This window comes from Diadema setosum, chromosome 3 (assembly GCF_964275005.1).
Source record: "Diadema setosum chromosome 3, eeDiaSeto1, whole genome shotgun sequence".
In the NCBI taxonomy this organism is placed as follows: domain Eukaryota; kingdom Metazoa; phylum Echinodermata; class Echinoidea; order Diadematoida; family Diadematidae; genus Diadema; species Diadema setosum.
Window position 1 is genome coordinate 16,494,394 of NC_092687.1, and position 130,350 is coordinate 16,624,743.

Sequence of the window (130,350 nt, forward strand, 5' to 3'; positions counted from 1 at the left end):
TTTGTACAGAGGACTCTTGTTACAGCAAACTCTTTGGGACTAAAGAAGACACTTTGCTATATCAGAGGTTCATTAAACCGTTGACGACGGGGCTGATTTTGCTAAAACACGCATTTCCCATAGACACCTACCCAAGTATACTCGGGACTCGTTCTCTATGGCCCGAATTCATGAAGGTGGTACAAACAAAACCATGGTTTAAACCATGGACAAAAACCATGGAGCGCCAAGTGTCGCACGGAATATTTCGTTACGAAATTGGTCATTTCGTCGATAAAATGACAGGTTTCGTTAACGAAATTATCATTCCGTGGACGAAATGTTCATTTAGTTACAAAATGCTGTCATTTTGTTACAAAATAATTTCATCGACGAAACGACTGATTTCGTGACGAAATATTCCATGCGACACTTGGCACTCCATGGTTTTTGTCCATGGTTTAAACCATGGTTTTGTTTGTACCACCTTCGTGAATTCGGGCCAATGGGTTAATCAGGGTTTGCGAAAAAGAAGTAAATAACAAAGATATTGTCAAACTTTTATGGCAAGAAAAAATTAGCTTGCTGTAACAAGAGCTTGTCATATCGGAGTTCTCTATTACAAGAGTCCACTGTATTTTAATTACTGTACGAGCTGAAATTTTCGCAGTGGTTTTATTTTCGCAAATTTCGTGAATCGCCTTTGAACTGTGAAAATAACAACACGCAAAAAAACAAAACAACGTGCGAACAGATAAGCACAGTTAGACCTCGCAACCGCGAGATTAACAACACGTAAAAATGTTCTCCTAGTATTCGCGAAAATATCTGTATGCGAAAATTTCAGCTCGTACAGTAATATTTTTATTAATCATAAAATTTACAATACAGATTCCCTAACAAGAATACACAAAAAGTGAGTTGCTTGAAACAATAGCATTTCACATTATTTAGTCTGAAACATGTACATTTAATATATTTCCAACCATGTTACTTCATGAAATTCCTCAAATAAAACTTTGTGTCTCCACATTTTTTTGGCTATTTTTTTTTCTATAGATCAGCAAACACAAATGCAATGAAAAACCTGTTTGCTTCCCCCACCAAAACTTCATTTCTTGGAAAAAGAAAATGCTAGAAAATAAAATGGAGGTTGACAGATTAGTTTATATGTCATATCTTACAACACCACTTAGAAAAAAAGGATAAAAACAGCATCAATTCCTACTTCAAGCACATGACTTCATTACATCAATAAATCTATTTCTTGTCATGGTGGTTTCTTGTTAAAGGGACTGTACAGTACTGGTTGACGTGGGGATTCATGTTTTAAACATTCCTAAGTGAGATAATGAAAAGCCTCTTATGAAATATGAAAGAGCATGTAATTTTAAGATGGATTCAACCTTTATTTGATGAAAATTGGTTTGCAAATGGCCGAGATATCCAAAAAAGTGCTTATAATAAAAGGTGACATGCCACAACTTCATTAGGATCTCTTTGTTTCACCTTGTTTTTGGATATCTCAGCCATTTCAAAACCGATTTTCATTGAATAAACTTTTGATACCCCTTAGAACTGCATGGTCTTTGACATCTCATAGAGTGGTTTCTGAATATCTCGCAAAACGTTAAAAGCTAAATCCTCACCTCGACCAGAACTGTACAGTCTCTAACTCTATAGTCTGTAATAAGGTCGGCCCCCCACAACAGACAGAGTTCTTCCATTCGCTCTGCTGTGCGGACTTTCTTGCTGTTTGATGGCAAGTAGGAAATGGGGTAGATTTTCCCTTTTTCTATCATAACAGATCACAAAAATTTAGCATGCATACCTTTACATACTCAAGGAATGCAACAAGCTCAACAATTCTTATGATTTATCCCTCTAAAACACCTTATTTTGAATGCTTGATTTGGTAAAACCAAAGGAAGGATCAAGAGCAGCTGAGGATACAATCCTGATCAATGAACAGCCTCTGACCTACAGCATCGTTCCGGAAAAGTAAAGTAAGTAAAGTAAAACCACCTCTGAATGCTGCTCGCCTACACACAGGAGTCCAGCAGTTCAACCCGCTCAACTCACATGTGCGCATATAGATCACACAGTCTGCACAGCAGAGTCAATGGAAGATACCTACCTGATGCGCAGAACCAACCGCATTACTGACTATACAGTTAGCAAGAGGCCACCAAACAAGAGGAAGATTTATCAGAGTCTAATAACTTTATATGCCCAAGAGTACGCAAGGCTTGACTTGGTTGGTTCCAGGACATTTGCTTCTGTGACAATTGCTCCCATGAAATATCTGCACGCTGAAAGACAAACATAAATTTTATCCACAAACATAACCCTAACCCTAAACCTGATCCTTTGCATCAAGCTAAACCCAAAACCCTATAACCCTAAGTCCTTGGAGAAAATAGACAAGAGCAATTGTCGCAGGAGCAAATTTCTTGTCACCGACTTGAATAGCTGTAATAAGGACTTCAATAAATGTTGATGCAGTCTTTAAATAGAAATGAGAATCTCACCCAAATATTAATAAATGAGTATAAATATCATACTGTGGTCACTCTGCCATAGAATTTTTATAAAAGTTCACCAAAAAATTCACTTAATGCAAGCCAACAAATATTTGCAATGTATTCAGCATTAACCTGTTGAGGACAGGCTGATTTTGCTATTAAAATCATGCACTTCCCATAGACACTTGCCTGAGTATACTTGGGACTCGTCCTCAACAGGTTAAAATAATATACATGTATTCATGTCTAACCAGCATGTGTTGAATCACTTATTATTCTATCTGTCAAATGGCAGTCACGATTGGAAATTGAGATGTTGAAACTTTGAAGCATCGCTTCCGTATTCCGTCATTGTTTCAGAGTTGATAGCAAAATGTAAACATTTCAAAAGAGTAAAACTTTTACATTTGTACTCCTAATGATAACAATGAAAATCATGCTAACTCGTAAAGAAGAAATAAAAAAACTGATATGGAAAACACATCACTATCCAATGTTTGATGGTAAGAGACAAAAGTCCATTTTTCATTCGATACTCAAGGCAAAGATACCTTAAGACCTCCATGATTAGGTAAAATCAAAACAAACCGTCACTTTTTCCCTGATACATGATAAAATATTGGTTGCATTGCCATTCTTAAGTAGACTTTGGTGGAATTTGAGATGGCTTACAGTGAAGAAGGCTCATAAGGTTTCTACTTCTAACTCTTTAAAAGATTCCTGTACATTCTTCTTTGTAATAAACCCTGTGCTATCCCGAGTCCTTCCTCGTGTTGAACACCCTCCCCGTCACGGGACATACGGCCTTGTTGCGGGCGCACTGGGCGTGCGTGACGACGCCGTTCGGGTACCGCACGAAGGTCGGCTCGCTGAACGGCCGCTGGCAGACCTGGCACAGCCGGTCCTCCGTCATCGGGATGAGGCAGCGTCCGTGGGCGCCCACCTCGCCGCGGAGCTGCAGGTTCTCGCTGCGGGAGAGCGTGTGCTGGACGCGGGACATGCGACTGCCGTGGGTGCTCGCCCGCACGGCATTGGCCAGGAAGCGGGAGATGACACCGACGGACCAGTTTTCGGGGAGCAGCTGTAAAACCTGGAATGGCATAATGTGGTGTATACAGTGAAACCTCATAATGATCTGCATAGGAAAACTACAGTTTACGCATTAAAGGGATAGTACAGTATTGGTGGAGATGAGAATTGGGCTTTTAACTTTTTGCGAGAAGTAGTACAGAGCATACCATTTTTAAAGAGGAATTCAAAGTTTATCTGACGAAAATCGGGTTTGGAATGACTGAAACATCCAAAAACAAAGTAAAACAAAGCAATCGTAAAAAAGTGTGGGTCCCACACTTTACTAGAATGGCTCTGTTTTGGATATTTCAGCCATCTTAAAACCAATTTTCATCAAATGAACGTTGAATTCCTCATGGAATTACATGCTCTTTCATATTTCATAAGAGGTTTCTCATTATCTCACCAAAAAATTTTAAAAACCTGAAATTAGGTCTCAACCAAAACTATACGATCCCTTTAATATAGAGTATCTCTTCATATTGGTTACAAAACTAACACAGAACAATATAGAAAGAATAAGACCTCCAAAATTACCAGAGTCGTTTTATCACATATCCCGCTATATCCAAACTCGTTATTAAATAGGATACCAACTGTACATTTCAAGATACAGTTCACTCCCTGTATAACAAACACAGATACACCCAAATTTTGTTGCAACAAAGTAGAAATTCAGGTCCCAAAATGATATTCTATATATCTTTACAAACTCTATTTGTTTGTCTATAAGGAAATTTTGATATAACGAAAGAAACACTGCTGGTCCTGAGGACTTTTTTTTATTATGGGAGTCACATGTATTAACCAATTTCCACAGATTCTGAGAGAACTCACAAGGTTTTCAACATGTAACAGGTTAATAGAGTTTATTTCACAAACACCGGTACTGGCACAGGGAGGATTGTGTAATACAGTCAACCTTGCCTAAGTCAAATCCATTTGGACTGAACAAATAGCTTCCACTTTCAAAGAGAAAATTTGACTTGAGGGAGAAAAATCAACAGAATATAAAGAGAAAAAGACTTGAAAAGACCTTTGACTATAGGCGATTGCTTGACTTATGCTAAGTTGACTGCAGTATGTGAGGTCGACTGTATGATTTAAAAATAAACAACAACAAAAGCCTGCTTGTTCCAGCCACGGTAGTAGCTACCAGGGCTCCCAACATGCACCTGTCAAAATCAGGATGAGTCAAAGACCAAACAAGGGATATGCTCTCATGTTTCAGTGCAATTCAATGGGCAAAAATAATTACAAAGTCAGGGAGATTTTTATATTCTCTTATCAAGACAAGAAGATTACTGAAGCTTCCAGGAAGCCTCCTGCAGATCACCCAGGGACTTGGCAGCTCTGAACTAGCCACAATGACAGAAAGAAGAAACAGCCAATGTTAAAATGCTACTGCCAGAGAGGGCGCTACTCACTCATCCTGACCTAGCCACAGTGACAGGAAAACATGGAGAAACAACCAGTGTAAGAATATTGCTGCCAGTGAGGGCGCTATGTTACTCACCCTGACAGTATCAAAGTCGGCGTCGGGACTGTTGAGAAGGTTCATTGCTGGCCCCAAGAGGGAGTCCTTCTTCCTGTTTGGAGGCGGAAATAATCAGCACAGTACCAGAATTAAAGCAGGACCAAATCAAACTATACATTTTTACACAAACTGGCACAAATCTACCATGGCATAGGGCAGATATTTCCACACGATAAGAATTTCTACAATGTTTGGTACATGTTTGTTTTTGTGCAATGGGTTATTTGAGCTTTGCCACAACATTTTTATACGCAGTCACTTAAATATTCTTAATAATTGTCACCAAGCAGCAGTCTGGTGCATACTTTGTGCAGTTTTGCATTGTGCTGTTGCTTGTTGTATGAACAGATATGCACATCCCACATAACATTTATGATGTAATTGGTTTCAGAATTTATTTTCATTTTTATCTGTCTTCCTACTTTTTTGTTAAGAATGTTTTGTTTTGTTTTGTTGTGTTATGTTGACAGCTCAGAGGAAAAAAAAAATACAACCAACAGACAGTGTTTAGCATGGCAATGACCTGTCTTTATCTGTTTGGACTACGGATGACCTTTTCCTGCCCCGGATCAGAAGAACAAAGAAGTCCTGGAACTCACCCCTCCATTGGGTCCAGATAGACACTGAGCAGGAGCTGGAACAGTCTCCTGCGGTAGGCCAGGTCCTGGTCCTTTGAGTTGACCACACAGTAATTCTCGGCGGCTCCGTAGTCCTGGAGCTTGTGTACCAGGATCCGCAAAGCCTTGTCATGCTCCTCCAGCTGTGTTATGGGTCAAGGGTCAAAGGAAAATTAAAATCAATGTATGTTAATTTCAAGCAATTTGATGCAATTACACCTTACAAATACAATCACCTTGGAGTTCAGTGTGAATATTGAAGGGTACCAGGTTGAACACTTGATACCGACACTTCCTTTTGTCTGTTTGTATAAGATATTACGACTCGAGCAAAATTTTGTCACACCATTAGGAGAAAAGGTCCCAGCACTGGTATGCACGCCCATTGTTGCATTCTTGCAAAAAGGTAATGTACAATAAGCCAGTTCGGAGTTACAGTTTTGTAGCTCATGGGCACATTGGTACGAATGACCTTTCTTTTTTCTCAGTTGGTTAGGGGCACTTCACTCGTTTTCAGAGCGACATAATGCATAAGCTTTACGTAACAATTTATGGGATTCATCAATCCCGTTCAAACAAAGAATAAACTTGCGTAGACCAGATGAGCAGAATGATCTGTCAATTCACACTTGAGAAAGCATCCATTTCATTATCTTGCATTGGATGTATTGACAATCTCTTTCTATTGATATTGCCAAATACCACTTTTGCTGACAGGTGGATGTGCTGGCAAGCGGCATTTATAAGGATTACATGAATAATCATTACATGACAGATGCTTATCCCAGTAAATTTAAAAACCAACATGCCGGTTGCTCATGCGCAAAGTGGAACTCCGAACTGGCTTATGTAGACGGGCCGAAAGTCATGCCTGGCAAAACAACATGCCAATGGACAGATATTCTACGACATACTGTAAACTGCTTTTATTTTCGCACAATCATGTATTCATTTGCCCTGAGCGGCTCCCCAAAATATTCGCTGGTTCTGAAATTTGGGCAGGCCTTGCCGAGTATGATTCAACACGAACTCACACACAAAATAGTCAATTACTGGGACTGTGCAAACCCCCCCCCCCCCCAAAAAAAAGGACAAAATTCATCTTACTGTAAAAGTAGATATTTTCACATGACTAATTTTTTGCGCCAAGTTGGGTATAAAGAGTTTTGCGTGTTTTAATACCGCGAAATCAAAACATCTACTACTGGAACGTATGACAAGCAAAAATATTTGCGTGCTTTTGTTAGTTTCTGGTTGCGTGTAATGCGCAAAAATTTCGACACCGCGAAATCTTCTGTGTTTACGTTACCTTGCCGTAAAGGATGGCGCACTCTGCGTACATGTCCGTCTCCTTCACTTTGCCCAGGATGAGTTGGACCCGGTACAGGGACGACTCCTGTAGGAGGTGACGTAGCTTGGACCGGCCCAGGTCCAGCTGGGCCCGGGGCACCGCCTCGGCGCTGGTCCTCATCTTTAGGACTTGGTCAAGGTAGAGGACCGCCAGATGGGTGTGGTACTTCTCTTTCTGTAAGGAAAACAAAAATGAAGGAAAAACATTGGAGAAGGGGTGGAGGGAGGAATTCTGTGTGAGTAATTAACTGATACTTATATATACACTGTACCATATACACACCTGCAGTCAGTTTGTTTTGTTAAAAATGTTTTCAAGTCACAAGAAAGTCAATTCGTTAAACTGACAGCACATCACGATATTGCCTCCTGTATCAAACACAGACACATTGTTATATCATCTCAAAGACTGGAAATTGCTCATTTCCCTGCTCAAGACTAGGATGAGTTTTTTTTTCTTTTTCTTCAGTGACAGTTTGTATAATGTAGGACTACAACAAATTCAAACAAATAGGGTCTATATCTAGTGGGGAGTATGAACAATATCTGTCATTGAAACACACACACAGTTTACAGTGTATCAGCTTTTTTGAGCTTCACAGCCAAAGTCAAGAGCAGCCTGGTGAAATAACAAATGTCTCCCTCTATAGATCAACTGATAAGAAATGTCTCCCTCTACAGTCCAACTGATGATGATGGATGGTTGCACAGTGTACATAATTGGGACACTAACAGATTTCTGGGCCACACCCTAATTGGATCGAATACTGATTGCATCAAATGTTCTATATTTTCATTTTACAGCAGTCCCCACATAACCAGGACAGGTCGGAAGAAACCAGTCATGGTGGCATAGTAGGGATTAGGTGGATTAAGGGAATTAGGAGGAGTAGGGGATTAGGTAATCTCTATTCACTGACAATTAGTTTCAATGACATCTGCCAGCCGGTGAAGAGGGCGCTCCATCAGTGGGCATACCAATCAGCTGATAAAGCACCCGTCATGGTTTAACAGCTTCACAGAATTTTCCCCACATACCACCTTCTGACTGCCTCATGAATGGCGGATCACACATAGACAGGCACATGCAATAATTATTGTCCCACTCGCCTGAGAAACAATCGGGCCAGCGCTCTCTGTAGTACCGTGCCATTCATGTTACTAGCCAAATAACGATAAGTGTACGTTATTCACCCTAAAATATCAAATACGATATGCCTTGCCTTCTGGTACTGTTTCCCATGAGTGTACACGCATATTTGCTCACATGGGGGAACATTACCCAACATGTTCCATCCGAGGGCAAACGTAACAAATGAGCCATGCACTTCCATGTGATAGGTAATTATCAAACAGCTTACTAATAACCCATTCAGGGTGTTGCTGTAACACATATTCCCCATAGCAGGGCTGCCAACACTGGAAACTAGTTGAGAGTGAGACTCCCATAGGCCAATGCTATAATTTAGGAGTCAAAATGAGTGAGATCAATAGAAATGCATGCAAATGAAATACAGTTTTAAAGTGAGAAAGGACCAAAATACGTGAGTCTCACGCTCAATGCGTGAGAGTTGGCAGCCCTTCCCATAGACATGCACCTTCTGAGTATACTCAGGGGACTAGTCTTCAAAGGGGTTATACCTGTAATACTAGTATTTGATTACTACCTCATCCATGGTTATGCTGACCTGCGCTGTTAAAGGTAGGGGATACCTTTTACAGACCTCCCAAAATGCAGCAAAACATTAAATATGAACCTCAGGGGACTTGCTTAGGCCACTACTTAGAAATTTGGAAGTCAACAGTTATCTAAAATTTGAATAATGCACAAAACTCAACTACTAAGTAGTTCTGTGTGTCAGCCACACTTAAGCCTTTTTGTTGCATTCTTCTGTATTTGTGATCTATAAACACAAATCTAAAAGTACAAGAGCTGATGTAATAACATATATAGTGTGTGGCAAGAATGTATATCGAAATGTTTGTAAGTGTTGATGAACTTTCTTCACAAAATATACATGATGGACACACATGCAGTACATGGGTCTGCAAAGGTAGCCTAGTAATGTGCTGGAATTTACGGTGAGCCCCGAAAACAATTCAATTCAAAATCTAACGGTCCAAAAAAAGGTACTAAATGTTACCTTCCACTTTCAATACTTTATGGGAGTTTCTAAAATGATACTCTCTTCAACATACCACTGTATTTATACAACTCTTCATTTAAGGCGTGCAAATGGGATTCCCTACCTTTAACACTCTGGCACTTGAGATAGTAAAATAATCCTCACAAATTTAGACCATGTGACTCCCTGTTCCCGCAAGGAATTGATGATGTAATATTGCGAAACTTCCCCCCATGTTGTGAACACGGAGCAGTAAAAAGCAATTGGCAGAATAATACTTTACTCCTTTGATTTAATTGATCTTATTTCATTTCGCTGCCTATCACAGTACACATATGAAAACCATGTGACTTAAGTGCAAGCCTCCAAGAGTTTATTGCCCATCAGCAAAAACATGCACTGAAGCAAATTATGGCAAGAAGCCTGGGCATATAGACTAGGAGGAGAAAGACTAGGAAGCAGAAAGACATTAAAGGGATGGTGTAGTATTGGCTGAGGTGATGGTTCAGCCTTTAACTTTTTGCAAGATACTTAGAAACCACTAAATGAAATGTAAACGAGCATACAATTCTAAGAGGACTTCAAAGTTTATTTGATGAAAATTGGTTTTGGAATGGCTGATATATATCCAAAATTCGGCAAAAACAAAGTTAAACAAAGCAATCCTAATAAAACGTGGGTCCCACCATTAGGAATGCTTTGTCTTGGATATCTCAGCCATGTCAAAACCAATTTTCATCAAATAAACTTTGATTTCCGCTTACAATTATATGCTCTTTCATAATCATATTTTGTATTAAGGTTTCTCAATATCTCAAAATCACAGTAGCTAGTCCCATCTCAACCAAAACTGTACCATCCCTTTAACCCCGGCCTCGACATCCTTCTCCAGAAAGGGCCGCTGGCAAGCTGTTGCCAGAGCATTTTTTTTTTTTGTGCGTCACAGAGATTCCTGAATATATTTTGAACTGCGCCAACCTTGGCAATACATCCATCTCCCTGCGCAGCAGCCCCATTAATTGCCCCATATCCTTGTCACAGTGGAAGAAATGACCTCAATTGACCTTTGGTGCACCAGCTTATCACAAGACAGGATTTTTGAGTAACCCTTCAGAATTTTAAATGCAATGGAAGACCGACAAACCCGAAGATGAACAACCAAAACAATTGCTACATAGCCCTCAACGGCAAGGATCATACAGGTACAATGTAGTTGCGGTTCCTGTAGTTGCTACAGTGTACTTCTCATGTACATTGTACTGAGCGCAATTAAGTATTATCCTATTTTCTTGTCCTCCTACACTTTTTGTTCATTAACAGATGTCATTATGCTGAGTAAATAGTTTTGACATGTGATTAACAAAGTGTGGAGTGTTATTCTGCATATGTGTTTCATGATTGTTTGCTTTGCTAATATGGAGGAAAAGAATATGACTTGCGTTTCACCTCAAACCTTTGCCACTTCCACATTCCACAGTGGTGGGGGTGTTTGGGCCAACCCTGATCGAAGCCATTGACGAGCGCGGCAGAAATCACCTTGAGCGGGAATGGATTGTTCCACCCACTCCCATCCTTGGCACAGCAGAATGGCACTGTCCACGGACCGGTGCATTCTTTTGTGGGGAGGGGAAGTTCATTCTCACATGGCCGGCAGACCGTACCCACAGACCTGGCAAAATCATCCCGCGATCTTTTAGTCCCTAACCCACTATTTTCCTTTTTCCCCATCGCTTTTTAACACATTTTGAAAAACAACCATTGATTGACAAAGCCTCTAATTTCCTCAATAAATGCACCAGAAATAAAACACAATACCTGTATCTACTATAGATATCTATTTAAAATTGTTTCTTTACAACATTCTAGAAATGACCTTCACAAACTGCATTTTATTTGATCTCAATCATATATTGTTTTGAATCATCGGCTTGCCAAATACACTCAGTACAGCCTACCTTTGTTGATAATTGTGTGCAAAGCAATCAGAACTTGAAGAGTATTCAGAAAGCGCAAACCTCCACCAAACAGCTCACTTCTACCCATATTGTGATTTCCACCCTATTTCACAGTCCTACATTTATATCATCTGCACTGTTAGATCCCTTGATCATCTAAACATACTCTCGCTGCCAACCAGCCGTCGCTTTTGACTCCATACTTTCTGGTCAGCAGTGCCGTGGTGTGCACGATGGACCCTACCAATGATAAAAAGTTCTTTTATTGGAAGTTTCCAGGAAAAGTCATACAGTGCACACCCTTACAATGAACACGATTATTTAATGAAATTTCAGTTACAACAAAGTAAAAATTCAGGTTCTAACATTATCAGCTCTATATCAGTTATTGTTTGTTTTGTTTTAATGAAATTTCGATATCACAGAAGAAAACTGATGGTCCTGAAGACTTTGTTACAAACAGATGTCAATTGTTTTCATTTTACGAAAAGGCCCAAAATAGAAATTCTCTCTCCAAAGTGTCTTGGTAAGCATTCTCAGAAATTTTTTGCAAGCAATAACTGGTACCTGCTTGGGTCAGTAGTGACACCTATTAACTGCAAATACTCTGAAGTGTGAGGATGCCATTGAGTAGAAAGTGACAGCTGGTTGGCAGTGAGGGTTTGCTTCTACGGAAGAAAACTGCTACACAAAAGTTAGTTTGTGTAGCAGTGGTGTATATATGCACAGGAAATTATGATGTGATATCAGGAAAATCATTCCCTGGGCTTGTGAAGGTTTAATGAGAAGTTTAAAAGAACCACAAACTTATTGCACTGCATGCCCAGCAACTTTGAAATGTGATAAAACAGGAATATATGGGTCAGAAGGTAGCAAGAATGGGAATTTTCAACCATCTCCAAGGCATCGTTATTAGCAGGTGTAGGAATACAAGGTTGATTACTGTAACCAGTTTCTTCTCTCCTGAATAGCTAGGAATAATTCTATTGGACAGGAAAAGTGGATGAATATATCATTCAAATTATAGTTCTAATTCTTGCATCAAGTTGTTTCTATGGCAACTGATTGACAGAGTGCCCCTCATCAACATAAATACACACCAACTATCCAGTGTTTTCGTAATAGTCGTGAAAAAAAGAGAGAGAGAGAGAGAGAGAAGGCAGGTCCATGATTTTTCTTATCATGGTGGCTACTGAAATGCAAAATGATTGGTGCTTATTTACGTCTATGAAGGGCAATTCGACAATAAGTTGCAATAAGTATGGCACTGCAGCGTCCTGTTAAAATCAGATGGACAGTGTGACATCATGTTGCTTCACTTTTTTTTTTTTGCTTTAGAGTTGAGGTACATGTATACAGACTGTTTGATAGGGAAATGATTACGGCTGAGATATTCTTTTTTCAAGACCCCATTTGTTCTCTTCTCATGATGTTTTAGAGTGATTTACTTGATTAGTAGAGTATGGTTTGATTTACTTTGTTCAGAAGGAAAATATCATAAATAGGTAGGGGAGGGGGGTATAAAAACTTGACCTGAATAACTTTGCCCCCAGTTTGGCCCCTAAATGCAATTTTAGTACACAGAATGTCCCTCTCTTCTCCCCTACCTAGCATAATGGGACAGTCCCCATTGTAAGAGGACTGTGGTAGGATGGTCACAGTCTAATGCACTTGACGGGGGTGCCTTGCACTTTTCTGCCCATGAACCCAGAACTTGGTTGCCCCCTCTATGTACACTTTTCTGGGGATTATAGAAACCATGTTGCACGCAGTTTTACACACCTTGAATATGTTCACAGTGAGTAAGCTAGCTGTGATTTTCAGGTACAAATAGTAGCTCAAAGGCCAATCTTAGATTGCACAGACGTTCAAATTTTGGTAAAGAAAATTTCTGAGATCCTTTGAACAATATTTACCATATTTTGTAGGTAAACAGCTATCTCTGGTATAAAAACAATATACAGCTTTGAAGTTTTGATTGCGCAAGACATTTGGAGTTAAGAGTATGAACTGTATGTGCATGGGTCTGTGATTGTGTGTGAGCTACAGAGTTATTTGAAAAGGTTCCATGACATTTGCTCCTGCGACCATGGAGCTAGTACCATAGCTCAATGCTGCAACATTTGCTCCCATGAAATATCTGCAAGCTATTAAAACCCAAACATAAATTCTACCCACAAATATAACCCTAACCCTCATCCTCATCCTCACAACAAACTAAACCTAAAACCCTCTATCATAACCCTAACCCCAAAGTCCTGGGAGAAAATAAGACCGGAGGAATTGCGGATCAAAGAGCAAATGTCCTGTCTCCTACACAGTACCTAATATGGCAGATTAAAGAAAGACATGAAGATGTATATTCCAGAAACTATTTTGACAATGAACCTGCACACATTCACTTGAGAGTGTGAACTGCAGTGTCATAATAAAGTTATGAAGACCATAAAAATACAATCCTCCTTTGTCCAAACTTTTTATTGACTGTCCTGTCCTGGTCCCCACCATTCAAAATGACAAAACTGTGTGGAGAAAGGAAATGCGCTTCAACGATACCTATCTGTCACCACTTGCTCACTCCACATGACTACGTGGAAATAGAAAATATGCACAACATATTTACAGTGTATTGGCACTCAGAATCAACTCATTATTTTCTGGGGTCAATGCCCTACCTTTGCATTTTTCTTCTTTTTCATACAATATCTATAAATTTCATTTGAAATTGGTGTTTTGGTAAACCTGTTAGCACAAATGAAACTCCTGCCCCCTTCACCTGATGCTTTGTATCTTAAAATGAATCACCTATAAAATTTATGTCACATTCCCCGAGGACATAAAAATTCTTGGTGACAATTATGATGTGGTGTATCTATTATCTACAAATGTATCATATTGTGACTACAAATTCATCGAATGGGTTGTGCATGTAGGCCACACAAGTTATCAATTGTAGCTAAAATGAACCAATTTTTCCTGCAAATAGCTGCCCCTCTCCATAAAAGACTTCAACCAAAACAAATCCAAACACTTGTCAATGAAAACAACTACAGAATGCAAAATCTCTTTCTCCTTTTATCAATCAATCAATCTACCTACAATTTTTTATTTATCTTCTATCTATCTGTTTATCTATCTATCCCTCTATCTATCTATCTATCTATCTATCTATTCCTATATCTATCTATCTATCTATCTATCAATCTATCTATCTATCTATCAATCTATTTCTATCTACCATCTCTCTCTCTCTCTCTCTCTCTCTGAAGATCCTCAAAAAAGATCTGGAAGTCAATATTTCCCATACTCATTTTCTACATTCATCATTCAACAAACATTAAGACCACACACAAAAAAGTAAATCTTTGTGAAATTACACTCGATGTAGACCTCATTTCTAGCTACGAAAGCATTTTGTAGCTTACAAAAGATTTGCACACCAATAAGTAAGACTCTTGCATCTATAAGACTGTGCAATATTTCAAAATCCTATCAACTGTCATTGTTACCATATACCTATAGCCACATCTAGCAACAAGAACCCGGCAACAGCCTCATTGCTATGTACTGACGATGTCCTGATTGAGGATATTATTCTGCCAAACACACACGGAAAACATAATCATACACCTTGAGTGTTTGCATCCAATATCTTGATTTTTCAATCTTGAAAATTAAGTAATGTACAGCTACAGTGTAGCGACAGGATATAGTTCCTCCAAGATTGAAATAGTTTGATCATAATTCATTCATTAAAAAAAAAAAGAAAAAGAAAATCACAAGTTTGTGGATACATCTACCATAGAAGCAGAAAAGATTCTGGAGCCCATTCAGGTTTGTTGTGATAGTTCCTGAATCACTTTAAATGTCATTTAAAATATTATCCATTCTGCCACAGTCTTTGCCAACAACACTGAAAATGTAACACCACGCAAATCACACAGCACTCATAAAAATCACCCCTTAAAAATTAATACTGAATAATCCACACAGACAACTGTGAAAAGATAATCCCTCTATATTTTTTCTTCTTCTGATCTCTCTCTCTTTCTCTTTCTCTCTCTCTTTCTCTCCCCACCCATCTATCCGTCTCTATTCTAAAACATCCTTTGATTTCTGCCAGAGTTCAGATTCCAGAATTCCATTCAAACCGACAGAGAATGAAATCCATGCAAGCCTCATGATCAGAGAGAGAGAGAGAGAGAGGGAGAAAAAAATATCATATAAATCTGAGCTACCTTTGTATTATGATCACACATGAGTGAATCCCACAAAAACGGTTTAGCAGCGGTGCATGAATTCAAGCGAAGAGGGTCTCTTGTACAGGGTGGCTAAATATCAGCTTTGTGATCAAAGATCATATACATTTCAATTGCACATTAGAACATTTCCTGCTAACGCATTGAGGACGGACTGATTTTGTTACAACACAATTTTTCCATACACCCCTGCCCGAGTATACTCGGGACTCGTCCTCAACGGGTTGTTCAACAGTATGTTCCACCTGAAAGGCTTCATAAATGCTATTGAGCGATTTATGACTGTCCTGATTCAGTATTTGTTTCATAGCAACGTTACGTAACTTCCATAGTATTCTGCATCTATTGAGCAGAGAGGCTTGAAAACACTGTAAGAAGGTACAACTTCCTAAATCTCACCAAGGCCCCTTCTGTAGGACAAGAGGACATGGAGGTGACTTTGTTATATAATACTCACCAAAGGTCCCTTCTCCTCTCAAACAAGGCACCCTGGCGAGTTTGAGAGAAGTTGCCTTCTTGCCCTAAAGCAGGGTGCCTTTGTGAGTTTCAGCAAAATTACGCTTCTCAAAGCGCATTTATGCTTCTGTAGGTGTTGCTTGCTTCTATTTCATCTTTCTCCTCCCAATGATGTCCAAACATCTTACTTGATTCTCACTCTATTCTTCCTCACCACTCTTTCTGTTCCTTCTCTACCGTCTCCGCTAGTGCAACTTCAACTTCTAGCCCATTACTGTCCCCCACTCTTCACTTTTTGCCCTCCTTAAAACCCCCATACATCGCTTCCCTCTTCAATTCTCCTCTTTCTAGGCTCCTCTTCTGCCAATGATCTAGATAAGGACTACATACACATGGTGTCACTGCAAACCTTTCTCCCTGATATGCTTCTGCAGTTTGGGGATTTCCACACAGTCCACCACAAGGTGTGGTGCATCCAGGGTCTTATTTGGTTAAAATTTCAAGATGGTTAGCGTTGCAAATTTCCACTGTTTTGTGTTTGTTTGTTTGTTGTTGTTGTTGATGGTGGTGGTGCAGGTGGTGGTGTTTTGTTTTTGTTTTGTTTTTTTCTGCTGGTGTATGAGTAAAGGAGCACATACCAGGTTTGCTTTCGTTTTTAATTTAATTCCACAGCAACTAATATGATGTGCCGGAGAAATCTGGCAGTGAGATTAAAGGTCCTGTTTACCTTTGGGAGCAGTGATTTCAAAAATGTTCAAGATATCACATTTGATGCATATGTGCAGGTCTGTTGTGTCACAAAACATCCTACCATATAACATTTTTGCAATACTGTATACGCTATATATTTCGCGTGGGTTTTATTTTCGCGAATTTCGCGAGTCGGGATCTATTCGCGAAATTAACAACACGCGAAAATATTACCTTTCAAAATGAATCCCTTGCCTTGCCGATACGATCATTTTACGGCTTACCGAACAGACCATACTGGCTAAGCTTGTTTACGTACATAGAGCATGTCCACGTCTAACTACTAGAATCTCTAGTATACACAGCCCAGTCGCTGTGGTAGCATTCGTTGCTAGTAAGTTGAAAATTCACACTTTCTTTGTCACTTCATATTTTCTCTGGTCCCCCAATCGCGAATTTAACCACTCGCGAAAATGTGTGACATCGGCAATTTGCGAAAATTTATGTACGCGAAAATTATAGCGTATACAGTAAAGCCTAAAGTATACAGAGATATCAGTGTTTTTCTCAATAAGCCGTAACTGTAGACAGTTTAGTCTGGAAACATTCTTATCATAACTATTGTTCCCATTTTGTGTATTTAACAACACTTAACATCAATTATACAGATTCAAATTTTTACAGTGGTTGTTTCTATCCCTGACTCACATTTTAGAACTATTTTAAAGCACTAATGCTGGGCTTTTGTTTCATCTGCAAATGGTAAATTATGCCTTTAACGGCAGTGTTTTTGTTTTTGTTTTATTGGTATGTATATGTTACACTCTTCCTTTGTTTTCTACCAAAAGGAAAACTTTTTGGAATAGAGGTGTGTTCACCACCCTCACAGTAACAGACAATGATGTGGTCACAAAAACACCCTACATCTCTTGGAGCTCATCAAATAAGTTCGATCTGGTATTTTTATATTTTTTTCTGGTTCAGTGTGTTTGGCATGGTGCTAATTGTAGCATTCTGGAGGACAGTTTTATGAAGAAAATTTTCAAATAAATGTCTCTAAATTTTAGGAGCTTAGAAAGACAGACTCACTTCCAACTTCCTACCAATCTCTTGGGCACCCTGAAACCCACTTACGGCAGGATGATGAACACTGAACTTACACTTGAACATACACTGAATAAAATGAGAGCATAATGAAGACCCCTGACCTAACACCTCCACTTACACTTGAACATACACTGAATAAAATGAGAGCATAATGAAGACCCCTGACCTAACACCTCCACTTACACTTGAACCAACACTGAATGGCATAAGCCTAGAGCATACTGCAAAGATCCCTGCCACACACTCTCCCCCTCATTTTAATGCCACACCCTATACCTGCACCCCTCTCATCACTTTAGAGGTAGGAAGGCCCAAAGCTTTTGGACCACATCCACTGGCTCTCTCGAAAGGAGAGGTGGATTTGAGGGGGGGGGGGGGGAGAGCTAGGGTATGGAGGAAAGAGTCGAGAATAATTGTCCTAGCATAGCTGAACCACATTGTGCAGAGCTAGCGACCATGACATATGGAATACAAAAGACACCAACTATGTTGTGGCGTCCTTTCGGTATTCCGGGAGGGCTGGCGGGACATGCGAGGGTGTTTGTTGAGGGGCGGGGTAGCTTGGGCATTCCCGTTTGGGATTGGGGGGGGGGGGGGGAGGTAGATGAAGAAAAGGGATGAGGTGTGGGACTGTCTCACATTATTCATGGATTAGGGTGTACACAAAACCACAATTATTCACTGGTGTTAACGTTAGCAGCATATATATCAAGAGGTACAGGTAGTCATAATTATATGAACCAGGCATTAAATATAGCCAAGTGCAAATCCATTGTTGCAGATCCAAGCAGCCTATTACCTGCTAACCTTTTATATTTGATATTTTACAAAAGAATAAGAGAAACAGACAGACAGACAAACAGAGACTGACACACAGATTACGACCTTCCATATTCCTGTCGATAGTCATGAATACGTGATTGAAGAATCTAACTCTAAGCTTACCAAAGTCCCAATTTTGCACCATACAATACACATAATTCCTACAGAGCAGCAATATGTCTGGCATGTAGGCCTAGTGATACAGTTGAGCAATATATTTGACCATAGTCACACCCTAGGGTATGACATGGAAGAACGGATGTACATATCAGCAGTAATCACTGAGATGATATATTCATGACAAGTCCCTGCTGTACATCTTAAATAAACAGCATCCATCCCATTCTACCACTATTTCTGTTACAGGTGCCTGCACCGTCCAAGATGCAAAATCAATAATGCCCTACCCAAACTGCTCCCCCCCCCCCTCCCCCGTCACCATCAAACACATTACATCCAAACCAGTAATACTAACCCCACCTAGTTTATCCTTCCAAGATTGACCACACTTTAAGTTAGCTTCCAGATATAAGACTAGAAATGTCGCTATGGCGACTGATGCCTCCACCATAATGCACGATTCTCCCAATAGGTGTATAGTACAATGTCTTCACAATGTGTGATGACAGTTTCACATAACTGGCAAAATACTGAAATGACAGGTGTGTCAGAAATATCTTGAATGTTCACTTTCCTTGAACTAGGTTTGCTATAATTGTCTAAGAGTGAAGGTACACATATTTGGGGAATTGAGGATTTTTACTTGACTTCTGACCGACCCTTTTATAAGTTCGTGCATTGAGTAATTCTCAAGGTATGAAGAAAAAGTGTAATAACAGAACAAAATAGATTTGTTTTTGTTTTTTTTTGCATTTAAACCTAGCCTGGCTCATAAAAAGTACTCCAATAGACATGTTGATCAGAAATATACAGTGTAGCATAATTAGGGTTTAGAGTACTTTTGGAATAGGTGGGTGAAAAAGTTGAGAGAATGGGGGGGGGGGGGAGGGGCGGGGGGCGGTGCTCTTTCGCTGGCAATAAGTCCAGAATGGAACTGATAAACATTGTAGTAAGGGAGGTGGGGAGCAACAGAAAGAGACAGAGAGAGAGAGAGAGAGAGAATGCCAGCATTCTGGTAGATACCGACAAGTCACAGAAGGACAGATGAAAGAACAATTACGAGATGAAATTTCTGAAAATCGATGCTGAGCAGAACTTCTACAATAGGGTTGGTAGAGAAAGAATGTGTGAGAGAGAAAACAAAACAATTCTTAGCAATGAGTTCTGAAAAAAAAAAACCAACAAACAAATTGTGAAGAGTTGAGAGGTAGGAGAGGATAAAAAGGTGGAAAATTGATGGTTAAAAAAAAAAATGTTCCTTTTGCCATAAATCAGTTCTGAGTTGAAGTGATAAACAGGGGACACGTACAAAAAATGGGGACAAATTCCACTTCTTTTCAATAATGGATGCACTTGTGCCGAGACTGACTGTACTGTACATATGCCACATAATCTCTCCACGTAGAATTATATCATATCTTTTATTTTGGAGTGGAGGGGGTGGGGTGGGGTGTGGATGGAAAGAAACCTGGGCCAATTCATGGATGAGTGGTTACATTCTTCACCATGCTTGCTCGCTGTTTGATCTTGACTTGTGAGGTTTATAAATGAGCCCTGCACCCCCATTAGCAACCATTTGGCAACAACACAGGGTATCTGAGAGACTCGGATCACCGCGGTAGGAACCCTCCTCCCTGTTCCACAGCTTTTCACGATGCCAGTGTGACACCAGGCAGCCAAAGAAGGTAGGACATTTGATAAGTTTTTTGGTTGTCTGCTTGTTTCAGTATTGGTGGTAATCGCTGGGAGAGGATGCCTGTATGGCTTCTGTTCGTCGTTGCAATCTGGGAGGATTTGCAATGTGAAAAGTTTCGATAGCACTGCTGAAAACTTTGTCAGAACTTTGGTGAGTGTCACATCGCATTATGTCATTATTTCAAAGTTGCTCATTTTGCCTTCCATAGAATTTTGGAGTATACCTTTGCACAGTTCACGTATACTGAGTTCTATTTTTGCATCTGACAAGTTTATGTACTCCCAAAACCATTGCTGTCCGTACATATCAAATATATTTTCACAGAAATTTTCTTTCTTGCTAAGAACCATCTTTACCAAAGATTGCCAACACAAATATGGCTGTGTGGGACATGTACGGATACTTTTTTATTTCTATTTTTCATCATTTTACGCAAAGTTATCACAACTATGTCAGTTGTATGATTGCCCCAACTTTAATCCTATAGCTAATTTCTCCAATGAATGTCACTTGTAAAACTGAAATATCAGTTTTTGTATCTTTCGAGAAAGAGAAGTACTCTGCTTTGTGCATTTTTTATTTTTTTTCTCTTGGCTTTTGCATGCTATGATCACCCTTTAATTCGTGTGAGAGGAGAAATGAGAAAACAACAACAACACAGGAAAGGAAAATTGTGATATCTATATATCATATATATCCTATATGTAGCCAGAGCCGTCGCGTCTGGCTCAATTACACATAATGTGTGCAAGTCAAACAGTGTGGACAATGGTACGGCACGCTGTGGTATTTGGATAGTTTCGTCCGGTGCGGTTGCCCCAATGGCAACTCACCCACCTAACCAAAACTATGTGAGAGGCATGTCCTCGTCTGTAGGTTGAGAAAGATGTTAACCCACTGAGGTCGAGCTGCGTTTGCTGTAACACATCTTTCCTATAGACCTGTCCAAGAATATTCAGGACTAGTCTTGGATGGATTAATTGTGTCTGGTGACATTCACTGGCAAAAGTAAACAAAAAAAAAAAGAACAAGACAGTAAAGATGACATGACAATGTCACACCCCTCATCACTGGCATTTTAATTTGCATGTCTTGATCTTCTGCTTGTGACAATTTTGAGTCTGAGTGAAAACCAGTAAAGAAACTACTCCTTTCCACTTTTCGCTTAGAAACATTGTATTAAGCGCATTACAAATGTAATGTATGATTATTATTATTATTTTCAATAGTAATGAGTGAAGTTTATGACGATGCAGTTTTATTTTGCTGTTGATCAAGACCTCAAGAACAACGCATTTTTGGTAAAATGGAGTCTTGTTTATTTATAGCAAGGACAGATATAGATAGATACCTGATGTAATGAGGTCATTTTGTGGGATCTCATTCCTTTTATATTCTATGGTCTTTATACCTGATATAACAAGATATCCCACATAACAAGGAAATTTTACGGCTTCCAAGCAGCTTGCAGTAATTAGGTAAAATCACTAAACTAGAGTGATGTGTGTGTTGATTGACATGGTTGCTATTAGATTAATAGTAGTCTCCTCATCCAGCGGTTCCAACACCAAAACTTTAAAAATTCATAACTTTTGCATTGATTGTCCAATTTTCCTCAAAATTTCACTGATGTCTTCTTTTAACATTGCTGCTTTCACTCAATCCACATTTTTTTTTTTTGGTTTTGGTTTCCTTTAAAACTTCACGTTGTTCTCTGCCAGGGCAAGATGTCTAAGGTCTAGAGATACTCAGCATCGTATATGCCTCAAATTGAATCTCACCTCCAAGGATTTTCTCCCTTGATGAAATTGAGGGTGTGCATACACTTTTACCCCTTTCTGTACCAGGGACTCTGGACAGTGTGTACAATGCTATGGGGATTTCTGTATCAATCACTACTCAAAACACACAAAGGGTTAAAACACATGGTTCCTACTGAAATTGGTCAGATTCGGATGACTATTTCTCCTGATGTCTCAAGACTGCACCAGTAACTCAAAATGAGTATAGGATTTTAGGGGTAATCGCAAACACCTCCTCTAGTTGTGAGCTATAGTGGTCACAGCCAGATTACAGTCTTATACATTTCTTGTTGATTTCTGAAGCATTATATCACATCTTGTCTGTTTGTCTCCCTTGTGTATTTCTCTAATTCTGTTAAAAAAAACACAACAACAACAAACAAATAAACAAATCATGGTGATACATTCCTTGAAGATTGTTGCTATTTTGTTTTGGGTGTTTATCTGTTTGTTTGTTTTTTGAGGGGAATTTCTGTTAGACAAAATTCCCTTGATACTTCTCACAGTTAATACAAGAGGTACCATGAGTCAAAAAATCAGCCACTGTGCCCACAAGAAATGCATTTAAAGTGAAGTAAATAATTTGTAGGAATTTATGAAGGTTTCAATGGTATGCACTCATGGGATACAGTGTCATTTTTTTTTCTCTCTCTCTCAAAAAAGAAGATATATAAAACAGGCAAAACCACCTAGTATCTGAACTAAATAGGCCACGGGCAGGAACCAAATATAACACCTCCCTTTTTAGTTCCCCCGCATGCACTCTTTCAATCTGTTTATTACAGGGATCTATTCTCCTTATATACTGCTGGTTGAGAGAAGTAGAAAAAGAGAGAGCTATAAAAAGAGATAGATATACAGACAGATATATGGGGATAGTGGTAGAGAAATATGCAGAGCTTTTCTCAAAAACATTTTTCGACCTGACCTTTTGCGTGCATGGTCCGTGTTATTCCCATTGTGGAAGAAATGCATGAAATCGAGGGATAGAGGGAGAGATGGGAAGAGAGAAGAAGAGATATATACAGAAAGAGAGAGAGAGACAGAAAAAAAATATATATGTTGGAGATATTTTGATCTCTCCCGAAAAACATTTTTGCATCTACTCCCATTGTGGTAGGAATGCATGGAGAAGCTAACAAGAGGATGAATGGCTTATAGTTGGTGAATTCAACGGCCTAGACCCTATAAGAGACCTATTCTTAGGCTGTGCCTCGACTGGCTCCCGATATGGGTGTCGTTGGTGGGGTTGCTTCACACCGAGAGTGTCGAGGTATGGGGTAGGTGTGGTGGCGGTGTGTGAGCTTTGGGGAAGAAAAGTGGCAGAAGGGGGGAGGAGGTAGAATCAATGGGATTGAGGTATTTGCAGCATACAGTTGGAGAAAGGGCGGGGGGAGACATACAAACAGCCTACAAACGGATAGATACATGTTGCAGGAGATACAGAGCAGAATGGTATACTCATACATGTAGATATATAGATAGATGGATAGATAGATAGATAGACATGATAGATATATACATGTAGATAGATAGATAGATAGATAGGATAGATATATTAAGATATCTACATAGAGATGACAGATAGATTGATATGATAGATAGATAGATAGATAGCTAGATAGACATGATAGATAGATATGATAAATGCATTTAGATATCTAGAGATGACAGATAGATTGATATATGATAGATAGATAGATAGAAAGATAGATAGAAAGATAGATATATATATAGATAGATAGATAGATAGATAGACAGATAGATAGATAGATAGATAGATATTAGATAGATAAATAGATAAGATAGAGATATATAGATAGATATACAAAGAGAAGGGAGAGAACAGAGAATATAAGACATAATAATGCAGATATTAGCTAAACATACAGACAGATAGGCAGACAAAGAGAGAAAGAGACTGGGTAGAAGGACAGACAGACAGAAAGAAAGAAATATATTATATCACACAAGGCTTGGGTGAAAACTACCACCATGATATGTGGTAATCAGAGAGAGAAGAAGAATGGAAAAAGACAAAGAAGGAAAAACAGGAAGAGACGGAGTGACAGAAGGATGTGTGAATAACATTCCACAATCTCTCATGTTGCAAAGTGAAAACTACACCGCATGGAACTCCTATTTCACGGAATAAAAGAGAGGAGAGAAAGATAATTCTGATCTTTGCCTTCTTTTAATCCTTACCAACGGACCATGACTGATAGAATGCTTACCACTAGGCGTTGATCCACATGGATGGAAGGACAGGGAAAACCAATATTTGCTCATGCCAAGGCTGCGGGGGTAAAAGGGGGCGGCTGTTAGGGAGCTGGGAGAGGCGCAGCGCGAAATCTCTTCCAAAATCGGATCGGCAGACCAGGAAACGTCGACGCCCAAGTGGCAATCCCTGTCCGGGTTGGGTCGGTGGATGATGCAAGACTCTCCTGAGCCCTCCTCCTCCTCTTCTTCTTCCTCCTCATCCTCCTTCTCCTCTTCCTCCTCGTCTACTATCCCCTACCTCCCTTTCTTCCTCTGTGTTTGTTACCATCAGAATCTTTAATATATTGATAAACATGTCTGTAAAGACTAACTGCCTGGAGTAACTAGCCTTTTTTATGCTGCAGGTGTGCTCTGAACACAAGTTCCATTGCTGAAACAATAATAACAGCAAAAAATTATTTGATGTTTTGTCAATGGACCTACTGCTAAGAGCAAATTGGTGGTGGGGGGGGGGGCAGCAGGTGTGCATGGGGGGTATTGTTTCTATTTGACTTCAACATGTTTGCGTCTTAAGAATAAGGGAGAAAAATGCAGGGAGGATGTGAGTAGGAGGCCCTCGCTTGGTTGCCTCCAGACAACTTGCCCAAGCTCAGAAAACAATTCATGTGCCCTCCACACACTGACTGACAGACAGACAGACAGACAGACAGACAGACAAACACATACACCTTCCAGGTGCTGCGTTGTCATGGCTGACTAATGATGAAAAAGACACCTGCCAACGCCAGATGCTCTCTTGGCCACACCTCACGTTACACCAGTGGGTGCACTCACACACCCCTACAGCGAATTTCTTTACACTCACCCAGGTGATGTGTTTAACTTCATCTATAACTTTACTTTTCAAAGCATTTTTTCATATACAGTCAAACCTGTCTTTCTAGCGACCACCTGCCGTATACGGCAATCAAAAACAATTCCCCCCAAGAGAAAAGCCATGTAAATGACCCTGTTAGTAGCAGCTACCTGTCTACAACGGCTACTCTTTCCATCTCCCTTGGGCGACCGCTGTAGACAGGTTTGACTGTACTCAAACAATGCTTTAGAAGATGGAGAGAGATGGACAAAAGAGAGAAAAGATAGACAGAAGATAGAAGGATATTACTGATGGAGACAGCTGTAGAGATACTCTGAGATCTCAGTGAGGGCTGTTTGGAGAAGTGTGCAGCAAAATACGGCTAAGTTGAACGTTACACTTCAGGTAAGAATGCCACTCTACACCATCGGTTTCTGTACTACGTAATATTTCATGATGGAAAGGCTGTTCAAAACGTATGACCCCAAAAGACATAGTTTCAATATCATATGTATTTTTTTTAATGAAGTTAACATAGTTGAGGTTTGGAATCCCATCAAGCTTCTTCACAAGTCTGTCTTGCAAAATAACTGTATGGTTGTTTTGTAAAAGAGATTGACTATATCTGTGGGTGGTGCCACAGGAAAAATAAAATGCCATTAAAGTGAGATATGATCACAACTACTGCTGGAATGCACTGTTTACTTCATATCCCTCGACTCAGCAGCAAACAACAAGTTGTTTTGAAGCAGCATGGCTACGGAATAGTTCCTGGCAGATTAATGATGTATGATTCAGTGATTGCCTCTCCACATGTCCCATTAGAGGGTAACTGCATTTATTTACAACGTACCATGGCAGGTCAGTGGCTTGGGTGTAGATGTTTGTTTGTTTCGTTTGTTTGACCTGACAGAAATTTTAATATCGGAAAGCACTTTCTTGAAACCTTTTTGGCAAGTATTTCTACCAACTTTTACCTCTTTTGATCGAGGAGGAGGGTTTATCTCAGGATGCCACAACTGTTACCAACCGCAACGGATACCAGCTAAGGCTGTCATCACTATCACGCACTGGCTTAAGATGGCAGACTCCTGCATCTTGTTTTTTCTCCTCTTCAAACTGGAAATGAAATACCCTTGACTTCTTTGATTAAAGGTTAAATTTGTTCAGATATTTGAAATATCATCTTGATCACTATACTGTAAACTTATGACGTAGATTTTTCTTTCATCAAATACATTCACATGCACTGTTAATTAATCTTAATTAATTTTCACAGAAAAATGCAGGAACAAGCTCACACTGAAACTGAACCGAACTGAAACTGCCTTTATTCCGCCATTGGTGATTGCGGGTACAGACCATTAAGTGGGGTATTACACGTACAGTTGTAATGAGCGAGAACAGACACACACACACTTACACACACAGACTGATACAGGAAGACATCTCTGGATTCCACCACTGTTACCGACGGCAACGGATACCACCTGGCTTCCTCCCTGGTTGATTGCTGGTATAGTCCAATAGGGAGGGCATTGCAGGTGATGATTGAAAAAGCCCTGCAGTGGCTCCTATTGGTCACTACCAGTCAGTCAACATCTCATCCCCACTCCCCGGTGGAAGATGGACTTTCAAAATCTCTGCTATCCACTGGACGATGGGACTTTCATCATCTCTACTGACCGCTGGACTTTGGTCATCTAGCCAGAGAATTCGGGAGCGCAAGAAGAATCTGTATAGTCCTGTTTGTTTGTTTGCTTGTTTCATTTCTCCATTTGAGAAGATGGCTGGATAGCCCATGTTTAGCTGCAATAGCTGGACTTCCATGGGATCCAGTTGGGGTGTGAGGCGGGACCACTCCACCGGGTTATACACCCTGCTCTTTGCAATGAATGAATGAAGTGGAATCTTTTACGTGTATACCGTACATGAGTTGTAACTCTCTCACAGACAGGACCTCTGCAACGTATTTCATGTCCTATCCGAGAGACAGAGTGTTTTGCCTCTTACTAGCGGGTACAGTATGATTACACACAACACTGCTCAGTGGGACTCGGGAATCGAACCGAGGTTCCTAGGATCGTGAGGCAGACGCGCTACCGATTGAGCCGAAGCACCGTCGTGTTTGCATCACTGGTTAGCACTCAGGCATAAAACTTCACAAATTGGGGCTTAGAGGACACTGCCATTAGTTAGAAGAAAACATGTGACTACTGTTAAAATGTAACTATGCAGGCACATGTAATCAGTCCCGGAATCGCTGCATCCATGGAGTTAGGCATCCCTATTCCGCTCAAGTACAGTGCCCAGCTAGCATATATTTTTGTGAGCATGATATTTTGCAAATGGAGACTTGTACTATGACAAGTATGTCAGTGGTTGAATTTGCAAGTGAGATCTGCAGTTGCACCACGAGAAATACCGGGTAAGTATTGACCCCTAATAACTTTCAAGAGGCAAAGTTAATGACATCCCACATTCGAAATCATATGTTGCAATTGTGCTACGTAGGCAGCATTTTGTTGCACAATTTGACACTCACGAATAGCAGGCCAGTCATAAAATTTGCAGAAACAAAACCACAAGCCTCCGAAGGCATATATGCAATAATCAGAAAGCCTTCTCGGAGATTTTCAATTACATTCCCCACTGGAAACTCTCTATGGGTGGGTTACTTTGTTCTTTGATTTTGATTTGTTTTGTCCTTTCTTTTTGAGAGGCATAAACTACGCCTGGCTGTTAATTGCCAATGGATGCACGCTTACAACACAATGTAGTCCCCTCCCCAACCCCCAACTTCAAATTAGCACAGTTTGTGACCTGTGCCTCTTTTGGCACAGAAAAGTCACAAGTCATTCATTCTTGGTATTCTAACCCCCCCCCCCCCCCAAAAAAAAAAAAAAAATTCTCTCTCTCTCTTTTTTTTCAAGCGATGTTTGGCTGAGCATGGAAACTCAAAATTCCATGAGTAGCAAGAGAAAACAATTTCCTATTGATAGAGATAAACAAGCCTACCCCCCTCCCCCATGAAAGAAAAAAAAAGACGAGAAAAGACAATGCACAACAAAACAAAACAGGAAAGGGGGACAATGATGTTGTGGGCAGGATTTGCGTTGCCAGTGACCTTGCGGCGTGCTCCGAGAGCCGACGCACAAACGATAAAAATCAGTCGGGCGAGACTCGGTACTGCAAATGGCACGATTCCGCCTCCTCCGACAGCCAAAGTTGGCAACTCTCTTTAACCCGTTGAGGACAGGCTGGTTTTGCTATAACACACATTTCTCCCAGGCACCTGTTCAAGTATACCCGAGACTAGTCTCCAACGGGTTAACGGCAGAAAATCAGCTCTTTACGACACCGTGTAGGCAGATTAGGCATCGTCACACTAGAATAGACTCTTGACTATCAATGGTGAATGAAATGGGGGAAAAAAGGATAAAAATTCTTTCTTTTTTTTAGGGGGGGGGCATGCACAACTCACCTTGTTATCTTGAAATCAGGAGTTAAAAGAATCAATAAAAACTTATCTCATACACATCAAAACTAATGACAACGATGTGATAATCACCATCAAGCTTTTCAATGCATCACATTCTGGGTGGATTTTTGCCACAGGTATGTAAATAATCATCTTGCTCATCATTAAAGGTCCAGTTTACCTTTGGGAGCAGTGATTTCAAAAATGTTCAAGATATCACATTTTATGCATATGTGTAGGTCTGTTGCATCACAAAACATCCTACCAAATAAAATTTTCGCAATAAAGCCTAAAATATGACGAGATATCAGTGTTTTTCTCAATAAACCGTAACTGTAGACGGTTTAGTCTGGAAACATTCTTATTATAACTATTGTTTACATTTTGTGTATTTAACAAACTTAACATCGGTCATAGGAATTCAAATTTTTACAGTGGTTGTTTCTATCCCTAACTCATATTTTAGAACTATTTTGAAGCACTAATGCTAGGTTTTTGTTTCATCTGCAAATGGTAAATTATGCCTTTAACCTGTTTAGGACGAGTCCCAAGTATACTCGGGCAGCTGTCTATGGGAAAATGCGTGTTGTAGAAAAAGCAAACCGTCCTCAACAGGTTAAATTGCCACCTTTGAATTTCACTACATGATCTCATAACGAAGAAGATTGGGTGGAACTGTTTGCATCTAAATAATTCATCAGATCTCCGCAAAATCAGAGAGAGATTTACAAAACTTGCCATTCTGTTTATAAGAGCAAAATCTGAACTCTATAGTAACGACTCCATGGGCTGGCATATGAAGAGTTTGTTTGCAAAAAGTATGGTCTCTGTCATAAAGTACAAAATAATACCTTTTAAATGATATATTGGTCACTACATATAAAGGTACATTTTTGAAGTTATGGTGAAAAGAAGCAAAAATTTTCTTATTATTCTCTTTATTTTTCTTGACCTTTAATGGCAAATATCTCCATTTGACAAATATGGACTTATCGGTTTTTGCAAACAAACTCTTCATATGTTTGCAGCTTTCACAGGTAGTTAATTAGCAGAAGCTTACATGGCTATAGATAACAGAATCCCTCATACAAACATACAGTGCATATATATGTACTGTAAACCCCATGCTCCCTCCAAAAAAAAAAAAAGACCCCCAAAACAAAAACAATCAAATACAAACAAACAAACAAACATTTGCAGTATGAAACTTTCCCAATTTGGGGCCGAAAGCCTTTTTCGTGGCATGAAACTGGCGAACTGCGACCATGGAAAAAGACGATACAATTTTTTTTATTGGATTGTATAGAAAATAAAAACACCATTCACATGCATTTTGCTTTCCTGCATCAAAGCTTCTTGTGAAATTCACAAAAGTTTCATCATTCATGCAAGTGAGAATTTTCTTGTTTCACAGTCCCTCATCAGCTGAGGAACAGCCATTTGTAGGAACATTACATTTGAGTCATCCACAGTGGGTTGGTGAAAGTTGAGATGAAAACATTTAGGTTCTTGCATTTTATCAGCATTCAAGGTTGAATTGAATCATTTTGCATGTATGTTAAAGTCAGATTAAGACATCTACATGTACAGTATGTACTTGAGACTGAAGCGTTCACTCAAATCCATCGATCTGTGGATCAATCTGCCTTTCTATTCTTTTATTTCACTCACTCTATCAATCTCTCTATTCTTCTATTTCAATCTATCTATCCTCCATCATCTGCATACCCATCTATTTCTCTTTTTCTGACCCTCTATGTCTCGAATCTACTGATCTTTACATCAATCTATTCACCCAACAATATATCTTTCTATCTATATATTTCTATATCTATCCATACATCAATAGACAATCTTATATATCTCTCTATCTATATATTTCTATATCTATCCATATATCAATCTATCTATCTATTTATCCAGAGGTACATGTGTATCTTTATATCTACTTTGTACCTGAGTATATATCTAGCTATCTAGCAATCTATATATTTCTATCTATATCTATCTATCCATATATATATCAATCTGTCTATGTATCTATTTATCCAGCTATCTTTACACTTGTATATCTACATGTCTATCTAGTACCTACATATCTAACAATCTATTTCTTTCTATCTACATGACCTATATCTCATTTTTTATATCTATCTATCTACCTGTTTATCAATGCATCTAATGATCTATCTATCTGTCTGCCTTTTTTCATGTACAGTTGAACCTCTCGTATCCGGACAAGTCGGGACCGGGACTCATCCGGATAAGGGATTTGGCCGGATACGGGAGACTCAATGCTTTATACATGTACATATACATACACATGTACTGATGTAGCCCATTGTAGTACCACATGTAGTAATGTGTATACTGCAACCTTTTCATTGTTACATTTGGGGATGTTTCAGGATGTTGAAATGTCTGAAGGTAAGCTTTGGAAGGAAATTTGATGCAATGTATGTTAATCATATTGGAAGTAATATGTAATTCATGTGTGTTTGGGTAGGAGTTCTCAAGGAGTTGGGAATCCCCCTTTCTTCCCGTAATTATAAAAAAAAAAAAAAAAAATCACGGCGAGATTGCGTCCGGATAATAGAGAGATCCGGATAAAGGGAGGCCGGATATTAGAGGTTCAACTGTACATACAAACGTGTATCTACCTATCTATCTCTCTATCTATGAATGTATCTATCTATATAATCTATCTCTACTCTTCTTCATTTTTTGTGACCCTGCATCACAAAACCAACAAAAAGTCACCAGACATGGATTTCTAGTTAAGAGCATGTTCTGTAAGAGGAGACTTAGGCTTTAAAGTGATGTATCATATGGACTCTCTTAACCTATCCTAAAATTTGAAAAAAAAAACAAACAAACAACAAACACACAAATTTTACTATGGAAAGTGTAAAACTGAGAAAAGAGGCTCTGAAGTACAGGGTCTATTCAAGTGCTTAATCTCTACCAATCATGCCATCTGTGCAATGAATGAGACAAAAAACAAGATGTTAACCACCAGAGCAACAGCAATGAAGAGATTATCTGACCCTTATTAAAGTTGAAATTGAGCATACGTTAATTATACATTCTGTAGATGAGTAATGCCAACTTTCAAAGCAGTAGCATCATTCTTTCCAAAGTTATTGGAGTTTAAAGTGAAGAGTATGGGCAGGGTCTTTAAAAATAGAAAAGAGGACTTTATAAAAACATCTAATCGCACTATTCAGCCAAAAAGCGTTCGAGAAAAACTGCTAATAAAAAGCACAAGTTCTGCTTTGTTTAATGATCCCAAACTTTGGTATAATGTAGACGAAGACTTGCTCTGTCAGAAAATATAAAACTCAAGATTGACTTGGTTGACCCATTTCACCTATTTTCTGTCCTAACATAAAAATCAGTGCTTGCCACTTTTTGTTCGTTTAGTGACGCACGGTCACATATCTATTTATCAGTTCTCTCTATGTCAAGAGGCTGTATGGTTTCCAACTGAACCAAACATGCCTGCATCCCGCGGTGACCTGACAAACTCCACAAAGCAAAGTACCCAGAGTTTTATAGCATAATATCTATGGTTGATCGCTCGCTCACAAACTTTTATGCCATATGTATCAGCAATAAGTCTGTATCAATAAGTATTTGCCCAACACAGTTTGACCATCAACGTTCATGGGGTGAAGTGGAATGAAAGGGTATTACATCCAAAGGGCATGACACTTTGCTCGATTTAAACTGCAGTTTTTGGTGTTTCTATACAGTGTGAAAAAAAAAAATCCACCTTCCCCTTCCCCCTCAACCCCCCCCCCCCCCCGAAAACAAAGAGAGAACAAGAGACCCGTGGGTCTAGCGCTCACCTGAGTATCGCAAGTTCACCTTTCACGCAGTCACTAATCTAAATTATTCACAGCTCTACTAAAATTTGACCAGGCTTCTCAAGTAGAAGATGAAAATTTACAATAAGGGCCAAAATTTTTTAAGATTCCTTAATTTGGGGGATTGTGGGGCCCCCTGGGGCCCTCTGGGTGGGGCATGGTGCCCATTTTGATTAATTGAGATCTTGACCCCCTAGGGATGCTACCTGCCAAGTTTGACGAAAATCCATCATGAGGTTTTCAGGAAGAAGATGAAAATGTACAATTCAGGCCTCCATTTGGACCTTCCCAACCCCCCCCCCCCCTGCCCCCAAGAGGGGCACCCCTGGATTTGCTATGAACAAACTTGAAACTACAGTCATTAATGTACTCACTCATAATATTATCTTAGCTCTATAACTTCTGATTCTAGAGAAGATTTTTAAAGATTCCTTCATTTTGGGGGGTTTGGCCCCCCCTGGGGCCCCTGGGTGGGGCATGGTGCCCATTTTAACAAATTGAGATCCTAGCCCCCTAGGGATGCTACCTGCCAAGTTTGGTGAAAATTGGTCATGGGGTTCTCAAGAAGAAGATGAAAATGTATAATTTAGGCCCCATTAGGACCCCTCCCCACCCCCCTCCCCTGGGTCCCAAGGGGGGCACCCCTGATTCTGCCATGAACAAACTTGAAACTACAGTCATCAATGTACTAACTCATAGTATTAACTTAGCTCTATCACTTCTGGTTCTAGAGAAGAAGATTTTTACAGATTCCTTAATTTTGGGGGGTTTGGGCCCCCCTGGGGGCCCCCTGGGTGGGGCATGGTGCCCATTTTAACAAATTGAGTTCCTAACCCCCTAGGGATGCTACCTGCCAAGTTTGATGAAAATCGGTCTTGCGGTTTTCAAGAAGAAGATGAAAATGTAAAAAGTTTACGCACGACGGACGCCGGACGACAGACGATGGACGACGGACGACGCACGACGGACGACGCACGACGGACGCCGGACGAAGGGCGATCGCAATAGCTCACTTGAGCCTTTGGCTCAGGTGAGCTAAAAAAGAGATTCATTTAATTTGAATATCAAACACAGTATTATTTGTGTGAACATTGCACAAATGTTTCCTCCCTTTTCACATGATTTTGACTGAAGAACAAAATCTTAAAGTCTCCCCATGACTAATTCCCCAAAAACACTTTCTTCAGTTTCTGGACTGTCTCTCTCTCTCTCTCTCTCTCTCTCTTCTTCATCTTTTTTAGCACCTTCAATGTGTAAGAATGCTATCATAAAATGCATCGTACGAAGTATCACTACATACAGTAGAGCACGACATCTTTGTGGCAAGAAATTTACGCGACTTGGAGCAAACAACCAATTTTGCGGCATGAATTGCTACTAGCATTTAGTGCATACCATACAATGAAGACAAGAACTTTTGAGTGCATTCTCATTTTGTGAAACCTTTGATCTCACAAAATTGGTGAAATTAAAATGCATGTGAACACTTCTGGTTTTGCAGTAAGGAAATCTATATGTGCTCTCAGAAGTGAATCTAAATATGAAATTAAAGATAATAAAAAGTTTTGGTACCTCAAAAGTGTCCTTGAATTTCCTTGTCTTAGTTTGTGTTTCAGGTTAAAGTACCTTTCATATAACTAACACTGTGAGACTTACTCGCCCCAAAGTGCTCTCATGTCTTAGTAATCATGCAATTAACTGCGATCAGCAGCCCCATACGCATAGCGACCAGCAGTCCCATACGCATAGCGTAATCGGGCTTCGCATTGTAACATTCAGGATCATGACAGATTTAGTATCGCAGGGTAAATGTCAACTTAAAATCCCATAAATTCTTCAATTTGAAGACTTACCAATTAAGTTGAAGTATTGAAAACAGGCTTCGGGCAACGTTTGGTTCTGCCTATAGTCCCTTTCTGTTCGAATTGATGACTGAATGTGACTCGGTCGACAGGACCTTAGGAGAGCTACATACAGTACACTGAATACTACAGCCAGTGCATGCGAACACATCACATGCACACAAATTTCAAATCCATGAACGGATAAGATGTTGGTGTGCGCATGCGCTGGCCATGGTATCCAGTGTACGTAGCTCTCCCAAGGTCCTCTCGACCGAGTCACATTCAGTCATCAATTCGAACAGAAAGGGACTATTGGCAGAACCAAACGTTGATCGAAGCCTGTTTTCAATACTTCAACTTAATTGGTGAGTCTTCAAATCGAAGAAATTTTTTGATTTTAAGTTGACATTTACCCGCGATACTAATTCTGTCATGATCCTGAATGCTACAATGCGAAGCCCCATTACGCTATGCGTATGGGGCTGCTGGTCGCAGTTAGCTATGCGTACAATGGGCTGCACGCTGCTGGTCGCAGTCGGTGGTTTCGTACAATATTTATCGACGCTGTACAGCGTCGGCTCTGGTACGAAACCATTATTGCATGATTACTAAGACATGAGAGCACTTTGGGGCGAGTAATTCTCACAGACAACGTACTTTAACCTGAAACACAAACCAAGACAAGGAAATTCAGGGAAGCTTTTGAGGTACCAAAACTTTTTATTATCTTTAAATGAAAAAGGCAGTAGTATACAAGATTACAGGGAACAAAACAGATCCCATCTAAAGAATTGCAGGTCAACAGAGCATTTCTTCTTTTCTTTAAAGGAGAAGTTCACCTTCATTAACATAAGGATTGAGAGAATGCAGCAATATTAGTAGAACACTTCATTGAAAGTTTGAGGAAAATCGGACAATCCGTTCAAAAGTTATGAATTTTTGAAGTTTTTGTGCTGTCACTGCCTGATGAGAAGACTACTGGAGTGTATGATGTCACATGCGTACAACAATATAAGGAAAATATAAAGAGAATTTCACAAAATTTCATCTTTTGAAAAAAGTACACATTCCATTGACTCGTTACTGACATATGTTATGGGTAATATTATTCCCATTGCCTTTAGAAAGAGGCAAGTCAAGTGCTCTTTTATTATGCGAAAAAAAGTGAAAATATGTTGAATTTTCTTTACATTTTCTTTATACTGTTGTACTCATATGACATCACGAGCCTTAGTAGTCTCTTCATCCAGCGGTTCCAACACAAAAATTTTAAAAATTCATAACTTTTGCATCGATTGTCCAATTTTCCTCAAACTTTCACTAATGTGTTCTACTAATATTGCTGCATTCTCTCAATTCTTATGTTTATGAAGGTGAACTTGTCCTTTAAATAGAAATGTTACATAATTACAGTAACTTTATGAAAAAAGAAACAACTAAACGGATTTCTTATATTTTAAAGGTAGGGAATCCCATTTGCATGCCTTAAATGAAGAGTTGTATAAACACAGTGGTATGCTGAAGAGAGTATCATTGTAGAAACTCCCATAAAGTATTGAAAGTGGAAGGTAACATTCAGTACATCTTTATTGACCGTCAGATTTTGAATTGAATTCTTTTCGGGGCTCACCGTAAATTCCAGTACATTACTAGGCTACCTTTGCAGACCCATGCACTGCATGTGTGTCCATCATGTATATTTTGTGAATAAAATTCATCAAAACTTACAAACATTTCTATATACATTCTTGACACACACTCTATATGTTATTACATCAGCTCTTATACTTTTAGATTTTTGTTTATAGATAAAAAATACAGAAGACTGCAACAAAAAGGCTTTAAGTGTGGCTGACACACAGAACTACTGAGTAGTTGAGTTTTGTGCATTATTCAAATTGTAGATAACTGTTGACTTCCAAATTTCTAAGCAGTGGCCTAAACAAGTCCCCTGAGGTTCATATTTAATGTTTTGCTGCATTTTGGGAGTTCTGTAAAAGGTATCCCCTACCTTTAAAGTTGACAATAACAACTCATTTATCTGAAAGGAGCGCACTCTGAACTAAACTAGTCAGTAGAACACACATGCAAGCTCATTAATGCACAAAAAAAAAAGGAAAAGGAACAAGAGTAGAAATGACAATAGTGCAACCTCTACAACCACATCCAACATTTTCAAGTTGAAGGTCGCATTTTGCATAAACGGCTGAACGAAGCTGTTAATTTTGCACACCTGTTTTTGAGCGCACTAGATTTCATTGTCTCACTTCCTTCTACGGCAAAACAAAAGCTTCTTGGTGTCTGTGCCGTCGGGCGAATCGGACAAAACATTCCACGCCGGTTGTACCTGACTGCATTTGGTGTGACGGAATTCATCTCCAGAATTGAAAGATCCATTCAGTATTTTGTCATTGTTCTTCACCACATTAGGCCTGTATGAGAGGAGTATTAGTTTGCTAAAAGTGTGCTTGTTTCTATTTAGTATTGATGCACACATACATACATACAAACAGACATGACGTTGTGTACATACATCAGGGCTTGACACCAACATTTTTCTCTGGCGGTCCATTTGGGCCACTAAACGCTTTTAGATTTGAAATTCTGGCAGGTAAAAAGAGAATGTATTAACCCGAAATAAAATAAAACATAACAATCCATTTGGAATCTGTGTTGCCTAATTATGGTGGCCCAAAGGGGACACAAATTTGTTTTTTCTCTATTATGTGACGCTTGATACTTCGTACTAGAAGATATGCTGAACAAGAATCCATGTGGAACGAGAAAGGCACTCTGAGAGGCACGGACCTCCACCATGTATCTCATTTCCCACCCATGTTGCGATTTCCACCCTATAGCCTAATACATCTAGACAGTGATCTATATCACTATCAAAATTTGATCATCTATTCCTTGTGACATTGTCAACTTTTTGTAAACATCTAAGTAAAATCCATTCATATCATTTGGAGGTGTTTTGCAAACAGACAGACAAAGAAACAAATGTCAACAAAAACATAAAGCTGCTGGGGTGACAAGACCTTGTATCTGAAATTTTGGTGAAAACGACTTTTTTGTATTAATGGTCAGATAATCAGTTAAGTGATGGCCTGTCCAAATTCTAACTGTCTTATGCCAAAAATGCAGCCCCCACGGCAAGTCAAAGGAAAGACTCTCCCATTTGATGTAGTGCTAATGGCTGCCATGTTTTCTTGCTCTCCTGAACTTTTGACATTTTGTAGATACGAGATCTTGTCAACGATAACCTCCTTGGCAGAGGTAACATGAAGATAATTAGATATTGCCACATAGTTCTGCTTGGTACACCAAATCAAACTGGACAGAGAAGTTAGTCAGAATCTAAATTCACTCGGGAGGATAATGTAAGACATGGCTACAGTTTGTGTATTAAGAAGTGGTTTGAAGAAAATAAAATCAACAACCAGAAACAATTTAATATGTCAAAGATTCTTAAGGGCTGGAAAGGTCAAACGGGCGCAATGTATGTGCATGCAGGGAACTCATGTTGGAATTCCCCCTAAAGACAGCCAAGTTGGTCGCAGGTGAGAAGAGTTCTTTTTTTTTTTTCCTTCTTCGATTCCATACTTGGGCAAATCTTGGCTCAATATCACCTATGCATGCTCTACTACTCATATGTCTCAGAAAAACATTTGGTTGCGTCTTTGACGAGGCCCAACAAAATGCTCCATGGTTTCTGCTCGGCCAAGCTTCAGTGGATCGGCACAAGACAGGGAGGCGTGGGTGTGGCTGCTAAACGTGCCCCTTCTGTTCTACCAGGATGCGAGCGTTACGGCTGGATGCCCCTTTCATCACCTAGCTCACGGCGCAAATAACTCGGTAGTTTTTTAAATGACAAAGTTTGAGACTGGGATGTAAGTTAACCCGTTGAGGACGAGTCCCAAGTATATTCGGGCAAGTGGCTATGGGAAATGCGTGTTGTAGCAAAATCAGTCCGACCTCAAGGGGTTAATATCAACTTTAATGGCAAATCAATTTCTTTCAAAGTTTATGCTTGCAGGATTTGCGGTTGACTCAAGAAACACTTTTGATTTCCTTTATATACTTCACATGATTAACATTGATTTCATAGAGAGTATAAAGAAATGTAGTGTAAAGATGAGATATCATTTAAAGGGAAAACGCAGTTCTCGTGTGCCTGCAAAACTGTTGATTTTTGGTCTGAAATGTACAAATAAGCATAAGAAATCTATGAAATACAGTTATGACAAGAAGACGATTCCAGTTGGGTAATGATGAAAATGCAAAACATCATCCAAAATGGTTTGCCAGAAGTACTAGAATATCAGTGCATATGCAGTCGTGGTTGCTACACAATTTTTCAATATAATCTATTATTGATGATCCATAAAATCGGGCCAAAACAGGATCCATAGATCTTCTGTCTAACGGTGAATCGCAGGCTGCTTGTTTGGAAATACAATTGTTGGAGCATGGTCACTCATCAAGTAAAATTCTACCAACCCACTACTGAATGGGGAAGGAACTGCAGAAATAAAAGACGTATGGATATGACCAAAATTGTATGAAATTCTTGATCTCAAAATACTCCCAAACAACTCATTACCCTGGCAGATTAGACAAATGTCTTGTAGGATCCTTTAAATGTATTTCACGCAAATTCCAAATGATGGAAGTTAAATTTTGAGCCCTTCTGAAAACTATGTTTTAGCTTTAAAGGGAAGATAAACCCCAAGAACAATGTGGATTGAGTGAAAGCAGCAACATGAGAAGAACACATCAGTGAAAGTTTGAAGAAAATCGGACAATCGATGCAAAAGTTATGAATTTTTAAAGTTTTGGTGTTGGAACCGCTGGATGAGGAGACTACTAGAGGTTATGACGTATGAGTGGACTACAATATCAAGAAAATATAAAGAAAATACTACAAAAATCCATTTTTCAAGAAAATTACAAATTCCATCAACTTGATATTGACATATGTTAAGGGTAGCAATTATTCCCCCTGCTTTCTGAAAGCGATTGGTCCACTGCTCTTTCATAATTCTAGAAAAGTGAATTTTTGTTGAATATCCTTTATATTTTCTTTGTATTGTTGTCCACTCATACGTCATATCCTCTAGTAGTCTCCTCATCCAGCGGTTCCAACACCAAAACTTTAAAAATTCATAACTTTTGCATCGATTGTCCGATTTTTCTCAAACTTTCACTGATGTGTTCTACTAATGTTGCTGCTTTCACTCAATCCACATTGCTCTTTGGGTTTACCTTCCCTTTAAATAACACCGAGCTTCAGATCTGCAAATGCTAACGCTAAGACGACGCAGCCTCCATGCTTGAACAATGGAAACAGCTGCCTCGCACACGTGCAGGACACCATTTTAGCCTAATAGCATCATTTTAGCAATCACGACACAGATCTAAAGCTCACTATTGATGGGAAAAGAGGTAGAAACTGAGAGAGATGCAAATCAAGTCTTCTTTCAGTGATGTAAGTTTGTACGAGGCTAACAGCAAAACACTTAAGAAGATAGAAAACCTCAATGAATATGATCAACACCTGTTGATGAAAATGCTTTGAAGTCACCTTCATATTTTACATATAGTGCCAGGTTCAAGTGTGTGCGTGTGTGTCACACACAAACACAGTGCTATACATTGTAGCTTCTGACCATTTGAGCATTGAGAATCAAGGATTTCTGGGGACGAACTCTGAACTATGGCTTTCTATCGCTCAGTTGGTAGAGCACAGGGCTAGCAATCTGGAAGTCTCCGGTTCGAATCCCGATGGAATCCCATTTTCTTTGCTCATTTTTCCACTAATAAATTATTTATTATACATACCGTCGCTGGGGTGACATGACCTTGTATCTGCACTTTTGGTGAAAATGACTTTTTTTGATTAATGGTCAAATAATGGGTTAAGTGACGTCCTGTCCAGATCCCAACTGTCTTATTCCAAAAATGAAGCCACCACGGCATGTCAAAGGAAAGGCTATCCCATTCGCCACAGTGCTTTGGCCACCATGTTTTTTGGCTCTCCTGAACATTTGACATTTTGTAGATACAAGGTCTTGTCGCCCCAGTGACAATATGTTTACAAAAGAAGACAGTATTCTGTAGGCATGACATGGTTTTTTCGATGTATGCATCTAAACAAAAAAGAAAGGAAGAAATAAAGACGAATCGACTGACAAAAGGTAAACGCACAGAGAGCAAGAGGCAGATGGGTAAAGACAGACAAATGGACAGACAAAGATAGATAAACAGACATACAGAGAGGAAAAAAATCACAGAAAGTTTATGATAGGTAGAAAGCAAGGTGATGAAAAAAAAGAGAGAGAAAAGATAAGACTTTTAACCATTTTCCTCACAGTTATGTTGAAGACCCATTAGCACAGGGATTCATGGGTGGTCAATGTAATTCAATTGCTGCCCACCGGGGTACATCAGAAAACTATAACAAATAGCACTGGCCAGCAATACGCTCATTAAAAACTTACACAGAGATAAGTGACATAGCTGTCCACAGTTTGATATTGGGATTCTCAAATGTGACCTGCTACAACAAAAGGATCCTAAAGCCGCTGACATGTGAGCCGAGAAAATTGAGTTTGAATCAGATCACCAAAGTCTGTCAAAACGTTCGGATTTCTGTTTTTAACATAATTTTGTAGTCTAATGTATCTTCTATCATCTGCCGAAATTTCGAAGCTAAATGATCAAAGGAAAGGCCTGAAAATAGCATTTTTCTGGGTCATGCTCGGCTCGCCCGTCAGCGACTTTAGGATCCTTTTGTTGTAGCGGGTCACAAATACTGTATACGCTATATATTTCACGAGTCTAAATTTTCGCGAATCGGGACTTCCCGACGATTTCGCGAGTGGTTAAATTCGCGATCATGGATTCCTGTACTGAACAGAGAAGAGTACATGCGTCAATATTTTCGCGTGTGTTTAATTTCGCGAAAAGCACCTGACTCGCGAAATTCGCAAAAATACAAAACCTCGCGAAATATTCGGCGTATACAGTACCTCAGAGCTGGGACAGACTTTCCACTCCATGCTATCCCTATGCAACCGCGTCTTTACTTCCTGCTAGACTTAGTGCACGGCACGCCCGTTTCCATGACAACAGATAATTAATCATCCCCTTACCTCCATCTTCTTGACGAAGACGAGATGCTCCAGGTATCGGATGACAGCCTTGGGGTAGGCGTGGAGGTAGTCGATGATCATGTCTGGCCTCATCCTCTCTGTGCTGGGCTCGTTCTCGGGTCGGTCGGTGAAAATCTGGTGGGTATCGGAGGAGGAGAGATGATTTTGGAGGAGGAGAGATGATTTTTGAGAGGAGAGGAGAGATGATTTTTGAGCGGAGAGGTGATCAGAGGAAAGAAAATTTTTGTCTTCAAAGCAAAGATAGTCTTGTGAGTTGATGGCATCATCGCCTTTTCCAACGTGCGAGTACAGTTCTACCTCTCGTATCCGACCTTCCTCTATCCGGATCTCTTTATATCCCGGGCGCAATCTTGCCGTGATTTTTCATTTTCAATCGAAGAATTACGGGGAAAAGGGAGATTTCAAACGCAAACAAAACTCGCATGAATTGGATATCATTCCCAACAAAATGAACATACACTCACATTGTATTTTCATCGAAATAACATGCATTCTAGCAAAGAAAGAATTTCAGAGTATGCTATCTGCGGTAGGTCACATGTAGCTACCATTGGGTTAACTATAAACAGCCCTGTCATATGGTCAGGCTACCACTGGGTAGGCAGCTGTGTATATGATACATTGAGTCTCCGGTATCCAGCCAAATCCCTGAAATCTGGACGAGACTAGTCCCGACATGTCTGGATATGAGAGGTCGGACTGTATTCAGTGACAATGTGTGGATTTTTAGAATTCTCGCATTTCGCAATCCATGAGCTCTTGTTCACTTCAAATGGGACAGCACATTGCTTTCTGGGATATGGGTCGATGACACCCATACACGCTAGCCAGGCTAGCTAGACCACTGATCTTTACAGAAGATACCTCCTTTATAGAGATCAGTGGACTGGACAATTGCATTACATCCCATGTCCTATCAACATGCACAATTTTATCAGGCCAGCAAGGCAAGCTGGTATGCTGTACGCCTACTGCCCGCTAGAACTAGCTAGAGGCTATGCGCTTACCCTGTTTTGCCCCTCACGCAGAGCATATTTTGACGTCACAGAAACACGTCTATACACAAACACGATGAGGCAGGGATGAGTTTAAAGGGAATCTCTCCTCTAAAATTTAAATTTGAGAGGTGTGAGAGTGTGTCCTAAGAACTCTAGAGAAAATTCTATCTCATCACAAAAAATGTCCCAAACTGTGAAATATTGATTTCAATAAATCAGCACGCACTAGTGTGCACTGCAATAGTAGCCAGATCTGAAAATAGTAGCCGTGCGTAGACCATCATTGTGTGCATGTTTCCTTCGTTCGCCTCCATCTGCACACAGCTATATTGAATACTGTCTATTGGTATCACCGCATCGAGCCATATGCATCCGCATGAGTAGAGGTTACCGCGACTGCCTGGTCAGTGGTGCGGCGCGGCGCGGTAGCACCAACCTAGCTGCGTACGTGGACATTTGCGCGCGTTTGTGTGTTTTGAGAGTATCGTAGTAAACTGATCATACAGAAAACTATCGAACTACACAATCGAATGCAGTCAATAATGCCAGACGACTATTCTTAGATCAAGGCGCATGTAATTTTTGGCATTATAGAGATTGCTCTACGTCTCTTTATATATTACTATATCTCTGTATGTGAGTAACGTTGCACTCTTATATTTCATAGGGATATTACCAGAACAATAACCTACGATGTCAGAAAACTATTAATTTCTGTATACAGATACACTTTAATATGCACAATACCTTGGCAGCCAGCTCGGGATCTTTCTTCATGGCCCAGTCAACGTATCGCCAAACCAGTTCATGATCCATCAACCTAGGCAACATAGCCATAGGGGGAAAGAAAGAAAGAAAAACACAATACTTCAACATGAGGATTGACAATTGCTCGATCCTAATAAGTTTCATTGTAACTCTCTGAACAATTACACATCTGATTCATGTGACGAAGGGAGATGCGTGCAATTTGAAACATTTGGTATAGTCTCGTTCCTCTTTTATCTTCCGTATTCTGTGCAATGACAAGTTCTTAAACCCGTTGAAGACAAGTCCCGAGTATACTCGGGCAGGTTTCTATGGGAAATCTGTGTTGTAGCAAAATCAGCCCGTCCTCAACGGGATAATCATGCTTAGAAAGACGACTCCTGGAGCAGTGAGGGCATTTCCTTCTAATCATTTCTTCTTCTTTTTTAACCTTTGTTTTTGTTCTGAAAAAAAAAAGCAATACTTTTGAATTATGTCCATTTCAATCCGAGACACAATGCTTCCAAAAAACACAAGACACAGATATACAACAAAGGTAAAATTCAAGTCCCAAAATTATCATCTGTAATGTGTACATACCGTACTGTTCGGCTGTAATGGAATTTTGATACAACAAAAGAAAACTACCAGTCCTAAAAGGAATTTGTTATAATGGCCCATGGGGCACTAAATATATGATACAAACACTTTTTGACCTTGGCATACAGTGTTTGTCAAAGGCAGAAATTTGTTGTCAATTAGCTCACCCTGATAGGAAGTCAATGACGAAGTCCTTTCCAGGAAAGGTGTTGTCTACGATGTCGCCATCCACTAATCTGTAAGGATTGACAAAAGTTATGGTGGTTATCATTTGAAAAGCAAAATCAAATATTTGCAAAATACAGTCAAAATGGATATGATTAGACACTCATATTCCAATCAGTACAGTTTGAATCAGTACAGTTTAAATTGCGTACCGGTTATTTCCGGTAATTTCTTAGTGAGAAGTATGTTCTATTATTACCATTACAGGCTTTTACTCTTGCCACGGAAATGTAGTCTTCTACCCATACTCAATGATGTAAGCTCCGATGGTAGCTGCACTACAGGTGCCCATTTCATAAAGGATTTTTGCAATGATTGATTACACATGAATGCTGCTGTAATTGCAGTTACCCTGGTAATGACTCAAAGGCTCACATCTGATTGGTTGCTGCATGGCTGCTGCCATAGCAACTGCATTCTACTGCAACCTATGATAGTTGCAACAAGCTTTATGAAATGGCAAAGTCATTTTCTCAAACAACATAATGCACTGTAAAACAACCATCAAGTGTTACTGCTTTTTACCATTAATGTTGCAGTTCACTTATCCAAAACTTATGTTCCATTCGTATCATCAGTGGCTTGGCAAAGCTTGTATCTCAAAGGGTGTATACAGTTCTGGTCGAGGTGCAGATACATTGTAATTAGCTTTTAACGTTTTGCGAGATATTCAGAAACCACTCTATGAGATGTCAAAGAGCATGCAGTTCTAAGGGGTATCAAAAGTTTATTCGATGAAAATCGGTTTTGAAATGGCTGAGATATCCAAAATCAAGGTGCAAGGTGAAACAAAGAGATATCAATAAAGTTGGGGCCTGTTGCCTTTTATTATTAGCACTTTTTTGGATATCTCAGCCATTTGCAAACCAATTTTCATCAAATAAACGTTGAATCCGTCTGAAGATTACATGCTCTTTCATATTTCATAAGAGGCTTTTCATTATCTCACTTAGGAATGTTCAAAACATGAATCCCTACCTCAACCAGTACTGTACAGTCCCTTTAAAGTTGATGAAAAGCATCTTTTTGGATTAATCATCAAAATACTGTAAAGCAAGATATTTTCATGGCAGTGAATTTTTGCGAATTGGAGCCGACAGCATTTTTCATGGCATGAAGCCATCGTGAAATGCCACCGGCATTCCATTGCATTAAGTGTAGACAAGAATTTTCAAGTGAATTTAAATTTTGCAAATCTTGGCTCTTGCCAAGAAGTTAGAATTAAAATACACACGAACATTTCTCATTTACAGTAATCAGTTACAGTTGTCAGTGATGTCCTGTCTAGATCCTACCTGTCTTACCCCCCAAAATGAAGCCACCACAGCATGCCAAAGGAAAGGCTATCCCATTTCATAATTAGTTACTGCGCTTTTTCCTATCCCATTGGTTACTACGCTTTGACCCACTTGCTTTTTCCCTCTCCTGAAGATTGGACATATTTGAGATACAAGGTTTTATCCCCAAGACAGTGATACAGGGTAAAGTTTTTGGTTGTTACTACAATTGTGTGGCGCTCCAACAAAATGAGTCATAAGTCGCACGGGGACTTTTCCCGTAATGAGCCGAAAATGAAGGGGAAGCACTGCTCGGGTCGAAATTTTTTTATGACGGATTTTGATTCCTTGACGTTTTATCTATTTGTACAGAAAATTTCAGCGTGTAAAAATGAGGACAAGGGTCCCAAATCACAGTTTTTCTGCGACAATTTTTTTCGGTTTCATTTTTTTCGAATGCTCGCCTTTGCGTTGCGTTTCGCACCTATTGTTCTTGCCCGATTGAAACTCCGCCTCTGTTGCTAGGGCGTATGCTAATGAAGCATTGCTCTTGACCCCATTGAAGACAAAACAAAGCATGGTGCGCGCGGCGGCGTCGGCGGCTGCTAGGGCTTAATTACGTAATAACAGTGAACTGACCAAGGCTATCGATTGCATGACCAGCGAGTTGCGTTTGATACATGCACCACATTTCATGAAGTGGTGATTGATGTGACGCACAAATGGCGCTGAAAAAAAATAATTCCAACGAATGATCACGAAAAATTTATGATACTTTATCAATGAGCTAATACATGATCACATATCGAACTTGAAACCTCTCTATGTGTGTGTGTACTTTTACAACTTTTATTGGCCTCATTAATGAATTCATTCAAATAATTATAACTTGCGTTCCCTGGTAAGTGACTTGCTGTTTAAAGTTCATCTTTGGAGATATAGCATGGCCTAAGTTGTCAATTATTCTCGTCTTTATAAAGTCGACAATTCGTATGATAATTTAAGCCAAATGTATGTAATGCGTAATTTTATTTCCCCGGTTAATAAAACTTATTGCCCTATTTTCTTATGATGGTTTGGACCGCGACGACATGGAGAGAAATCGGACGACAAACATTATCAATGCCCAAATAGCTCGTGTTCCCTTTGGAGGATATTCTGACTCTTGTCATTTGTGTATTTTTTAGAAGTTGGACCTATTTGAGAAAGTGACAGAAAGCTGTGTCACTTCTCAAAAGTGTGTTTCTTTATTTTTCTAAAATCAGAATGTGTGTAATGATAGCTGTTTGTCGTGTCTTACGTGTAGCTGACATGTGAGAGGTCAAGTCTGCAAAGAATTTGGCTAACAGCTTTGCGAAGTAGCAGCGCTAATTGCCTAGATTGAATTGTGTATTCTGAGGAATTCCGAATGAAAGAACTCGGACGACACTGTTCACGCCTTGTATCCGAGTAAACCCCGCATCAACGAAGCCTTGAACAATGAAAGGTAAACTTCCTGCTATCAAAGGGTGGATAATCACACAACCAGTATTCTTTTTTCGTCATTGATAGCAGCATTAGTGACGTAATGGAGCGACAGTGTTGGAGGATCGGCATTATGTCTGCTAATTTGTAAAAGATTTTTTCAGTCCCCTTTTGTGTTCAGAACCACAGCCAGGGACGCTAACTTACTTTATCTCCTACAAGCTATCGTTACTATCTTAAAACGTGAATTTTATGAAAGGTTAAAGGGATCGCGGAATCAGTTCTTCTGCGTGACACAAGGCTTTTATAATAGCATACCAAGCTTAAATCGTTTACCTGTATAGAAAGGGCGGGAATACACACTTATCGCAATCATTCGGATTTGAGAGTGATACACTCTACTATTTTTCTTCATCTTTCCCCTGACATAGACCATGGTAATTCAAAACAAACAAGCAAACAAACAAACAAACAAGCAGTTGCATTATATCAGAACGTACAGAATTATTGTAGTTCATGTATAGGTCATCTCTTGATGTATAGTAGTCATTTGTTGTCGTTTTTATAGCGTGTCCTAATAAATGCCTATAGCGAAAATCCAACACAACTTTTATCAAGGAGGGAAGGGAACTTAAATTTAAATATAACATAGTTTATAGAAATCAGACATGTAAATAAGGCAATCATATACATCCGCATGGCCGATTGTAATCTCTTACTTTGACTATTAAACATGATCGCCTGCATGTACGTGCTTTTTCTAATTTGTTGAACTCTGCCTCATTTTCTCTCTCTTTTTTTTAAAGAATTGCTCACAACATTTCAAAATCGTAACACAGTCCGCTTTCCCACAATATAATGTTCCATTTGATTCGTCACTTATTGTTGGTCGGGTGACGCCAAATGTTGGAAACTCGAGCGATGATACATGGCATTTTGTTTGTTGGTTTTCGTCTCATCGCTCAACAGAATTTTGACTACGATTACAAAGGTATCATCTACGAGACTTATCTGATGGTTTTTAATACAGAAATGATCATCAATCAGCAAAGATTAGTCAACAAGTCATGAATTCACTTTACCCATCATGTCTATACATCGAACTACGACATTGTTGGGGTAACCACGCATTTTTATTGTCATAGTTCAAACTAATTCTTGGCATAATCCAAACAATATTCTTTATATAATTTCTCAAAATACTCAACAGATGGCCATAGTCAAAACATTTTACAAGGATTGCATACGGTAATCTTTATTGGGCTAAACAAGTTTTCTAGAGCTACATGTATCAGTTCCCCCTATGACGATGATTTCGTTTGCGTTTCGAACTTGTACCGAACTACCGTTTCAAAACAGCTACCTTTATAGTTCGATTAATGAACCAGTCTTTTGAATTCATAACCAACATTCGTAATCGTAACCATACAGTACCATAATACTGTCAATAACAGTTGGAAAATGCAAATGCTATAATAATAGCGTGAAATAAATGAGTAACCATTATCTTCATACATTCTAATTCCTAAGTGATGTCGCTACGATAATGGCACATGGTTTGACTACTGCTTCAAGCAAATAATAAAAGTAAAAAGGAAAGGGATATACTTATAATGATAATACCACCCCGTACAATGGATTCCACTGTATTTGGTAACATTTGGTTTTGTATCTGTGCGCTTTACGTACGGAAAATAAAAGGCAGATTGATTCCATTAACATGCTAACACACAACGCATTCAAAATGTTTTTTTGAAATACACCGTGTTCAATATAATGTTTTAGTATACGGTTTGAAACTTTGAATTTGCGAGTCCTTTTTAAAGTTATAACCAGTGTTATTACATTATCAATCAAAAATTAAAGTATATAGGGATTCGGATTTGCTCAGAAGACTAAAAATGCTTTGTATGGCAATGGTTGAAAACAAAGACAATCCGCTTCAATAGTGTAATTCTGTTTTCATAAACTGAAAGAGAAACGCAAAGAAGTCAACTTTTTAACATCATTTAGCTTTCTCACCTACTGAACTTGATTTGATCTGCCATGCATGATATCGCTGAGGGTTCTATTAATTCTATCAAATTATTTGTTTGGCGTGCTTGTTTTTTTATGCGGACTATTACAGGTAGGTATGGACGTGTGTATCTGATTCTGACCACGAAAATATGGCGACTGTTTAAATGCGGAGTATGTACTGGAAAACTAGTGTCTCCTGTCAGTATAGACAAACTAATTCCTATAGTCTATCCCCGCTTGAAATGGAAATGAAATATAAAAAAAAAAAACCGAAGTTCGACTTTCAGCAGATTTCAACCGTTTTGTATAGTGCCTGATACATTATAATGGACACAATTCTTTAGCGCATAAGCAATCACACAACTTTCGGGAATAAATGTACTGTGTGTCTTAATGATTGTATCTCATGGAAAAAAAAAAAAACTTGTCTCCTTGCCTGAATTTTAGCTGCTTCCTTTTCAAGCTTGCGGGAAAGAAATAGCTCAACATCAATCGCAATCATAAGGAGAGTTACATCCTTAAAAAGAAACACAGGAGTATTGAGACATGCACACTACTAAATAAAAACGGGCCTTTCATCACTATTGACAACGCATGACATTGAATTGTTTGTTTGTTTTGGGGGGGAATTCAATTGATTATTCTGAAGGTTCGTTAATCACACAATGAAATATGGTTCGCTATTAGCTTAGGTTCGTTAAAAAAACAACAAACAAACACACACACATTAAATGCGGTTCCTTTTCCGGTGTTTCCTTTAGCCGAAAGTAATCAAGCAATCATTTATTTTAGTAAGGTTTGTGAATACAAAACGAAATGAGTAAGGCCTCCGTAAAGTATTAATTCAGAATATATGTCAGTATAATTATCTATACTCAACTTCACAAATGCAGAAAAATTGTAACTGTAAATGTGAGGGAAAAAAAAACTTAAGCTACAAGTTAACGCTTCTTTATATGCTATGGTATTACAAAAGTGACCAAGAATAAGAAGTATATTCAGGATACAGTCATTATTATAAACCCAACGTGAAGCTGTCAGGCCTACATCAACCTTTGCTTCTGATACGTATAGTACGTGCAGCATTGGCAAGCTTGATAAGCGATAATTACTGAGGACGCAACGCCTATAAAGGAAATGTGCCTAATATGGCGGGAATTCAGAATGTTACGGAGGTATACAGCTTCAGCAGAACAGACGCGAAAGCAGTCTTTTATGTTCTGCAACATTACGACCATGTGCGTAATTTGAGGGTTTTTAGTACACGCAAAGAATACGATTTCAAAAGACGACTATCGTTAATTAACTTCATTTTGAACCCCCGCCTACAATGGGTTCTCAGGTTCTATCTAGGTATTGGTACTTGCTAAACGCATCCTCTTTAGTTTCCATTGACAACAACTACATGGGAGGAGAATGGAAGCGATCAACGCCCTCGCTAAAAGACACTTCTCGTAAGACACATTGCGTGCCCGCCTACAACAGGTTCTCAGGTTCGATTTAGGTATTGGTACTTGCTAAACGCATCCTGTATAGTTTCCATTGACAACAACATGGGAGGAGAATGGAAGCGATCAACGCTCTCGCTATAGATGCTTTTCGTAATACGCATTGCCTGCCTTTTTCTTTCTACTGTTTCCTATTGTTTGTGAGTTAAAAACTTGGGGCAAACTACACCGCAGCCGACACACAACGCGTACCGACTCATTCATGCGGCGGCAGCGGCACGGACACAAACGCCCCGAAGTTTACATTCGGACTACCGTATTGGTCAGAATCGTTCATGATAGACCTGTCCTGCGATTGGTTAATTATCTTACACACCCAAGCTATCGCCTTATATGGTTGTGCGTGCGATGGAGCGTAAACGCCGTCGCTAAGCAGGACTGTTGTATTGTTTCGTCCCGTGAAAGAAACAGGTTGTGAGCTTGAACATAACCTGAACTTTGAGAGCGATTTTCTCCGTTATTTAGAAAATGGACTGACATCATAAGTGTAGTTAATATTCGTTTTTATGATCTATAGGGATGTCGAAATGAGTTGATTTACATATCAGTGTAAAGCTTAGAGTCTGTAGAATTCACATATAGGCATAACTACGATTTCATTTTTTGCGACTTTTGACTCATTCCGACGGAGCGCCACACAATTTTCTTTGATTTATGCTTCACATGCAGTGTAAATGGATCTAAAACCTAAAACAATCTTTATCTTATCTTTTTCTTTGTATGTAGAATGTGCTCTGTTGATACAGTTTGCTGACTATTACTGGTCATCTGGGGCAAACCACGAGGGGTTGGCATTATTTACCCATTTTCTGGTGGGGGTACGGGGCTGGATCACTTCACCTGGTTAGCATCCTGCTCTTTGTAATGAAAAAAAGAAGTTCAATTGCCTTAGTTTTTTCCTTTTAACATGCAAGAGTTCTTGCTCCACCATACACAGGACCTGCATTTTCTGTCCTATCCACAGGACAGAGTGTTTTTGCCTCTTACGAGAGGGGATGGCAAGATTGCACACAAGATTGCTTCCTGATCAGGGACATTAGAATTGCAGCCGAGATTTGATCCATGGACCTGATAGTAACAAGACAGGCATGGCAACCACTAAACCTCCACTTCCCCAAACAACACAATACAAAACAGAACGAAAATCATTAACAAAAAAAAAAGAAAACAAAGAAAAGTATCATCTCACCTGGCCCATATTGCCATGGCCTGCTCGTTATCGCCGTGGTAGCGATGCAGCAGGGCGAGGGCGTGATGACGGCCGAATTTCGACAGCGTCTCGTAGCTGTCCTCTGCGTCACAAGCGTTCTCGCCGGAGATCAGAGCGATGAGTTGGTCCGGATCTGCCTCGGCGTACAGCTTCAGCAGAGCAGTGTCAACTTCCTGATAAGGTTTCAAATTGGCAAAACACACACACTTAATGATTCTTGCATTGAGTTGTCCAACCCATGTTTTAATTTGTAAATATGTATGCCCACGATTTTTTCATCATGGATTCTATCGTAACACTGAATGTGGGTGTTGATTTACTTTGATGTAGGGCAATTTGACAACCAGTTGCAACACACAGATTTGTTCACACATCAATCCTTTTGGAAATATGTGAGTGGAAATTTGAGCAAAGAAAATGGGATTCCATCGGGAATATCTTAGAGTGAATGTCATAAATGAATGAGAGGAAAAATGTCAAATATTTGAAGGGTTTGTTTGCAAAAAACCGATAAGTCCATTTTTGAAGATTTTGAAGTACGATCTCTGTCATAAAGTACAAAATAATACCTTTTAAATGATATATTGGTCACTACATATAAATGTATATTTTTGAAGTTATGGTCAAAAGAAGCACAGATTTTCTTATTATTCTCTTTGTTTTTCTTGACCTTTAATCGCAAATATCTCCATTTGGCAAATATGGACTTATCGGTTTTTGCAAACAAACTCTTCATTTTCTTTCGCTGATGTCTTTCATGTGCCCAAGCATATAGCTTGACCCACTGAAGAATGGTACGGAGAATACAAGGGCAGGTGTCTATGGGAAACGTGTGTTATAGAAAAATCAGCCCATCCTCAGTGGGCTAACTTGCCACACTTTTTCACCAGCATCCAGTCATCCAGTCACCTATAAAACAGAGGAGCCACTTAAAGGACAAGTTCACCTTCATAGACATGTGGATTGAGTGAATGCAGCAATATTAGTCGAACACATCAGTGAGAGTTTGAGGGAAATCGGACAATCCGTTCAAAAGTTATGAATTTTTGAAGTTTCTGCTCAGTCACGGCTGGATGAAAAGACTACTATAGCTTGTGATGTTACATGTGTCCAACGATATAAAGAAAGAATAAAGAAAAATCAACATATTTCCAATTATCTCGCATTACAAAAGAACACTTGACTTCTCTCTTTCAGAAGGCAGGTGGAATAATATTACCCATAACATACGTCAGTGACAAGTCGAAGAAACATGCACTTTATTCATAAAGTAAAGTTTTATTTTCCTTATATCGTTGTACGCATGTGACATCATACACTGTAGTAGTCTTCTCATCCAGCAGTGACTGCACAGATACTTTAAAAATTCATAACATTTGAAAAGATTGTCCGATTTTCCTCAAACTTTCACTGATGTGTTCTATTAATATTGCTGCATTCTCTCAATCCTTATGTATATGAAGGTGAACTTGTCCTTTAAGACACACCGTCCCAGTTTCACCAACAGGTGGCAGCACACAAACATTTTGTGACAGAGATAGCAATCATGCTGTTGTATCTAGATCTGTTGTTAAATACATACACACACTTAAATACATTACAGATTGTAAATAAATACACAAACAGAACTACACACATACATACAGACATGTACTATACATGCACACATGCACACACAAAAACATTAAACATGTATACAAATGTACATACATACAGCCAGACACCTAGACACACAAGCACACATACAAACATACACTGTAGGCAGATACAGTCAAATAGGGTCACAGAGATGTTAATGCAAAATATGTTTACTGTGGCTAGTTAAAGAGGTATAAAATATCTGCTTGTGAATCCAATGGGCATCAATAAACTGGACACACCCAAATCTGGGCGTGGCCCTCACACTCACCCCTTTGATGCCGACGGCCTGGTCCGTCCCCCTCACGGCAGCCAGAAAATCCCTGAGGAAGGCCCTGCACGCCCCCAGCCGCGCCGCGTCTCCCCGCACCACCTGGCTGATGTCGGCGAAGTCGTGGAGGGGAGGGATGGCGCGGTGGAAGTTTGAGGACGAGGGGAGGAGGTTGGGGAAGAGACAGATGAGCTATGGATGGGAGTCAGAAAAAAGAAAGAAAGGCAAGGTTAAAGGTCAAAGGTCTTCAGAGTGTCACATCTTCACCACAATGGCACAGAAAACACAAATACCAGTTACACTTTAAAGGGACTGTACAGTACTGGTTGAGGTGGGGATTCATGTTTTGAACATTCTTAAGTGAGATATCGAGAAACTTCTTATGAAATATGAAAGAGCACGTAATTTTAAGAAGGATTCAACGTTAATTTGATGAAAATTGGTTTTCAAATGGCTGAGATATCAAAAAAAAGTAATAATAATAAAAGGCGACAGGCCACAACTTTATTAGGATCTCTTTGTTTCACCTTGTTTTTGGATATCTCAGCCATTTCAAAACCGATTTTCATCAAATAAACAATTGCATGCTCTTTGACATCTCATAGAGTGGTTTCTGAATATCTCGCAAAACGTTAAATGCTAAATCCTCACCTCAACCAGAACTGTACACACCCATTAATGTGCTTATGCAGTACTTAGACATTACTTGCTGAGTTGAGCTATTCATGACCCTGCAGCAAAAATTGGAGAAGGTGATGCAGGATAAATGTTTCCATTACATTAGTATTAATACTCCACAGAATGAATCTAGATTAAAGGGATCATTTAATTTGGTTAAGACCTAATTTCACATTTCTTACATTTTTTGGTGAATTAATGAGAAACTGCTAAGTAATAAAATACGAAAAACCATGGAATTTCCAAAAGAATTCACCATTTATTTGATGAAAATTGATTTTGAAATGGCGGAGATATCCAAACCGAGCATTCCTAATAAAAGGTGGGACCCACCATTCACTACGATGGCTTTGTTTTACTATGTCTTTGGATGTCTCAGCCATTCCACAACCGATTTTCATTAAATACACTTTGAATTCCTTTTAGAATGGTATACTCTGTATTATTTCATTACTGGTTTCTTGGTATCTTGCAAAAAAGTTAAAAGTCCAACCCTCATATCCACCAATACTATATCATCCCTTTAAGTTGGACAACCCATTCTTGAATGCAAAAAATGTAGGCAATCACAAACGAAAATGTTGCAGTACCTTCTGGGCGTAAAGTGATACAGTGGGAAGTTTGGTATTCCTTAAAGCTGTCTTTTACTTGTCAGATAATTTTGGGGAATTTAGTTCTCAGAGAGAATAGTGTGTAACTTATCTTTAAAATTAGCTTGTGCCCACAAACCCACAAACATGATTGCCCACAACTATGGAGACTTCACAAAAGGGGACATAAGTTTTTCAAACTTATGTCACACGTGGAACCAAAACAGGTGAATGTGTGTGTGTGTGTGTGTGTGTGTGTGTGTGTGTCTGCTTCTGTCTGTCTGTGTGTGTAGAGGGAGGGGGAGGGGATACTATTCAATCTTTGCCATAAGTTTGAGTGTAGGAAGTGCATGTCTCTAAGAGCCTGTATTGCGGGTGAACATATAAAGACTGTCGACATTGACGGCAAAAGGTGACGTGACCTCTTCTTTTCACACAGACACCCACATACAAAAACACACAAATACTGTCAGGTTACTTTGTGGATGTTACTTTGGCACTGTAAATAAATCGACTAAATCAATGCCTTTTCAACAGTATTCAAATACTAATCATCGAACCCAACAATGTTTCATTTAATGTCAAATGGCTTTTGATGGTCCAATGGCCATTTGATTTCTTGCTGTGACAAGCTTCAATGTTTTCTTGAAATGTTCCTTAATGCCTGAACTGCCTTCAAAAGATCACAGGTGATCAGAGATCAAGGATCTTGGGAAATCAAGGGTGATTAAAGATCAAGGAGGATTACAGCATTTTAAGGACAGCTGTTGTTGTCGTTGGTTTTTTTTTGTCCATCCTACTAGCAACATGAAAAAGCATTTGACAAGGACCTTTTTCGGAAAACAGGGGGAAGTACATTACCCTTAACAACCATAATTACGACAATTACAGTGTATCACCGAGGACAACTACATGTACCCCCTGGCCAAATACTGGTTAGGGATAGAGTTGATATTAGGATTGAGGTTACTTTTAGGGTTAGCGTTTGGGTTAGGGTTAGGGTCAGAGGAAGGGTCTGGGGTAATTGTCCCAGAACCCCTTAAAGGTTGTGTACAGTTCTGGTCGAGGTGAGGATTCAGCTTATAACGTTTTGCGAGATATTCAGAAACCACTCTATGAGATGTCAAAGAGCATGCAATTCTAAGGGATATCAAAAGTTTATTTGATGAAAATCTGTTTTGAAATGGCTGAGATATCCAAAAACAAGGTGAAACAAAGAGATCGTAAGAAAAGGCGTGGCCTGCGCCTTTTATTATTATCACTTTTTTGGATATCTCAGCCATTTGAAAACCAATTTTCATCAAATAAACATTGAATCCTTCTTAAAATTACATGCTCTTTTATATTTCATAAGAGGTTTTTCATTATCTCACTTAGGAATGTTTAAAACATGAATTCCCACCTCAACCAATACTGTACAGTCCCTTTAAACACATGTCAGAGACAGGAGGAGAGAATGCGTGCTTTTCATTAAAAATGAAATTTTGTGGAATTCTCTTTATATTTTCTTTATATCATTACCTGTGCACAATGTTACAAACCATCTTAGTCTCCCTATCCAGTGATAGTGGTACTCAAACATTAAAGGTTAATATTCATCTTTGGAACGGTCTGTACAATTTAGATACTCCTCAAACTTTTATCTGATGTGTTCTGCTGACATTGCTGCATTTACCAAATTCACATCATTGGGTTTCTTTTCCCTTTCAACAAACAGGATGGGGAGGCATAACAGCTTGTGAAAAGATGTGGGTAATGTTAAACACAACTACTAAAAGGAGATTAATTCTTTTCCAAAACAATTGACTGTGCATGACAGAGCATGTAAAATGCATGACATTTGTGAAAATGCCTGCTGCGGGTAACGCAATTTGCATTTGTTTGCTTTGGACTGTTTACTTTACAAACCAGCTCTACCCACAGATTCTTTAGTATCCTGAGTGGTGCTTTTTTATGACTAGAAAAAAAAAAAAGGAGACAAAAAATCTTCAATAACAAAGTCATCTTCAACAGGACATCAACCAGCATGTAAAATTGAAATCATGAAGTTGCTGTGCATTTCCTTTGTACCATGATGTTGAATATTTCATGTACAGTGTATTTTGCCTTTAAATTTTATACACTCAGCTTTCATAAGAGGACCTGTTATCATTTGTCAATAATGTGGTGGTTTAGGGTGAAATCTATTCCATGTACATCATGCCTATTACATATCAGAAAAATCAAATACATCCTCTATGTGAAACAGTTTGAAAAAGATTATGGGAAAGAAGGGGATTTTTTTTTAACAAACTTGATAAGCCAGATTGAAGACGGCATTTGCACCAAAAAAAAAAAAAAATAAGGAAAAAAAAAACCCTTCATAACAATTATTCAGGCCATCTTTTTGACAAAATCCACATCAATAAATATGTTTACAGAGGAAACTCATTCTAATATGATCGGTATACAATGTGAGACCTACTATAACAAGGTAATTTTGCAGGTCCTATTCCTTTTACATTATTTTGTTTATTTATTTGTTTTTATCCATGACATAAACAAGATTAATCAATATGACAAGGAAATTTCAGTTGTTTCAAGGAGCTCATTATAACGAGCTTCCTCTGTAGTTGGTGAATACAGATTGTATTGTTGATATTTCTGTTTTATGTCTTTTTTCTGTGTTTTTTAAACCAAGTGTTATGTATCATTGTCTCTCCTTAAATGCCAATATTCCTTTATCTTTTGTCAAGTAGCATTTTAAAGGGAATCACAACCCTCAAGCTACTGGTTTCTTTATTGGTTTCCTCACTGTACATGAAATACCAGCTTAATTTCTTCAATTTCTAAAATGAACTGAATGCAATCAAATTTGAAAGACAAAAAAATTAAGAGGCAAAGAAGCAGTGGCACTGGTCACATCCCAGCGGTCAAAACGTCAATCTCACCTCCCTGACGTCCAGCTTGGCCTCCTGGAAGAGCTGACCGGCCTCCCGAAAGTTGAACTGGGCGAGCTGGATGAACCCAGCCTGCTGCTGGATCCTGTTGTACATCTAGTAAGTATGGGAGGGACGAGGAAGGTGAGTTACAGACATTATGTCATGAAAGCTCATTCACACGCATTCAGGGGCGGATCCAGGAATTCCGTAAAGGGGAGGCGCCTTTACAGCATTCATAGGAGGGCACACGTGCCCCTCCCCATTTTTTTTCTTTTTATTTCTTTTGTTTCAACAAAATATAAAGAGGGGGCGGCGCCCGGTGCGCCCCCCTCTGGATCCACCACTGCGCATTGAAAAAAAGCGTGATTTGAATCGCAATGACTGGCAATTCAAATCTATTTTTTTTTTTTCACTCTGGTTCACACCATATACAGGCAATTAAAAAAATAAATAATCATATGAAGAGTTTGTTCGCAAAAACCGATAAGTCCATTTTTGAAGATTCTGAAGTATGGTCTCTGTCATAAAGTACAAAATAATACCTTTTAAATCATATATTGGTCACTACATATAAAGGTACATTGTTGAAGTTATGGTCAAAAGAAGCAAAAAATTTCTTATTATTCTCTCTATTTTTCTTGACCTTTAATCGCAAATATCTCCATTTGGCAAATATGGACTTATCGGTTTTTGCGAACAAACTCTTCATATATTATGCCTCACACTAGTCTCACACTAGCCAATAAGACTTTGAACAGAGAGGGAGCTATCACCCCCCCCCCCCAAAAAAAAATAAATAAAATAAGCAGCAAACATTTTTCCATAATACACCTCCATAGCAGATTTGAATGGTGTCTGACCAGAAATGTGGCCAGAAGAGCACACAGTCAAACGAGATGTGTTGGTTGTGTAACACAACTGATTCCAAAGTAACCCCCTGACAACTTAGTTGCTACGGGATATAGTGAATAAATGAGAAAAGAATATGATATCTATAAATGCATACACATTAAAAAATAAAAAGTGAATACATGGAATATATTTATTTCCAAATTAAGATTATAGAATAAAAAAAACACGAAAAGAGAGTGTTTACTGTAAAAGACATGGCACATTATGCTGTACTAAGTTTAGAGATATTACCTTCAGGAATTTCTCTTTGCCGAGTCCGGCTTTCCTGTAATTCTTGGCAAGGTTGAGGGCCTCCTCCACTCTCTTGTCCGCAAGGAGTGCCTGCACCTGTCACAGCCAGAACATGGGTAGGATTACTCTACCAAGTTATCTACAAAGTTATGACCAAATAATGTGTGCACTGTGCAAGATGTGAACATAAAGTATAAGTCAACACATAATTACAGAAATTAAATAGTGCTGCCTGTATTGGGGTTTTTACCTTCGTATCGCCACTGGGGTGACAAGACCTCATATCTACAAAATGTCAACTGTTAAAGGTAGGGGATACCTTTTACAGACCTCCCAAAATGCAGCAAAGCATTAAATATGAACCTCAGGGGACTTGTTTAGGCCACTGCTGAGAAATTTGGAAGTCAACAGTTATTTACAATTTTGAATAATGCACAAAACTCAACTACTCAGTAGTTCTGTGTGTCAGCCACACTTAAGCTTTTTTGTTGCAGTCTTCTGTATCTTTTATCTATAAACACAAATCTAAAAGTATAAGAGCTGATGTAATAACATATAGAGTGTGTGGCAAGAATGTATATAGAAATGTTTGTAAGTTTTGATGAACTTTCTTCACAAAATATACATGATGGACATACATGCAGTGCATGGGTCTGCAAAGGTAGCCTAGTAATGTACTGGAATTTACGGTGAGCCCCGAAAAAAATTCAATTCAAAATCTAACGGTCGGTAAAAATGTACTAAATGTTACCTTCCACTTTCAATACTTTATGGGAGTTTTTAAAATGATACTCTCTTCAACATACCACTGTATTTATACAACTCTTCATTTAAGGCATGCAAATGGGATTCCCTACCTTTAAGGCAGGAGAGCAAACACACAGACAGACAGACAGACAGACAGACAGACAGACAGACACACACACACACACACAAAACAAAACATACTGATGACAGCCGAAGCACTCTATCAAATGCCATGCCGTGGTGGCTTCATTTTTTTTTTTTTTTAGATAAGATAGCTAGGATTTGGACAGGATATCACCTAACTGATTATTTGACCATTAATCCAAAAAGTAATTTCACCAAAATTTGAGGTACAAGGTCTTGTTACCCTAGCAACGATATGCAAAAGCAAGAATTCCTGTTGACTGATAACCTCCGGGGACAGACTCTTACTTGTTTTTCAACGGGAAGTGGAACCAGGGCATAGACTTCTTTGGCGGACGCCACAAACATCTTTCCCTCAAAGTCGCCCAGGAGCTTCCCTCCCTGGAATGGAATGGTCTGCTTCTGCTGCTGGTCCAGCACACTGTCCAATGGGGTGAAGCAAAAGTGATAAGTCTATTCCACTCGATGGGAGGGGTGACACATCTTTGCTATAAATATGGAGACTACATCAGAGATGCGCAAAATGTAGTGTATTGTGTCTGCATTTTACCAGTGTAGAGAATAAACACTGTACATTCAGTACTGTAGTGACAATGATGAAAATTATCAAACCACTACAAGTACCACAGTGACTATTACTATTCCTACAACAACAACTACTACTTCTAAACTACTTTTACTCCTTCTCCTCCTCCTCCTCCTACGACTACTACTACTAGCTACTTCTTCCACAACTACTTTTACTACTACTAGTACAAAATGTACTACTACCGATAATGATAATAAAAATAATGATAATGATGGTACTACTACTACATAATGATGATATTGATGATTATTGTCATCCTACTTATTGTCTTATTCATCGCTATCATCATCATCGAGATAAGAAGGAGATCTACAATTCATCTTATACGTATAAGTATAATTATGCATCATACGTACATAGTACATTATGGGTTACAAGACAGTGCACTGTAATTGTTACATATTATTCAATGTTCTTTCATTAAATCAGATCTGATAAGTATGTAAGAATAGAGTCACTTCATTTTTTTCCATCTTGTGTTTCACTTCATAGTTGATGGAACAAATACATGGACAATTTAGCACTGAAGTGTGGAAACAAATTAATTCATGAATATATGAATAAATGAATATTATATACAAATAAATGAATACAAGCACATATAATATGTGAATATTGAATATGAACACGTACATGAATGAATCAATGAATACATGAATGAATTGTAGAACGTATAAATGAATGACTACCTGATGAGACCTACCTGTGCACGGTGAGAAACTCGTCGTCCAACGCCACGACGTACGGGAAGGTGTAACTCACGGCGGACACTGACTCCGCCCACTTGAGTGGGGGGCGCTGCGACATGCCGGCCGAGGTAACAAACATGCCTAGAGCTCCGGGACCGGTTAGCAGGAATTCCTCCTGGAAAATGGATGCAATGTCACCAGAGTAACGGACAAGTTGAAATAGAGTATTTATAGACAGGGTTGCAAACCTCTGCAGATCACATTAAACCAAACCAAAATAACCCAGTTAATGAAAACAAAACAAAGACAAACATGTGCACTGTCAAAAATTTGAAGGCAAACTCTTATTTTGCTTCAACGCAGGGATTAAATTCACACACTGAGCATCTAATGGCAACTTTCAGAAAGAAATGTTTCCATTTCAAAAACCCAGTATTCTCTTCTTTTTTTTTTGGAGGGGGGGGGGGGATGGAAACACACATTTGGCAGTTCTTCTAGATATCTATTTGTGATTAACATATGACATTAATATGATGACTCAAATGGGTATCCATTTCTTTTGATAAATGGAGGTTTACCTTTCACTTTCTAGAGGAAAGCTATTCACTCTATCTACAAGGCAATATCTCGGCTATTGGGATGGACTATCAAGATTTGGTACATGTCTCTATCTAATCTCAAAGGGTATTATTGATTTCACATGTAGGAAAACTTACCGTTAAGCATAAAAAAAAGGGGTCATTGAATCAGTTTATAGGAAAATGTGCTTTAGACACATTGAAAAAAAAAAAGATCAGGGTATCACACACCAACACATAGAAATCTCTTACACACAAATGGTTTCTTACCTTTATAGCAGCTCTATGTGTTGCAAACACACACACACACAAATATATATATATATATATATGACTGTGCATTTAAAAACAACAACAGAAAGTCACACCGCTTGATTTTACATGAGGACTCAAAAAAAGGTAAAATGGGTTAACCAAGTCAATCTTGAGTTTTTCATATTTCCTGAAGAGCTACTTTCCTCTACATTATTCTTGAGTTTGGGATCATAAAGCGAATGGGAAAGTGTGTTTTTAATTTTAGCAGTTTTTTTCTACAACCTTTTTTTTTTTGTAGAGTAGTGTAATTACAGGCCCTTTTACATTCCTCACAAATCTTTTGCATACTCTTCACTTTCAACTCCCAACAACTTTTGAAAGGATAATGCTACTGCTGTGTAAGCTGGCATTAACCATGGTCAGAATGTTGTAATACAGCATGCTCAATTTTAGCTTAATCTCTTCATTGTTGTCGCTCCTGCGGTAACTAGTTTACATAATGTTTTTTTTTGTCCCATTCATCGCACAGCTATAGCACGGCTTGGTAATTTAGCGCTTGAATAGACACTGTACTTCAGATCCTCTTTTCTCAGTTCACACTTTTCCAGAGTGTGTTCTTTCTCTGCAATATTTAGATAGCTAGGAGAGTCCATTTGAATTGAGTGTTTAAAGTCTGCATTTTCAGGATCTGCCCTTAATAACCAGAAATCCATGTCTGGCAACTTTTTGTTGGTTGTATGATGCAAGGTCACATATATCACAACAGACATCATACTGCTAAATAATCCACATTTACACTATATTAACAACATCTTTGGTTCCCAACAGAGCCTTATCCCATGTAGCACTGGGTGGACCGAGCAACTCAAGGCCAAAATTTACTCTTTTCCTCACCCTGCCAACCCGCTTGATGATGGGCGTGGTGTGTTCCGTCTCCACGGGAAACAAGTCGGTCACCTGACCCGTATCGTAGTTCACCAGGATGTACATGTTGGACAGCGCGACGCAGATACAATACGAATCTAGACCCTGGGAAGAAGAAAATACAAATATGAATAATAATGATAAAATCAATAACACCAATAACAAATATAATCATAAGATTAATGACGATAGTAATAAGAATAAAAGTAATCATGATTATCATAACATGTTATTTTTACAGAGCTAACTGAAGAAAACTAGAAAACTATCACTGAAGGTGATTAATACCCCCGCCCTAGTGTTGCTTTATAGTATGTGATGTCATGAGGGCAATGACGTTGATACCAAGTTTGTGCACTTGTCGAATTGGAAACAGAATAATTTTAGTGTACTGTATTATTACAGAGTTGACACTGAGTAAAAAACTTACAGCAAATGGAAACATGCTTTCCCCCAGCATCACTACACTTAAAGACCATCATATACACCAAATTTGACCTTCATAGCTTGAATGGTTTATTTTGATACAAAAATGAGTGGTTACCATGGCAACACATTTTCCTTATACTAACACATTGGTGTCTTGCAAAACTACACTCCTAGATCATGATACATACTAAATTTGACTTTAATTGCTTGAATGACGGAAAAGTTATTCAATCTGCAAGGTTTGGGTAAAATTGTGGTTACCATGGCAACGGTTTGTGTGACAAACACAAAAATTATGTTTTCCACATCTATACCTCTGGGCCATAATGCTTACCATGGCAACGGATTGTGTGACAAACACAAAAAACATGTCTTGCACATCTATACCTCAATATCATCATTTATCCTAATTTTCATTTAAATTGCTTCAAAACTGTAGGAGGAGTTCGCGACGCAAGATTTTGCAACAGACCGACTGACCGCCCGACTGCCCGCCCGCCCGACCGCCCGACCGCCCGACCGCCATCACGGTAATTCCTATATGCCCCCTTCACACTACGTGTGGCGGGGGTATAAAAATAGTTTCAACTTGTTCAAAAATATGTCAACTACAAAATAATCAAACACCTCTTTATTGTCATTATGTAACTTTGGAGACATTATATTGAAGTATAATCTGGCGAATCGGCTGACAGCTTAAGAAGCAATAAATGATAATGAGCAAGAAACCACAGGACTTAACTCTTCATGTGCCATGGTGGAAACCCCCTTTGTGCCACATTATTCTGAGACACTAACGGTTTCATGCTTTGAGAAAACATTCTGTTTTTCAAGTCTATGTAACTTCTTTAGCTTTCTGTTGAGCTGGGTCAAATGGTGAGTAAAGTTGTAGAGAAAATGCAATGCTTTGCTTTGATGTGTTATTGTATGACAAATCTATCATTGTTTTTCTTTCACATAACCAGTAGTTACATTACTGCAAAGTCATAACTTTTGCACACAAAACAATGACAGAAACTTAGAAATTACTCTCATATCCAGTAGGGAAAACCTGTTGATAGTCAATCACTACATGAAATGCAAGCTATATGTGAGAGGAACGGAAGCGTGAGTAACGCTTTCATTGTACCGCTGCATTTGGCGATTTATCAATCGGATTAGGCGGATTAGTGCGTTTGAGCAGAATATGCGAAGTTGGCACGCCGTCGACTGAGTCCGACGTGCGTGCGTGGCACATAAAGAGTTAAAGACTGTAAGCCCCCTATGAAGGATGAAGCAGTGATGAAATAGTGCCTCGTATATGGGCACAACCTCCACTATGACTGCCAGCAGCCTCTAACCAGGGACCATGGGATTTTTTGCAAATAGGGTCTCAAAATGTGCAAAAGATGTGAAGAAAAAAGTTTTGAAATTTTTTTCGAAATTTTTGAATGCCTTACTTGTATTTCTCATCATTGTTTCAGTGCTTCTCTGTTTCTGTATTATTATAATCATTACGATTATTTGTTTGGAATTTTCAGGGGACAATTCCACAGTCACAAAAAAAACATGCAAATCTGACTTGTGCATTTCCAGTGCTTGTGAATGAGCCTATTGGTTTAATATCATTTTGCTTCTTTGAGATGATTGTGAAGAGACTCACCAGGTTGACAGGTGTGTCCAGGAGGGACACATCCTTCACCAGGACCACTTTGTCCTCTGTCACCGAGTACACCTGGATGAGTCTTCTCCTCGTTGCCACGGCGATCTGCATCAGTGGTAGAGGTAAAGAGTGGAGCGATGACCCTGTACATGAGCTTCAGAATAGATAATTTTCAGATTTTGATCTGGACAGGACAAGATGGTGAGATAGCCCATATTCAGCTGCACCACAGTATTATAGTGCCACTGGTTTGTCATGGTGACTGTGTGTCTTTGAGGCAGACTACTTTGCCAGTTTATCGCTGCTGGGTGACAAGACCTTGTTTCTGAAATTTTGATGAAAATGACTTTTTTGATTAATGGTCAGATATTAAAGTGCTGTCCTGTCCACATCCTAACTGTCTCACCCCCCCCCCCCCCCCCAAAATAAAGTCACTATGGCATGTCAAAGGAAAGGTTCTCCCATTTGATATAGTGCTTTGGCTGCCATGTTTTTTGGCTCTCCTGAACATTTGACAATTTGTAGATACAAGGTCTTGTCACCCCAATCATGTTATGCACCCTGCTCTTTGCAATGACCGAATGAAACAGGATCATTTGAATGCATCTGTTGTGACTCTCTTACACATGGGATCTCCATTTCAAGTCCTGTCCAAGGGACAGTGTATTTTGCTTCTTATTAGAAAGGACGGCAGGATAGCACACAACACTGATCAGTGAGACGTAACTGGGATTCCAACCCAAGCCGTATGATTCTAAGGAAGATACGCTCCTAAAGCATATATCAGCATCTGCTTGTTATTACATTGATGCCCGCAGACTTTCAGGATGCAAGACAATTTTCTTTCTTTTCTTTTTTTTCTAGAGGAGAAAAGAAAATAATCTCTGATGACACTCTGGATTTGGATGCCATAAAAAGATTTGTTAAGTGTGCTACACAGTACATTACGGAGAGGACAGTATTGGACATGACAAAAATATAATGTGTAAATGTGTACTACACACCTGGAGGTTGATGTAGACTTAAGAGTTTTATCGCAAAGCTAGGAGCTTGTTCTCTTCGCATAAGAATACAAATGCTTCACAAGAAAAAAAAAATTAACAACATCAAAGTGTACATACAAAACTACCCAAAATCCCTCAGTTTAGATTGGCACCGTCTAAAAGACATTCTTCACTAGCGGGATATAGGGATATAGTCCTCTGCACAATTCATCCCAGCAATTACCGTCCCAAAGGTAAGCTTGTCTCAGAGAAAGTTGTCAAAAGGTTACTTTTTCAATACCCCACTCTCTGCAGAAACTGCAATACAAGAGACAATAAGTGTCCGTGGAGTATAAATGTGTCTGTGGAAAACTCATCAAAAGGTCGCACAGTTCCACTGCGATATTGAATACTGCCCTGAAGGCAACTATTCTCATGGGTGTTATGCTCCACAGGGCAATATTCTCGTGGGTGTTACGCTCCACAGGGCAATATTTTCCTGGGGGAATTGTCTGAGGGCCATAATGCCTGGGCACCATGGGCCCTGACATCCCGCAAGCTATATTATCCTAGAGAGGGTAATGTGTTGTCTAAGGGGATATTGTTCTCACAGAAATATTGCCCTATTTCCAAAATGCCACACTGTGAGCAGAAGGATTCTCAAAACACAGACACAGTATACTATCAAAACCGTTAATTATCCCTATCAAATATAGCTCTCCGAATCTGAACACGTGTGGCACTCTGACTTTTTTAGCTTTAATTCTTGGAATATAAACTTCAAGTTATGAACGTGCAATGTGTAAATGTACGCTTTTATGCATATATTGAACGACAAAGTACTAGTATTCACAGATTGTATCAAATTCTGCCTTATAATCTGTCGAATAATTAGAGTAATTTTCTAATCTGTAACTTCACATTTGATGAATGGAATTCTTCTGCGAACCGGCCTAATGTTGGGCCGATGATGCAAAACAACAAAATTATGGAAAATATCCATAGATGAACGACGTGACAGGGCTATAACCGCAAAACCGGAAGTGTACGTCCCAAGAGCGATCTATCGCAAGGTGATATCGCTTGATATCGGCTATATGCGATAGGGAAAATTGTTCCACTGGCAAAATTGTCCCTGGGGCAATACTTGTGTCTATGTGAGATGGATTCAATGTGCATGAGGCACAGGTGGAGAATCATACGAGGACTATATTTCAATGGGACTAAAAATGCTTGTCAAGTGTCACATGATCATACCTCCACACTGAAGGGACTTCCACTCCTTGGGTTCTCATTGACGCAGAAAGACGTCACCTGATAGATAAACACAGTGTATAATGACGAAGGTAATACTGAAAAGAACATTTAGCAAGTTTTGCACACAAATGATGCATTGCAAGATACTGATAATGTGATGATGATAATGATAACGATAATGATAAAATGTTAATAATGATATAAACAGCATAACTGTATCTGCTTCTTATAAGAAAGCTTTTGCATCGTGTCATGGCATTTGAAGTACTCAAATTATGTTTCCCAATTCTACTATATTGTACTGTTAGTAAGCAACATGTAGCATTACCTCCATGTGGCCCTTTATCTATCACAATTGTCTTAAGTTTTTTTTTTTTTTAGTTTTTTTAGTTGCATCTGCATTTGAATCTGGATATGCTTTTTTGCATCTGCCATTTGCATTTGCATTGAGATTTGGATTTAGACTGATATGATTGCAGCCATTTGTTTGTGTACAAATCTTCCAACAGGATGTGTCCAATAACCCCCCCCCCCCATTTTTTTTTTTTTTTTTTGGGGGGGGGGGGGGGTTCATGTGACCAAGACATGTTTTTGTCATTTCCAGATGGTTGTAGAAAATAAAAATTACAAATCAATGCTTTCAATCAGTCACTGTATGTTCCGTGAACAATGTTTTGGACATATGTGACCGACGACAACGGTTTCAGGCAAAAGTCGGGAATTTTGAAAATTCATTTTTTCACTGAATCTCATTGCCCATTTCCTAAGCTTTGCATTGATATAAAACACTTGTATTCTTCGGCACCATAAGTGGGCATAGAGAGAGAAATAAAATGTACTTTTTAAGTTGTTCGCTTGACAAAATTGCGAGAAAACAGGCTTTGAAGATTCACCTCTTTCTCAAAGACAATGTCCGAGCGGCGATGCGAGGGGAGAATCACCCATCTGTGCGATGGTGCCAATCGATGTTAAGCTCCGCCTCTAGCAACCACATCGCCTTCTGATTGGCTCACTGAGGGAGTCAAATTTTCCGGGCACCTTCCTCGGAGCTCAGCGTATGGAGCCGAAAAACAATGCATTTCGCTCGGGTTTGTTTACCAGTACGTCTTTCAAGATGGAGAATACGATAATTGCACGTCGTATGGTGTACATGTACAATGTACATGTGTATGGTGCACGCATTACGCAATGGCATCCACATGGCACTGCCGTGTGCATGTAACAGGAGCTGTGGCGAATCCACACATTTACAAATCGCGTTTTCATTGTGGTGCCTTTTGAAGGCAGAAAATTGCTTGTACTGGCAAGGGTCACGCTTCCTGTTTTTTTTTTTTTTTTGCTTTTACAAGACATGCATATGTTGCTTTGTTCAGTGGTGCTAATCAAATTAAAACAAACAAACAAACAAACACGACTTGTTAGTTTGGTGCGATCTTGACGTGTAGTATGTGAATATGATTGGTTACATGTGACCGCTCCTTTCCTCTCATCTACCTTCCATTGAGTCAGTCTGCTGTCATAATTTTTATTACAGTACAAATAGACACATTTGAGAATATTTAGTTTTCTTTCCACACGATTATGTCATGCTACATGATTTTTGTTTCACTTCCGTTGTCGAACATTGCGGTAGAATAGTTTGGATAGAAAGCCAAACGAAGACCACGCACTACAGACCGAGGGTATATAAACCACAAAGTATAGCAAGAACAATGGAGCATGTAATCGTGCACGCGTGGACAAAGCATTCCCCAAACGCTGCAACCGGTGTCTCAGAAAGCCGAATTATGTAAATGTATGCGATGCACCAGCCAATCGCATGCGAGACCCTGCGCCGTAGCAACGCTGGGGATATTGGCGCAGCGTTCGAAATGGGCTCGAAACTGACGAGTGCGATCCAACATAGGGTGCTTAAAATTCCATTTTCGATAGGAAAAACTTAGTCTTAAGCTATGAAATTTAGTGTGAATGTAGAAAACATATCAAAGATTCGATTTCTGCAAAAAACCTAAATCAACAAAAATAATGGTCAAAATCTTTGTACCCCGCCTAGGAGGGAATTTTCTCTTGCGACTTTTGCCTGAAACCGTTATCGCGGGTCACATATGCTAACAACATCGGTCTGAAAGCTACACTACAGTACATAATGAGAGATCAAGAAAAGTACTCACTCCTTTGATTTTTGCTCCACTTAGTATGGGCTGCAAGTGAAACATGAAAGAGGAGAACAAATATTAGGCAAATACAATCATATTGTATAATTATGTCAAAGGGTACAGTCGGGCAAGGACTAGGGTGTGCTACGGTGTATAACAGACACACCACCATTCTAGCACAACTATTTTTATCTCAAAAATTCCTATTGACTCCACAAAAGTACAATATCTGTGCAATCTTTTGTCATGTTGATGCACCATAATAAACATCATAGAGTAATACAGTATGTCCCCCAAAAAACTACAATCAGATTTTCGAACTGATAACACCCAATATGATTGATCTGTCTAAATGGTACTTCAGGGTCTTGAAATATAACATCTTAGCTCTATTTTGCAGAAAACCCCATTCGAATTGGTTAAGCGGTCACAGAGAAATGTTGATTGTTGTAAAGCATGTCACGAGTCTGATTCTTCCAATTTTAGCACTTCGATGCTCTTGTGTGTGAATACAATAGACAGAACTTGGAGGGAAGAGATTCCTGACATCTTCTACAAAATTCCTTGTTTCTCTTTGACCACTGAAGCAAATCGAAGGGGGATTTCTGTAAGATGTGGGCAATGAGTTATAGTTTCATACCCTGAATTTCTATTTAGCTTGATTCACAGTTTTTAACGATATCATTGTAGAGGGTACCGTTGTAATTTTTTTTTTTTGGACATACGGTATATTGCTGGTCCCTGCATGCACCCAGCCACAAGTGTCTGATCGATGTCTCATTGCCCATCAGGTTATCACATGATACGATTCATACTGTTTTTCTTTCTTATCTAAAGAGCACTGAATGGGACAGGGATCCTCATTATAACGAGCTGTTTGGGACTCCTGAAATTTCCTTGTTATATCGAGTATCACATACATCTGAGATAATAACAAAATAATGTCTATAAAGGGAATGGGACCTGCAAAATTATGCCATGATTTATTGGCATCTTGCTCCACTGGAACTCATTATAACCAGGTTTCACTGTGATATTTGAGAACATAAAGACATGGATGCCAGCCTCGATTGCAGTATTCTGAGGGCCGAAGAGATGTATTTTTCATGGAAAACAGTACTTTCGCCTTTCCTACAATAGCCATGTGAAACAACACAATTTGGTGAAGAAAGTATTTTCAAAAAAAAATCTGCAGTAATTTGGGGGTAAAACGTTACACAATACTGCAAAAGAAAAAAGTAACAGCTGTCATCCCTACAATGTTGCTCCTAATGCAAAGAGCTGAAGAGCACATCACTGTGCAAGATGTGAAAGGATGTTTTGCCTGGGTTTTCATGAGAGAGTATCCCAAGAGAGAGTTTTGAAGAAAGAGTTCAAATGGCAAACTGGGCATGGACTGCTCCACCCAGGACTCACCTCCAGGTTGAACATGTGGAGGAGAGTCAGGACGTTGTCGCAGAGAACCAGGATCCTCGTCAGGGCTGAAGCTGCCTGCAGCTGCTGGATTGGCTTTTTCTGTCGCGGGGTGGAACCATAATGAACAGCCAATCACAATCAATTAGAGAACGGGTCAAGAAACTCTACAATCTCATTGGTCGACAGCTGTGCATTGATATTTACTGGTCACACATTCAATACGAAATATTGATTATGGTTAAAGGTCCTGTATACCTTTGGGAACAGTGATTTAAAAATGTTTTCAAGATATGATATTTAATGCATATGTGTAGGTCTGTTGTATCACAAAACATCCTATCATATAAAATTTTCCAGATAAAGCCTAAAATACAAGGAGATATCTGTATTTTTCTCAATAAACCGTAACTGTAGACAGTTTGGTACGGAAACATTTTTATCATTTCTATACTATTGTTCATATTTTGTATATCTAAAAATACTTAACATCGATTTTACCGATTCAAATTTTACAGTGGTTGTTTCTATCCCTCTATTCCCTCTATCTATTCTAACACACATTTTAGAACTATTTTAAAGCACTAATGCTGGGTTTTTGTTTTTGCAAAATGTAAATTATGCCTTTCATGACCATTGCCACTGTCAACTTGCTATCATACACTTGCGGTACAAGTTTGTGGCACTTGCGGCAAAGCATTTGCCCAATTTGTAGCAGGAAATGACTGGCCATGCATCCAGTAAATTTCCCATTCATTGGTAATTGCAGGATGCAAGACTGCCATAGAACATACGGTCGCTGGGGTGACAAGACCTTGTATCTGAAATTTTGGTGAAAATGACTTTTTTGGAATAATGGTCAGATAATCAGTTAAGTGATGTCCTGTCCAAATCCCAGCTGTCTTACCCCCAAAATGAGGTCACCACGGCACATCAAAGGAGAGGTTATCCCATTGGATATAGTGCTTTGGCTGCCAAGTCTTTTTGCTCTCCTGAACATTTGACATTTTGTAGACACAAGATCTTGTCGCCCCAGCGACGATGTCACGATTAAAAATACAAAATTCATATTCAGGAAAAAAAAAGTGTGCATGTGGGAGGGGGGAGCGTGGTAGAGGTATTCACATAAATACTCACCAGAGCAAGATATTTGTGAGACTGCTTCTCAGAGAAGAACGTAATCTTGCCATTGGACTGGGCTTGCTCCTCAATCAGGTAGTGAATCACAAAGCTGAGAATGATAATAACAATGTAACACCCATAACACACTTGATTTCAATATGAACACTACCAAATCTCTTATCACGATAAACACTTTCATCATGATTAGAAATAACTTGCAGTATGATAAATCCTGTAGCGTGAATAAAAGATTACCGCACCATTATCAAATTGATGTCACACACTGCAGTCAAACCTGCTTCAGTGACCACCATTATCAAACATAATAACATGTTGTACCGCATTTACACTGTATACACACAGGTGGGCCTAGGAGAGCTCCTTAAGCCCCTCCGTTCTGTTCACTGTGACCTTTGGGTGTGCTGGAACCTCTAACTGTAATCTGTATGCACAGCCCACACCATATACAACTTCCAGAGCCCTGGTAACGTTAGTGACAGTTTATACAGAGTCAAGAATGCCTCAGGAGCGCTCCTGAGCCTCGAGAGGGTCATAACTTTAGAGCGTTTCAGGTCCGGACTGTCTGTTCATACAGAGCTCAGACGGGTTCAGGAGCGCCCCTGGAGCGCCCTGAATGTCCCGTATAAATGGGTGAAAATGAACCTTTCTCTGTAGGTCATCTGATCTGCCTATAAGAGACTGCCCTACCTGTCCCCCACCCCCAGCGTTACAGATTTCGGTATCATGGCACACTGCTGTTATTACTATCCATACTTTCATTATACTATCAGCATCACTTTTTACCACTATGATTACTACACTCAAGAATAAGCAAATAATCAATGTTGGTGAAGGTGATGGGACAAACTATCACTTCCGAAGCGATCTGGATGTAGCTATCTTTCCGAAGCACAGCTGAGGAAAGATAGCGTACACATTCAGATTGCCAAGGAAGTGATAGTTTGTCTCATTGCCTGAAACTAAAAGTTGATTATTTGCTTTAATATTCCACATCTAGGGTCCTAGAAATTCCCATTTTATTCCACATCTGAAACCGTTTTAGCTGTCTTTAGGTATCCTTAGGGCTTAGGCTACGTGTGCGCGTAGATGACAAAACAATGAATTTGCTGCGCGCACCGCGCGGCACTGAAGTGAAAGTGCGTTGCACTGTGTACTATCAAGTGACCTAGTTAAATGATAGTCCACAGTGCAACGCACTTTTATTTCGCGCGTACTCATCTCGCGTTATGACTGTATGGACTGCCAGAGATCAGCAAACAAACAGCTGTCTTTATAGATGACAAAACAATGAATTTGCTGCGCTCACCGCACGAAACAGAAGGGAAAGTGCGTTGCACTGTGTACTATCAAGTGACCAAGTTCTTCTCAGGTGATGTGATGGGCAAAACTACTCTTTATCACGTGATCAGCTCTTGACCAATCCTATAGCAAGATTCTTAGTATGTGGAATATAATACTGTCTATTGGGTATTACAATGAGGCTTCACGTGCGGTGCAGGTTAATACCTGTGAATCAACAATTAGACTTTCTTACCAGTCACTTGTGCCAATATAAAGGTTCTTTCCACAGCATTCAATGCACTCGATCTGGGACAACGGATGAAAGAGAGAAAAAAGAAAAACACAAAATCATGACATTATATGAACCATAATTATATAAACATGTACTTTAAAAGGGGACTTTACCCCAAAGATATTAATGTCGATTCAGTAAACATAGAAGATCAAATCAGGTATGTTTGAGGAAAATTGGACAATTCATTCAAAAGTTAAGAATTTTCAAGTTTTAGATTTAGTCTCTGTGTCATCATCATTGGATAAAAAGACAATAATCCTTGATATCAGAGAAGAGGAACTGTGTATTTAAGAAAATATCTAGAGAACAGCACAAACTCTTTTTTTTTTCAGGGAAAAATACACTTTCCCTTGAATTATTACTATCATATGTTAAAGGCAATATTATTCCACCTGCCTTCTGAATGGAGTAAAAAAAAAAAAAAGTCAAGTATCCTTCCCTTATGCTACATAAATTACAACCTGGTATGTGGAGTTCTCTTAATACAGTACTTTGTATTATCCTTCATTCTACAATGTTATGTATTCCACTATTATTATATCACAAACTGTTGTAGGGCTCCTTCTTATCGCACCATGGCAACATCTGAAGTATAAAAATTAACAACTTTTGAATGGATTGCAGAATTTCCTCAACCTTCATTTGTGTGTTCCACTGATATTGCTGCATTCACTCAATCCACATACATAGTCAATGAAAATTATCTTTTAACTTCCACAACATTTTGAATGACACCAAATAAATCATCAATTAAAAAAGAAAGAAAGGAACAGATTCATGAATAACTCAGAATACTGACTACATATAACTACAACATAAAAAATAACAGCAGTAGACCGGCACAAAGCATACTATAAAGGCATTACTTACAGATGTTTTGCTTGTACGTTCTCCAAGTAGCTTCAGCCGTTCCACAGCAGGGACCAGCTCAAAAGCCTTGATACTCATGGTGGACAATGAGGGACCTTCTTAAGCTTTGAATGAGGATCCTTCCATCTGAACACTTTTGTGGCAAAGAGACAGGTGTTCAAAAGTTCGATTTGTTCTGATTCACTCTAGAGGCCACTGATCGGTCTGCTGTTTTGAAAGTATCAGTTTGAGGATCACAATGCAACTTTCAATAATTAATACCCCTGGAGAATAAAAGGTCTCTTCGTCAGAGGGATTTGTGTAATTTAAGAAAACACAAGAAGAAAGATGAGAAGGAGGGGGAGAAGAAGAGAAGGAGAAGGGCAAGAATGGGAGTAGAAGGTGGAGAAAAGAAAGGCAGAGGAATAATAGGAAGGAAAGAATAAGAAGAAGGAAGTTAGAGAGGAGTTCAAGGAAATGGAATATGAAGAGAAATGAAAGTGATATGACGAAGAAACAAGGGAAAGAAAGAGACATAAGAAAAGAAGAATGTAACCTTGATGAAGTTCTAGAAAATCTATACAGCTTCCATTGCACACCCAAACTCTATTTATCAAGTAAAGAACACTTAAGTGCATCTTCGAATACTCTCATAGAATGTATTGGAAACATTTCTCTTCCCATTCCAATTCACAGTTTTCTGGATTGCCAGCTATTTTTGGCATGCAAGAAATCCACAACTCATCAAAACATCGGCATGATTTGTAGTCAATATTTTGGTATTAATTTGCCCCATGGCACAAGACACAAAGCAACTGATCAAAACACACAGTGTGTATAAAGTAGGCTAATAATATCCTATTCTGTACTTGTGGCTGGCCAAACAACATTGCAGATTTTTCATTGTAGATCTAGGTAAAAGATTAGGCCAAGATCTAGGTCAAGGATTATTTCTTCAGTTGAAAATCTCAGGTTGAAACATATTCAACATGTGAAATACTAATTCTTCAAAGTAAAATCCAAAAACTATGGAACATTTATGGTAATGATACCAGCATCCGCACCAAGGTTCGATCTCCCGTGCCAAGGTTTGACTGTGCGCAAGCCAAACGCATATAAAATTAAATTAGGTTTCTACATGTAGCAGGCAGTCAAATTTTGAAAGGTGTTGTGGTCGAATTACAGGTGGTTTGCTTAAACTAGATCTACAATAGTTGTACACTGTGAACATCAATAATGTGTCAATTAGCTGTTTGTACTTATAGGTTCTACTATAGTTTCAGAGCTACCAAGTCTTACGCATTGTGAGATCAAGCATCTAGGGTCTGTCTCACGATCTCACGCATGACTCCCATTTTTCTCACGCATTGGGAGCATAGCTTAAAGGATCATAAGTGAGAGTTGCAATTGAAGGCATATTTCCCTTTTGTCTTTCAAAATAAGTAAAGAATAGTCACTTAGGGCCTAAGTTAGCCTGACCAGACACTGTGAACAGGGTCTGACATGTGTTAGTGTTTCAACGTTGTAACCGACCGTCACTATTGACGGCAAAATCACATAAAATACCTTTTATTTTGTATGATTTTAAGAGTAATATAATTGCAACACTTACCTACAGCATATTTTCCTGATTGTTGAGTTGAATTCGGCGTTTTGTTGGTATCCAGACCTTATTGTTGAATTTTTCGGAGTATAGATCGTGCGGTGGCATCTTTTCCTTCGAGAGCTTCAAAAAATCAACAAACTACCACGCATGCGCATTCAGAAGTGGTTGCTTTTTACCTACGCCCGTGCGCCCGTGCGTTTCATGTGTTACGTAAAACTTGTAGTAGATCCGCGCGTGCTGCACCGGCAATGATTTGACCTTTTTGAGTCGGGGTCATCCGACTATCTCCGACTACCTACGTTGTAGTATACGAGAGTGAATGCTATTCATATAACACGCAGATGAGGAGTGAAGCAGTAAGGACGTTTACAGACCTGATTTCAGCCATAGATTTCGGTAAGTCTTAGACGTAATTAAACAAAAAATCGCATACCGGTTATTGAATGATGATCATAGATTACAATAGTTCCTTATATTTTAGTTTTCCACGATTAATAAAGATATTCATGAAGGAAACAGTGAACGATATAAGCGCGATAACAACGTCCGCGAAGGAAAAGGGGTGCAGCGCTGTCGCGATTCGCGACAGCGCTGCGTGTAGTTAGGCCTAAGTATGCACCAGCTTGCACCATTAAGACTGACAAAGAGCTAAAAATTGAAAAAGCTCCCAACAACCGTGGGAGAGCTGACAACCCCCTCCCACACCCTCCCCTCGCTCAGTCGCCTCGCTCCCTCGCTCAAGCACATATGCGCGCATGCCGAGATGCTGAGTAATGAAAATCTCACTCATAAAAATTTTTTGAACTTGCCATCTAATTGTTCTGTAGTTTACCATAACACGCAATCGAGGATGCCGAATAAATAAATTAAAATTCACTGTGGATAAAAAAAAAAAAAAAAATCCCTGCAAAAAATAATTGCAGCATTTAAAACACTCTCAATAATAGATCTGATAGTGATAGCAAAGGTTATAAAATGGTCGTGAGGGAAAGTTGTAGCAGCAAAAAAGGGGTAGTGCAGTGTTATGCGTGATCCAAAAACTCCATCATGTCATGTCCATGTTCATGTCTATGTCTAACGATACAACGTTAGTTAGACTAGCCAACAGCAGACTAATTTACTAAGTAGTAACTGTTACACTAACTTACAGCATGGAATCATATGAATGGGACTGGCCCTCTGTGTGGGAGGCTTTTATGCTATGAAAATGAGCTGAGTATGCTCTGTATGCTATGAGAATTCTGCAGAAATTTTTCCTTTACACAGAAGCACAAAAACGGTGATGATCAGAAAGAACATACCCCAGACTCTCTGACCCGTTGTCTTGATCTTCTCGAAATCCTTGAAAATAGAGTTCGACGCTCAGTGATATATGACAGAGTTGGTGTTGGGACGGCCTGACACAAGACAGTCGTATGGTGGCGCTCTAATAGGTTTTATGATCACACGACTGTTAGCAAAGATCCTTACACACCGACCTGGAAGAGATTTTTCTCCTCACTGGGGAGAAAAGCTCCTTGTACACTCCATACTAGGATCTTTTTTTTTTTTTTTTTTTTTTTTTTTTTTTTGCTATTTTAACGGCACTGACTACTGGAGGGCTCACACGGGGAAATGTTCCCCAAAGAGACGTGTGTTAGCATTCAAATTAAAAAAAAAAATAAAATCTGTAAAATAGCTTGGAAAAATGAGGTGTTTCATCTTCGGTGTTTTGAAAAAGTGAGGTATACCCTTTCATCCATCAAAAATTCTTAATTTCTAAGGGGAGTTCTTCAACTAAAAGGGTTCGCAAAGCCAGACTACGCCAGTTCTTTTTACTAAAAAAAAAAAAATGCACCCAATAAAATAATAGTCCTTTCAAATTCCATGAAGAAAAAACTGTCATCTTACAACCAAAGTGCAGTTTGTACAGGAATTGATACTCAATGTCTGCAGCTATTCTCTTTTTCTTTTCTTTTCTTTTTTTTTGCCAAACTGCGTTTCTGATTTTCAATCATTTTATTTTTCTTCATTTACTTCAGTCATTTTGGTACGATTTTGTCATGCGGTCAGGGATATTCCATTATATTTACAGGTATGAACCCTGATAACAGTTATGTTGCTTTCCAATATAACATCAACCAGCGGTTATTTCATAAAAAGTTGGCTTGATAGCAACTTGACTTGCTGGAACGACAATGATTATAGGTAACGTCAAGAACACAGTTTCCTGATTGGTTGTTGCTATGGGAATTTGCCATCGACATTCCAGAAAGAATTGCTATCCTGACATCTTAGTATGAAATGGGGCCCAATAAAAGTTTATACCAAGTCTACACATTACCAATGATGTAGGCTAAAAGTAAAACCTCTGAGTTTTTTTTTTACATGAACTTCCGAGATTACCGCTAAGAAAACACAATATTTAGCTGTTCAAAAAAGCATTGTCTGGGTTTTTTTTTCAATCTTTCCAGTTCAAATGAATTTATTGGGAATTTTCTGCATCGAATGTTACAAATGAAATACAGTCATTTCTTTTTGTTTTCAAGATAATAGAACGGGGGCATCCCACGAGACCGACACCCACGAGTCATACGGTCCACGAGACCGACATCAATAATAGGTCATGAATCATACAGCCCACGAGTCATACGGCTCAGGAGTCATACAGCCCATGAGTTCGACACTACGCACAAAAGGCTCATGAGACCGACACTAAGCAAACATAGCCCACGAGACCGACACTAAGCAATAAAGGCTCATGAGACCGACACTAAGCAAAGAAAGCCCACGAGACCGACAGTAGGCAAAAAAGGCCCACGAGACCGACAATAAGCTAAAAAGGCTCACGAGACCGACACTAAGCAAAGAAAGCCCACGAGACCGACAGTAGGCAAAGAAGGCCCACGAGACCGACAGAATAAACAGCGCCATCTACATGTCAATCACCTGTACAGGGTGTTCCATGAACGGAAAAATAACATACTGGCGGGTGTAATTTCGTAACGCTATCAATTGAAAGATGGTGACCATCTACATGATTATGAACGTCATCAAGTATGTATTTCTACATACTTGGGGGGGGGGGCAAGTGTGTCAGGGAGCGACATTGTTATCAAGTAGACAAATTCAATTCAATTCAATTCAATTCAATTCAATTTATTTCACATCTTTCTTTCTGTACAGAACAGAAAACAGAAATATACACAAAACAAGGCATAAACAGTACAAGGACAGTTAGGCCTACAGTGAGGTATATATAAACACAGTAAAACAGTAAGAACTGCAGCAGATGTGTGGGAATGACAAAAGGCCATTGGCCTGTCAAAGGTCAAACCCTTGATGGACTGTATCTTATAAGTTTGCATTTTAAAAATTGTGTTTAAATCATAGAACATATAGGAGACAAAAAGAAAGACAGTAGAGAAAAATATTGGCAAGAATAAGATAGAGAGAAGTAATGACAAGATTTACATACATGTACTAAATTCAAGACAAATACAAACAAGCTAATGAGCTCCAACAACAATAACAAACAATACATGAACAAACAACAGGCAATCAATAAAACTTAAAGATACCTCATATATTGCATATTATTTTTTTTATTGTTTTCTTCATGCCCCCGCTCCCCCCAAAAAAAAAGAAACAAGAAGAATTAGTATTCTTCATCCCCCCAAAAAAGAGACAAATAACACAAATGAATTTAAAAGAGGACAATAACGATGTATGGATTAATTTAGAGCACTGATAATGCCATCGTGCTATTTTTAATAGGCTTTACCAGTTTTCAGCTAGAAAATGGTCAAGATATTCATTTTACCTCTTCTCTTTCCCGATTCACTAGTTACTTATTCTATTTTAGATATTCTACCCTCCTGCTTTGACGTTTTGCAGTAAGATCTATTTGTAATTTTCTCTGTAACTATGATGTATGTCGCAGGGATTCACCTCAATTTTGTGGCTTGTGTTATTTTCTTCCGAACAGTACATTTTATCGTGAAATACAATAGCTGTGTTCATGGATGCATCTGGTTTTTTTCCGAATCCCTAACGCTACCTTAATAGACAATTACATTATTCTTTATTTTCAATTGATACTAAATCAACACCCTCGCAGGTTTATTGTAGAAAGATCTGTTACACACTTTTACTGTACTTTGTTCATTTTTTTTTTTCACAAACACACACCCATGCAAACACAATTAAAGATCCTGATCATTTCGGGGGGGCAACTGATGGGGTAACACCCTGCCGGAGATGGCAACTCTTCTTTTCCATCTCTCATATCTTCCTATGCTATTACAGGTATCAGGACACCCTATACAATTTATTGGTCGATAGGTGGCGCTGTTCATCCTGTCGGCCTCGTGGACCTTCTTTGCTTAGTGTCGGTCTCGTGAACCTCTTTTGCGTAATGTCGGTCTCGTGAGCCTTGTATGCGTAGCGTCGGTCTCGTGGACCTTTTAAGTGTAGTGTCGGTCTCGTGGGCTTTGTTTGCTTACTGTCGGTCTCATGAGCCTTTTGTGCGCAGTGTCGGTCTCGTGAGCCGTATAACTCCTGGGCTTATTTTACTTGATGTCGAACTCGTGGGCTTTATTTACTCAGTGTCGAACTCGTGGGCTGTATAACTGGTGGGCTGTATGACTTGTGAGCTGTATGACTCGTGGGCTGTATGACTTGTGAGCTGTATAACTTGTGCAGGCCCGTAGCCAGGATTTTTCAAGGGGGGGGGGGGGTGCGGTCACTAAAAAAACGGACCTTCGGTACCAATACCAATGATGACACACACACACACACACACACACACACACACACACAATTATATATATATTCTTTGGACGACCGAACTACAAAAGTTGTATAAGAATTTGCGCGCGAAGCGCGCCGCAAATTGTGAATTTTGACTGTTTTAATGACGTTTTAAAGTCTCGAGGAAATTTGTATTTTTGTCTGTTGCATGCAATCGCGTTACGGTATTTCATCTAGGAAATAGTAAAACCTCATTTTGCCAGGAAGTTGCAAAGTTTAATTGTGTTCGAGACTCTGCGCGCGTAGCGCGCCGCAAAATTGAGAATAGTGATTTTCCTGGTGTTGTTTTAACTTTTATTTTTTCTATTGTATACCCGCGTTAGCAGGCCTGAAGCCAGGATTTTTAAAGGAAGGGGGGATTGCGTTAATTAACAAAACGGTCCTTTGATACTGTCCCGGGAGGGGTAGCGACAATTAAGAGGTGGACACCATGCTCATACATGGACTTTCAAAATGGCCCCTAAACGAGTAATGATCATATGATTTTTTCGGGCCTTAAAAACAAGTATTCCTTAAATGTTTCCTGCACCCTAAAGAAGTACTTCATCATGATTGAACAATAAACCATTTTCCCAAATTTCGGCCTTTTTGATACCCTTTGATTATATACGCTCGTACATCACACTTTCCATCTAATCCGTGAGAAAAAAACGACCCCTATTACGCGTTTTCTTTAGCGAGTATGGTCACGGTGTCCACCTTTCAGTTGGAGTTTTCCATCCCATTGGATGCTGTTTGGAAGATGAAACATTCACTTTACTATACAGTATATCAGCCGTTGGTATGCGAGTTTGTCAAAAACGAAAATAAATAAGAAAATTTTTAAAACAAAATGAATTGTAAATGTGAACCATTTATATTTTGCCTCCTTGTGGTAGGATATTTCCAGCATTTCCGAACTTTCAAATAATCATTTTAGATTTAATAATATTAAAGGTAGTAGATCCGATTCGCAAACATCTCCAATATCAGTCAAATGTCATTTAACCATCATGCTAAGAAGGTTTTCTTTGTGAAATTTGGAGGTCAGTGAAATTCAAAAATTAAACATCCGTTAGCCATTGGAAGAAGTTGAGTGCAAATTCAGACCTCAGGCTTAGTGCTCAGATGTTTTCCTATTTGATTTTATCTGTCTTACTGTGCACACTAAGATACATACTGGAATGGTTATTTCTTATTTATTAAATTATAGTAGCATATTTGGTTACTAGCAGCTGTCTCTAGGCATTTTCGAATTTGGGCTGCAAAGAGATCCACTACCTTTAGTGTTTAGAGAGATAAGTAAATAATGATAAAATAAACAAACAAAAAAGAATGAGTTTCTTTCTTTCTATCTGACAAACTTTTTACTTTACCATTTTACTTCATAGCTCAGCACTTTCCATTCTCTCTCATACCCTCTTACCCATTACATTTAAATGAAATACAACTAGAATGAGTTTGCGTGCCTGCATAATACTCTTTGGAAATTATAAGTGAAAATGTTCTTAGGTTTTGGCTCACTTTAAAATGAGAACCAATAGAACTGTCACAACATGAGAAAATGTATAAGTAATAATCAACAATACATTTCCGAATTTGGCCTGGAAAGAAATCCGCTACCTGTAAGTTAGAAAAGAGATTAGTAAATAATGATAAAATAAACAACAAAAAAGAATGAGTTTCTACCGCCGTATCCAGAACAGAGCCTGAAACGGAGCAGGCTTAAGAAATCGTTTGTACTATAATACGTCTTAGGGTACTGTGTGATACTGTTGACTCAGACTTCTACAAAGCTGTAAGTGAGAATTGTAATCCAATCGGACTCATTACCTGAGATATTTATGAAAATATATCAATAAAGAATGTAAATTAAATAACGATGCATCACAATGCAGTCTAACGCTCTCACAATGCTATCATACATAGGGTTTTTCACTGACTGTAGATGTGTAGACGTAGATATAAAATGTCTCAGGTTTTCGATTATAGTAATTTCGAGGAAATTTCTTTAATTTTTATCATATATGTAAACTTGAGGCTATTAGATTTTCATCCACTTACCTCTGTTCCTGTGAAAAAATGCAAGTGTCAACCTCAATGTCATCCACGAATCGCACGTACTCGGGCGGCCAGTGGAAAAAAAACAACAAAACACCGGTCACATGCGCCAAGGGCCATGGCATGCAGTGCCAATATAATAATAGCTCGCACAAATTGATACATAACATTTGTGTTTGAGTGCATGGGGACGATCCGATAGTTCATACAACAAAAGGGTTTCGTACAATTATTTTTAACATTGTTAAACGTACTCTTCCACATTTACGTAGCATATAATGTATCTTTATATTTATTTGGATTGTTATCTTGAGAATTGCTAAAAACCGTTATTATGAAAAAGTGGACCTTTCAGAATTTGGGGGGTGCGTACGCACCCGACGCACCCCCCCTGGCTACGGGCCTGCTTGTGGGCTGTATGACTCGTGAGTGTCGGTCTCGTGACGTGCACCCAATAGAACATACAGTGTGTACATCCGAATATAAAACTGAGATATATGGGTGTACAGAAAGAAAAGAATAAGAGAACACGTCAATTGGGAACCACTCGGGATAAAGTAAATCAAGTAATCTGACTGAATTATGGCACATGTATTGGGAGTGTGGATGCAGAAGGCTGTCGTCAATTAAATAAGCATATAGCTTCAGGATACAACAGCCTTGAAAGAGATGAAAAAAGAAGAAAATGGGCAAAACATACATCATGTATACTAATCAAAAAGAAACGAAAAAGAACCAGAGACATTCTGGCATCACATTGCGACAACAAAAATTGTATAGACACCATACAGAAAATGAGATGAGTAAGGTTAGTGCTGGTGCAAGTGAAAGAGCCCAGCAGGCGCGCGATACTATAGGTGCATTTTGAGATAGGAAAAATTAAATATGGTTATTGTTTAGTTTGAGGTAAGGAGACGGGAGGGGGGGGGGGGTATCAAAAAACAAAAAATTAATTAATTTATTTTTTGGTTACAAGGTCAGGTATCAACTAATTTCCATAATTTGATATAATGCACTTTTTCACGTTTGCTTTAAAAGAGAAAGTGAAGTGCATGCTTTTTGTTCGTGCAGAGAATTCCATGTATCCGGTCCGTGGTGTCGGATAGATCTATGAGCGACAAGTAGCTTCGGGTTGTTTAGATGAATGTCACTGCAATGACTAGTAGGATAAGAGTGGTCTTTGCCATTTGAGATGAAAGTATAATGGAAGAACGGTAGTAAAATTCTTGAGGTATTTGATGATAAAAATAGCGGATTGATAAAATGAAAATCATTTATTGATTTTGAAGGAATCCAATATGGTTTCACTTCAGACCATAACCGTATTTAGTAATACATATCATGCAAACATGTCGATGGAATTAGTGCAACCTAAATTTTGAGGGAGGGGCGGGGGGGGGGGGGGGGACAGCCCCCAACACACACATAGACATACCTTTGACTGAATTAACCTTTGACCTTTGACAAAATAAACAACGAACGCACTTGAAAAAAAAAATACACACGATGATTTTAAAGAAGATCACAGCAATGATGATGTCATCACCTCATGTCACAGTAGTCACGTGATGTAGTTCGGACATTAATGGGTAAGTTCACCTTCATAAACAAGTGGATTTGTCGAATGTAGCAATATTAGTAGAACAATCGAGTAAAAGTTTGGCAAAAATCAGACAATCTGATACGTAGTTAGGAATATTTTCAAAGTAGGGCCCTACATGTATCCGCGCATGCAGTCACTGTACTGCTGGATAAGAAGACTACTACAGAGTGACGTCACATGCGTAGAACGATACAAGGAAATTGTAAAGAGAATTTCCAATTTTTCTTTGACATTGGATTGTCCGATCATTGATAAGGTGTATTTTTAGTCCCAAATACATTGATGGTCTGTGGTGTGGTAGACGAGGCCAAGGGACAGGAGAAAGTGAAAAACGGGAAAATATTTTGAAAGTCCTGAACTACAGGTTTACCGAAATAATTATAATGATAATTTGCCCACCTTAACAACCTTCCATGTGTAAATGAAAAACAAACACACAAACAAACAAACGCACACACACACACACACACACATCGATATCACAGTAGGGAAGTTTTTACAATATTGCAAATTAAAAAAAACAGCTGTCGCTAATGATATTCAAATGCATGCTTAAAAAATAAAATCGCCATAAAACGTAAACTTCCAGAAGAACAATAACAACAAAAACCAACGACGACGACGACAACAACAACAACAACAACAACAAACAACGGTTACACGCGAAAGAGTGCCGTTTTATCAGCGAGTTTTAGATACACGACGACGTGTCTCGGCCTCGACCTCCCTGGTTGGACCCATTGGACCACTCCTCGAGATAAGTGGGTTGAACATCGTGGAAACTGGGTCCAATGGGTCCTGCCATAATGGCCCGAATTCACGAAGGTGGTACTGTAAATGAAACCATGGTTTAAACCATGGACAAAAACCATGGAGCACCAAGTGAAGCATGGAATATTTCGTTACGAAATCAATCATTTCGTCAGTGAACTGATTATTTTGTAACAAAATGACAACATTTTGGAACTAAATGAACATTTTGTCCACGAAATGATTATTTCGTTAACGAAACGGTCATTTTGTCGAAATGTCGAAATGACCATGCAATTTCGTAATGAAATATTCCGTGCGACACTCGGCACTCCATGGTTTTTGTCCATGGTTTAAACCATGGTTTCATTTGTACCACCTTCGTTAATTCGGGCCAATGCCTCCGGATGCACTTCGTGGCGGATGTATAATCCACTGCCACTCTTTGCCGATGGGCCCACCATACAAGACACGGGCGAGGCGAGGTGCTCATCCGCATTGTTCAAATCGTCAGTCTTGTGGACACAGTGTGAAGTTGCCTTTTTAGAGGAGAGTACACCCTTATTGTACATTCATAGTGTTGTCACATAGTAAAACACACTGTGATTCACAGTGTGTTATGTCACACTACACATGGTTATCTGTGAAATCGGGACGTGTGGTAATGCTGTGTTATTATCACACTGTGGAAAATCACACGGTGGATACTGTGGTTACGGGTGTCATTATCACATTATCTGAAAATGTCACAGTGTGTCACATTCACATAATCCCCCTCTAGGTAGTATGGTTGAGGGGTCTAGATATCGCGCACGAAAATTTGAAATGCTCTTATAATAGAAGTTATTCCGTTATCTTACCTGAATTTCTCAATGAATATCACGAAAATGCAGAAAAATCACCTCCCAGAATCTCCTGATGATACGATGACGGAGTAGTGCGCTGTCGCCGTTTGTATGTCGGACTTTTTTTTTTATGCGTTCAATTTCTCGGGGTATGTAAAGATCGCGCAGCTGCCCTCTGTAGTTTCATGCGTGAAAGTGTCTGCCCCTCTGCGGCTGTAACGTGCTCCGGCTTTCGTAGAATATTTTTTTCACTTAATATTAAAATTGTCCCTGTTAAGCAACAGCAGTTTTACCAAACTTGTGTATATTATTTTTATTATTATTATATGTGTTATTATTATTATTATTATTATTATTATTATTATTATTATCTGTATTACTATCATCACCACCACCATCATCGATCATCATAATCATCATCATCATTTTCATTATTATTATTATCACTTCCACCACATCATTTTATCATTCTTATTATCATTATTTTTATCATTGATATTTTCATAATCGTTAATGATTTTCATTTATAAAGTTTTCTTACAATATTTCTAATCACTTTAACCAATAATATACACGTAATATAAAATGGAAAAAAGTAAAATATGAACATATATTTGTGTGTGTGTGTGTGTGTTTGTGTGTGTGCTTACCCATTCGTCACCCTCTCATTTTCGTCACCCATTTGTCACACTCTCATCTAATTTGTTTTCTTCAGTATCATTATGGCCCTCTCCTGTCACAAATATATCACAAGTTAGCGCAAGAAATCACAAGCAAATTCAAATTGAAATCATACTTCAACTTCGATAGACTGAAATATTTATGCCTTTGTAATATTATAATCATTGTGTTAAAATTTGACTTAAAACAACATTTATTATCAGTATTTCAGCGTAGCTGGCAGCATACATTGTTCTTGTGTATGATGACGTCACGTGGTAAACGATCGATCGAACAAATTACGAATTCTATCGACTACGAACGAGACAAGCGAGACAACACGTCTAGGCTACAACATCATTTGAACAGATTTTAAGGGAAGGTAGGTTTGTACAAGGTACAAAATTGGAAATTTAGTGGAAAATTTGTTGGAAATCAAAATTTCTTACCTGCTTCCTTCTCATGATGAGCGGTAAGTCAGGTATGTTTATTCCATGGGCGTATCGGCAAATTTTGCGCTTAGTCCTACGCGTGATCGCTTGCTATACGCAGTTAGGCTATGCGCGATCATTAGGTCCCTGCGCGAGACCTAGTACCTTTACTATACTGCCCACACTTAATATCACACTGTGATGGTGGTAGGAAACACAGCATGTCAAAGAGAAGCATCTCATATACTGTGTTATCTACCACAGTCTCTCACACTGTGTTATCAACCCCAGTCGGAAAAAAAAAAATCTGGTACAATCAATATTCATATACGTATATCACAAAATTTATCTGATGGGCGAATGATGGATTTCAGGACATGCATGACCCTACCTAATAAACTGTCCTACTCCCAATACGAAACCTCAAACAACAGTCTCATGTCCTATGTACCTATAAAGTACCATTCCATGTCTATCGTTATGGACATCATATTCCTAGGTAGTCATCGGGTGGATCAATGCATATATAGGTCATATATTTGTAATGCATTAAGGCACGGTTACAGACTAGATAACACTTAAGATATGAAATTAACTTTCCAAAAAATTTTATGACAATGGGTATAACATAACATTATTAGACAATTTCTTATAAAGTTCAAAGTAAGTCCCTTCATAAATACTCTGAATCATTTAGAAGTCTTTTATGTATTTTGTAAGATTTCGATTGCTTTTCATGAATATTCATGAGCTATGTAAAAATTTGTGTCAAAGGAGTACCACAGAAATACCACATGAAGTATGTACCTCAGCACTTTTAATAGGTAATATTGGAGGGGTATGCACGGTCTAGGGCCGGTCAAAAGAAACAAGTGAAGTGCCCGGGGTGATTGTGTACAGGAGAGTGGAACGTGCGCAAAGGCATGAAAAACGAATAAGAACCGCAACCCCGCAAGACAAAAAGCACGAAAACAAATGGGTGACGCATGACACATACAGGTATTGACCGATTCTGTGACGCGCTATGTGTATTTTTGGCATGGGAAGCGCCATTACTGCGGTGTATCATCCGACCCCCCCCCCCTCCTCTCTCCCCACCCCTCTCACGCGCGCAGAATGAAAAACTGATGCATGGTTAGAAAATTCAAGACCTTTATGTTTAATGAGAATGTTTTAGAGGTTGTAGATGAGTATACTTACCTTGGAGTGGTGTTTAATTATAAAAATGATTTTAAAAAGGCCCAAACTAAACAAGTTGATAAAGCGAAACGAGCAATGTATAGTCTAATGGTTAAGTCTCGAAAGATGCGGCTTCCAATAGATATCCAATTAGAATTGTTTGACCGGCTTGTTGTACCCATTCTTATTTATGGTAGTGAAGTTTGGGGATATGAGAATTTAGCACTCATAGAGAGTCTACATTATCAATACTGCAAACATTTACTGAGACTAACAAAAATACTATGAATAGCATGGCTCTGGGAGAACTAGGAAGGCTTGAAATAGCCTGTACTGTTAAAGAAAGAATGCTTAATTTTTGGTTAAAGATTATTACAGGAAAAGAAAGAAAATATTCATCTATTGTATGTAATATCATATCACTTTTGCATAATTATAAGATATATTCATCACCATGGTTGTTGAAAGTTTATGATACACTAAATGAGTTAGGAATGTCTTTTGTTAGGAATAACTTTGAAAACGTAAGTTCTTCGTGGTTTAGGTGTTCGATAAAACTTCGATTAAGAGACGAATTTGTACAGAATTGGCAGTCTAAGATAAGTAACAGTTCATGTTGTACGAATTACAGAATCTATAAAACGAATTTATGTTTAGATCCATATTTGTTAAAAATCCCTTACATTTTCAGACAACTTCTTTCCAAATTTCGCTGCGCCAACCACAGATTGCCAATTGTAACGGGTAGGTATGCTGGTATTGAACATTGTGATCGATTGTGTAATTTATGTAATTCTAATAGACTAGGGGATGAATTTCACTATTTATTTGAGTGTCATACATTGAATAATGCCAGGAATAAATTCATTAAATCCTATTATAGAATAAGACCAAACACTTTAAAGATGTCTCAGTTATTTAATTCCCAAAATCGTAGTGAGTTGATAAATTTAGCTAAATTTTGTAAGGAAATAATGAAGCTCCATAAGAAACAATAATTATTAATATCATTATTTGTATTTTTTTTTCATGTAAATATAGCTTTTTACAATATTTAGTTTTGTATTATTGAAATTGCTTTTATCTGCGTTATTGTTGCCCTGCTTTTTTTTTTTAACAGTTTTGTTTGTCTTCCTTCTCTCTTTCCTTCTCTCTCTCTCTCTCTCACTCTCTTTCTCTCTTCTGGGTCCTGCACCATTCTGTATATTTTGTATATTTTGTAAATATGCAATTTTCTGTATATATATGTAATTTACAATGTATTAATGTATTAATTAACTGATTTTATCTGTTACGGTGTTTATTTTTAATTTCCTTCAATACCCTGACGTTGGGTGACATGAGAAAATAAAAAAACCATTGTCATTGTCATTGTCATTGGTTGTTTTAGCCAATGGGCATCTCGTACTGAGTGCGCGAATGCAGCTTGCTTAGTGCGCGAACCTTTGTTATAAGCGCGCGATAAACATGTTGCCCTGGGGGTGGGGGAGAGCGGGGGGGGGGGGGGGGGTCGGCTGAGACACCGCAATTTGAGCTCATGGCTGCGCCCAGTGCCATAAAATGTCTGCTGCCCTCAACGAACCCGAATCGGTCAATAAACTACATTGAACGTCAAAGAACCATACACGTGACGGCTATCGGGCTAAAAATAATACTTGGATCATCTTGGAGCGTCCACCACTCACTCACTTACTTTGCCTCTACTACCTGACTACATATCAGCCTCCACCAATTATGCCAAAGGGACTGAAGACCGAGTTTTTCCCCTCAATATGGTGGGTTCTTTTTCTACACCCTTACACCACTTTCTTCATTTTGGTCCCAAAATATCACTTACAAGATTTATCTAAAAGTTCATCACATCACACAAAGTCACTTCCTCACATGCCCGGTTTTTACTTCAGAAATTTAGACTTATCTGAGTTTATTCTGATATTTTTTTTTCAGATGATTTTATGATGATTAACAACTTTTTTGGTTAACATTGATATCCTCATGAAAAAGCACATATAGACCTTATGCATTGACGTCATCACTCGCTTAACAACCTCTCGCGACGCCATCTTAGAGGGCAAGCGGAGTCCTTGACATCGCAGAGGCGCACGTGCAGCTATGTGCTTTTCCTATGCGCGCTAGCGGCGATCGCCTCACTCGCCGCCAGTCCCCAGGCTAGTGGCAGGTTTTTTTTTTTTTTACCATCAAACAAGTTTGACATGACATGACACATTATGCAGCAATATTTGAGTAATTTTCTCACATTGTGCAATCGAAATACTCACAGTAACTACAGAATTCCTAGGTTATATCGCAGAAATTTGTATCCATAGCGCAACATCGCCGTTCGCTGAATGTATGTCGCCATTTTGAATTTCATTAGCCAATCACATGCGAGGTACGTGTTTTAGTAAAAAACACGTAGAAATCTACCTCACATGTGATTGGCTAACGGATTCGTAGGTTGATGAGCTGTTACGACCGCTGGTAGTTGCATCTTTTTTCATGAAAATTATGCCAAAATGTTGGATATATCATTAACCTGGTGAGTGCAATGCATACCTCAAATGTTGATTTTGCTATACAAGCTTGAATTTCCCGATCTAGGGCTGTAGATTACATGCAATAGAAAAGACAGTAAAAGAAACACCGATGTTGTGTGTAAATGCCCATTGCCTCGCGTGTAAAAGCACGCTCTAGCAACACATCGCATGCCCTCTGAGGGAGGGCGCCCTTCAGTTGGTAAGACTGTGTGACGTCATATGCATAAGGTCTATTCTAATATTCATTGAACTCATCCATTGTATTAGAATATCCTGAAGTCAAACAACATTTTAACTGCCTTCAGAATATCAATGCCAGCAATACATTTTTCAAGTTTTTCAAGTTGGACACGGACTCAACGTTTGAAGCAGTCTCTATTTTCTCTCAGTTTCTGTGATAGAGCCTAAATCAAATCAATCGCTTCACAGTAAGATGGCTCATTTAGATTTCCTAATGCTCTTCGAACCTTGTCATCATTTGTTTTAATTTTGATGACATAATGTTCCTCTGATATTTCAATTTCAACTCGAAGTTCGCCACTTCTGACATCAGAGCAATGATGCTCTCTCCCTTTAACCTATGGGGTATGAATATCCAGTAGTTTATCTCAGTCGATGTCAAGTCAGATTGTAACAATGTGCGTCATCTCCCTATGATAGCATCTGATCAGGGCTGTCATTTCTGGTGATACAACTTTATAGTGTATTAAAGGTGATAATGATACTTACTTAAATTTGTTCAGATCTCTGCAGTTCCTCTTACATTCTTACACCAGCCGCGATCGTAAACTGAGTTCTTTTTTTTTTTATTTAATCTTGTCTCCCAAAGGACTTGTTATTCTGTCACAGTGGGGTGACAAGGTGGGGTCATCTCACTAGACCGACACCCACGAGTCATACAGCCCACGAGTTCGACATTGAAAACAGGTCCATGAGTCATACAGCTCACGAGTCATACAGCCCATGAGTTCGATACTAGGCAAAATCAATAAAGCCCATGAGTTCGACACTCTAATAGGTAAAAACAGCCCACGAGTTACAGATACGACACGGGGCTTAATGTGTCGGTCTCGTGGGCCTTGTTAGCTTTGTGTGAAACTAATTGGCTGTATGACTCGTGAGCTGTATAACTCATGGGCTGTATGACTTAATTGTGAGCTGTGTGACTCGTGGACTGTATGACTCGTGGGTGTCGGTCTCGTGACGTGCACCATACAAGGTTACTTCCCTATATAGGATGGTCCTGGAAGCATGATGCCTTGTTCTTTCTCTGTGATGTACATCTCACCTTGATTTTCACTTGAAACACAACATTTGTAATTGCATGATTAATGGCAATGCTTTTGTGACGGCTGCGCCGCGATTGTGGAACGATCTTCCTCGGTTCGTCCATATTTCCCCATTCCTTGATGTCTTCTAGAAGAATCTTAAGACTTTCCTTTTTAATGCTAGTCTGTGACTGAATTTTGTTGTTAAGTGCTGTGAAACCTCCGATTGCATTGTATTGCATTGTATTAATTGGGGGAAAATTAGCAAACGGGTTCTAATTTGTTTCGCCTTTATCAAAATATAATTGTGTCTATGACAATAATTGGTCATACAGACATGCGCTGTATTTGAGGACCAATACAAGCTGCAATGTACTTCTTGGACTGAACCTGCCTTCTCTGTGGCTTGAGCTGCCTCCTCCGGGCAGCAATATACTTCGGGAGCAGTGGCGTATCTAGGGAAAACGGCGCCCGGGGCAAGCGCGAAAATTGCGCCCCTAATTTCTGAAAAAGTGTTCAACCCCAACCCCATCCCGTTAGGGACTTTAAACAAGGTCCACATGATGCTTTTTCAAGCACTTAAAAGGGATCTTTTGAGGGTGATTTAAATGTAATGAATTTTGATAGATTTTGGCGAGCGAGCGCAGCGAGCGAGCCGAAAATTTTTGTATTTCAGGTTACAAAACATGGAATTCTTGTCATTTTTTGCTTACCAATTCTTACAATTCTAAACAAGATATAGTGACGGCCTTATAGATAACGATTTATACCAAAAAACTGAGGACTTTAAAAAATACTCTACATTAGTACGCGCGAGTGAGCTGAAATTTGTATATGTCCTCGTCATCATCACGTATTGTTTTTATCTTTTTTTAATATAAATTTTGGCGAGCGAGCGCAGCGAGCGAGCCGAAAATTTTTGTATTTCAGCTTACAAAACATGGAATTCTTGTCATTTTTTGCTTATTAAATCTCACAATTATAGTGACGACCTTGTAGATAAGGATTTATACCAACAAAGTGAGGACTGAAAAAATGCTCTAAATTAGTACGAGCGAGTGAGCCGAAATTTGTATATTTCTGCGTCATCATTACGTTTTTTTTCTTATCTTTCTTTATTTTTTTTGCGCCCCTTCCCCGTATGTTCGAAACCGTTGGCGTCCTCTTTTGATAAAATCGGCGATCGCTTCAGAACGAATGAAATTGCAGACGCTGCTCCGTGTAACATTTTTCCTGCTAAATATAAAATGACATGGGTGAACACAATAGACAATGTCATTTTGTCCGCGTCATCGTCACGTTTTGTTTTTATCTTCTTCTCTTTTTTTATACAAATTTTGGCGAGCGAGCGCAGCGAGCGAGCCGAAAATTTTTGTACTTCAGCTTACAAAAGATTAATCATGAAACTCTTGTCATTTTTTGCTTATCAAATCTTACAATTCTAATCAAGATAATAGTGACGGCCTTATAGATAACGATTTATACCAACAAACCGAGGACTTGAAAAAATAATCTAAATTAGTACGAGCGAGTGAGCCGAAATTTGTTTGATTCGGGTTTTTTGCGCCCCCCCCCCCCCGTATGTTCGAAACCGTTGGCGCCTTCTTTTGATCCAATTGGCGATCGCTTCAGAACGAAAGAAATTGCAGCCGCTGCTCCGTGAAACATTTTGCCTGCTAAATATAAAATTACATGTGTGAACACAATAGACACTGTCATTTTGTCATCATCACGTTTTGTTCTTACCAGTCCTTCTTTTTTATATAAATTTTGGCGAGCGAGCGCAGCGAGCGAGCCGAAATTTTTTGTATTTCAGCTCACAGAACATGGAATTTTTGTGTGAACACAATAAACATTGTCATTTTGTCCGCGTCATCATCATGTTTAGTTTTTATCTTGTTTGATTTGGTTTTCTGCCCCCCCCCCCCCCTGCCATTCTCCCTCCCCCCATCTGGGCGAGTTTTTTTTTCCCACTTATTCTTCTTCTTTTCTTTTTTTTTTCTTCTTCTTCCTTTTTTTTTTTCTTCTTCTTCTTCGTTTTTTTTTCCCCGTTTTTTGCGCCCCAAGGAGTGGCGCCCGGGGCACGTGCCCCCCTTGCCCCCCCCCCCCCCCCCCTAGATACGCCACTGTTCGGGAGGGCCATGTTGGCATTCCGCAGAATCAGATTTACCTGCAGTATGGCTGCCCTGTATCGATGCATTAGCTTGGAGCTATTACAGACAGCGGCAGTCCATCACGACAGAGGGGCATCTACATGAGAAGTGCGAGGTGCTACGACGTTTTTCTTTGTCCTTGCAGGAGTCCGTTGTTGCAAGGCCGCTACTTATACTCGTTAAACCTCAGGTTACTGTTTTGTTAATACAGCGGATGTACGCTAGATATCCTGTCTTTATGCTGTAACTCATCGTTTATGGCCGTCCTGTCCATTTGTTATTCGTAACTACAAGCGTTTCGCCCGGTAGTCGTCCTGTACGCGTGGCTATTCCGTGGGTGTGCGTTTGATGTGCTGTACATAGCCGTTCCATCCGCCGTTCCATCTATTGCAACAACGGACTGTACAGTAGGCCTAGCGGATGGAAACGTGTGGAAAACAACAAAGAATAGTACAGATAAAGGAGAAAACATGCATGGTACTATCGGACAAGGGTGGAGCGCGCTAACCGTTTTGGGGAGGAAAAAAAAAACAACTTTATGCATGCACAAAGTTTTTTGGCCGCTCTGACTGAAATCATCGGAAGATAAGCGTCCCTCGAAAGAACAAAAAGACATTTTAAAGGAACTGTACAGTACTGGTTGAGGTGGGGATTCATGTTTTGAACATTCCTAAGTGAGATATTGAGAAACCTCTTATGAAATATGAAAGAGCATGTAATCTTAAGAAGGATTCAACGTCTATTTGAAGAAAATTGTTTTTCAAATGGCTGAGATATCCACAAAGTGATAATAATAAAAGGCGACAGGCCACGCCTTTTATTAGGATCTCTTTGTTTCACCTTGTTTTTGGATATATCAGCCATTTCAAATCCGATTTTCATCAAATGAACATTTGATACCCCTTAGAATTGCATGCTCCTTGACATCTCATTTGAGTGGTTTCTGAATATCTCGCAAAACGTTAAAAGCTAAATCCTCACCTCAACCAGAACTGTACAACCCTTTCAGGAACAGCGGATGCCAAAATCGACATTCGATTCTCATACATTTGCCTTATCCGGCAAATAAAATGTGACAGGGGCATTAACAAAACACACACACACACACACACACACACACACACACACACACACACAAACACACACACACGCACAAACACGCACACACTCATGTCAGTACCTGTGCAAGAAATTTGTTTTCCTTTGCTTATCTTGCTTCACAGCCTTCTTCGACCCTCATTTTAACTTCAGGGCTATTTCGTGGCAATGGCTTTGAAATACAATCTGCTTTATGCCCGGGGCTGTGGATCGGAACGTGATGGATAATGGATCACGAGCTGTTATTGTGTTCTGTGACGGGTAAATACACACACTCAAAAGCGAAGTTCACCTATCCTATATCAAAATGAGAAAAAGTCAGCCACCAAACAACAAAGCGCGGATAGAAGCTCTGCCGTCACCCATTGTAATCAAAATAACGAAGCTGGAAAATGAATCCATATGGACTGGTGATCAACCGCAGATAGTGAGGCATTTGGCAAGTCCTCTAATGCAACATTAAAAGCTAACGGCATGGGTAGCACAAACGCCTTTAGAATTGCGTGGTAAAAAGCGAAAATTAGCACTCATGTGACTATCAACATGGCGGATGTCAGCTGGAGAATCGGCGGAGTGGCCTGTGCGACTCTCCTGTTTGTGTTCAGTATCAATCTGCTTGGGACTTACAAGTTGATTGGGGTTTATTTCCCCGGCATGAGGCACAGTTTTGGGGCGACCCCGACGGACATAGGAGTAGCTCTTGGAGTGATGAACGCGCGTCTGTTTTTGCCAGGTAGATCTCAATTTTCCGTGCTTCCCTGATCAGACAGGCCCCTGTGAAATATAAGAAAACATTCAAACGTTTGTGTGTAGGATTGCAGAACTGTCTACGGTAGAATTAAATGTGTTCATCATTGGTTCAATAGCGAAGCCTCATTAAATATCCCTCATTTTGGTGAAATCTTGCGTTTGACACCCATCCCTCCGCGCACTCTAAGAAATAAAACATTCAACTTGGGCACCGTTTCAGAGTATCAGACCAAAAGACGCAAAGTTCACCTTTAAAGGTGCAAAGTTATACAAGTAAAGATTTTCCCATGTAACACTGGTAAAAGTTCAAAGTTGACTCTATTTTTCATAGAGTGCACCCTGACGATTTGAAATGCCTCTTTCCATTGAATTCGGATATTGAATTTTTCAAATATAGTAGACTAGCCAAACCTCAAAAAAGGCTCTAGATATAAAGATTCGACAGCATTTTTTGTTAATGCTCCGTTCTCATGCTGAAAATCTTGCAAAAATACTAAGGAATAGCGTACGGCCGGATGTCAAGCGCGTTTTTTGCCGAAAAATGTCATTTTCAGAACAAAATTCAGAAGCATGTAAAAAATCACGATTTTTATTTTTTGCTTGCAATCAATTGATATTTGAAAGATCATGAGTTTCAATTGTCCCTTTTAATGAAATTGCAATTTAAATGTGTTTCCTTAGCATTTTAAAAAGTCATTTTGTACAGCCATATATGGGGCTTTCAAATGTTTGGGTGTTGTTTTCTCGAAATAATATCCACAGATTAATTAACGTTCTGCAAAGTCTGTTTTTCCAAGATAATTAGATGATCTTCCAAAAGTAATTTAATGTTTTACAAAACTACAAATGCTTCTCTAATTGAATGCGTCAATATTATTTCTAGTTTTCTTGAAGAAATGTTTACTTTTAATCCAAACTCTGAACATGCAGGCACTCAGAAAATGCATTTTCGAGCATTTTCCAGTAGCCCCGCGCTGCTTGTGTGCGCGCGAATACTTAATGCGTGTGCCTATGCACGTCTACAGGTAAAATCTCTCGCACGAGAGCTGCATGTTTCTGTCGTTGAGTTGGAAACGTGGTGACTGAAAAAGGGACTATTTCCTTCGGATTTATGTAAATTAGTAAATAAATACATGATTCTTTATTGCACTGCATAAGGGGACTTTAAAATCTGTTTTGATCTAACAGTTAGATATACAACTTTGATCTGAGACTTGGTTAATATCAAGGTTCAAGCGCTGTATACAAATGATGCACAGGATATAATCATGTACATCATTTGTTTTATAAAATGGGTCGAAAACTAACAGAATTTTTCACGTATCTTTATTGTGGATCAAGATGTCTGAAGATGTTCGTCCCAAACATTTACACACGTCGCACTCGGAAATCCCGCACATATAAGTACTGTACGTATAAGATATACGTACGCCATACACATGTTATGCACAGGCCCGCCGGAAGCAGTTTTGGATTGGGGGGGGGGGGGGCAAACATTGGAGGGGGCTCAAGATTAGACCATGCATATGTTACCCAATATACACATACACACACACACACACACACACACGCACACACGCACACACGCACACACTCTATTATATATATATATATATGTATATATATATATATATATATGTAAAGTGGCGTACGGTGGGTCGAAACATGGGGGGGGGAACCATATTTTAGACGGTCTGTATGCTTGTGCGTGTGTGCGTGAGCAATAATGGGACTACAATACATTACGGAATGTGATACATTCAACAACGCAGTCATTGAGGAACATTGTAAGTTTTCCTTACATGGATTATGGAATGACGGTGTGAAACGATCTACAAATTATATACTGTCAGCAACAGAAGGTGAATGGCATAACAATAAAATGCGAGCGAGCGAAGCGAGCGAGCTTGAAAATTTTGATATTCTACAGTTCCAAAACTGGAGTTTTAATTGTAGCTATATATTTCGCTTTGGAAATAAATGGGGGCGCATCGGGCGCAACTGCTGGCAATTAATTGGCAGCAAGATTAGGAGAATGGCAAAACGATTCAATGCGAGCGAGCGAAGCGAGCAAGCTTGAAAATTTTGACATTCTACAGTCCCCAAACTGGGATTTGTAGCTATATCTTTCACTTTGGAAATTAATGGGGCGGCGCATCGGGCGCAACTGCTGGCAATTACTGGCAGCAACATTAGGAGAATGGCATAACGATTCAATGCGAGCGAGCAAAGCGAGCGAGCTTGAGAATTTTGACATTTTACAGTTCAAAAACTCCCGTTTGTAGCTATATCTTTCGCTTTGGAAATTAAGGGGGGGGGGGGGGCATCGGGCGCAACTGCTGGCAATTACTGGTAGCAACGTTAGGAAAGTGGCATGACGATTCAATGCGAGCGAGCTTGAAAATTTTGACATGTTACAGTCCAAAAACTCCCGTTTGTAACTATACCTTTCGCTTTGGAAATTAAGGGGGGGGGGACATCGGGCGCAACTGCTGGCAATTACTGGCAGCAACATTAGGAGAGTGGCATAACGATTCAACGCGAGCGAGCGAAGCGAGCGAGCTTGAAAATGTTGACATTTTACAGTCCCAAAACTCCCGTTTGTAGCTATATTCATCTTTCGCTTTGGAAATTAAGGGGTGGGGGCATCGGGCGCAACTACTGACAATTACTGTCAGCAACATTAGGAGAATGGCATAACGATTCAATGCGAGCGAGCGAAGCGAGCGAGCTTGAAAATTTTTCCAACAACTGCCGTCGTAGCTATGTTTTTCCCTTTTATTCATATATATAATTTTCATTTTAGTTTCTTTGTTTATTCATTTATTTTTATTATTATTATTATTATTATTATTTTTTTTTTGGGGGGGGGGGGGGCCGGGGGGGGGGGCAAAATGCGTTTTGCCCTCCCACTTTTTGGATGGGGGGGGGGGCGGCCCCGCCCCCCCCCCCCCCCACTTCCGGCGCCTATGCACACAAGAAAGGCCGGCCGGCAGCCCGAACTAGAAGTTGTTTACAGGATTGACAGCGCTTTTTTTTTTTGTGTGTTTTTTTTGTGTTTTTTTTTTTAGCGCGCGACGCACTTGTAACAACTGATTGAGTGCGCACTGATAGTGCAAACATTGTGACGTCGGCCGTGCATGTCAGTGAGAAATTAATTCAAGCACACGTGACTCATTTTAGCGCTTCCAATTGGCTACATTCTTGAACCCATTTTATAATATACAAATGATGCACAGGATAGAGTGCGTTAGTGAAGGTGCGGCGCACTCGAGAGTATATTGACAATGGTGCAACATGCACGAGGCGCATGCCACGAAATAATCCTGTGCATCATTTGTTTTATAAAATGGGTCTATGAGTTATTTTTCTGAATTTAAGCCTAAGGTCCTCCCAAATCTGAATTGTTTCTGAAATAAGCGCCAGTATTGGTTGTGTTATATACAGTGTATGTACTAGTAATCTACGTTTGTGCACAATTGGCCTGCCGCAGTCGTCTCGGCCACGGTAATAGGGAGCTTTAGATTTTAGACGCGCGGACGTTCAAAGGGAAAAAAACATGGTCTGAGCGTGCGCAGTAGCACACGTCAAGCTACTGCGCACGCTCAGACCATGTTTTTTTCCCTTTGAACGTCCGCGCGTGTAAAATCTAAAGCTCCCTAATAAATCATAGTAGAGCGGTTAAGCCCTCAAAATCACGGGAATTGTGCAAAATTTGACTAAAGCATGAAACTTTCACCAGTGTTAGTACATACCATAAGATTTATTTTAAGATCGGGAGGTAAGGCTGATTTGACCTCTGATGACCTCCAGAGGTCAATGAACTTAAGATATCAGAATATTGATGTTTGGAGACATTTGTGAAAGATAGATGTGGTTAGGTTACAATGTGTGGTTATGTTGCAATAAACATACATTTATACTGCAGAGAAATCATTTTCTGATTCAACAGAGCATTGACATGTTTTTACCTTTGACCTCTGATGACCTCCACAGGTCGATGATCTTTAAATAGCAGAATATCGATGTTTTGATATATTTGTAAATGATATATGTGATTATGACGCACTAAACATGCATCTATACTTTAGGGAAACCATTTTCTGACTTCACAGAGCATTGACAGGTTTGAACCTTTGACCTCTGATGACCTTTAGAGGTCAATGACCTCAAAATATAATATTGATCTGTGATTTCATTGGTTAATGGTAAACATTGTTAAGATGTACAAAACAAGCATATCTTTCTTACAATGAAATTGTCTTCATATTCTATAGAGCAGACAGGTTTCTACCTTTGACCTCTGATGAACTTGAGAGGTCAATGACCTAAGAATATCAGAATATTGAACTATGACATCATTGGTGGGTGATAAACATGGTAAAGATGTACAAAACAAGCGTATTTGTTTTATAATGACATTGTCTTCATATTCCATGGCACACAGACGAGTTTCTGCCTTTGACCTCTGATGATCTCGAGAGCTCAAAATATCAGAATAGTTTGGTATCATTGATTAATGGTAAACATGATGATGTTCTAGAGAGCATTCGTAGGCCCTGTTTATTAATGAGCCATTACCTTTCACCTATGAAAATCATGCAAGGTCGAAGACCTCAAATGAAATGTGAGGATATTAATATTGATATTGCGATAGTTAATAGTTAATTGTTTATAATGTAGGGCTTACAAACCATGCATTTCTGTGACCAAAAAAGTGGCTGCTCATTCCGCAAAACTTTTCAGGTGATTATCTACATCGTGTGTGCACAGAACAGGGGTGTCGATCTGTTTTCATTGGTTGGGAGGCTTTGAAAATATGTGTAAGCATAAGTCCATGGTGCAGCGTGGAGCGGAGGGGGAGGGTATAGGTCGGGGATTGGATTTTTGCAGTTTTAGACCTGAAATCAGTGATTTAGTGCAACTCTTGTCTGACGTGTGCGTCATCACTTATATGGAAGTTAATGGGGTGTGGGCGCATCTCACCCCCCTCTCTCTCTCGAAGACGAAGTTTTTCAATTTTTAGAATCTGATGCATACTTTTTGTGGAATATTTGGAAAATCATGGATTGCCAAAGTGTACCAAGTCTACATGGATGGGAACCCAGCAAGGGCAGCGTTGGAGAGGGTAGGGTATTCCACTCCTATTCGGGAGAGCTCTTGTCTTTTGAGAAATGAGATGCAACGATCTGGCGCACATGCACTTTTGAAGGAATATCTCAAAATTTGTATCAGAGAGGTGTCGTAAGTCAGCCATCGATGGGGGGAGACGATTCGAGGGAAGGATGTGGGTGGAGGTATCCCCCTCCCACCTTATGGAGCTTTTGCATTCTTTTGTTTTCAATTTAATGATCTCGTGTCACTCTTGGTTGACCTACCCTTTTGAAAAAAAAAATCCCCAAATGTGTAGCCATAATCAATGCTTGGAGGGGAGGTTGATATAGCGAGAGGAGGGTAGGAAAGGGGCTGTCCCAAACCCTTCCCATGTGAGGGAACCTTTGCATTAAGAATAGAAATTAAGAAAAATAAATCTTGTGTACACATTTATGATGGAATATTTGGGCAATTATCAGTAAAAGGAGTGTACTAAATCTAAGGATAGAAACCGGGGCAGTTTTATGTTTAGAAAGCAAAACCAAAAGCAAAAACAAACAAAAACAAAACAAAACAAAACAAAGTCCGCATCTCAGAATTTGTTGGGGTGGGGGTCACCTATCCCTGTCACCACCCCACCCCTCCTCCAAACTGATGCCCGGTATGTGCATGTGTTTTATTCCACTTGTTGAAAAGAGAGAGAAGTGTAAGAAACAATATTGTTCAGTGGTCGCTATCCCAGGCAAGTAAATTGTTTATCAAAAATGTGATATCCTTTACCTGTTTACCTTAAGATGATGTAGACCTGGTATTTGCTTTGCACATTATTACATCTATTTCTTTTTTAGTATTCTCGTTTATGTTTTGATGTGAAAGTTGTTCACTTTGCCATGATTTTATTTGTACATGTAGAAAAAATAATTCAAGACTGAAAATGAAATTGACAAATTACTTAATGACTGACATGATGCACATAGTGTGCATTTCTATATAGCAATAGAAGTGAGCAACTCAAAGGGCGTGTACTCATTTCAAATGAACATTAGCGATTATTCTCTGACCACTGGAGGAGGAGGATATTGAAAGACATGCATCGAAATGTAAGAATATTGATGTCTGGTCTCTTTGGTTTGTAATGGCCAGCTGTTTATGAAATAATATACCGGAAAAAATGTATTGTGTGTGTGTGTGTGTGTGTGTGTGTGTGTGTTCAAAATTGTACGCAGAGCATTCCGCACACTGATCAATTTTGATTTCCATCTAGGACAATGAGAGGTTTTTTTTTTTTGTCTCAACTAAACTGTAATATCAAAATCTATTGAAAAACATGGTGGTGGCTGGCTCTAACACATTATCATTCTTATGTGCAGGAGATCCATGCCCACTGGTCAAAACACACATAAAAAAAACAGATATCTCAGACCTAATTGTTATAACAAAGCATCATATCCTTATAGATCCAACCCAACCCTCTACGCCCAGACAATGTAAACCACCCCAAGGACTTACTTGTGGCTTTAGAATATTATTTTGCCAACAGAGACATCCGAACCTTTGCAGTGCCGACTATGATCTACCATGGAACTGACTGGAATTGGCTCTGCATCATTGACAGCAGATTGTTCGTCTTTGGGAGAAGGCCTACTTTGTGTTCTTGCAAAATAATGATGCCTGTCATTTCTGGTCATTGGCCCTTTTTGAGGAATGCAGCAATGGAGCCACAACTTCCTGCGGAGTGGATATTGTGGAGTTCTTCATGCAGAACATCATCGCTGAATTTGCCTGTGCTGTACTTTCTTACAGGGATTGCCATTGTAGTTTTTTCTTCTTTTTTTAAGTGTGGCTGTAACACTGTTTGTTTTGCATGTGATGGTCATTGCAGCTGTTCTAAAGAGTGCATGTCTTCTCTGGATCATTCCAAACTTCATGATGTTTGCTTGGGTGAAGGGATCCCAGATGATTCGTGCATATTCCAGGACAGTCCTGAGCAGTGTAAAGTAGCAAAGCACCTGACTTTTGTGATATCTTCGTCTGGAAAGAGTACTTAGTTGAAGTATAGCCTTTTTAAACTGCTGTGTCGATGTGATTCCAGCTGAGCCCCCCATGGGAGTAGACTCCAAAATATTTTGTACAATCCGCTTTCTCCATGGTTTGCCATAAATGCTAATCTATTCCCTGGATGGGTAGGTCTCCGATGGCATTACATATAGCTAGTTGCAAAACACAGGATTGCTTCATGTGGAATGCATGTCTTGGGCCTCAGAGTATGTCGAAGTTTTCAAGATGATCCAACGTCAAGGCGTGATTTTTACATGATTCAGCATTTACGATTAAGCCAATGAAGCCAAACATCAATGTGGGTAAGCCTACACAAATTCTGATATTCTAAACGGTCAGTAACCTCTCATTGTCCCGAGAGGTCAAAGTTGGATAGAATACACAGGGTAATGACCAATGTTCCATAAAATGACAAGATTCTTCTATCATAGCATAAATGCTAATAGCATAATGCACGATTGTACATCGCAGTGGCAGATCCAGAGGGGTGCAAGAGGCGCACGCCCCTTTCTTTATCGTTAAAAACAAAAGAAGTGAAAAAGAAAAAAAATGAAATGAAACCCGGAAGTGGCACCAGAAATATTAGTTCCCCCCCCCCCTTCACAGAATTCCTGGATCCGCCCCTGCATCGGGTATAAGTTGACCATTGACTATACATGAAATATCAATATTCTGATTTTTGATGTCCTTAAAATGTCACAGTCCTCAGAGGTCAAAGGGAGAGATACGTGAGTAATTTCTCTTGCTCTGTGGAATAGGAAAACCATTCAATTGTAATACAAATGAATATGACATCTTTATCGTGTTTATCATCAACCAATTGCACCAAATATCAATGTTCTGATATTTTGAGGTTTTTGACCTCATCATAGGTCATCTGAGGTCATCAGAGGTCAAAGGTAGAAACCTGGCTTCAAAGACTCTGTGGAACATTGAGGCAATTCCACTTACAAAAATTAGTTTTTTTGTGCATAATTACCGTGTATCAGAAACGAGTGATGCATTAAAATATCAATTTTCTGACATTTTGAGGTCATTGGCCTCTGGAGGTCATCAAAGGTCAAAGGCAGAAACCTGTCAAGGCTCTGTGGAACATGAGGACAATTCCATTGTAACATAAATTAGTTTTAATACACCATTACGGTGTAAATCATTAACCAATGACGCAAAATATCAATTTACTAACATTTTGAGGTCATTGACCTCTCGAGGCCATCAGAGGTCAAAGGTAGAAACCTGTCAAGGCTCTATTGAACATGAAGACAATATCACAGTGACAAAATTAAGTTTTAGTACATTATTACTGTGTTTATCATTAACCAATAATGCAAAGTATCAATTTTCCTACATTTTTTTTAGGTCATTGACCTCTAGAGGTCATCAGAGGTCAATTCAGACTTACCTCCCGACAAGGTGAAAGATTCATGCTTTAGTCAAATTTTGCACAATTCTTCGGCTTATCTGCTGTACTATCAGATCCAAACCTCATCCGAATCGCCCACGGTTCTCTCCTTTTATTTACTGGCGTGGTGGCAGCTGGATGCGAATTTAACGCCACTAATTTGCTCTACCCTAGTCCAAGAGAAAGGAGAATCTCGCCTGATATACGCAGGAGTAGGCGTTCTGTTGTAATTTACAGTGATAATTCGGGTGACGTTTATAGTATTTGGGAGATTTATAGTGTGTAGTCCCATGTAGTGATATGCACGTTGCATCAACAAAGCGATGCCGGGTCCACCGGCTCCCCGTCGATGCAGCGACGCGCAGCCCTAGCCGCTGAGGCACCCAAGCGAGGGTGTCCCGCGGGCCAGCAGGTTGGCCTTGGCCAGCAATCCGCGTTGTCAGACGCGACAAAACGTGAACCCCCCACACTTCCCTGCTACAGGGCAAGGGAAGGATTAACTGCGACCAGCCCCAACATGCAGCGGCGCGGTCTCCGGGGCTAGGGAAGGATGATCAGGTCATACAGGTTGAAGTTCGAATGACTCTATCTGTAGTCTGATCAGTGAAACTGCAGCTGATATGCTTGGTTTAGAAATCCTTGTGGATGGGTCTGGATATGAGGATTACATTGATGCACCTCTTGGTCATCACTGAGGTGACCTTCCAGAGGTTGATATTGTTGGTATTGTTTCGTGTACATTGTACCACTATGAGTGTGACTTGATGTTTAACGGTTTCGCTGCGGATGATCATGTGATGATTGACGGTGTAGATCGCAGGTGCAGATTTCATGGAGCAAAATGATATTGCTGTTCGTCCCTCGAAAGGTCAGATTATGTTTGGAGATGATTGTGTACACTTATAGTATCAGCGATCGTTCCGCTGGCTATGATTCACGTAACACTCATCACGCACTTGTAAGCCGTTCATGTCAGTGTAATGGAGAAGGAGATACTGTAGTGTGCGCATGATTACAATAAGTTTGAGTGTGAGATGGAAAGTACAGAGGATGCTGAAGCAGAGTGTAATTCACACAACATGCAGCCTGAAGGTGTTGTTGTAGGCTTAATGGTGAAAGAGGCAAAAGTGCAAGATCCAGGGTTTGAATGTGAGATGTGGAATATAGAAGATGAAGTAATAGTGTGTGTGTTACTGAATTATGATGATGGACAGAGTGAGATCACTGCTGTGGACAAAAGCGATTGGTTTGAGTGTGAACAGAAATCGGACAAATTCTGACAGTGATTCGTGGACTTTTGATCCTGCAGGCGTGGTTGGCATTGAAGTCTGTGATGTTGAGAGTCCCAATATGGCCATTCCTTCCACTGAGCCAAGCTCTGTTACTCCCTCCACTGAGCCCTGCTGTTCCTCCCTTCATTGAGCACAGCTCCGTTCCTCCCTTCACTGAGCCCATGTGCAGCTCTGTTCCTCCCTTCATTGAGCACAGCTCTGTTCCTCCCTTCATTGAGCACAGCTGCGTTCCTCCCTTCACTGAGCCCAGCTCTGTTCCTCCCTTCATTGAGCCCAGCTCTGGTCCTCCCTCCACTGAGCCCAGCTCTGGTCCTCCCTCCGCTGAACCCAGCTCTGTTCCTCCCTTCATTGAGCCCAGTTCTGGTCCTCCCTCCACTGAGCCCAGCTCTGGTCCTCCTCCGCTGAGCCCAGCTCTGTTCCTCCCTTCACTGAGCCTAGCTCTGTTACTCTCTTCACTGAGTCCAGCACAAACATTTTCATGGGCAATACAAACCCTCACATTGACATTACATTCACAGACACTTCACACCAACCACGAGTGAATTCACACATACACTCACAGTCTAACAACCAAGGTCAATACACGCCCATTGACAATTGGTGTATGATCCTCAAAGTCACAATGAGCAGTACCAGTTTGTGGTAGGTACCTTACTTCAAGGTTTCTCCAGGCTTCTTCCCAGTCAGACAGGTGAGGACGCTCTTCCTGTCACAGACCATGTCCCTCTACCCAAGGTGTCAACCCACATGGACATGCGTGTATTTGGCATCGATCAACATCGGGCTAGCCATGGTTCTGCCTGTGTGGAAGAGACAACAGCGACATTCACCCATCAGCCAGTGCAGGGTGAAATAGCATCTTCTACAGGTTCTCCTCCTGGCAACTACCTCACTCCTGCTGATGCCTCTCCCTCTTACACGCCGCCAGACAGTGAACACCAGTTCATGACGGTCTTCAGTGTGGTCCCCAAGTTCCACCCAGAGGGTTTTCCTGCCTATACAACAATGCTGTTCGTCTCCGCCCTCCTATGAATGACGTTGGCATCGCCGATCGTGACACACACCCAACCTGGAAGGCTCCACCATGGCACAACGGCCCGTGCCTGTCCTGTTTGTGGTCCAAAGGAGATCCCTCCCCCTCTCCCGATGATGGAGTTTCGCGTGCATTCTACCAGATGATCCCCACCGAACACTCATCTGATGATCCCCAAGCTCTACCCATGGCTTCGCTGATGTAGGCATCATGGATGTCCTACTCCCCTGCGTGCCGGATTCCCCATCCCTCAGCACCCCCTGACTCCTCCCGCCCATCAGCGATAACCAGTGGTCCTCCCATGCCCCTATCTCCTCCAGGTTAATTCCTAAATTATACAAGTAATAAGAAGTATAATTAGAATTCTATTAGTAATAATAAAGTATAAGTCGAAGAGGTTAGCATTTCCCAGGTGTTTAAGGCAGTGAAGTCACATAATGAAATTCAAAGCAGGTAAAAATTCCAGGCAGTCCCAGTTGGCTATAAATACCCGTGTCAGTGAGCAGTAAGCATCTATTTTCAAAGAGAATACGGCTTTAAGTAGACAGACCAGCAACACCATGCAGTATTGGGTGCGATGCAGACAATTAGCTCACTGGTCCTTCTCATCATACAGACAAGCAATAAATAAAGCCCAATCATTGCTGTTCCAAAGGTACGGAGCATTCTTATACGTATGGACATCTCATGTCAAGCAATTGATAAGCAGAACATCAGTATACAGTAGGGCCCAGCAGTTTTGACTTCTGTACAGTGTTGGAAAGGGAGGGTTCAGAACTGAAGAGTATCGATTAAATGAGATGCTGGGTGGGAACCTCTTCGACTTATACTTTATTATTACTAATAGAATTCTACTTATACTTCTTATTACTTGTATAATTTAGGAATTCTATTACGTAGGCGCTAATACTCGTATAAGTGTTCAGAGGTTAGCATGTTCAAAGTTCCGTACAGAAGTCAGTCTAGTGGCATGAGTGAGGGCAAGAGGACAAGAAGGATGATGGACAGCTTTCACAAGGTTGAAACTTTGGTCATGACTCCTCATGCATAGAGAATGTCTATCGATGGTGACACACATTGTCGCAAACAGGAGGAGAACTCGAGCAAAGTTTGCTTGAGAACCTACTAGTATAAGGTGCAAGGCATAGGTTTTGAGTATGATATCATTTTGATACCTTGCGTGCTTTAACTGGAGGAGGATTAAGCATGACAACGCACAGACAAATCAAATACAATGGACCTCTTGTACCGATTTACCAATCAAGACATAATCATAATCATGTTCCTTAATTCAAGTACATTTGAAGGAAGAATTAGACATTAACCAGTTCATACTCGGCATAGTAATATTGCAGCAATAATTAGAGGCAACTCCATTGCCATTTTGGGTTGATATTAGAGTTTAAATTCATCAGTTTGGTGGACCGAATCTCCTAAACGAGTGGCCGAGTAATGTGTCGCCATTTTCCAATGCACAACGTAACGTGATTTATGGTCTTGTGTCTTATCTGACTCGTATTAGGACATTGTTCTTAATTGAGATACTGATATAAGGGTATACACATACTATCACAATTTACATGTATCTTTCTAACTCAGCAGAACTGAGAATTGTTGAACTAATGTGGAATCAATTGTTAGAAGGGCGAAGTTTCAAACTGTACCAGCGTTCGTCCAGTCAGTCGTGGACAAGATTTCGTTATTAAAGACCTTTATACTCCATGCACTTTTGTAGCTATGAGCTGAGAATGCGATACCCCTTTTATATTGGCATCCTTGGATGTCTTGCCAGACCAGAGTCTGGGATGAAAGCGGGATGACTTGTGCTCCCAAATCCTTATGTATGTGAACACGAGGTACGTCCTGTGGTACCCTTTCATACTGATCTCGAAGACAGTACAAACTCGGTACATGTTCCCATAGCAACAATACATTCATACCTAATTGTATGCAGCAGTCGGTACAGTGTATAGGGATGTATACGTACAGCCATTGACAGTATATAATAGATATATAATAAGTGTTTATACATGTACAAGCAGCTGCGAGGGACTGGCTTTCAGCCTCCGCTCCAAGATGCTTGTCGTCACCGATTTGTTGGGATGTTTCAAAGAAATTATGAGTTTGCTTTCTGAACTTCTCGTTGGAGGTGTTCTGTATCTTTAATATACTCGTGAAGAGTTGATCTGAACACAGAGTTTAGGTTTGGAGGTAAAAGAAGGCACTTTAATTACCTGGTTAGAGATGTACCTTTCATATCTCTAATGTGCAAACGTGGCCTCATCTTCCGGTAATGTTATAAGAACTAGATGTCTCAGCATTTGTGTACGTTTTGCCGAAACGAGTGCAAGCAAGGAAAATTGTTTTTGGCTCATAAGGCACTGAAGGAATCTATAGTTCAAAGGTATCTTGAAACGATAATTTAAAGTGATTCAAAACAATTGAAACATCCCAAGTCTTGTTGTATTTAGGCTTGCGAGGGTCGGAGTTAGATACGCTCTTCATAAGTCTGACTATAAAATAGGGGCTGTTGGCCTATGTCGTAGCTCCCGGTTTCAGGTAGTATGGAAGACCGAGCAGGTCTGAGTTAATCGTGGAGTGGGCTTTGTTGAAAAGCTATAATGCTATAGGCTTAGAAAGTTGACAACGTGTTCTGTAGATGGGTTAAAAAGGATCACAAGATTGTTCAGAATACATTGCTACTGTCTTCAAGCACCCTCATTTGTTTTGTTTATTGGTATTGTCTCGCCGTGATGATGAAAGGAGCTTTGCAGCGTGCTGCGATGTGTCTGTCACTAATCATCGCTAGCAGAGAGCACCCATGCAGGCGGCTAGCTGGAGGCTCGTCGGTGGGTGAGGGTGTGGGGCAAGAATTTTCTTGTGGAGTAATAGAGGTGGGGCTATTCGCATTTCGAGCAATAATGAGACCCATGGCTGCCGCCACCATTGGGGCAGTGAGGATTGCTCAGGTCACCTTGTTCAGTTGAAGCTTGTGGAGGACTGAAAACGTTTTAGGGTAAGGAAAAAGGCATCAAAATTCAGGGCAATAAAACTTGGCTTCCATTAAACATGAGGAGCGAACTGGTGGTCAGGAGAACCGAGATGCAAATTGAGGCCAACGTCAGGGCCACTGCTAATCTATATGTGGAGTTTGTGGATTATGTGGTGAAAAACATGTAAAATGATAATTAGTTGTTCATGTCTCTGCGAGACAAGCAGAAAACTTCAGAATTATCTACATCTGTTGAATGTGAAGCTGATATCCAATTGCTAGACACCAATTCCAATGTTGGCTGTGAATTTGTTCGGGTCAGGTATGCTACTAGCTGTAGAAATGTCTGACCGAATTATGAATAAGCACATTTTTTTTTTTTTTGTACACGAGCAACACAGGGCTTCAAGACCGTTCTGAATTGCAAGAGGTTCACACACATTGCTATGCGGGGAATTCTGTTTGGCACTCCAGACTCTCTGAGCAAAGGAATTGCATTGTTCAGAATTAACTGCTCTCCATAATTATACTGAGATGCTAGCATCGCTTGGAATTATCATGCTAATGAAAGTGGAAATAATTCTTTGTCTTGCGAGACAGCCACCACCAAAGAATGTTTTGTATCGCGTGACTAGATAACGAAACCAAACGTTGTGTCGAAGTCATCTTCTGCTTTACGCAGAGCATTAGTTGATTTATTTTTTCTTGTCCCAAGTGACGAGAAATCCCGAAATTTTGTTTCGTTGCCATACAATATTGAATTTCCAAGGGCAGTAACCTTGTCAGTCTTGAGAAGTATAGTATCACATAGTTGTATCACATAGCAATACCACACAGCAAATTAAATGCATAGTATCACAGTTTTATCACATAGCAATACCACACAACAATATACCACGAGGCAAAATCACACATATACAATAGAAAGTACCACAGAAAAATGCCACAGGATATTCTAACATTTTATACCACAGGACTATCCGATCAGGAGAATATCACACAGCAGTACCACATAGGAGTACCACACAGAAAAATTGTAGGGCAGAACCAACTGAAATAACAAAAATATAAACAAAAAAGCACACATTTCTCAATTAATTGATAGATGAGTTATGCTGTGAATTATAGCAATTGATTTTCCATTACTTAACCTGTCCCATTCTCCTACAGTATTACGTATTTAGTGAAAGTGCTGAAGTAAAGCATGAGACATTTCATGTGGTACTCCTGTGGTACAAATTTTTACATAGCTCATGACTAGATTTTAGAAAATACATAAAAGACTTAAAAAGTCAAAGTATTAATGATGGGACTTACTTTGAACTTATTAAAGATTGTCTAATTATGTTATGTTATTCCCAACATCATAAATATTGTTATGAAAGTGTAATTTCATATCTTGATAATAAAGTATAATCTAATTAGTAACCATGCCTTGATGAATTACGGATAGACGGCCATATATACATGTACTGATACAACCGATGACTACCTAGGAATAGGATGGCTATAAAAGATCTATTATAGGACTAAAATGGCACTTGTTAGGAGTAGGACAGTTTATTAAGTAGGGCCATGTTTGTCCTGAAATCCATCACTGGTCTATCACGAATATTCCTTGATATGTGGCTAAAATTCTCCCAGATTTTTTTTTCCAATCTATCGTGTGTGGTACTCTCCTGTGGTACCATGGTAATTTTGTGTGGTACTGCCCTGTGGTAATGCTGTGTGGTAATGACCTGTGGTACTGTCCAAAAATACCACAGGACAGTTCCTGTGGTACTGTCCTGTGGTACTGCCCTGTGGTATTGCCCTGTGGTACGTCCCAAAATACCACAGGACAATACCTGTGGTACTGTTCTGTGGTAATATTCCCATGGGCGTCACCGGGGGGGGGGGGGGTGCGTTGGGTGCGAACGCACCCCCCTTCAGATCCTTAAAAAAAAAAAAAAACAGTCTGCGAGCGACCTCAACGCCGGACGCTAAATAATTCTTTTTTTTTTTCATATTTTGCACCAGGGACTCACACACACACACACACACACACACACAAGAAAATCGTCGGCAAAACAATTCGCATCCCTGGTTCTGGCAGCACTGATTTTATACATAATTATCTCAGTATTCTACAGTGTTTACTATTTATCGACCGTACTGTACATCCGTACGATACGGACCACTTATACACGTTTGCATGTACGTGTGCTACTTACAAGTATGTAGGGTCTATGTACATTACTTCTGACTAATCCATATTGCCAGCCCAAGAGCGAGCCTTAGCCTCATTTAAAAAAAAAAAAAGGAAAAAATGGAGGGCAAGCATATTTTAGTTCCCCCCCCCCCATAATATACCCGAAATGAGAAGATTTTCTTGCTTTTGAAAGAAAACAAAAATGTTGCCCCCATAAAAATATTGGAAGGCAAGCGCACCATTTGCCCCACCCCACATAATCATAATTCCCGCGATGAAAAGATTTTCTTGCTTTTTTGTTAGAATTCAAGAAATCTGTCCAATTATTTCACCCAAAAGCAGTGGCGTAACTACGGAGGGGGGGGGGGTGCGCCCCCTCCCAATCCGCTGGTTAAAAAAAAAAAAATACCGAAATAGTAGTTCAAGTGTTAGTAAAATGATTTTGAATGAAAGGGTGATCCAGAAATAAGATATTTTCTGTGATTTCTTTTAACCATAATTAAATAGGTATATAGTGTGAAACATTGTTCAAAAAGCCCGGACCCGACAAAAGATTGTGATTCCTGGTTGGCATTCTGCATATAAGCAGGATGTGCGCAGTGTACTCAGTACATCCGAACGAAGAGTCGCTACAATGTTGCGCAATGTGATGTAGAATGTACACCTTTGTACCTTACGCTTCGTTTTATCAAAGCTAGATCATTGCATTTTGCAGTGTTGCTTTACATACTAGTCTATATAAAAATGTCTTGCATTGCCAATAAAAAGACTTGACCTGGGCTAATTCCTAACTTTTCCATGTATATAATACACACACACAAACAAACACGCACAATTAGTTTAGGGGATGCTCTAAAGTGCAGATTTTGGACATCCTTTCCCAGCTTGGTCACTTCGACGCCACCTCGCTGGTCATACCTCCCCCAGTCATGAACATAAACCCACACCCTGGACTACCAGTGGCGGATCCAGGGGGAGGGGCCACCGGGCGTCCCCCCCCCTTTAATTTCAAAAGCGAAAAAAAAAAGAGCTGCAAATGGCAGTTTTTGGACAGTAAAATGTCAAAATTTTCAAGCTCGCTCGCTCCTCTCGCTCGCATTTAGTCGTAATGCCATTCTCCTAAATTGCTGCCAGTAATTGCCGGCAGTTGCGCCTGGTGCGCCCCCCCCCCCTTAATTTCCAAAGCGAAATGTTACGACCAAAATCACTCTGAGAATGATCGCACAAAAGAAACAATCAACTAATGTTCAGGCGGTTTATTAACAGTGATATTGTGGGTACAGACTGGTAATCGGTTTTCACATCAGTACAATAATGATCAAGAGAAACAATTATAAATCAGTAATACAATCACTTACACGCATTACAGCCCAAATCGTAATCACGATGTTATATAGTCCCTTGGTGATGTCTAACTACGATGTTCGATGCACAGATGAATGGTCCTTGATGCACCGATGAATGATTCCTCCGACGTAAATCCAGAGGCACGGGTTACAATAATCCACGTTATAGATCCAGGGTAAATTCCACGATAAACAAGGTGTATGTCCACGGCGAAACGTGCAAAATCCAAACGTTATGACGACCACGTCCAGTTGATGCGTTGAATGAGGATTCACTTTATAATGTCCAGCAAGGAATCCAGCCCGTCACAGCTGTGCCGTAATAATGTCCATTGACACTAAAATATGGAGTCTATCTCCAATGTAGGCAAATTAATTCTCTGCAGGCAAAATGTCTCCCAGGCCTTATCTCCACAAACACAGGTTGTATAGCAGGTCAGCAGGTAACACAGGACTGACTATAACAAGTCGCTTCAGAGCCAGAAGTGACGTAACTCTCAGAGCAGAGGTGTTGGGTACTCTCCCTACCTCAGAATTTCTCCTGCTTATATACTATCCATTCACCCCTTTCTAGTACATTCTGTAATTTTCTCCAACCTGGGGCTACATACCTGAACATACTAGCAAGTCCAAATTCCAGGAATCCTGGATGACTCACTGCCTAATATGTGCATAACATCATTGCCAAAATTAACTACCAATCACATTGGGTTACAAGGGCAGTGCCTCACTCAGCCAGCACTTCCTAGAATTTTCTGGAATGGGTGAAATCATTCTAGATTGAGTGAGCTATAATGTATTTCCTGTCACATGCATACATGTACTGTAGCTACATTGTATACTATGTAGAAAATTCTCCACTGATCTGGTCAGCCTGTATGTACTATATCTATATCATATAGAATGTTCTCCATTAATCTGGTCACCCTGTGTACATACACATTAAACAACCATGCATACAACCTTGATACATGTACATATAACTACTTGTGTGTACATTTGTGACAGAAAAAATATAGCTATACAAACGGCAGTTTGGGAACTGTAAAAGATGATGTCAAAATTTTCAAGCTCGCTCGCTCCGTTCGCTCGCATTTAATCTTTATGCCATTCTTCTGATGTTGCTGCCAGTAATTGCCTGCAGTTGCGCCCGGTGCGCCGCCCTTAATTTCCAAAGCGAAAAAATATGGCTAAGAACGGCAGTTTTTGGACTGTAAAATTTAAAATTTTCAAGCTCGCTCTCTTCGCTCGCTCGCATTAGTTGTTATGCAATACAACTGATGTTGCTGCCAGTAATTGCCAGCAGTTCCGCCCGGTGCCCCTCCCCCTTAATTTCCAAAGCGAAAAAATATGGCTGAGAACGGCAGTTTTTGGACTGTAAAATGTAAAATTTTCAAGCTCGCTCGTTCCGCTCACTCGAATGTAATCGTTATGCTCTCGTGATATTGCTGCCAGTATTTGCCAGCAGTTGCGCCCGATGCGCCCCCTTAAAGCGTAGAAATATAGCTATACAAACGGCAGTTTGTTTGTTTTTTACTGTAAAATGTCAAAATTTTCAAGCTCGCTCGCTCGCTCGCTCGATCGCATTTAATTGTTGCGCAATTCTCCTGATGTTGCTGCCAGTAATTGCCGGCAGTTGCGCCCGGTGCGCCCCCCCCCCCCCTCCTTTATTTCCAAAGCGAAAAATATGGCTTCAAATGGCAGTTTTTGGACTGTAAAATGTCAAAATTTTCAAGCTCGCTCTCTTCGCTCGCTCGCATTTAATTGCTATGCCATTCACCTGATGTTGCTGCCAGTAATTGCCAGCAGTTGCGCCCGGTGTGCCCCCCTCAATTTCCAAAGCAAATAAATACGTCTACAAAAATAGCAGTTTTTGGGCTGTAAAATGTCAAAATTTTCAAGCTCGCTCGCTCGCATTTAATTGTTATGCAATTCTCCTGATGTTACTACCAGTCATTACCGGCAGTTGCGCCCGTTGCGCCCCACCACTCCTTTATTTCCAAAGCGAAAAAGTATATGGCTCCAAATGGCATTTTTGGACTGTAACAAATGTCAAAATTTTCAAGCTCGCTCTCTTCGCTCGCTCGCATTTAATTATTATGCCATTCACCTGATGTTGCTGCCAGTAATTGCCAGCAGTTGCGCCCGGTGCGCCCCCCCTTAATTTGCAAAGCAATAAAATATGGCTATAAAGCGGCAGTTTTTGGACTGTAAAATGTCAAAATTTTCAAGCTCGCTCGCTCCCCTCGCTTGCATGTAGTCGTTATGCCATTCTCCTGATATCGCTGCCAGTAATTTGTCGTTTCACACCGTCATTCCATAATCCATTTATAGGGGGTACACCTCCCTCCGGCACTTCCACACCCTCCCCCCACCCTTGCTCGCTCCCTCGCATACTACCCCCCCCCCCCCCAAGATGAAATCCTAGCTACGCCGGTGCCCCTTCCCCGCTTGGTTTCCCTAAAAAAGAACAGTAAATGTTGTTATAGGGATTGAGAGCTTCCTTTATTCCAAATGTCTGTCCAAAAAATCTCGTAAACATTTAGTGTCAAAACGCACCCCCCTTGAAAAAAAGCTGGCGACGCCCCTGTATTCCTGTAGTACTGTCCTGAGGTACTGCCCTGTGGTACGTCCCAAAATACCACAGGAATTCCTGTGGTACTGTCCTGTGGTACGTCCCAAAATACCACATGACAAATCCTGTGGTACTGTCCTGTGGTACTATCCTGTGGTACTTTCCTGTGGTATTGTCCTGTGGTACTGCCCTGTGGTACTGCCCTGTGGTACTGTCCTGTGGTACGTCCCAAAATACCACAGGACAAGTCGTGTGGTACTGTCCTGTGGTACTATCCTGTGGTACTGTCCTGTGGTACGTCCCAAAATACCACAGGACAATTCCTGTGGTACTGTCCTGTGGTATGTCCCAAAATACCACAGGACAAATCCTGTGGTACTGTCCTGTGGTACTTTCCTGTGGTACTGTCCTGTGGTCATGGGCGTAAATCCCGCGGGGGGGATGGGGGGGATATATCCCCCCCTGAAATGGAGGAGGGGGGGATGGCCTGTACAATCATCCCCCCCCTGAATTTTGGGGGAAAAAATGGAGGAAGCAGAAATGTGATTGTATCAATTTTGGCATATTGCATGACGTTTGTACGCCGGCCTTCAGACAGGTAACAGAGCTGAACAGTATTCTATCTTGTAGGAAAATGTATACATAATTTTCTCAAGCGCTCGCTCGCTTCGCTCGCTCGCGAAGAAAGTAACATCGACATACACTGTAAGGTATGGCTCAGACGTTGACAACGTCAAATAGTATAGGCCTATAATGTAAACATGCTATGACGCGAGTAACTGGGGACCATCTGCAAGATATGTAGGAAAACAAACAAACAAACAATAACAAAAACTATATCGCCATAATTGAACCCCCTCCATTTCCTGAATCATTCCTGAGAAACGACAGTGACTGGTGACTCAGTCAGGATACATCTATGAGCATACCCAGGGAAGATCAGGGGCGTCGAATCTATCTGGGGGGGGGGGGGGGGGCAAAGGGGCATTTGCCCCGCCCCTACGGAAGTGTTTAGGCAGACAAATCATTTATCCCCCAAGCAATTCCCGAGATGAGGACAAATCTCGAACTTTCTTAATGGAAAATTGTCCAAATATCGCCAGAACTATGCACCAGATCGTTGTATTGCAATCATAAACATGCAAAAGCTCCGCTATACAGGATCCCTTTCGATAGACTTTGTACACTTTTGAGATTGACGTATATTTCCCTAATTTATCAAAGAGTGTGCAGCAGATCTTTCACTTATAACAAAAGCACCCTCATATGCAGAGGCGTCGATGGGGGGGGGGGGGATGGTTCCCCCGTAAAAGTGGGACAAACAAAAGCGAAAAATATAGCTACAAACGGCAGTGTTTGGAGTGTAAAATGTCAAAATTTTAAAGCTCGCTCGCTCCGCTCGCTCGCATTTAATCGCTATGCCATTCTCCTGATGCTGCTGCCTGTGAATGGCAGCAGTTGCGCCCGGTGCGCCCCGGCCCCTTAATTTCCAAAGCGAAAAATATAGCTACAAACTACAAACGGCAGTTTTTGGACTGTAAAATGTCAAAATTTTGAAGCTCGCTCGCTTCGCTCGCTCGCATTTAATCATTATGCCATTCTCCTGATGTTGCAGCTAATTGCCAGCAGTTTTCGCCCGATGCGCCCCCCTTAATTTCCAAAGCGAAAAATATAGCTACAAACGGCAGTTTGGGGACTGTAAAACGTCAAAATTTTCAAGCTCGCTCCCTTCGCTCGCTCGCATTTAATCATTATGCCATTCTCCTGATGTTGCTGCTAGTAATTGCCAGTAGTTTTCGCCCGGTGCGCCTCCTTAATTTCCAAAGCGAAAAAATACCAGCCACAAACGACAGTTTTTGGGGACTGTAAAATGTCAAAATTTTCAAGCTCGCTCGCTTCGCTCGCTCGCATTTAATCATTATGCCATTCTCCTGATGTTGCTGCTAGCAATTGCCAGTAGTTTTCGCCCGGTGCGCTCCCTTAATTTCCAAAGCGAAAAACTACAGCCACAAAGGACAGTTTTTGGGGACTGTAAAATATCAAAATTTTCAAGCTCAATCGCTTCGCTCGCTCGCATTTACTCGTTATGCCATTCTCCTGATGTTACTGCCAGTAATTGCCGGCAGTTGCGCCCGGTGTGTCCCCCCCCCCCTTGATTTCCAAAGCGAAAAAATACAGCCACAAACGACAGTTTGGGGACTGTAAAATGCCAAAATTTTCAAACTCGCTCCCTTTCATTTAATCGTTATGCCATTCTCCTGATGTTGCATGCTGCCAGTAATTGCCAGCAGTTGTGCCCGGTGCGCCCCCCTTTAATTTCCAAAGCGAAAAATATAGCCACAAACGACAGTTTTGGGACTGTAAAAAGTCAAAATTTTCAAACTCACTCGCTTCGCCCGCTCGTATTCAATCGTTATGCCATTCCCCTGATGTTGCTGCCAGTAACTGCCAGTATACAAGTTGCACCCGGTGCACCCCCCTTAATTTCCAAAGCGAAAAAATACAGCCAAAAGCGGCAGTTTTGGGACTGTAAAATGTCAAAATTTTCAAGCCCGCTCGCTTCACTCGCTCGCATTTAATTGTTATGCCATTCTCCTGATGTTGCTGCCAGTAATTGCCAGCAGTTGCACCCGGTGCGCCTCCCTTAATTTCCAAAGCAAAAAAATACAGCCACAAAGGACAGTTTTTGGACTGTAAAATGTCAAAATTTTCAAACTCGCTCGCTTCGCTCGCTCGCATTTAATCGCTATACCATTCTCCTGATGTTGCTGCCAGTGATTGACAACAGTTGCGCCCGGTGCGGCCCCCCTTGATTTCCAAAGCGAAGAAGTATAGCTACAAACGGCAGTTTTTAGCATGTAAAAGCATTATGTCGAAATTTTCAAGCTCGCTCGCTCCGCTCGCTCGCATTTAATCGCTATGCCATTCTGCTGATGCTGCTGCCAGTGATTGACAGCAGTTGCGCACGGTGTGCCCCCCCCCTTAATTTCCAAAGCGAAGAATATAGCTACAAACGGCAGTTTTGGGACTGTAAAATGTCAAAATTTTCAATGTGAAAAGATTTCACCGTGGGAGGGAGAAACCCCCCTACCATACCCTCCCCCCCCCCCCTCGCTTGCTTCGCTCCCTCACGATCTCATAACCGCTCCCCCAAGATCAAATCCTGTCTACGCCGGTGATAGGCCCCACTATTTAGTAGGCCTTCGCAGTGATGTCGCACAGGCGGAGCAAGAGCTGAAATACCACGATTTAGTCATTCAATAATATATTGTGAATATTTCATTTTCTATTGGTTTTTTAAAGAAAAAACAAACAAAAATTTCACCAAAAGTGTGCAGCAGATCGCTGAATTTCAGGTCTGAAAATGCAAAATCTTCCTCGTGTGGGAGAGGAACCCCCCCCCCCCCCATACACAGCCTCCCCCCGTTAACCCGGTCGCTCCGCTCTCTCTCACAGATATTTCAAAAACAAAAACATGTCTTCATACTCTTAAGGTCTGATTTTCCGCCGCAAGTCATCTGACAAGCAAAAAAAAGCAACAACAAGAACAAAAAGTCTTCATATTTTTGCTGCCACTTTCCTCCCAATTTATATTTCATGCAAAAGAGTGGGACATCCGATCCCTGTAAAGTGTGCGTGTGGGGGGGGGGGGAGAAGCTTCTCTCCCCCCCCCCCCCCCCCCAAGGCTGCGCCAGTCCGGTTATGGGCTTGTAAGCGTGGTGATGGTGACCATCCCCCCCACTCCTCAGTACGGATTTACGCCGTTGCCTGTGGTACCGTCCTATTGTACTGTCCTGTGGTAATTACCACAGGAGTACCACAGGACTTTTTCGTAAGGGCGGTAGCAATTTCATTACTCCGTCGAAAACAGCCCGTAATTTAGGTGTCATATTTGATCAGGAAATGTCATTTCGAAGTCATGTAACTCATATTCTGCGGAGTGTTCGATATCAGTTGCGTAATTCAAGTTTCATAAGGAAATAGTTTGTCTAAATCTGCAGCTCAGATACTTATTCATGCTTTGATTAATTTTCTTCTCGGCTGGATTTTTCGAATTCAATGTGTAATCTTCCAAAAAAAAAAAAAAAGATGTCACAAAACTTCAATGGTTGCAAAATTCTGCTGCCCGATTGTTAACTTTTACTAAAAAGTTTGATTCTATGTCACCAGTTCTCCGTTCCTTACATTGGTTACCTGTAGAAAAAAGGATTATTTTTTAAGATTCTGTTACTAGTACATGTACATCATTCAGTTCATTCTTATCCCCCCCCCCATATACATAAGTAATTCTGTTCAAAAATACAATCCGACACGAAGGCTACATTCATCATCAGATACATTCTTACTCCAAACACCCAGAGTAAAACATGGATATGGTGATCGTGCTTTTTCCGTTATGGGACCAAAATTGTGGAATCAGTTATACCTCTTCAGTTAAGGGAACTGTCATCTACAGAGTCATTCAAATCCAAACTTAAAACTTATCTGTTCCTTTCATACTGAGGACTGTAATTGCTGTATATGTCATTAATATTGGATAAATATTGTATTTCTTAATTGGTATATTTGTATATGTTGTATTCTTTATTTGGTTTATACTTGTTTTGGTTTACCATTTTCTTCTTTGTTGAAATGTTTGAATATGTATATGCATGACAGTAAATATATGATATCTTTTCATTTTCGAAGCGCCATGAGCACTGAAAAGTGGACCTGTGCGCTATACAAGTAGCCACTATTATCATTATCATTATTATTATCATTATTATTATTATTATTATTATTGTTATTATTATTATTATTATTAGTAGTAGTAGTAGTAGTAGTAGTAGTATCATTATTATTATTATTAATATTTTGAATGTGGACTAGTCCTTTTGTAGGTGATTGACAATATTTTGTATATGATGCACGTCATGTAATATTGTCATATTTTAATCATGACCCTATATCTTTACTCGTCACTCCAGATCCATTCATCATCTACTTCTACAGAAGGTTCACTTCTTCCGGCCGTAGAGGGCTGCTGATTTTTGGTGCCGCATTACCAGCGATTGCCATATCCGCATCAAGTTTCATCAATAGCAGCATCCAGATGGTAGTATGTCTCGCGGTCACAGGTGGGATTCAGGCTCAATTTTCTTTTTATAATCTATCATCATTTTAGTTCATCTTACTTTACTTTACTTTACTTTACTTTTTCCTTCTGCTTGCACCCGGGGCGTCGCGGAGAGACATAAGCGTCTGTTTGCTGCAAGGTGAGTAGCTTGGAGAAGGGACATATCGTGAGCATTCAGGGTATCTGCCACTGAGTCTCTTCAGCCTTGCCTTAGTTCATCACGTGCATTTGCGCATATATTTTGACTATTTAGAAGTGTTATGCGAAAATCAGTGAAACTGCACAATTTCGTGACATTTATTTTATTAGATGTTGTTTGTTTCTTTTTATGAGAAAAAAAGATAAATATTGGCTAGTGAGGGATTCCTCTTCAATGATTTCAATTCTTATGCTTCGTTTACACCATGCTCCCGGCGACCACAACATGGTCGTGCTATGGCTAATCGTCTCTTTGGGCTTTGACCATTGATGTATGCAATGATATACACTGCAAAAAGTACGGTGTTAAATAGTGAACACCGAGCTGGTGTTAAATTTTCGGTGCTCATTTATGGTGTTAAATTAACACCTCCGGCTGTCATTTCCAAATTTTAATCTGGTTTTTGAAGAGTTTCTTAGTAACTGCACTTCTTATTGATTTCTAATTTAAACAAGACGATCAAGAATAAGCTGGACGGGTGTTAAACCATTGATATTAACACCAACAAATATCAAATCAACACCATGTGGTGTCATTTTTGAATTAACACCAGTACAGTGTCAAAATAACACCAGGTACAGTGTCAAATTAACACCACGAAGTGTCAGGTGAACACTTTCAACACCATCACAGTGCATTTTTAACACCTGTGGGTGTGGTCCTCTATTGAAGTTTGATCGGTGTTAGAACACCGATGTTTTTACAGTGTACGATTTTTTTTTTCTTCACAACATGGAATGTCTCAACTCTTTCCTTCTTATTTCATTTTTTCTGTCCATCTTTGCTCCCTCTTTCTCATTTTTCCCCACACTCTCTTTGTACTTGTAATTTTTCACCCCTCTTTCCCCCTTTCCTATGAGGTATCCATAACACAAACATAGTCTTTTGAGTATAATTAGGCACCTCTTTTTTTTTTTTGGTCGCAAAATATAGGACCTATAGGCATATTATATCTGTAATTAGGGCTAATACTAATTCTTGTAGCAATCATAAATATGAGCACGCTGTTATTCTTTGCTCTTTCTCTGTGTTAATCAAATGTAACAGACGTAGTGTTCAGTGAAATATTCTCCATTATTTTTCCTCAAGATTCGAGTCTTGCTAAGCCCCTTTCACACTTGCATGGATGGCATCACGGATCATCATGGATCGGCGTTCCAGGATCACCCGTACTGTTTCCGGCATGACCGTGTTGACTCCGTGGAGTCATCCGGCATTTTATCCCTGATCATCCAGCATGTCCATGGAAAAAAAATCAAGCTTGCTTAATTTTTCATCCCTGAGTTCAGAGCTAAAGATCCATATACCTGTTATACTCTTAATTCCTTTACGGCACCGTCCACTCCAAGTAGCCTCTATGTACTTTTTCCGAAACACTTCATGCAGACATTGTAACGCCCGTAGTAACGTTGGCTCCATCCGGAATTAAAATTCTGTGCGTTTTGCCAATATCAACGAATATTTTTGGGGTAAATTGCCGTGTGACGAACATAGATATACGTACTATTTTGAAGCAAGGATTTAATGGGATGTGCCGGGGTCCACCTTAATTCATATACAATGTATAGTTCTTTCTCACATCTCCCCCATCAGTTCAACTATCAACTTCTCATACTGTCTATTATGGTCACCTGAGAAGCCAATAAGGGTTGATCCATACTCTCCTTCTCTTCGCCGCTCTGCGGTTGTTTTATCTTTGTTTTGTTTCGTGTTTTCTGTGTGACGATGTTGCTGCAAAATGAGCAAAAGAGCTTGAACTGCAACAAAGAATTTTACCTTTAAAAAAGTTTATGGTGTCCACAAGCAGAAGCATGAGCTGTAAATTTTCCGATGTGCTTGCCGTTCAAATATCAACTCTGAAGACGTACCCTCCGAGAAAGATGAGTTATCAAATGAGTGCCTACTGTCAACATGTTGGGGTATCAATGTAGACAACGTAAAACATCTGTGCAAGGACTGCGAATGGGCTCAGTAGCCTCCCCGCCTCTTGTTCCGGTGTGGTCTGCGTTGCTGTCTTGTCTAGTTGCGTAGACGCTGTACTTGTCCGTGCAGACACCCAGTTGGGATCGTACCCACACCGGAATTGAGAGGAAAATCGTGATGTCGCACGCAGGAACACCACGGATTACGATCCGTGATGATCCGTGAAGCAGTCAGCAGAAGTTTAAAAAGCGCGTAATATTTCTCACGGTCTATAGACCTGGTGACCATCACGGGTCGGAGAGCGAGAGGAAATCGGTTGTTAAGAGTGTAGGAGGCTCAAATGGCATGTGAAGGTTCCGTCCGAGGTCTACCACTGATGCCGTGACATTTCCAGATGGGGATGTTCTGATCACGTTCTGCTAAAAAGAGGGCATCGGGCAGCATTTATGCACGTTTCTGGACATAGCATACATAATTGATGCCTTTGTACTTTACAATCGATTACTCGGGACTTATGGATACATATTTGGGGATAATTATGGTCACCGAATATTATCTACGTGTAAGAGAAATTAGAGGACTCTCTCTTCCATATCCACCTGGGCCTACACCATTATTATGAATAAATGCTTTTCACAACATCCAATCCATCGGAACATGATTATAAACACTCGAAGATAATCTATCTCGCCACAGTGAGGTGGAGCTTTCAAACGCCGTTCCCACGGCGTCTGCAGGTTAGGCTACACTACATGTTTCTCGCCGCGTACCGACTAGATTTTCTTACGTGCTGTCACGTTCTGTTGCGTTCATAACATTTTCGGCCTCTTAGGTGATCCATCGGCAAAGTGTCTGCTGTGACCATTGATTAAAACTCTGACCTGGCGTCCACAGCATTATCAATGTCCTGTCACGTTTGAACATCCCGTCTCCCACCAAGTATCAGGGCGTCCATCCCGTTTTGTCTACGATGTCCCTAAACGTGATAGCAGGTGCCGCCCGGAACATGGTGTAAACGTGGCATAAAATCTGTCACGGCATTCACGTCAATTATGACCTGTCACGTTTCTCAATTTGGTCCCCCCCCCCCCCGGGTTGTCTGACCCTCGTCCCTTTGTGTTAGTCCACCCTGCCCGAAGCGTACTTGCCGAAGCCGCCGGGAGTATAGTGTAAAATAGCATTACCCATATCACGTCTCTTCGTAGAAATAAAATGAAGTGAATATCTGTGAATACATTTTCAAGACATTGCCTATATGTGAATTCTATCAGTCGTAATAGCTTGTCGTAATAAAATTCACGTCATCTTCTCGATCCCAGGTACCGGCTTCGGAATATTGAACTTAGTGCTGACTGTGGAACTGAACAGGCAGGCGGGTAGCAATTTCCCACTTCTGTATTTCTTTGGAAGATCTGGAGCGGCCGTGGGGATGGTCATCTTTCCTCTGGTAGCGGAGTTCCTTGAGCAGGTGTATGACTGGAGGAGCGGTATGCTTCTAATGGGAGCTGTTATGGGGAACGCGATTCCCTTGGCTATTAACATTCAACCTGCCCAAACGGCCGTCTCTAGCGAAGAAACGGAAGAGCCTGTCTCCCTTGATGAAAGCACAAGAACCGCCCATAACAGCTCCAGTAGGCTGAGTGACACGCAGGAGAGCAGATTTGAGAGACTGCTGGGGATGGTAAAGGAATCTCCGTTCGTACGAGATCCATTCATCACTCACCTCATAATCGCCTACATCCCTTTTTACATGGCTTACATGGGCTGGCCGTCGTTTCTCATTCCTCGAGCTATACAGGTGAACTTCTCTCCCAAGATGGCGGCATACCTCACGATCTGTGTGGCCGTGTCGAACTTCTCCTCAAGAATAGCTTTCGGATTCTTCATTAGTAAGACTAATCGATTACTGGAGATTTTCACGGTTTTGACGTTTCTAAACATACTCTCTCTGTTGTGCGACATTTTAACCTATGGACCTCGCACGTTTTTCGTTATCCTGGTGACGTCATCCATATCGTCGATGTCTTTGAGTTGTCGCGTGCTTCTGGCCATGATTTTAGTTCAAAGACGCGTCACAGAAGAGTGGTTTGACGTCATAGCATGCGTGGACGACGTTACAGTGGGCGTGTCTGGCATGCTGGGACCTATCTTGGCGGGTAAGCAACGCGCATGCGCACTCTCATTATGATGTAAATGATGGTAACAATTTTGATATATATAAGAAATAAAAATTGTAGTCTCGTTCAGCGTATTAAGACCTAAGTCCAAATTGCAACAAAACTTGAACAAGATAAAGGAAGATGTATAAAAAAGAACTTGTTCAAGCTTTGCTGCAAATATGGTTGCTTTTTGTTATGTTGATTTCCAAAGCTTTCACTCGGCCAATTTATTGAGAGATTGAAAGTTTGGTAGTGACTTTAAAGGCAGTAAGTGTACAAACGCTACGTCCGCTCGCTCCTTTCAGTCACGATAAAATGAAATAATGAAGCATCCATCACGTACATTGGGCCAAGGCAAAATCACGCTTTACACACACACACACAGACACACACACACACACACACACACACACACACACACACATATATATATATATATATATATATATATATATATATATTATTATTATTATTATTATATATATATATATATATATATATATATATATAGTATATATCAAGTTTCAAGTTTCTTTAATTCACCAAAGCAAGGAACATATTAAAAACAAATACATACATCAATATTCAGATATGATTACAAACATATATCAGTAAGACAGTTAAAAGGGGAAACAGTTATGCTATGGTAGGTAGCAGCCAGAAAAGAGATGTCCCTTATTTTTAGCTGACCTAATATTATTCATTTAATTTCAATTATCTACGATGTGTTAAAATGAAAGTAAAACGTAAGAACAGGACCAGACAAGACAAAACAAAACACACAATGACAACAACAAAATACAGGATGTCTCGAAACATAAAGAATAAAAGATTATACTCTTGACCTCAATGAATTCGGCTGTAATAATAGAGAAAAGCTTTTCTGTAACCAGATTTAAATGTATTCAAAGAGTTAGCATTACAAATTGCACAGGGGAGAGAATTCCACAGGGTAGGACCAATGTAAAAGATAGATCGTTGATAAAAAGAAGTACGAGATAGAGGTAAGTGAACATCATTCGCGGATCGCGTGCTATTTATGAATTTGATTATTAAAAGTGAACAAATCTGAGAGAGTCTTTGATAAGAAACGATTTTTACACAAATACATACAAATTCCAGCTTAATATTTGTACATATCATTCAACTGCAATATCTTCAGGGATAAAAAAGTGGTTGGGTATGGGCAAGAAAGATGGCATGGGAAATGATTCGTATTGCACGTTTTTGAAGCACTAAAAGTCTTTGAATGTAACATTCGTGAGCATTGCCCCAGTTATTCCGCAGTACATACAACATTATCATATACAATGTGTGTGTCCGTGTGTGCTTGTGTGTATGTATGTGGGTGTATTTACATTGATACTTGGCCTTTAATTTATTATGTCACATGACCTGTCTGGAAATCTGGGAATCTGGAAATCAATACAATGTATAAATAATGTGCGATCTCTCATTCCCAGGTCTTGCCGCGAATCTCTTCTGCAGCTTCAACTACTCGTTCATATTTCTCCTGATGATGGAAACTTTGACGTTCCCTCTTCTAATCCTGGCAAAATGCAGAGAAGTGTAAGAATAATTATTCTCGCCAGAATGTCTTCGCAATCACCATCAAAACCACAAGATAAATAAAGAAAATTCTCCATTTTCTGGATTGGTCGTCAACTACCGGTCTGCATGTGAATGAGATATCAAAGTGAATGGATGATCGTGATATTACGTTACATTCGTTCAAATTTGGAACTTTCTTATGTTGTTTTTTAGAACATTTTTTGTTGTTGTATGAAGCCTCGATATCCAACGACAAAACGATTTACACAATTGTTTTGCAGCAGTGGATGCAAGATATTGTGTCGTGTATTACTTTAGCACCAAGTAGCACGTGGACTTTTCCACCATGAGCTGGGTTGTTCATGATATTTGACCAAACCAGACTCGTGTTTCAAGTTTTGAGCAATATCACCCATCCTTCTGTATGCAAGATATCGAATCAAGGCGTTAAAAGATTGCATTTTAAATATAAGAAACCATGCACTCTTCTGTCGCTTGCTTCGTTCTGCTTATAGAATAAGACGGGATTATTCTCTGAATTTAGCTGCTCTCGTATAATAGTATTGTGGAGTAGAGTCCGCTTGCTTTAAGTCTTTCTTGCTTCTCTTTCTCTAATTTCTTCCATTATACAATTATACATTATGCTTTATCAAGTCATCTATCTCTTTGGTGCACAGTCCTTTTCAGGACTACACTCACTCCAGAAAGAATACTATCACTCAATTCCTTACCTCTTCTCCGACCTTTCTTTCTTCCTTTCTCCTGTCATTCCAACAGTCCTTCTAAGGACTACACACACATGGTGAACCGCAAACCGAGTGTATCCTATACAATTCTTCTCTTTTGCCCCCTATCTCTATTTCTTCTTACTTCTATTTTTTAATAATATGAGGCTTATAAGTAATTGTGTTTGTTATGTGTGTGTGTTTGTTGGTTTGTTTATTTTTTAATCTCACTTTGTGACTTCGGAACCCCAGGCGTTCTGAGTAAACCAGGCAATACCTTTATCACGGAATGTTTATACATTGTGGTACATGTTCGGTATATAGGACCTACATGTCCTTTCTTGCGGCATGTATAAGTAATAATTTATGTACCAATCGCTTGTGTTTCGTTGAAATCGTTCAATTCAGATGATTTTAAGAGGAATAAATGTAAAGAAAGATGAAACATGTTGTTTCAGCTCTTTTTCGCATTGCATACTATAGGTGTATGATTGAACACCAAACATTATGTCTGGACTACTCCTGTGATTTTCTCCACAGTACAATTCCGTGTATTTATACATCCAAATGACACTTAGCATGTGCATCATATTCCAAGTTTAATTTGGATATAATACCTCAAACGACTATGCTGTCCACGAAATTGATTACGGACATGCTTGACGGATGGAAAGACAGACGGACAAAGAACCCGAAAACATGCTTCTGAAGTCAGAATCAGAAAAAGAGGACCACTTCCAGGTTTAATCAGCTGACAAGCACTTTTTATTTCTTTTATTTTGGGGGCCTGCTGGCTAAAGGGGGGGGGGGGGGGTTCGTGGAACCCCCTGAACCCCTCCCCCCTTCTCTAGTGGTTACGGGCCTGCACACACACACACACACACACACACACACACACACACACACACTTACACACATACGTACACAGAACCTGTTTTCGTTTGCTATGCTGCTTGATCACCTTCCTCGACCCCATACTAGCTCCAGGGTTAGTTCATAATAATGGCTTTGAAATAGTACAAGCTGCCATGTCACGGGCTGTGGATAGGAGCGTGATGGGTAATGGATCACTAAAAAAAAAAAATGTGTTCTGCGATTTCTGTGACGGGTGAATACACACATTCAAAAGTAAAATTCACCTTTACAAAAGTGAGAAAAACAGACAGCCACCAAACAACAAAGCGCGGATAGAAGCTTTGGCGTTACCTATTGTAATAAAAAAAAATATTGAAAGAAGCTGGGAAATCCCGAATATTATGTATGGAATGGTGATCAACCGAAGAGAATTGAAGCTTTTGTCAAGTCCTGAAATGCAACTCTAAAACCTATAGCGTCAAGGGTGGCACAAAAGACTTTGGAATTGCGTTGTAAAAAGGCATAAAGCACTCCTGTGGCTGGCTATCATCATGGCAAATGTCAATCAAGGAATCGGCGGACTGCCCTGTGCTATTCTTCTGTTCGTACTCAGTATCCATCTGCTTGGGACGTACAAGTTGATTGGGGTTTATTTCCCCGGCATGAGACACAGTTTCGGCGCGACCCCGACGGACATAGGAGTCGCTCTTGGAGTGATGAACGCGCTCACGTATATGCCAGGTAAATCTCAATTCTCCGTGTTTGGTCCCATGATCAGGCAGGTCCCTGTGAAATATTAGAAAGCATTCAAACGTTTGTGTGTAGGATGGCATTATAGTCGATGGTAGAAAAAAAAATGTGTTCAGCACTGGTTCAACGTAGCAGTCTCCTAAAATATCCTTCATTTTGGTAAAATCTTGTGTTTGGCCCCATCCTTCCCCGCACTCTAAGAAGAATATAGATTCAACTTGACGCCTTTCGGAGTACTCAGTATCAGACAAAAAGGTGCAAAGTTCACCTTTAAAGGTGCTAGCTGGTTTGAAATTTGAAAAGTTACACCCACAAGGTGTTCCTATGTGACACTGGTAAAGGTGTAAAGCATTATTCAATCTATCTTTACTTACAGTGCACCCTCGACGATATTAAAAATCTCCTTTCCTCTAAATTCGGATATTGAATTTTTCAAATAATGTGATTAGTAGTAAGCAAACCATTAGTTCACAAAAATAGTTTCAGTTCAGTGAGTTTTAATTTTCCACTAATAATGTACATAACAGAAAATAAGTATAACAAAAATCAAACTTATTCACAAGTCATGGAAATATAAACAAGATTTCACATTACAAGTACATAATTACGTGAAATCATACATGAACGTCATTACAGATCTTTAAGCGTACAGGTGGGGAGACCGTTATCAATAACCAGATTGCTTGACTTGGACAACGGCCTCTGAACATAATGATATGCCTTGTAACATTTTTTTTTAAACTAAAGGAACGGAACACACACCCACACACGTAGAACAAATAACGTAAATCTTTATGGTATTTTAAATGTTATTTGACCAAAAAGGTCAGTTTAACCCTGATTTACGTAAAATAACATTTTCTAAGGAAAGTCAAGTGTTTGGAACAAATTCAATAAATCACTTAGATACAAAAAATGCAGCAGGCCTACATTGATGCACTTCCATTACATGATTCACGTTGCAGAGGCCTCACAATGAACATAAGTCACTAAGTATGATGAATGTTAATAGGATGATAGCCCTTTCCTAGCAAAAACGGGGAAAACAAACTCTTCGTATGGGGGAGGGGTGGATAAGTGTAAGTGCGGGAAAGGAAGAGCGACGGATGGCCTGATTTTATTTCACTTTTTTTCACAAAAAAGAAACAAAAA

General features: G+C 39.8%; 1 protein-coding gene across 1 annotated transcript; it reads right to left on the reverse strand.

The window, feature by feature from the left end:
- Positions 1-2,969: 2,969 nt before the first annotated feature.
- On the reverse strand, positions 2,970-77,219 carry LOC140226226 (transforming growth factor-beta receptor-associated protein 1-like). Its single transcript, XM_072306715.1, has 22 exons — positions 77,131-77,219; positions 74,245-74,377; positions 73,333-73,385; positions 71,793-71,886; positions 70,659-70,757; positions 69,258-69,287; positions 67,087-67,143; positions 64,847-64,951; positions 62,746-62,880; positions 61,033-61,193; positions 60,029-60,161; positions 58,850-58,945; positions 57,716-57,820; positions 53,518-53,709; positions 51,588-51,781; positions 44,073-44,141; positions 43,306-43,378; positions 41,540-41,674; positions 7,039-7,254; positions 5,712-5,872; positions 5,092-5,164; positions 2,970-3,594 (listed from the first exon to the last, which is right to left on the reverse strand). The coding sequence occupies exons 2-22, from the start codon at positions 74,320-74,322 to the stop codon at positions 3,256-3,258; spliced, it is 2,598 nt and encodes an 865-aa protein (XP_072162816.1). The 5' UTR covers positions 74,323-74,377; positions 77,131-77,219; the 3' UTR covers positions 2,970-3,255.
- Between the last annotated feature and the right edge of the window lie 53,131 nt (positions 77,220-130,350).

What these genes read in the sequence shown, in the direction of transcription:
- LOC140226226 (XM_072306715.1), bottom strand. Translation starts at nt 74,322, where the DNA reads ATGAGTATCAAGGCTTTTGAGCTGGTCCCTGCTGTGGAACGGCTGAAG. An exon ending in GTGGAGCAAAAATCAAAGGA is followed by an intron (nt 67,144 to 69,257) that starts GTGAGTACTTTT and finishes TTTATCTATCAG; the next exon opens with GTGACGTCTTTCTGCGTCAA. An exon ending in ATCCCGAGCTGGCTGCCAAG is followed by an intron (nt 41,675 to 43,305) that starts GTATTGTGCATA and finishes GATACCCACCAG; the next exon opens with ATTTTCACCGACCGACCCGA.